Source organism: Rhinichthys klamathensis, unplaced genomic scaffold (genome assembly GCF_029890125.1).
Source record: "Rhinichthys klamathensis goyatoka isolate OS25496 unplaced genomic scaffold, OSU_Roscu_1.1 h1tg000105l_1, whole genome shotgun sequence".
NCBI lineage: Eukaryota > Metazoa > Chordata > Actinopteri > Cypriniformes > Leuciscidae > Rhinichthys > Rhinichthys klamathensis.
Window position 1 is genome coordinate 2,254,387 of NW_026606644.1, and position 144,179 is coordinate 2,398,565.

At 39.4% G+C, this 144,179-nt stretch overlaps 6 protein-coding genes across 7 annotated transcripts; 2 read left to right on the forward strand and 4 right to left on the reverse strand.

The window, feature by feature from the left end:
* The first annotated feature begins 259 nt into the window (after positions 1-259).
* Positions 260-32,084, forward strand: pax3a (paired box 3a). Of its 2 annotated transcripts, none has more exons than XM_056253521.1 (9): positions 260-685; positions 1,585-1,820; positions 2,458-2,584; positions 2,871-3,014; positions 18,939-19,138; positions 19,776-19,941; positions 20,960-21,171; positions 27,590-27,853; positions 31,030-32,084. In XM_056253521.1, exons 1-9 carry the CDS (start codon positions 601-603, stop codon positions 31,045-31,047), a joined length of 1,452 nt encoding a protein of 483 aa, XP_056109496.1. In that variant the 5' UTR covers positions 260-600; the 3' UTR covers positions 31,048-32,084. The 2 variants fall into 2 exon arrangements, with proteins under 2 accessions (XP_056109496.1, XP_056109495.1); XM_056253520.1 differs by having other exon boundaries at positions 261-685; positions 2,455-2,584.
* Positions 32,085-58,533: 26,449 nt separating this feature from the next.
* LOC130087264 (uncharacterized) lies at positions 58,534-69,811 on the reverse strand. Its single transcript, XM_056253522.1, has 5 exons — positions 69,694-69,811; positions 59,778-59,909; positions 59,284-59,451; positions 58,879-58,961; positions 58,534-58,775 (listed from the first exon to the last, which is right to left on the reverse strand). Exons 1-5 carry the CDS (start codon positions 69,764-69,766, stop codon positions 58,686-58,688), a joined length of 546 nt encoding a protein of 181 aa, XP_056109497.1. The 5' UTR covers positions 69,767-69,811; the 3' UTR covers positions 58,534-58,685.
* Positions 69,812-71,980: 2,169 nt separating this feature from the next.
* LOC130087193 (uncharacterized) lies at positions 71,981-75,225 on the reverse strand. The gene is made up of 2 exons (XM_056253418.1): positions 73,949-75,225; positions 71,981-73,841 (listed from the first exon to the last, which is right to left on the reverse strand). The coding sequence occupies exons 1-2, from the start codon at positions 75,223-75,225 to the stop codon at positions 71,981-71,983; spliced, it is 3,138 nt and encodes a 1,045-aa protein (XP_056109393.1).
* Positions 75,226-75,254: 29 nt separating this feature from the next.
* Positions 75,255-80,023, forward strand: LOC130087194 (dentin sialophosphoprotein-like). The gene is made up of 3 exons (XM_056253419.1): positions 75,255-75,383; positions 75,476-77,612; positions 77,697-80,023. Exons 1-3 carry the CDS (start codon positions 75,255-75,257, stop codon positions 80,021-80,023), a joined length of 4,593 nt encoding a protein of 1,530 aa, XP_056109394.1.
* Positions 80,024-80,785: 762 nt separating this feature from the next.
* LOC130087196 (uncharacterized protein DDB_G0271670-like) lies at positions 80,786-81,578 on the reverse strand. The gene is made up of 2 exons (XM_056253420.1): positions 80,993-81,578; positions 80,786-80,826 (listed from the first exon to the last, which is right to left on the reverse strand). The coding sequence occupies exons 1-2, from the start codon at positions 81,540-81,542 to the stop codon at positions 80,786-80,788; spliced, it is 591 nt and encodes a 196-aa protein (XP_056109395.1). The 5' UTR covers positions 81,543-81,578.
* Positions 81,579-85,280: 3,702 nt separating this feature from the next.
* On the reverse strand, positions 85,281-119,279 carry wu:fb63a08 (MAM and LDL-receptor class A domain-containing protein 1). The gene is given in 49 exon segments (XM_056253523.1): positions 85,281-85,325; positions 85,327-85,427; positions 85,544-85,628; positions 86,038-86,297; positions 86,435-86,572; positions 86,726-86,812; positions 86,958-87,042; positions 87,151-87,410; positions 87,520-87,657; positions 87,811-87,918; positions 88,075-88,159; positions 88,273-88,532; positions 88,666-88,803; positions 88,957-89,043; positions 89,188-89,272; positions 89,381-89,640; positions 89,774-89,911; positions 90,065-90,151; positions 90,294-90,378; positions 90,487-90,746; positions 90,856-90,993; positions 91,147-91,254; positions 91,411-91,495; positions 91,611-91,870; positions 92,008-92,145; positions 92,299-92,385; positions 92,530-92,614; positions 92,723-92,982; positions 93,092-93,229; positions 93,383-93,487; positions 93,627-93,711; positions 95,081-95,337; positions 95,420-95,557; positions 95,842-95,919; positions 96,177-96,261; positions 96,394-96,650; positions 96,826-96,963; positions 97,997-98,053; positions 98,470-98,735; positions 101,017-101,300; positions 109,139-109,519; positions 109,817-110,013; positions 111,473-112,013; positions 115,315-115,670; positions 115,812-115,893; positions 116,860-117,104; positions 118,303-118,392; positions 119,023-119,063; positions 119,162-119,279. Coding segments are annotated over 49 exon segments (7,851 nt in total). The 5' UTR covers positions 119,239-119,279.
* Between the last annotated feature and the right edge of the window lie 24,900 nt (positions 119,280-144,179).

Below are 144,179 nucleotides of genomic sequence, written 5' to 3' on the forward strand. Positions count from 1 at the left end.
TGGAGGGCTTGAATGGTCGAAAACCACTGATCCAAACCAATGCATTAAAGAAACTGAAATGTTATTGAAATTAAATCATTTTAAGAAAACGTCAGTGTTATCTTCCAGATTGCTCTCAGCATCACAGTTTATGTCTGAGGGTGTTATCAGTGTCACATCCCCTTGAACTCCCGAGGTCATGGCACAAGAAAGTTTCGAGATTTGGACCAATCAGAAGGCTTTCCCAGATCTTTGGACCCTCCCTCCTCGACCAATCACAGTCCTCGATGGGTAGAAGGAGCCAACAACTCAACAACTGATAAAATGTTTCGCCACTGATCACCGTTTCAATTCACAACAACAAGTGTGTCAACAACAACGGAACTGAAGCTCTGAGAATCTTATCTTCCAAACCGCTTTGAGAAAACCTGGATATCCGTGATTAACTTCAGAGGATTGGCAGCGACGTTTTGACTTTTGAAGTTGACTTTTCGTTTTCAACTGAAGACTAGCTATACTTTAACAGTCCACTGACACTTGACGATAAGTGCTTCTCCTTTGGATAAATCCCCTTCTTCTATCAAGTGCTCGTGAACCCGTTTCTTTTCGTGCAGAGGAGATATGACCGCATTAGCGGGGGGCATTTCCAGGATGATGCGCCCCACGCCACCCCAAAACTACCCGAGAGGAGGCTATTCCTTGGAGGGTAAGGTGTTAGCTTCTCAGCCTTGGCTTAGATCTGCATTCACAAAGTTGATTCTTCATAAAACAGATTTGATCTGATGCACTTCAATATTCTGATTGGAGAAAGAAAAGGGACATTATGGGCCTTAATATTGGAAATTACAGTGTAAAAATGTCAACACACTAACATTAAAAACTCGGGTTTAATTCTTTTGTGCTGCCAATGTTACAAAATTGCAGTTTTTCAACCACGTTCAAGCTGCAACAAAACAAAGAACAAACAAGCGAACATTTTATACAGTGATATAAATTTTAGTAGAGTAATGTAATGCAATTTATTAATAGCCTACTTAGCTAACATGTTCTATAAAAACTTTGGGTTACACTTTATTTTAAGGTGTCTTTGTTACACTGTAATACATTTAAGTACTGAGTAATATTAAGTAACATGTAGGCTACTTACTTTAGGGTTTAAGGTTAGTTGCTTGTAAATATGCATAATTTATAGTTATTACTATAGTAATTACATGTTACATATGTAACAATGACACTTTAAAATGAGTGTTTCCAAACTTTGTTTTAGCCTATATAAAATATTGTATATATAAAAGATATAAACTTTACAGCTTTTAGCTACTTTTTAAAAACTTTAAATGTTATGGCAACAAGTAACATTTGCAAATTATTGTTATTAATTGGCTTTTTTTTTTTTTGTTCAAAAGGCCAACAATTTTTTTTGTTAATAGTAGGCTATTTATAAATAATTATCATTTGTTATTAATATACGCAATTAGTTTTATTGTTGTTGTGTATTTGTTTGTTGGCTAATCATAGGAAAGATCATACTTATATTTGGACTTTTAGCACAAGGAAATGGTTGAATACAGTGTCAGTCACTGACTTTTCCTCCTCTTGCTGCAGTCTCCACGCCGTTAGGTCAGGGCCGCGTGAACCAGCTCGGTGGAGTCTTCATAAACGGACGGCCTCTGCCCAATCACATCCGCCACAAGATAGTAGAGATGGCCCATCACGGGATACGACCGTGCGTCATCTCCCGACAGCTGCGCGTCTCGCACGGATGCGTGTCCAAAATTTTATGCAGGTACCAGGAGACCGGATCCATTCGGCCCGGTGCTATTGGTGGCAGTAAACCCAAGGTAGGACATATGTATAGGGCTGAATGGATTATTGACTATATTATACACTTTACATCAGTTTTACATTTAACTGTGCACGGAGTTTTGCAAATAAAGAGTTTTGATTGACTTCAGAACTACCAAATATTTAGTTTTTTTTATGGTTGTGCCCATCGTTTTTTTTAGTATACACAATAAAGGCTAAAATATTTAATAGTTCTCACCTATAAGTTCAGCAAAAAATAAGTCATTTTGTATGGTTCTAATTAGCCAAAAATGCTCTTTATATAAGTTAATTTGTCTGTGAGTCTTTTGAAGCACCAACGCATAGATTATTTATTAAATAATTAGAGAATAAAAAGGCAGGCTATGCCATGGCATGAGTCTGTCAAACTATTTTTTTTAAGTGCAATGCGAATTTACTGTAAATTGTTTTACAAAAGACAATATATTTTTCCCTCGTTTAATGACTGCCAAACAATGAAATAAACATTCTGTTATGAACTTCAAAAAACTAAATAGCCTACAAACCGATTATTTTATCCATACATTCTTGTTCTAATTGTTGCTGGATATTTTAAAAGTGTTTTAGCAAACTATATAGGCTAAGGATATACAAATTAAATAAATGATCGTGTTACCTTTGTAATAAAAGCAGAGCACAACTCCCGATGTGGAAAAGAAAATCGAAGAATACAAGCGAGAGAATCCAGGGATGTTCAGCTGGGAGATTCGGGATAAACTTCTGAAAGATGGAATCTGCGACCGAAATAACGTCCCCTCAGGTACTGAACTTTATCTGGCAATCTCTGCAGTGTAGTTCATGTTTTTAAGATATTGTTTTACCACACCTGTTGCTTAAAAAAAATATAATAATAAAAACACAGATGGCTTGTGACTTTAAAACAGCCCTATAATCTTATATAGCCTATTAAGATTTAAATGCCTCGTGTTAAGGATTTAGATTTACCCATTTACCTTTAGCCTACCAGCGCATTTTCAGACATTTATACATTCAACAAGTGCAATTGTGTGATGTCATTTCATGACGCTTTCCATGCCTCTCCGCAGTGAGCTCCATCAGCCGCATGCTGCGCTGTAAATTTGGTGGAAACGGAGATGAAGATGAGGATGATGATGAAGTGGAAAAAAGGGAGATCGAGGAAAACGAAAGACGAGCCAAACACAGCATCGACGGGATTCTCGGCGACAGATGTAAGTTCTGACGAGTTTTTTTTTTCCTTGCGGATTTGAGATGAGCACGATGCATTTACTAGTTTTAGAACATCTTCTTCTTCTTAAAACCAACAATAATAATAATAACAACACAATCATGCATATTATTATTATTATTAGATGCTAATATAGGCCTGCTTATGTTCGTTTAAGACAGTATTTTATTTTATTTTCTGAAAAAGCTGAGGGGTTTGGAAGTGCGTGAATGTCATAAGCACATTACGGATATTTTTTTATTGATTTATTTTTTTATTTATGTTTTAGTTTGAATCTTTTGCAACCAAATGCTCAATAGATTGTTTTGAAAAATGGCCATTCCCTTCATTGGGCCTATATATATTTTTTGTCTTTCCTTAAACTCATTGAGACTGAATTGTGGAGCATCGGAGATTAACCTCCTAAAACGAGACGTTCCTGGAGTGAAACTGGCCGAATCAGTAAATCAAACATTTGTCCAAGAATAGCGTTCACTAAAAGACGCTCCTGCGGTGCACAATCGGACACTTGAGGATGAACTTGGGAAACAAAAGCGAAAGAGTCCATGAGACTCACGCTTCAGTTTCCCCAGGACAAAGCTCGGCCTAGCAGTAGCTTGGTCCTGACAAAAGACTCCAAGCTTTTCAAAATTTGGAAAGAAAGGAAGAAAAAACGGTCCAACAAAAGGTGGAGAGAGGACATTATGGACGGGCAATGAGAGATGAATTATTCACGAATGACCGTAGCCCCGACTCAGAAGTGTTTTAGACTTCGAGGCCTGAATAATGTGTCCATTTCTAGCTAGATCATGTCACCCTAAAAACGACGTCAACAACATTCGGAGGTTAGGCCTATGCTTAATTTTTAGGATGTTTTAATATTTACCTACATTTAAGCATACAATTAACACTTGTTGATCAGAATGTAGGCTATGAATTTTAAGATCGAGGGCATTTTACAAATAGGCCTACGTTTCACATTTAAATATTTGGATTCAAATAGAATTCCTTGTTCGATTGTTTAAAGTAAAAGCGCTTAATGGGCCTACTACTTTTATTTATTTATTTTTTTACATAATACAGCCAATTTTTTATAGCCTATGGAACAAATAATAGCCTAGCCTAAGGAGTTTGATCTGACCCCCATAGTTCCCAAAGGATGTCAAAACAAATATAGGTTGATGTCTGAAATTGATTCTTTTTGCATATGCTGTTTAACAATCGTTTCAGTAACCATAAAAGCAAGATTACGAGTCCACATGAGAAGGTAACGTTAGGCATATTCATATCAGTTCGCCGCTCTTACGCTTTCCTGTATCAAACGGTATATATCGACAAATCAGAAGTAGCCTACTCTCAGATCATTTGTTAAAAATGCACACATCACATGTAGGCCTATCATAAAAATTTTTTTTTGCTTAAAATGTTGATCGTTTAAAATGCTTTACTGATAGTTGACTGCTAACATTAGCTGTTGGGAGACACGATAACGCCGCGAAAATCGCTGAAAAGTTCACATAGATATAGTAATTCGTTAGATAGGCCCAATTAGCGAATTTAAACTGCATTTTTTCATGGAAACTTAATTAGCAACTCAAACATTATCATAAAAACGTTTTTGTGATTCAAATTTTGCTTGCTTAAAATGCTTTACTCCTAGGCCTAGTTGACCGTTAGCACCACTAACAGTGCTGGTGTTGCAGACACAACAACGCTGCGAAAATCGCTGAAAAATTCGCACAGGTAGTAATTCATTAAATCGGCTTAATTAGCCAATCAAACTGCATTTTTTCAAATGGAAATTTAATTAGTGACACTCAAATGTCAAAACAACGTGTCACAATATCACAAAAATCTTTAACATTCACACAGGCGATAGCCTCGAGGCAAAACCCATTTCCCCAGTTGAAGAAGAAATTGTATGTATTAATTTGGAAATTGATACAGGCAGCGCGTTTTTCTAACCCCCACAGGCCTGAAATTCTTGCGCAGTGGAGTTTGTTCTAGATGTCAAGTGGAGAGAGAAACTGAGCTCTGTGCGCGCTATAGCCGGATTCACCCCGCGTCATGGGCCGCGCTACAATTGGCGCACATTATACTCAGTCATTGCAATGAAAACCTTTTCTAGTAGATTAAATCGAGCCCTTTATTCCTCCCCACTTTCATCTCAGGACAAAAACCCGCCCCCTTCCTCTCCGCCCGGGGCGCGCATTCATTCCTCACTGGCCTTTTCCTTCTCTCTTTTCCAGCACCGCCATCACGAATACAGATCAGTTGGTAATTAGTTTAACAAACGACTGTCGATATGTTGTTGTTGTTTGGAGATGGATGATTGATATGAACTTTTGAAACGCACAACTCTGCACTGTAAAAACCTTGCTGAGTTAAGAAAAACTAGTGAAGTAAACTCAAAGTTGTTTGAGTCATTAGTTCCTCTCCATATTGTTATTGTATTGTATTGTAGCTAGACTGACTTTAGATTGTGCGTTGGCTCAGTTGATATAGGCTAACTACATCTTATTTGCTTTTTTAAAGGTTGAAATGTGTATATAATATTGTTCATTTGTCCTGCTTTATTGTTTCAATGACTTAATCCAGTTAAACAAACTTCTGCAAAAAAAAAGTGTTATCAGGTGTATGGAGTGTTTTTTTAATCACAGATTTGAGCAATGTTGCTGATTTGATAAGGGTTTGTTGCCAGCTCCCAACATGCATTTTTAAGCATGGTTGTTTGTGATTGTCACAGTTTTGCTATTTGCAGACACTTAATCCAACCTTTACTTGGCAGAAATCATTGTGATAAGTCAAAACATCTTGTTAGACCTTTTTTTTTAACAATGTAGCAGAGCTATTTTTCACGAAACTCTTTAGGGATAAAGCATTAGAAGCTTTTTGTGTTGTATTTGCATGCATTTAAACCTGGACTTGCAACACAGTTAGTTAGATGTCTATATCTGCATTGAAAAAAAGAAAGAAAGAAAGAACAAAACAGTGAATGAAAGAAAGGAAGCGCAAGGGGAAAGGAGAAAGGAAAACAGCCTTTTCAAAGCCCCGTTAATGTTTTTGTTTTCCTAGAAGGATCAATCACCTCTGGCTTTTATTCACATGTAGATGTGTCTACATCATAAAACTCAATGAGTCCTGATCTCCATTGACACACTGTAAACTTCTCCTCTCTCCATTCACTCTCGTCCGTTTGTTTGCAGTGGGCTGATTCTGCGCTGGCTGTATTTCACTCTCTCCTCCCTGCTTGTGGGAGTTGTTGTTTTTTCCTATTCGGTACTCAGTTAAAATCTCAAAAGGGTGTTTTCAGAATCAAGAGGGTGTTCTCTAGCCAAATATTGATTAAGTACGTGTTTGCTGAGTCTATAGTTGTCGGGTAAGAGGGGTGTGTTGGATCTGGGCCCCTGCTCCTTCAAAACCTATTGTTGGGCCCCTTAAAGGCTTGAGATCAAAGCAAAGACCCCTTCAGATTTATTTGTCTGGGAAAAGGCAGAGTTGAGGACCATTGCTTACTAATACATGGATTGAGCATACACTTTAAAAGATGTTTCTCAAAAGTTGTTTGACCAGGAGGCTCAGAGCAAACATTTAGATTTTTGTGATTTTTAAATTATTTTAAAAATGTTTACGCTTTTTTTTAAATGTTGAAATAAGTCTCTTATGCTCAGCATGTCTTCTTTTATTTGATCCAAAAAAATCTGTAAAAACAGAAATATTATTACAATTTTAAATAACTGTTTTCTATTTAATTATATTTAAAAATGTAATTTATTCCTGTGACGCAAAGCTGAATTTTCAGCATCTTTACTCCAGTCTTAAGTCACATGATCAGTTAGAAATCATTCTATTTATTAAAAAATATATATATAAAATCATGTTTTTCGTAAGTTGGAATCCCCCCCCCTAAAATGATTGGATCAGTCTGGGCTCCTCTTGTTTAGGTTAAAAATATTATAATGACTTCAGTTAACAAAACGAAAGCTAAGACGTTCCAAAGACAGTTTTTAAGAACGTCAAGGGCCGGTTCTAGTGCCTGGCGTCATAAGTGAATCGATAAAACTTCTCCCACAATGCTGTGTTTGCCTGAGCACATCCCCTCCTTTTTCCTATACCATTAACTTTGGGAAAACTGACAATCCTCGAGCCTCATTTAGCTAATTAAAAGTAACTAAAGTCATCAAAGAGCCACGGCCCCTCTCTCACAGATTCTCATTCACGGCAGGCGAAAAAGAAAACTCAGAAATACAAACAGTCAAAGGGATCAAGTTTTTTTGAAAGGGAGTCCCGTGGAGGCCAATTGAATGAGCTTAGTGCTTTCAGACGTGCCATGGTGAACGCAGTCAACATGTAATAATTAGTTTCATTGAGCTGCATTCCAACAATCTGCTGCTTTTCTCCTGGGCTCATTGTCTCCCAGCAGGCCAATAGCCAGGAGGACAGAGAGAATCAAGCAATGACAACACATGAAAGATTCAGCTGCCTTTGTCCCAGAAAGCAAGGAGGACTTTGTTTGTGTAAATAAAATAGGGCTTTTGCCTGCTTTGCTGACTGGATACTTGCTCAATAGAAAAGGGGGGGAGATTGAGGAGAGAGAGCAAAAAGATGCACGGCAAAAACAGACAGCTGTGTCACACAATAACAAACAGATATTTTTGGGACGATTTCTTTTTTTCGCAACCACAATTGTTCTCGGAGCTGTAAAGCCAGATGTATTTGCCCAATACTGGACCACAGATGGGCAACTATAGCCATATCTGGCTCGTCGGGGTCTAATTTTATACATTCTTTTGAGATCTGCCTCTTCGATCAATAAACAAGGGTTCTTCTCTCTCTGCTGGAATGTTCCTCAGTCATGATTCCGGGGCCCTGCGGGAATGGAGATGAGCAATCATCTGCCTTTTATTCAGCAGCTCCTTGAAACCTAACAAGCTTCGCCCTTCTCCCTCCTCGAGTTTATCGAGGTTACGGATCGCACAAAGTTATCCGAACATCAATCGAGGTTTTTAGGCGGCAATAAAGATTAAACGTCTTTTGACCGAGAGACAATGTGTAGAGTCGTTGTTGTCCCATTCGCACGTTTGCGTGGCGTTCTCAGAAACGACCTAGACCGTGCATCATTTCCACATGATGTCATTCCATTTGATTTCAAAGTGGCACGCAAAGGAAGAAAACATGCATGCACGCGGTCGCACCAAGCTTATCTCCAAGTGAATGCCGCCTGTATGCTTCATTAGGTCCGCTTTAGACGCTGGCACCAGCATTGTGATCCTCAAATATTAATTCAAAGAACAATTAATGAATGCGAAGCATCTTTGAAGTGGGGGTGCGGGGTCAAACCCGGACCAGCCCCTAGCGACTGATGGACTCCTCTTCCACTCCTCTCTTCTCAAAGACGGTTTGAAGTGTCCAAAAGAAAAAGCGAGCAATAGAAGGTCAATGAGAATAGGGGCTCCTCGCCGAATAGAGCGCTCTGTTTTCTTGCAAGTGTTTGTGTGAGTGAAACTCTGGCAAAGGAGCGATGAAAAGGAGGAGAAAGGAGAGGTCGAGGGTTTCAGGGGCCTTGCCATAAAGCCTCACAATGAGGCAGTTAATTGAGAAGAGCTAGACGCCGTTGTCAATCACTTAACTTGAGGAAATTCACTACTTAACTGCCAAACGATGCTGGTGAGAGAGGGAGAGACACTGAGAGAGAGGGAATCTGTAAGAAATGACGGCAGAATCATGTTAAGGTGACTAAAAGCTCGAGTTTTCTCGTTGTTCTGGAAGGTTTAGTGGCTGCGTGAAGCTCCAGCCTTATGACTTCCAGCTTACAGTGGACCATTGTTAGCTCACTTTCTTTACTCTATGTAACTTAGACGAGCAGAAATCATCGTTTCCAACTCAAACGTGCAATTTCTGATTTGTTTCAGACAGAATTCATTTGGTTTTGGAGAATTTACAGAAGACTGTCAATTGGAACTTCGAACATGTTCCAACTGTTGTCTTCGCCTGTTTACATCATTTTAAAAAGTGAGTTTAATGGGTAAAATTTGCAGGGGAAACGCTGTCATTTTACAATACCATGTATGAAATATGCTTTGTTAAGTGTTTCTTATGCATTACACGCTTTGTTGTGTAGGTTTTTGAACTTCATGTTTCATAATTGCATCATAGCCTTTGAACTTTAACAATTACGATTCTTCAACGCTGTAAAAAAGTATTGTTGCAGTTATTTCAGAACTTAAAGTTTGTTGTGATAACTTAAATATCAACCTTACTTTAAACCTAACTAAAGATAACTAAACTTAATATTTTAAGTCAAGTACAAACACATACTTTTTTTTTTTAAGTTGAAACAACACATTATTTATTACTCTAATTTTTTCTTTTGAAGTTGTGATAAATAATCACAGCAATACTTTTTTTTACAGTGAGTTTTTTCAAAGTGCCTTAGGTTCAACAAATACCCGTATTCATATAAAGAATTAGGTTAAGTTCACTCACTTTTGTTGGTTTAAAAAACTTGATGTCGCATATATTAAATCGATTTAATATTTTATATAGGTTCCTATTGGCATTAGACTGTAAAACCCTTTTTGGTTCTTTTTTAAAAATGTGGTGCACATTAGCTGTTGTTTTAAGAAACACAAGACGTTTTACCTACTTAGTGTGGTTACCAAGTTCCTGCTGAATCCAAACGTTTGTGTGTATTTGAATCAGGGCCGCAGGGCATTGCATAGGACTTCCAGTCTCTTTTTTGTACCCCAGAGAGGGTGAGATGTGGCTGGGCAGGGTCAAGGGGGAGTCCTGGGTCAGTGGCTGTGCAAACTCCCTCTCTGTTGGAAGTGCGGGTTAAGATAATGTGTTTGTTCAGTGTGACAGGTAACAGACACTCTATGATGGCCAATAAATGCTTTGAAACTAAACAACACAAAGAACTGATTTACATTAAATGGTTGCATTATACTGTGTTTTGAATGTGCTATTTTGCATAGTTTTCCACAGAAAATTAGAATATATAATTCAGAAACAATTTTAAAAATCAAATTCTTAATCACTATATTTGTATTTTTTTTTCTTTGAGCAAAAAACATCTAAATATCCCTAAAGCAAGAGAAATGTTGCATAATATATCAGATTTTCAGTGCATTCTTGTTAAATAAAATTGCATTTAGTCTTTTTAAATATTTTTTAAATATAATTTATATAATTATTTTTAAATATTATATTAAAGATAAACTAAATATTTGTAATTGAATATTTAAGCATAAACGATTCAATTAATTCTACAGTTTATTTCAAAAGTTTTTAATGCGGTGCAATAAGTTTTAGGTCTTTTGTAGAAGTAGAAGTGAGTATCAAAGATGATGTGTTTTGTATGTTGAGAGGTGAAGTCTACATTTTGCTCAACATGTGGATTGTATCTGTAGTGATTTTTTGCGTCATTTTGTCATCTTAGCATTTGACCCACCTGTCCCAGTAATGGCTTACTCAATATGTGCATGTTTGGTACAAAAGCATGCATAAATATAACGTGATGTCAATGTAACGAGCGCGTATATTTAGGAGCATGTGGTGTGTGTTCCTGCGGTGCAGTCGCTGCGTGGGTGCTGCGTTTTGGCTTTGTCCCGTTGTTGGGAGCGATTCCATGCTGCAACAGGCACCTCTGTCCTGTTCTGACATCATAATGAGCAAAGCATGCTGGGAACCCATAATGCCTCAGCATCCCACCTTTATGTTCCTTGTGTCCGTCTCTAAAATTGGACCTTAACGTATTTCTTTTTAATTCACAGAAACGATTTAAAAACTCACTGGCTTTTTTAAAACCATGATTCACTTTGTGTGATTATATATTTTATGAATTTATTTGTTACATTAGCATTCAAAGGTTTTGGGTCAGTAAGGTTTTTTTTTTAAAACAAAATGAATACTTTTATTCAGCAAGGATGCATTAGATTGAACAAAAAGAAAGTAATTTATAAATTTTTCTATTTCAAATTAATGCTGTTCTTTTGACATTTCTATTCATCAAAGAATCCTGATAGAAAAAAAATATTAGGGTTTTCACAAAGAACTTAAGATAGTGTCTTTCTTGACCAGAAAATCAGCATATTAGAATGATTTCTGAAGGATCATCTGAAGACTGGAGTAATGATGCTGAATATTCAGCTTTGCATCACAGGAATAAATTACATTTTAAAAAAATATAATACAATAGAAAACTGTAATATTTTACGGTGAGCATATGAAACATATTTCAACATTTCAAAAATCTTACTACCCCCAAACTTTTGAACAGTAGTGTATATTGATATATTGACTTATTATATAATCATATAGGTAATAAATAAATATCATATGAGCAATTCCAGGCCATTTAATAACTTTTGGATCTTGCATCTTTTGCACCCATATAGTCAACAGGCAAACTCGACCCCTGATCGTGTTTTTAAGCACAGTTAGCAGTTAGTCATCCAGAAAGTAGGCCTATTTCAAGGATGATACTGTCCGAAAGTGTCCGGTCTTGTTTTAGTCCACCTGCAAGGTTAAAAATGATCTTTCAAGCGCGCTCTTCTCCTCTTTGTCTCTCTTCCTCCGTCTTCCTCTCTTTCTCTCTCGCTCGGTTTCTCTCGGGGCAGCTGCTGGGGTCGTGGCTCTTTAGCGAGTTGAGTGACTCCCTGCTCCTCCCTCTTAACAAAATGCCAACCCCAGATGGAGTCGTGATCGTTCCGTTAACCATTCTTCTCTCTACATCTGCTGGGATTCTATATACTCCTTAATTCACTCACCAGTGGCTGGCTGGGGTGCGGGCTGAAAGGGCCAGCACTCCTCCACGCTGCAAATAAATGCTTCATTTGTCTCCTCTCTCTTTTGTTTTGTTTGGGGAACACATGTCAGGAGCTCAATTACCCAACCATTTAACAGCCCCTGAGGAGGAGAAGACTCTCCCCTACCAGGAGCTATAAACTGCCCAGATGGTCGTCTGTGGACGCTGGTGCTCTCGCTCCAACATCCTTGTGTTTACTTTCACTTTATCTCTCTTTGTTTTTGCGGCTTTGTTTGCGCGTCAAAGTGCGTGTTGCGTTAGAGTTGCCAACCTGACTTTCCTGTAGGAAAATCACAAAGGAGATCTTTTCCAAATCTCAATATCTTCAGCAAATTGAGTCTGTTTCTTCTGAGGAAAAACACTTCATTAGTTTCACATGTTGCAGATAAGACCCCCTAAAATGCTTCAGACTGTGCTCAGATATGATGTCAGGTTAAAATAACTCAAATGTTTCTCCTCAAATTCTTCCAAGACTAAATTCTGATTGATTTTATTGCATGTCAATAATGAACACGGTTTTGTGTTTTAAGAAACATTGGGAGAAGCATCTGAGACAAAGTTGATCATTAAAGGATAGTTCACAATCCCTCCTCCCCCCCCCCAAAAAAGGTCAACATTTATTCACCCTGAAGTTGTTCCAAACCTGTATGAGTTTCTTTCTTCTGTTGAACACAAAAGACGATATTTTAAAGAGTTGACGGTAGCCATTGACTTCCATAGTATTTTTTTCCCCTACTATGGAAGTTAATGGGACCCATCAACTGTTTGATTACCAACATTCTTTAAAACATCTTCTTTTGTGTTCATCAGAAGAAAAAAACTCATACAGGTTTGGAACAACTTGAGGGTAAGTGATGATAAAACTTTAATTTTTGGGTGAACTATTGCTTTAAATAGAAATTGTCATCATTTACTCATCCTCATTTTGTTTGAACTTTCTCTCTTCTGTGGAACATAAAAGAAGATATTTTGAGAAGTAAGTTTGATGACATGCTGAGAACTCAAGTCTATTGAGCTATGAAATTAGCAACCTTTGAGCAATTGTAAAAAAAAATCCCGTTGTTTTTACGGAAAAAAACTGGCAGCTGTGGTTACCAGAACTTTACCGTCAAAAATACGGTATCAACGTTTTTGGTTTTACAGACTTAACGTAAAATTTACAGTATTAAACCGTAATTCATTATCTGATATAATGATAATTTACCAACCTATTGAAGCATTAATATCTGTTTTGTACCATTGTAATACACTGACAACCAACAATCATCACAGCAGTGATGAGAGTCACATGATAAATCAAAGCTCATCACAAGCAATTTTCCACAAGAAAGTTAATACTATTATATTGAAGCTGCACAGTGTTATTCGCACAAACATTAAACACCATCATGGTAAAACACATGACATTTTAAAAATTCAATAAACATTAATTTAACAACATTAAATGTAACATAAAACCCTAATGTACATAACTGATTAGAAAAGAACTAAGAAAACTAAGAAGAAACATAGTTATTTCAACAAAAATAAATCAAATGTGAAGTGTCATGCAGGGAATTGTGGGAATGTCAATTTACGGTTTTTCACTGTAAATTATACAATGAGTTGTTCTTTTCACTTTCAAAAACTGTAAATTGAACGGTATTTTACAGTAAAATGACATTAAATGTACCGTTAGATCTATCACAGTTATTTACCGTATATAGTAAGGAAACTTTCTGTTAACCAATTAACAGTTTTGCACTGTAGCATTCTTACAGTCTTTTACCGTTAAAATACCGTTACAGTGAATAGTTTCCCTGTGGGTTTTCAAATCCATCATTTTAAAGTCAGCAAACTCTCTTCGAGTTTTGCACAAAGCCGCGTTTGCTTTGCGTCATTTTGGCTTCTGTTTTGCAGTCTTCTCTTGTTTCTCTGTGATTATGCCTGGAATTCACCACATCCACTTTAACGTCCATCCAAATGCTACGGAGTTCATTCAGAGCACTCATTTCTCTCTCTCTCTCTCTCTCTCTCTCTCTCTCTCTCTCTCTCTCTCTCTCTCTCTCTCTCTCTCTCTCTCTCTCTCTCTCTCTCTCTCTCTCTCTCTCTCTCTCTCTCTCTCTCTCTCTCTCTCTCTCTCTCTCTCTCTCTCTCTCTCTCTCTCTCTCTCTCTCTCTCTCTTCCCGAGTGCACTGATAAATGCTGTGTGTAGCTGGCAGGCTGCAGGTTTGTGGTGTTTGTCCTGTGTGTGAGAGGAATATAAATCTGATGTGTGAGCGAGAGGCACCATGTCCTGGTATCGTGAATTAACACTCACTAAATAACAATAGACCTACTCCTTTGGTTAAAAGCTCCAAAACTTCCACACGTCCTCCAGCTAATGGGATATTTAAGCAATGACTACAGAATTACTATTATATGTAACTACTGTGAAGTTAAGCAGGTCACTTTACTACGTTTTTATCATTTAAGACATATTAAAGTGTCTAGAGGTGTAAAAATGTGCAATGCATTGATTACAGAATTTTATTTTGAATGTAATAAGCAAAATCATTTATTTGAATTAATACAATAAAACCCAATGTAACGTGTTCGTTTTCTATATAAAATATAATTTTAGTCCTATTTACAGTAAAATCCCTCCATATCCAGATCATGTCAACTCGTAGGTGTAGATTATCCTTCCAGTTACATTTTATTTTTGAAAATAAGTCAAAAGAATTCAAACCAAATCATGACAACAATTCCAGATTTTATGACACATGATTTAGTTTTTCAAAGCAAATGTTTACTCCCCTAGTGCTTATATATGTTGTTTCATTATTTCATGTGGTTGGATAATGTCTTTACTTTAACTTTACTTTACTTTTACTTTTAAGGGGTCCACAAGCTTACCTGTCTTGCCTCCCCTGTCTTTTTCTTTTTCTCCTTTTCTTGTTGCATCATGTCACTCATTGTAATGTAGCTAGACATTCAGTTGTCTGCTTTAATGGCATTTTTGCAGATGAAAGACAAAACCTCAGTCAAAAGTCAAAGAGATGCAGAGTAGATGAGCATGATAGATGGTCTGAGCTGTCGGTGGTGTACTGGGACAGGTATGCTGTGGGAAGTGGACACAGTGTGAGTTCCTGTCCTGCTGAAATTCTGAAGGACAGTGACTGAATCTGTCTGTGTTGCCATTTACCAGTATGAGATGTTTTCAAGTCAAAAATGTTCAGTGGCATTTTCAGCGGCTTAACAAGTGTTTTCACACAACTACAGACTAAGGGTGTGTTTACACGACAACAATGTTGTCAACAAGAAAAGTGTTTCCTTTGAGTTTTTCGCATAGAGACGACAACGTTGTCAAAAGGATCCCCGTTCACACGGATCCGCGAAACCGACTACAAACGCTGTATCATTCATGCCAGGCCAGTACGCGTCTATACAAGTAGACTGAACAGTACGCGCCTATACAACGTGCATGAAGTCACTGTTTTCACAAATTCACATTTTTGTAGTTTACATGGAGATGATAACGCTATCTTTTACAGTAACGCTTGAACTTTGAACCCCGTTTTCAAAAGTTTGTGTTTTTTCAGGCCACCAAAACACCGTTGTCTTGTAAATGAACAGCCAAAATGTATACAAAGTTTCCCTGTTTTAGTTGAAAATGGTCTGTAAACGGCCCCTAAGATGATTTGGTGACATACACTGCTCTCCATATGGGCAGCTTTTGGTTATTCTGTGAAAATTCGATGCATTTTTTCTTTGTAATTTTTTAAAAAGTGTTGATAATTTAAGGTTGTGAAAATCCTGTTTCTTTTTAAAGGGGAATTATGGGAGCAATTTCTGTCTGTATCGATCTGATTCTCAGAGTAAATCTGGGGTAGCACTTTATTTTACAGTGTCATTGTTACATATGTTACATGTAGTTACTATAGTAATAATTATAAATTGTGCACAATTACATGCAAAACCATAAACTAAATTAAAACCTAATCCTAACCCTATAGCAAGTATGTAGTTAATTAATATTACTCAGTGCTTAAATGTATAGTTACAGTGTAACAAAGACATCTTCAAATAAAGTGTAACCAAATCTGGTTTATGATGTTAAATGATTCTCTAATCCGATCTATGGCTGTATGGCTGCTTTTTCGGTGAAGTTTAAAATCCATGTTTTTTCCGAGAAGTGCCTGTTTAGCGTACGTCAATGCTGTAAATGGACATGATGAACGAGACCGGGGCTGACAATCATCTTAAACTAGAATCGCTATTCCCACACACCCTCTCTAGTCACCAAACTAGTCCCCCAGGTGCCATTGAGCGATCAGCCCCCTCTTCTTCATCTTCTTTTTTTCTCCTTAACCCTCTCCATATCGCTCTTTCCCCGTCACCCCCCCACCACCACCACCTCCACCTCCGTAACCCCCTGGCCGTGGAGGAGGAAGGGTTCGGGGGCGGCCCCCCGCTGTTCCCCTGCGGAGCCCCCATTGCCCTGCGTCCAGCCCTCATTGTGCCCACCTCCCCCCCCGCCCCCTGCCAGGCAGGTGACAGGGGCCTCAATGCTGCCCGGACCCAGCTCATGGAACCTACAGATGGAGCGTGGAAATCAGACTCCAAAGAGCTCAGTCACCATTCTCACTAAACAGGCCAACAAAAGACTGCCAAATAACTCCCCAAAAGAGATGGAGTGAGAGAGAGAGAGAGGGAGCGCGCAAGAGAGAAAGAGCCAAATGAAACAGTGTAATTTACAGATTACAGTCTGTAGCGTTTGACTTTTTTTTTTGCTGTAATGATAGAAACTCAAGAGAATTATGTTTTATTTTATTTATTTACTTTTTTTTGTTTATTTTTTATTTTATATTACTTTATTTATTTGCAGCGTTTGACTTTTTGCAGTAGTAATATTAGAAACTCAAGGGAATTATGGGAAGACCGACTTGCTTATTCACCTATTATTTCATTTTATTTATTTACTTTAACATTTTGTTTGCAGTGGCAATAATACAAATTCAAGAGAATTAAGGGATGTCTGAGTTTTATTTTAAAATTTTAATTTTTTTTGTTTCATTTTATTTAATTCTTTTTTTGTTTTTTTTTAGTACATGACTTTTTTTTGCAGCTGTAATGATAGAAACTTCCAATTAAATTGGAAGACAAAGAAAAAGAAACCGAAAACTTGCTTCTAGTGATTTGAAAGCTCTCTTGCTCTTTTTTTCTCCTCATGCCCGTGTAAACCTGATCTGATTTCTGGATGTTTGTTTTGGGAGAAAAACATGTTTTTATGTGCTTTTCTAATTTGCGAGTTAGTTCTCTGAGGGCATTCTGTATATGAAGGATATGATGGATACCATTTCCTCGAAAACTGTCGTCTGCTGAAAATAGTCCAGACTTTTGGGAAAAAAGAGACTTTTCTCTGTTAGAGGGTGGAAAAGTGGTAAAGGACAGCCATCCCTGTCTCTCTTTCCATTCCAATTCCTGCGAGATGCTGGAGAGATGCAGTAGCATTTCCTGTGTGGCTCCAGGGTGGAGACCGAAGGGTTTGCTTTGCGTGACTCTTCACTTTCAATTAAACCTCGAATTCTCTCGTCTCTTTCTTCCTCACTCCGAAGGAGAAATACACCTGTATATTTGTTGGGAAGTCCAGATATGTTTTTGTTTGTGAAACAGAGGCATTACCTGGTTTATTTATGGCATCTGCATTACTTTTTCCAACTAAAAACGTCAGAAAGATTTTACATCACAACTGTAAAATCGTAGTAGATGAGTTCACATAGATTACTAAAGGGAAATTCATGCCATTGGCACATTGCGGATCCTACTTTTTGCATATCCTTTACTTTTTTTGGTTATTACACTTAGTGAATGTGAGCTCAAGCTTAATGAAAAGTAAGTTTAATGGACGGTTTTAATCGCAGTTTTAATTTTAGGGTCTGCGGATGCGGTGTGGCTTGGCGAAGTCTGGGCGTCTTTTAACGTTTTGTGTTTTCTACCATATGGGGGTGAAAATCGAAGAGAGAGCGAACAAGAGAAAGGAGATGGCTAGTGTCAGACGAAGCAGATGTGGCGTTGGCGAGTTCTGGACGGGGGCTTTCGAGGCGTATTACTGGACAATAGCTGGCTGTCACGCTAGTTTGAGGAGCCTAATCATTTGATAGGGCCCCCCTCCTCTGGGTACAGATTCCCTGAGCTTTAGTCCACTCACACTAACATTCTCTTCTGCTGAATTAGCTACGAAAGAACCTCTCACCCGGTCCAACTTCACCCCAAATAATACCTGCATATGAGCGAGTGATGTGTGACGTGTGCATTGGGTGAGAGTAAATCTTACAGATACTGGCCTTCAATATTAAGCAGGTGGAAACAAAATAACTCACAACAATATTGCGGTCAATTTATCTAGCCGAATATAAAAGATTAACGTGATAAATCCATGTAAAGGTTTTTAAATATTAATTTTCAGATATTGGTTTGCAGGGGATTTATAGAATTGTCATGCTGTAACTTTTTTCCTTATGGTATCTTGTAAGTTTTTACATTTAAATTTGAATGTTTGTGTATTCAGGATGTAGAATTTGTTTCATTTAAATATTTTAGTTATCCCTTGTGCATCAAGACATGAACTACAACATAATTTCTAGAGTATTGCTGCTCAAAAACTATTTCTAGCGGACTTTAAATGATATTTAATTTTATTTAATTTGAATGTATATATTTACTTACTTTTTGTTTTATTTTATGTTATATATTTTCTAATGTCTCATTGAAATAGTCCAGATCTTTTTATTTTATTTATTTAATTTAATTTATAAAAAAAAAAAAAAATGTTTTGTTTTGTTTTGTTCCAAACCTGTGACTTTCTTTAGGCCGTGGAATAGAAATATTTTGGTCACTCTTTTCTATATCGTGAAACCCATTAAGGACTGCGGTATCATAAAAATGTATCATAAAAGAGTCTTTTGAACTATATTCCAACTCTTTTAAAGCCATGCAATAGCTTTGTACAAGGAACAGATCCAAATTCTAGTCAATAATATCTCATTTTAAAATTTGTGCTCTGCTGAAATAAATGAAAATCTCTCACAGCTGATAACAGAGTGCTGGTTTTATTCTTTATTTAATAAGAATCTCATTTGAATGTTTACTTTGTAGCAAGCCACTCAGATGAGGGCTCAGACGTGGACTCGGAACCGGGTTTGCCACTAAAGAGGAAACAGCGGCGCAGTCGGACCACGTTTACGGCCGAGCAACTGGAGGAGCTGGAGAGAGCTTTCGAACGCACCCATTACCCTGATATATACACCAGAGAAGAGCTCGCTCAGAGAGCCAAACTCACAGAGGCCCGAGTACAGGTACATTCATGCACAAACTTTTAATATCCAATTCTTTTTCTTCCTGTAGAAGTTTTGTTAATGATGTGACCATAACATATTTGGCTCTTTTTTGTGTGTGCCTGTGATCACTCTACACACACTTTCTCGTAAGTTGCATTGCCGCTAAAAAAACGTTAATGTGATTTACACTGGGAGACTAAATTTACCAGCATTTAGCCCTGCACCCCTGCCCCGAAGTCACATGACACACTCGCATAAACACAGGCTTCTTTGTGCCACGTCTGACCTCTTGTTTTTACCCTAGTATTCTGTCGCAGAAAACCCCCAAAACAGAATCTTTTAATAAACTCTATTATTAAGTCCTTCTAACCCAATTAAACTAGAACCCGTGACGTGATGTCATCGCTTTTTAATGAGCACAGATGTTTCGATCGAAATCAGACCAAACAAGCTTCGAGCTACTGAACACACAAAGAGTCCCTGTGTAAACTCAGATACATGACACACACAAACACATTCTTATAGGAATAACATGGTTGAATATCATATTCTTGAATAAAGGGGGGTGCTATAGGAAGTCCATGCTGAAATGTGTCATGTTTTAAATTTAGTACCAGTTTGAGTATAAAAACAATTTTTTTTTGTTTTCCCGCAGGTTTGGTTCAGTAATCGAAGAGCTCGCTGGAGGAAGCAGGCAGGAGCCAATCAGCTGATGGCGTTTAATCACCTGATACCTGGCGGTTTCCCACCCTCTGCGATGTCGAGTCTTCAGCCCTATCAGCTGGCGGACAGCCCTTACCCTCCCTCATCTATCTCACAAGGTGAGAACTGTAAAGCATAGTAATACACTACTGGTCAAAAGTTTGGTCCCAGTAAGAAAACAAAATGGTAACATTTTATTTTAGTGTCCTTGTTACATATGTTACATGTACTTACCATAGTAATAACTGTAAATGATGCATAATTACATGCAACTAACCCTCAACCAAATCCTAATCCTATAGTAATTACATGTAGTTGCTTAATATTACTCAGTACTTAAATATATAATTACACTGTAACAATGACACCTTAAAATAAAGTGTAACCAAAAAAAGAATTAAAAAATATATATATATAATAATTATATAATAACTTTTATTCAGCAAGGATGCATGAACTTGAACAAAAGTGACAGTAAAGACATTTACAATGTTACAAAACATTTCTATTTCAAATAAACGATGAAAAAAGAATCCTGATGCATCAAAAAATGCATCATGGTGTACACAAAAATATTAAAAATAATAGGAAATGTTACCTGAGCACCAAATCAGCATATTATAATGATTTCTGAAAGATCATGTGACACTGAAGACTGGAGTAATGATGCTGAAAATTCAGTTTTGCCATCACAGGAATAAAATATATTTTTTAAATATATTCAAATAGAATCCAGTCATTTTAAATGGTAACAATATTTCAAAAATATTTCTGTTTTATCTGTTTTAAATGCAGCCTTGGTCAGCAGAAGAGACTTACAGCAATCTTACAGACCCCAAACTTTTTTTGAACGGAAGTGTACTTTCTGTACAGTTTCTGAAACTATTTTTAGTCATTTAGTCCTTGGAAGCTCAAAGATATGAATTTGGATGGTATTTATATCAGCACAGCACCTTAATGTTTTTTAAAGAAGCTTTAAATAATAAAACGGTGTATAACTTTAACAAAGAGATTCCTCTTGATTTTTCATCAATATCTTCCCTTTTTCTTTTTCTCTTTCTCTTTCTCTTTCTCTTTCTCTTTCTCTTTCTCTTTCTCTTTCTCTTTCTCTTTCTCTTTCCCTCCCTCTCCCATCAGTGTCAGATCAGCCCAGCACTGTGCACAGGCCTCAGCCTCTTCCCCCCACCTCAGTGCATCAGTCTGGGCTTGGCAGCGGACCGGGGGCCCAGGAGGGGAGTTCGGCCTACTGCCTCTCCTCTGGACGTCATGGATTCTCTGGTTACTCGGATGGTTATGTGGCTGCGCCAGGCCATGCAAACCCAGTGAACCCCAACAGCCTCCCGTCACAGGTCAGTATCATCTCATGTGACATATACGGTTCTGGATATATAGTATTTATATGGCTGTATATATTGACCAGTTGCCAGAGGTTTCTACCACACAATCTGTGTTATGGTTGGGACGTTGTTGTTACTCAATTCTTTAGGCAATCATACAGGGTCATAAGGAACTCTTAAAGGTACAGTCACAAAATACGGCTGTTTAATTCAATGAGTCTTACTAGAAAGTGTTGTAGTCATTATCAAGGTTACAGATACAGTTTGGGGTCAACATTTTTAAAAATTTCCTTTGTAAGAAAGTATCTTATACTCACTAAGGGTGCATTTATTTAATTAAAAACACAGTAATATTGTGAAATATTATTACAATTTAAAAATAACTGTTTTCTAGTGTACTATGTTTTAAAATGTAATTTATTCCTCTGATGTCAAAGCTGAATTTTCAGCATCATTACTCCAGACTTCAGTGTCACATGATCCTTCAGAAATCATTCTAATATGCTAATTTGGTGTTTAAGAAACATTCATTATTATTATTATTATTATTATTATCAATGTTGAAACAAGTTGTACTGCTTAATATTTCGTTGGAAACCGTGATACATTTTTCCAGGATTCTTTGATGAATAGAAATCTTCATTATAAACGTCTTTATGGTCACTTCACTTGAATCAATTTAATGCATCCTTGCTGAATAAAAGTATTGATTTAAAAAAAAAAAAAAAAAAAAAAACCTTACTGACCTCAAACTTTTGAATAGTCTATACAAGCTTTTTTTATTGTGATGTTGCTTTCTGAAGGTCTCTGTTTTTACACCGAGAGGATTTGCAATGTGAGTGAATGTGAGAATGAAGGTGTGAGGAGGGGTAGGACATGACCGAAAGGATGATGATGGAAACGAGAAGTGAAAGACAATTATTTGTGATTACACACTCATCAGCTGTTATCTGTCGGCTCGCCTGCTGCGCACAACGTGCTAACAACCAGAAAATGAGCTCCTAACTGCCTCAAAGCATCCGGTAGTTAGACAGGAGCGGCATTCTGGGTACTGTCCTCAAACTCAAACCCCTCTCAGTGCTGCGTGATACAGATAAATGGAATGAAAGAGATGGACAGAAAGAGAAAGAAATGGACACGGGAGAAAAATTAGAGTGATTTAGATAGAGAGCGGCCCTGAGGCTATGAAACAGAAGATGTTGTTGAGAATGAGGTTCTTTCTCAAAACACACACACACATAAAAGAGACAAAAGCCTGAAAACGCCAGGAAGATTTATGGGAAACAAGCAACACTGCAGTCTAAACACATATCGCCATTGATCAGATATGATATGTCACAATAACGTTTTTGTTAAAGGGGTAGTTCACCCAAAAATAAAAATTCGGTCTTTATTTACTCACCCTCATGTTGTTTCAAACTTGAATGGCATTCTTTCTTCCAGAGAACATTTTGAGGAATAGAACAACAGCTCACTGTTTCCATGTCTCCAAAAAATAAAACACAAAAAAAGCCATAAAAGCATACAACATAAATTTGGGTGTGTTCCTCATAAGTCTATAATATTCATGCCTCCAGAAGACCACTTTTATGCTACTTTTTTTCACTTTGAGACAGTCCTTGTTACATATGAACTGTTATTGCATGGAAAAATCTGCATGACAATTTGACTTTTGCGTTTCATGAAAAAAAAAAATGGAATGATATGATGAGTAAATAATGACAACATTTCGTTTGAAAAGCTTGATAACGCTTTACAATAAGGTTCCATTTGTTACCATGATCTAACAATGAAAAATACTTCTAAAGCAAAATTGTATCTGTATCTCTTAATATTAATGGTTACACTTTATTTTAAGGTGTCATTGTTACAGTGTAATTATATATTTAAGTACTGAGTAATATTAATTAACTACATGTACTTACTATAGGGTTAGGGATTAGGGTTTGGTTGAGGGTTAGTTACATGTAATTATGCATAATTTACTGTTATTACGATGGTAAGTACATGTAACATGTAACAAGGACACTGTAAAATAAAGTGTTACCATATTATTTAAGGAACCTGAGCTAACATGAACTAACAATGAACAGTTGTATTTTTATATAATGAATAAATACTGTAACAAATGCATTGCTCATTGTTTGATATCTAATGTTAACTAATGGGACCTTATTGTAAAGAGTTGCTAAAATGTTTTTATTTTTCTAAAAATATGCAAAAGTTCACTTCATGATTTTAAAAAGCGTAAACCTTATGAAATAACGTCTCCTCTCCGTGGATTGTGACTATCGCCTCGTGTACAGTAATTGAACTGCTCAAAGTTATTTAACATGACGTATTAATTGAAGTGTGTCTAATTGCAGCGCCCCCAGCAGCAGGGTTTGTAATCAGAACCAATTCCTAGTCATTAAGGCAGCATTCCTCCGTCAGGAATGACTTAGAGGTCAGGTAACTCTCACACTCACACACTCAGTCTGTTATTGCCATTAGTGTGTGCGTGTGTGTTTGTAACCTGGCACAGGGTCGGCCAGTGCCGTCGTGTTGTTGAAGGGCAGGGATTCTCGTCGTCATGACGATGTTGGAACTCTCAGCGTCTGGGATTCTAATTATGAGATCCACCAGACTCTTAATTGATTGGAATGGGAGAATTTACCCTCCATAATGCGCTGTGTAATTTATGCAAATGAGCCACTTTGTTGGCTAATTGTTTGAATTATGTATTTATCTGTGGTTTAATGTATGCTGAAATAAGCTTGGGATTCGGGGTGTGTTGAGAAGGGTTGTCCCTGCAGATTGGTTTGTAATTTATTAGCAAACGAAACTGTGATTATTTCGAATTATATATTATTATATTTATTATCTATTCATTTAACAAAAAATATGATAGTAGAGATATGTATTAGATGGAGATACTTTGATAAATACCACGGTACTGAATGATTGCGATGGTACATGTTAAAAAACACAACATGAACTGATACACAGTATGTACATATATACACACACACACACACACACACATGGTTTTCTGATCCAATTCACTCTTTTTTTTATCCCATAAATTCCTGTCCATTGTCTCAAGTGTACCTTTTAGTAAAAAATTAAACATTGTGGTAACACTTTATAATGCATTATAAAGGTATACATAATGTACGTTATAATGCATTATATCTTTTCCTAAATAATTGTAACCAAAGTTAAGATGCATTATAATATTTGCAGATTCCTTGTTACACCTGTGAGTTGTTTGTCATGTTTTAATGCATTATACTTTCTAAAAATGTGTCCAATGAATAGAAGAGTATCATAATGGGGAGACAATTATTTTTGAGATCATACAATGCATTATAAGGTCCATTAAAAGGCATAATTAATGCATTAAAAAATACGTTTTGCCTGGTCTCCTCCTAAAAAGTACTTAGTAATATGTTAAAAAAAATTCCGGTGCTATTGTTGAAACGCAGAGTTTAAATCAAATGAATTGTCCAGGTTAAATATAAAAAATAATTTCAATTTATGCATAAGTTTGTAAAAACAACAACAAAAAAGAATGAGTAAATTACAATTATATATATATATATATATATATAAGCTTAACTTGTATATAATCTACAGAAATGGCACTTTATATGGATTTGTAAGTGTGTTTTTGCTCTTTGTGGGATGCTGGATCCCACAGGTTCCTCTGGACAGCTGCGTACATGCATCACACTGGCTGGGGAAATGTTTTATGAGGAAGCTTTTTGTCAACAACTCCTGTCTGTGGTCTCGACATGGAAGGAAGATTTTCTCTTTCACCTCACATGTAGCCGGGGCCCGGGCCCCCCATGGGGAGGTGAACGAGAGAGTTTAACCTCCATGTGCTTTTCATTTGTTAAGCATCACACATCACCGTGTGACTCACACATGCGCTGCTGTACATGATATACGCTGTCAGCTCGTGTGACCGTTGAGTTATCTGCAAGGTGGGGAAAGCACCTGAAAATCTGTGAGCGCTCAGAGCTTTGAGTCCGTTTGTGTCCTGAACAGCTGTTGAAGATGAACCCCGAGAGGAATTTCATGACCCTTCACACAGCTTGTAAAAGTGTTAATCGCACAAACACACATGGTTTCCTAGCTGAGTACCATAGATGCCTATTGTTTTGGATGAATATACTGGGTTTAAAACAAGTTAAGCTCATTGCACTGCATTTGTGGCATAATTCTGATTACCACAAAAAAATGATTTTGATTGTCCATCATTATTTTATTTTTTTAAAACAAAAACCAAACTAGGTTACAGTGTGGCACTTTGAATGGAAGTGAATGAGGCCAATTTTCGAAGGATTAACTTTCATTTGTATTCATTTTTATAGTCATTTTAGGCATTGTGTTGTCAGAAAAATATTAAAACTGAATAGAAATTTACACAGAAAAGTTTGATAGATGCTAAATCATGCTAATACGCTATTTTAGTATTGAGATGCTTTTCTAGTTTTATTAATATTTTTAATTAGTTTTATTTTTATATTGTCCGTTTTAATTTTAGATAAAGATAAGAAAAATGTTTGTTTTTTTGTCATTTTAATAGTTTTTTAAATGTCTGTATAGTCTTTTTTTAGTTATTTTAGTTAAACTAAAACTAAATGAAAATGAGAAATATTGCCTTGGCATCTAGCTGAAATATCTTTTTTTATATTTTCTTTAAGTTAACGTTTATTTTATTTCAAAATATGTTTTATGGTTTTAGTTTTAGTTAGTGCATCACTGTAACCGAGATTTTTGCTTTTAAATAAATAAAAACATGATTTATGAATTGTTTTTTCAATTGAGGACATTTCCAGATGTCCCCAAAGGGAGGTTTTTGTAAGATTTAGCTCACATCTGAGGACAAATTTGTCCCTAAAGTATATCTGAGCAAACCCACCCACGTATTTAATGTGCAATAGTTTCTCTGCGACTGTTATTCCTCTTCCCACAGCATGTGGCACACGCATTCCCTCTGCTTTTCTTGTTCTATTGGAATTCTTGATAGAAAAAAGTCGAAAGTTTTCTTACTCTTCTTGTTTTTTCATCTGGTTATGCTCTTTACCCGAACACACAACTCTACACTTTTTCAGGAACGGGGAAGGAAATACAGCCCCTCTCGTCTGACTCCGCCCCCTCTTTGGTTGCACAGGGTAACTGTTTAAAAGGAACCATGTGTCCTGCAGGATGGGGAATAATTTGACTCTCATGGACTCTGGACGGAGTCAGTGGGCCGGTTGTTCAGTCGGTGTGCTGGAGATTTTTTCTGGGCCGGGCTGGTTTTGATTAATGATTAGCAGAAGGAGGGAACTGATATGTACTTGGCCCATCAAGGAGCGGTCGAGAGCTCTCAGACACTGATGGCACACTCACGTCCCGCTTCCATCTGTCTGTCACTGGTGTCAATTAGATACGGGCGGCCAGAGACGCTGTGTGTGAGCTGGAGAGATCTTTACTCGCTGTCACCGAATCGTTTCAGATGGTGTTTGATAGAAAGGAGGGCTTTTTTCATTAAAAACTATACCGTTGTCATTATGTTTAGTTTGGTGTGCTGAATTCATTCCCCATCAAATTAAAAGCAAATTTTCATGGTTTTATTTGGTGAAAATGCAGAATTCTCATAGATCCGGGAACTTTAGTTATTCCAGGTGTATTAAAAATGGAAAAAAATATTTTTTTCGCTCTTACTAAGAGCTAAATACTATGTATTTACATTCATAATTAAAAAATGGTTATTTGAAAAATGATTAAAAAGTGGTCGCCAGGGTGTTGCTAGGTGCTTCAATGTAAGTCAATGGGATTTTATCATCTGCCAGGTGACAATTTAAAGTCTGATCACTTGGTAAAATAACAGCATACCTGCAGGATTTGATGTATCAAACAGTTTGAGCACAAATGTGGGGCAAATTATGTGCCATTTCATATTAAAGGGATTGTTCACCAAAGAACGAAGATTCTGTCACTATGTACTCACCCTCAAGTTGTTGAGTTTTTCATCGGTAGCCATTGACTTCCATAGTGTTTTTTTCCATACTATTGAAGTCAATGGCTACCGTCACATTTGGTTACCAACATTCTTCAAAATATCTTCTATTGTGTTCAGCAGAAGAAAGAAACTCATACAGGTTTGGAACAACTTGAGGGTGAGTAAATGATGACAGAATTTTCCTTTTTGGGTGAACTATCCCTTTAAGTTTACTTAGTATGGTTAGCGGCTTGTTCAAAACTTAAACCGAAAGTATGAGCAATAGTAAAAGTGATGCTTGTACCAAAATTTGGTCATGTATCAGCCAACCAGAATAAACCAGCCTGAACAGCACAGAAGTCTATACTGGTCCAGGGCCCAGGCTAGTCTTTTCAGCAACTTGCTTGTTAAAAAAGGAACTCAACATTGTGTTCTCTTCTTCTTCCTTTCTCTCAGGTGATGGGGCTGTTGAATCCAGGTGGAGTTCCCCATCAGCCGCAGAGTGATTTTGCCCTCTCTCCGTTGACGGGCGGTTTGGAGCCCAGTGCGGGCATGGCTGCCAGCTGCCACTCTTCTCAGAGACTGGAGGCTCTGCCAGGCCTGGCCAGCATGCCAACTCTGCCCAGCTCCCAGTCCTACTGCCCCTCCAGCTACAGCTCACCTGGGTACAGCGTGGACCATGTGGCATCTTACCAGTACAGCCAGTATGGGCAGAGTAAGGTGAATAGCAGCACTGTTTGTACTGTAGTGAGAGTGACCCACAGATTTATATTCTAAAACATTTAAAAACATCAAATGTTATATTTTGGATTTGCTTTGTAGTGCGTGAGAACACTATTTAAATGTTTAGGAAAAAATCCACCAATGTTCTTCTAACATTGTGAAATGTTTTAGCAAATGTTCATTTTATTTAGTTTTTATTTATTATGCAAACAAATACTATATTATAAAAAAAATATTAGCAAATATTCATAACATCATATGCACGTTTTTTTTTCTTCCCTAATGTGACGTATATATCCGAGTGAAACGGCTTCTCGAAAAAGAAACAATGTAGGGTGGGATTAGATTTTGTCCATTGGAAATTGATTGAATGGTTGTGGTTTGCTATTGGTCGATCTCATGTGAGTGACAGTTTGTCCCGCCCTCATGCCAGTATACATGTCATCAAAGAAGAGATGTCGCTGCAAGAGGGAGAGGAAGTTATTTTGATTAAAGATTATTAAAGAATAATGATGTGCACAGAAAAATCATTTATAATGCTGCAATATTCCATAAAATTTGGATTTTTCCATTTTGATTTCATGGTGACTTTAAGACCCTTCCTGATATTTACACATTCGCATAACGTTAACCAAAGAAACAAAATACTTTAGCCAACCGTTTTTTCCTTCTGCTTAGCAACATTTTGGAAAGATTTTTTTTCTTTTCTTGGTTAGCTTGGTTTAGCTTTTTTAAGTTGCGATGTTATGGAAGTAGCGACAGGAAGAAGATATTTTAATAAAATTATAAGGTTAAATTTTTTTTTAAATTTAATAAAATTTTTATTATATGCATGAACTTATCATTCACAATATGAAAATAGGGTATATTTCTAATTTGTACACTTTGACACAAGCAAGCCACATGATTTTTTTGATAAATTACATCACCACAGCTCCACTTTTTACAGTAAACGTGCTAAGCTAACAGTCCTTCCAGAGAACTAAAAAAAAAAGGTCATTGATTCTATCGAGAAACACGATCATCTGAACGTCAACTGAGATTATTTTCAGTGGAGTATTCGTCTTCTAATCTGAGGCGTAATTATCAGTTTACATTAGTTAGTTGTAATCCTCTGGGCCGCCGCACAGGTTAGCGCTGTCATGGTTTATGATGCTTAACCCGTAACCTTTCACGACCCTGTGAGATGAGCTGTATCTCATCAGCTCCAGGCATCCGTCAGCCAGCCATGTAATGAGCTCTGGGTAACAAAGATATCGTTCATGATCCACTCAAACAGTGAAATGAGAGGAGCAGCCATCTCAGTACTAGTTTGACAGAGTCAGAGGGGGGGGGGAGGCCTTACACACCAGGACTGCATGTCGAGTGCCCAATCCAGGACTGCATCTTGATATCATTAATTTGCTGGGGTCCGCACCCCGTAAGCACAGAGCTGGGGGTCCGTGGAGGAGTTAGCGGGGGTCTCGTGTTGGAGTAGAATGGCCCGTGGCAGGCAGATATTAGAACCATGTGTTTCAGACGGGTCAGATCTGTAGTTGCTGTTGATCATTGACTCTGATCCATACAGAACTGAATATAGGACAGCTCTCTTTTCACCCCCCCCCCCCCCCCCATCCCACCAATCTCTCTTTTTTGCTCTGTCTGTCTGTATTCTTGAGGAATTGGCACGCACTGGCTCTCTCAATCATGTGCTGTCTTTTGCTGGATCTGTTGCATATTTCAATTTGTCTTTCTTTCTATTGGCAAAGGCTATGTTGATATAATCATATTGATGTCAGTGGCTCTGTTTACATCTGGTATTAAGATGCGTTTTGGTCGATTAGATCACAAGTAGACGAGGGAGACACATTCCCATTTACACCTGGTGTTTTAATCCGTCTCTTTTGTTCATTTTCAACCAGGAGGGCTATGGGTGGGTAAATGTATGTTTTTTGTTTGTTCAGATCTTTCGATCTAATGGACAAAATAAGGTCACGTGATTTTCATGAACGCAACCAGAGACGACAGAAAAACATGGAGAGCAGCAGCTTTCTGCTCTTATAGCCGCAAGACAACGACAAACACTGTGTTAGAAATCAGGAATGGTGAGCGAACATTGCGCTTGGTACATTTTTCGTCTTCAAACCAAATTTGGGTTTTCAGCCGACAAAGTTTAAATCCCGTCTGGGTAGTGTGCTTCCCGTAATGTTTACGCATTAAGTCAGTAGGAGCAGAGCGGGCGGTCTTTTGTGGCTGTTTGAACACATTCGACCACATGAGCGTTTACTCTACGAAAGCAATCCGGTCAATGTGTTTTCGACTACCTCTTGTAAGTGGTTGAAAGTGGACAAGCTCAAAACGTTTTAGACCCCGCTTACACCTGTATTTACACTTGTGATCCGATCGACCAAAACGCATCTTAATATCAGGTGTAAACAGGGCCAGTGTTTCTCAGCCATTGTCCCAGAGCCCACTAGGAGGCATCAGTAAACTTTCCAATGTTTAATATAATTTAATTAATGTAAATATATAAAATGATATCATTTCTGGCCTATAAAATAATTAAAAAAATGCCAAAGGCTACTAAAAATATAAAATTCTGCAACATATAAACAAAACAGTCACATTTTAATTAGTCCCCTAAACAATTAGCATAGGTTAATTAGCAAAAATGATGTGACATTTATTGTATTTTATTTAGTTTATTTACTCTCCAGAGATATAATGTTACATTTGTCCACAGAAACAAGTATTATAAAATATTATAGAAGCAGGTTGTATAAATGAAGTCTGAAATTTACATGAATTTATAGGCAGTTATATATATTTAAAATATGTATTTAATTTTTTAAAACATAGATGTTTAAATTTGTGTACTGTATATTTAATAAAAACAATTTTAATCATACATTTCAATTGAATTTAATCAGTATTATTTTAGTATCATTGATATTCTGTCATTGTTTTTGGCAATAGTTTGAATTTCTTTTTATGTCTTCATTTTCATTTTAGTTAAAGTTTTACTATTTTTGTTGTGTGTTTTTGTCATTGTCATTTTTAAGTTTTATTTTTATTTTGAGTTATTTTAGTATTTCGACTTAAACTATATGAAAATGAGAAATAAAATAAGTGAACTAGCAAAAATAAAATGTTTAATTTTTCATATTTTTCATGTATGTCTCTGTCTCTTTCAGGTGCCTTTCATTATCTGAAACCTAGCATTGACTGAATGAAGACAGACAGGAAGGAGATGAAGAGATCTATGGATGGCCTGACCATAAACTCTTGCACTTGAGCTCTCCTTGAATGTTTGACCAAAATGACCATCCATCCTCAAACTCCCGCTCCTCACTGGGTCTCTGAGCGAGGAGCGTTGTGGAGAAGCCAGGGGTGACGGCGGTCCTCCCCGACGCACGTGGGTCCAAAGTGCGACCGAGTTGTTTTTATGAGGGGGATATTGTGGGTAGGGTTGGGTTGGGTTTAGGACCAGGATCGAGGTGAGTGGTGGAAGGCTTAGTTTGATAATTTAGTCCTGGAGGAAACAGCCCCTCCGTATATCCATCCTGTTTTGGAGCAGGCCACTGCATCACACGTTCTCACGACACTTACTGCCTCCTTCCTGAAGAGCGACATGGGACACACGGAGGACAAAGGGAAAGGACAAATAAACAACTCAAAGACTGAGACTGTGCTTATAAACAGCATGGAATGGCAGGGAAGATATACTCTGATATCAGCTGTCCACTGACGGACGCACTTTAGTGACGGTGACTCTTTGGTTGAGACATTTTTATTGATATATTTAGGAAATAAGGGCTCGGAAAAAGTGTGCCAGCTTTCCTTGTTTCTCATCCATAAATACACAAGAACATGTTCGCAAGTCAACGCTCTCAGGTCCTCTTCAAAGAGAGAAAGAGGTTGACCTTGAAGGAATGCACTCGAGTGTCCGATGGGATTTCAGTCGTGTCAGAGAGATAGCTAGACGGACAAAACGAAGAAGTGTGATCCCTTTACTACCAGTTCATCTGAGCACACACAAAATACCGTAGTATGAGACAGAAGTGATGTTCAGAATGGAATACTATCGTATCGCTTATTTCATACTGTATACTACAGTATATACTCAAATTGTTTGAGAAACAGAACATATGCAATGATAAATATTTTCAATTGTAGTATGCAACCTGTTGCATTTGAATGTCATTTAGTCTAAAACATCTTTTGTATGAATCAAGAAAATCGAATTACTTTGGGCCCTATCATACATCCGGCGCAATGCAGCACCAGCTAGTGTGTTTTGCTAGTTTCAGCCCGACGCAGTTATCATTTTCACGTCCTGCGCCACGTTGTTTAAATAGCAAATACATTTGTGCCCATCTGTGCGCCCATGTGCTGCTGGTCTGAAAACGAGGAGTGTTCGGGCGCATTGATGGCGCGTTGCTATGAGGGAATTGAAATAGACTGCGCCATTGACCAACTGAAACCTGGTCTAAAGTCAATGGCGCAGTCATTTTTTGTGCGTTAGTAATATGCGCCTATAGGCGGGTGCAAAACGCACATACACTCTAAAAAATGCTGGGTTATTTCAACCCAAATTTGGGTCAAATATGGACAAACCCAAATGTTGGGTTAAAAATTTAATTAAAAAATGTAAAGTTGAAAGTGAAAGTTAAAGTTGGGTTAAAATTTTAAATGACATTTTTAACCCAACATTTGGGTTTGTCCATATTTTACCCAATTTTGGGTTAAAACAACCCAGCATTGTTTAGTGTACACTTTATCCCTTAGATGGTCTGCTTGCGCACTTTAACCTCGCGCACGAGCAGATCCGTTTCCTCGCTAGAGAAGCGTTCAATCTTTCCGCTTGCAAACTCCGTCATGGTGCGAGCACAACTGGCTTTTAAAGGAAATGGGAGATGAGACTCTGATTGGTTTATTGCACGTTACGCCCAAAACACACCCATTACTCATTAAGCGAATAAGAACAACACTATTAGACCATGCGCCAGCACCGCCGACCATTTTTCCTGTCGTTAAACTAGCAAAAGTGGATTCAGACACGACCTAAGTGTACTTGCGCCGTGCGCTTTAGACCATGCACTTAGATCCTTAAAATAGGGCCCAAAGAGTTCATTGGTCACAATGTAATAGGAAGGTCAAGTTGAATCCATTGCATTGTGGTATTATGTATTTCACAGTGCAATGGCAAATGTAGAAGGTCATCTAGTTAGTTTTGCTTGCAGGAAATTCACATAATACACATAGTGCATACTGCAGAATTAGTATGAGTAGTATGGTAGTACGCTATTCTGAACATTCACACGCCACAAAACGAACCCAATGAAAGTGCAATACACACTCAATACCTCATAAACACTCGTCTGTTCTCACTCGCTCAAGAAGATCATCTGTTCTTCACCTCTGTGTTTTCCGATTGTTTTTCGTGCAAGAAAAGATTCCAGATGATGCAGCGGTTCATAATGTTTCATAATATTTTTACACTGCAGTTTGCAGAACTGAGTACTTTGTTCTGTGTCTGTAACACAATGTTCATCTGCCTTCACATCTTAAGAATTGGAACAATGTTTTTTACCTTGTTTGTTTTTTATACTTTATGTTTTTTTGGTTCTCGACTGCATATAATTGTTGATGGAGAATGTGTAAAATGCAGCACTATTTACTATTTATAAGAAAAAATAAATAAATGGCATTCAAGCTTATCTTTTTTGCTCTCCGTTTTCCCTCTTTCATTTTTTTATAGTCCTTCTACATTTTTTTTTTTTTTTTTGTGGAAATAAACAACAAATTGCATTATCTTTCTGGATCACGTTTAACATTTTTAAAATGATTCTGCACCTGTGTAAAACAATATACCATGTATGAAATGCTGTTTTTGGAAAATTAGCATGACGGTTCAGAATAACTATCATTTTTATTCAGCCGTTAGCTTCATAGAGCAATTTTATTCATTCAGAAATATATTGAGTCTCATAAACACTCTTTCATGACAAAGTCCTTCTCTCCAGGGAGCTCTTAAAGGGTTAATGACTGAAGCACAGCCTGCTGTAAACCATCAAACACTACAGGGATCTTTCTTTCACTCTTTCTTTCTTTCTTTCTTTTGCTCGTTCACTCTTTCTTTCTTTTGCTCTGTCACTTTTTGTTTTGCTCTTTTTCTTTTTCACTCTTTTTTTCCCTTTCACTCTTATAAGATTCAAGATTCAAATACTTTTATTGGCATGGTGAAATAAATTGCATTCATAAGAAGCATTAATAACACTATATAATACAAATAAATAACTAAAATAATAATAATGAAGAAAAGAAAAATCTTTATAAAAGTATCTAGGTATATAGTGGTAGTTAATTCTTTCTTTTGCTTTGTCTTTCTCTCTTTCAATTTTCTTTTGCTCTATTTCACTCTTTCTTTCTTTTGCTCTTTCACTTTTTCTTTCGCTTTCACTTTTTCTTTCACAATTTTTTTCTTTAGCTCTTTTACTCTTTTTTCACTCTTTCCTTTGCTCTTTCAGTTTTTCTTTTGCTGTCTTTCAGTCCTTTCTTTCAATTTGCACATTTACTAACTCTTTTCAAAACTGTTAAAGGGGTGGTTGATTATGATTTCACTTTTCTAACTTTAGTTAGTGTGTAATGTTGCTGTTTGAGCATAAACAACATCTGCAAAGTTACAATGCTCAAATTTCAAAGCAAAGGGAGATTTGTGCTTTTAAAGAAATCATATTTTAAGGACTACAACAAACGGCTGGTAGGGACTACAGGACATTCCTCCCGGCTAAAGTGACATCACTAACCCTAAAATTTACATAAACCCTGACCCCGGGAACACAGTCTTAGTCTTTAGTTTTCACATGCAGTACAGATTGTAACACAAATGCAATAGCATGTCACTCTGTAGGAATCTTACAACAGTTCACAATGATTTTATAGATTATATTGACAGAATATGCTAATTAAAAATAGTTAACTCCACATCAGCAACATAAATTTATCAACTAACCATTCAGAAACGTCCTGTTGCATTCTACATGTTTTCACTTCTTCTTGAGTCTCTCCATCATTGTCCAACTCCAGTTTAAACAAAAAAGGCAGAACAGCAAGTTTCTGACATTTTAGTGCTTGTCTCTGTGAGGTAATCAGAGCTCCGCCCTCTGTGCCGGGAGCAGCAGCTCATTTGCATTTAAAGGGACACACACACGAAACTGACCCTTAAAAAACTGACAATTTCAACATGCTGTAAAAAATTATCTGTGGGGTATTTTGAGCTAAAACTTCACATACACACTCTGGGGACAACAGAGACTTATTTTACATATTGTAAAAAGCCCATTATACCACCCCTTTAAAGTCTCCCAGTGGTGAAAATCAAGCTTTAAAGGGGTCATATAATGCCATTTTTGTACAAGCTAATATGATTCTTTAGGGTCTAAATTAAAAGTTTGTAATATACTTTAATTAAAAATTCTCATTAGTATTGTAAGAAAACACTTATTTTACCTGGTCAAAAACAGCTCTGTTTTCAGCACGCCGTTTCAGTGTATATGACTTTAAATGACAATGAGCTTTGCTCACCCCGCCTCTCTGTTCTGTGCGTACACCAGAGCCGGCTCTGGCGTACACCGTTTGTAACTCAATAACACAATAACCATAACGCGTTGTTCAGTATAAACGTGGGATTATGAATTATATTGAGAACGTCATACATAGAAAACATGCCGTAATGTACCCTGAGTGTAAACCTTAGACGCATTCATTGTGAAGCGTGCAGCTAGCGAATTGCAAAGATTAACATATTAATATAAAGTTTAATAAAACGTTACACTCACTTCCGTTCTTCTGGAGATTCAGCAGGAACACGAATAGCTGGTACCGATCCTTTTTTCATGAGCAGCTTCTTAGCAAAACCAGCTTTATACCTCCTCGTTTATAAAGCAGTCTGGTGTGTGAAATGATTTGCGCAAACATGAAAGCATTGACGTTGCTCGTGGGGAATATTCCCTTCGAAAACAAACTCAGCCACTGCGTCTTCAGCGGTTCGGATTTAGGAACATTAAAATGACTGCTGTGTTCGTTATTACACCCAAGAACAGAACACCACAAACGCCATTCTGCTCATAGTCAGTGCTCCAGCATATCAACAATGACCGCGCCGGTCCGCGCAGACTATGATTGACAGCTGGCTCATGAGCGAGGGCGGGTCTGTGTTGAAACGCTCCTGTCAATCAACAATCGTGGGAGGGGCGTGCGAGCTAGTGACGTCACAGGCTCGAACGGCTCGATTTGAGGCAGGGGAAAACATATAAGGAGATTAAAACAAAACCACTGGATGGATTTTTATCATTATATGATGGCTGTGTACAGACACTGCCAACACACATTTCAGTACAATCAACTTGTAAAAGTGCATGTACAATTATATGACCCCTTTAAGACAAATCATGTGTAAATTCATAAGTCAACACCATTGCTAAGTATTTTCTCTTTAAAACTGCAGTGAACCAAAGACAGTCTCAAAAACGCGGTTTCGCTGGTGTTTCTGACGTCACAAACTAACCAATCACGTCAACGAGTGGATCTCTGAGCTGGTGTGAGTGAGTGGAGGCGGGGCTAATTTGCATATTCATAGAACCGCATATACTAAATGAGTCAAGGGTGTAGAGTTGCATTCAAGCTATTTTAAGGCATGAAGATTTTCCATTTCAAGGAAAAACATTTAAATGTGTCATTTTGTGTTTCCCCAACCCGTTTTTCCTCTTGTGTCAGTCTGAAGTGTAAAACCAGATCAGAAATGTGTTTCCATCCACATAAATTCACAAAATGCACACCCATTTTTGGTAACACTTTAGCTTAGGGTCCAATTCTCACTATAGCATGCATATTACTAGGATATTGGCTGTTTATTAGTACTTATAAAGCATTTAAAGGCATTCTATGCAGAAATTCTGTTTTTGTCAAACAGCGACCCCTAGAGTCGCTGTGGAGTACTTGTATGTAACGTTACTGTCGTAAATAGCAGTCACACAGAGATGTCTCTGCACTCACGGCCTGATCTCTTCCCCCTGTATAACGGTACCTGTTCAGTAGAATGGAAGCTGTAACCAGTGGAAATAAGGTGTGGCCCCTTTAAGAGCTGCGCGCGCCTGTTTAACTGTCGGCACTCGGCAGTCTGTATTGTTTGAGCGCCTCGAACACCACATGTATGCGGGTTATTTCTGTTTGATGCTCATTCTTATCCTATTTTTGTTTATCAAGTAACGCTGTGGACAGTATAATGTGTGACAGACAGTTACACGAGTTCGATTGGGGAATAAAGTGCAAGTTGTGAGATGCCAATTGCCTCCGTGAGTAACTTCTTAACTTCATCTATGAGCTATCCCTATTTTTCCTCCTGACACAACGCGTTACAAAGCGTCGGACATCAAACAGGCACAGATAGCCTCCGAAAATGTCTACTAGTCCATCAACAAGAACGCCAGGTCAGCATCGCTGTTGCATCCATTGCTGCTTGTTAGCTCTCGCCAGTGAGTGAAAGCCTGACCGAGTGAGACTTTTGTCCGATTCCTCACGCGGTCAGTTTCTCGTTTTCTTTTCCTTTACTCTTCCGACCGCGTTTTCTTCGTCGACCCTGCCATGATTCGCTTATGAAATGCGTGCTAGTGTCTTCCCATAAAGGCTGCTTTATAGATTGTTGATGTATGTGACGTCGTGCCGTAAAGCAAGTCGTGATTCTCGCGAGATTTGTCGGGGGCGCCACTCTCAAACTTGCATAGCTGGTTTTTCCAGTGGCGTCCCCCCCAAGCTTTACTACCAGGATGATTCGCCCTACTATGAGTTTGTTTACCACCGAAATGACTTTGAAGCTGTTATATTAAGGTAAAAATAGTACATAGTGTGCCTTTAATGTTTCATTTTGCATGACCATATTCTACATCCCTTAATCCCAACACCTAAACATAACAACCTTACTATTAATAAGCAGTAATTAGGAGTTTATTGGGGCAAAAGTCGAATCAAATCATGAGATTGTTTACTAAATGCATCAAATTAATTTAAAATTTTGCCCTCATATTTGCATTTTAATTCCATCAGTTTTGTTTTATAGGCTTTGTCAGAGCAGTTCAAATCTTTCCAAGTACCGCCTGGAGTCTGCTTAAGGATCCCCTGGGGTTGGGAATCGCTGCTTTAAACCATCCTTTGGACATTCAATTTAATGTAGCACATCTTTTTACATTTGTTTTTCTCATCCACAAAATCTGGATGACTATGGAAGTGTCCCTCTCTTTTGCTCGCTTTTCCAGCATGGAGCCTGGTGTCAGACACAATAACATATACTGGAGACAACTTAACCTCTGACCCCTCACACTCTTTGAAATCAGTAGACAATCACAGCATAGCTGACAGGGCAAGAGTTTCTCCCCACTCCCCCACGTCATTCTGAGACAGACGGCTGAAAGAGGAGAGAAACGGTGGAAGAAGAAAAAAACAACAGGGAAAAAAAACATGAAAGACATGAGACTGTTTCTCGCAGTAACAAATGACGTGGAATTTGGTCAGTTGAACCTTTCGGCTCATGCACAAACATGCAGGACAGAATGTGAGAGCAAATAATTCGGGAGTTAAACAACTTTTTGAATGTTTTTCAATGTCCTGAACAGCTACATCAGAAAAATCCTACAGAATCAATCATAACTGAAATATTTACAGCAGTCATTCTGAACTGGACCAGAACGGCTTGCATGTCTGTTCTGATTGGTCACGGACAGCTTGGAAAAATATAATGCTGCTAAATGGTAAGTGATAAAATGCAAAGTAACTATATAATTGTGTAGTTACAATGGCAAATAAATAGGCTTAGTTACTAAAGGGAGACAAAACATGTCCAGTCAAATGCTAATGTGTTTATCGGGCAAATTATACAGATGCCAATGTAGATGAGTTGCATCACATGGTCTCATGCTCAAAAAACTTCAAAGACTAGTGTTTTTGAAATTATTGTTCATGGTAATTTTACAGTTTTTTTTTTATTGCTTATATGGCTCCTTTTCTTACTCTACACACAAAGCCACAAAACACATGAAAAACGTCACACATCTCTTGCAAAAGCAATACTTCATTCAAAACTATTTTAACTCCACTAAAAATTGTGTTTTTGTATAGTAACTCTACACACAAACCATTAAATGATTAGCCACATACACGTCAAACTACACACAGACGTGAAAAATGTAAAACACTACTATCTTGAGTCTTTTGCTTGTTCGGTGTGCAGTGGAGTGTACAGGAGTTTGTCACATGTACATGTATAAATACACTGTATATACACAGTATGTATGCACAGTTGCACACTGTACAGTTGATGAACTTTACAGTTATTGAACTGAACTGAATCAACACTGAACTGACTTGAGCTGTGTGATGACACTTTTGGCTTGTTAGAGCTGCTTTACAACATAATTTGAATATGTTACTATTGTGAAGCCGCTTTGAAACTATTTGTATTAAATAAAGGGCTATAGAAATAAAGGTGATGACTTATATTTATTCTCGGAATACATTCACAAAATAAACAGAAACGCTAGGGTGAGACTTTTATTTGTTTCTCAAAACATTGAGCTATATTTACACTTTAAAGCAGCACTAAGTAGGAATTCCGTTTTTATCAAACAGCGACCCCTAGAATCGCTGTGGAGTACTTGTACTGTCGTGAATAGCACTCACACAGAGATGGCTCGCACTCACGGCCGGATCCCCTCTCCCTGTACACCGGTACCTGTTCAGTAGGATGGACGCTGTAACGAGGGGAAATAAGGTATGGCCCCTTTAAGAGCTGCGCGTGCCCAACACCACGGGCCCTATTTTAACGATCTGAAACGCAAGTGTCAAAGCGCAAAGCGCAAGTAACTTTGTGGGCGGATCCCGGCGCTGTTGCTATTTTCCCGGCGGGATAAATGCCTCTTGCGCCTGGCGCAAATCTAAAAGGGGTTGGTCTGAAGTAGCTTCATTATTCATAGGTGTGGTTTGGGCGTAACGTGAAATAAACCAATCAGAGCGTCATCTCACATTCCCTTTAAGAGCAGGTGCGCATGTTGCATGGCGGATTGTTATTATAACGGCGGATTTACCAGGCGCGCGCCAGGAGCGGTTCACAGCCGAGGAGACCGACGTTCTTGTCAGGACCGTGTAAGACAGAGAAGTGACGTTGTATGGGGATGGGAGAAACCCACCCAAATCAGCGTCGGTTAAACAGGCGTGGGAGGAAAAAAACTAATTTTTTTTACATCTTCATGGACACCACAATGATTTCCCTCATGTGTTAATATTTTTATTTGTTATTATGTATGATTTGCAAAAATAAAAACTGCTGCATCTGTGTTGATGAGAGAATCAAAGTGTATGCGCGTTGTGCACCCGCTACATTATGGCCAAGCATGCGCGGTTAAAATAGCATTATGAACAACACGCAACGCGCCACTGACTTTAGACTAGGTTTTTTCTGGTCAGTGGTGGAATTGTTTTCTGGAAATGCAAAATAGCACTAGGGAATGTTTGCGCCGAAACACGCCTCCTTTTTGCGCCGACCCGCCCAGGGAGCGCAAGTTCATTTCCTAGTTTACCGACGTGCGTCGTGGAGGGAAAAGCCCGCTTTGCACGGGTGCAAAATACGAATGATACATGCGCCGGTGTACAAAGTCAATTGCGCTGAGTGGAAGATAGGGCCCCACATGTATACGGCGCCGGGTTATTTCTGTTTGATGCTCATTTTATCAGAATTTTATCAGATCTGTTTTTTGCCGTAAAGCAATTCGTTATTTGTTCGTTGGGCGGCTCGCCGGCCCAAAGTTGCAAGGGTGGTTTTGCGGCTCACAGGCACCAGGGGGGTGCGAGACGACCACCATTCAACACGAAATCAGTAATATAAACATTACAATGACTCCAAAGCTGTTCGGTTAAGGTAAAAAAGTTACTTAGTTCACCTTTAAACAGAAATGCAAGGGGGTCCCTTGCAGGTTTTTTTTAATTCGTCTTTAAAAAAGTGTTTGCATGTGTGGTAAACAATTAGATATTTATTATTGTATTGGAAATAACGTGCATAAAATGCATATCAGTTGTCATTCTATATCTCCCCAAAATATGTCTTAGTAAAATGATATTTAAATGCTTGTTTTAGCTTTTATAGCTCTGTGGTTTACATTGTGGGGGGAAAAACATATAATACAATACACAATACAAAGATGATTGAGAGATGTTCAAATAAACGTTCCTCAAATGCCCGATGCATGATTTTTGATATTCACATTTTAAAGGAATAGTTCACCCAAAAATGAAAACTCTGTCATTCATTACTCACCCTCATGTCGTTCCAAACCCGTAAGACTTTCGTTCATCTTCAGAACACAAATGAAGATCTTTTTGATGAAATCTAAGAGATTTCTGTCCCTCCATTGACAGCCTAAGCAACTGCCACTTTCAAGGCCTAGAAAGGTAGTAATAAAATCCTAAAAGTAATCCATGTGACTCCAGTGGTTTAACCTTAATATTATGAAGCGGTGCAAACATTTTTTTATTTATCACTTGTAAGGGGTGTACAGTCAAAGACCCAGAACCAGATATGAAGAATGAAGACCCGGAGTCAGAATTATAAAAAATTAAAGAAAAGTTTTACTGAAGATAGTTTGCATTTTCATCAGCAGAAGCCAGCTTCAAGACTCACACAGGAGTTCGTAGGCCGCCTCCCTTACAGTTACAAAGATCACAGCAGTTATACCATTTCCAAGGTCTAAGCTACGTCATTGCTTACAGGTTGAATGATTCTCATTGGCTAAGAAACATTAAAGCCTAAACAATTTAACACATGTGAGGAGATAGGGGTGCCTATCGCCATTAGTAAAGATAGTTGTCGTCCACTCATTGGATTTAGGCCTGTGGTGGCCTCGCAGGTTAGAGAAGGGCGCCGGGGTGTCTGGTCCGACCGTCCAGAACCTACATAGAATGTCATACGCACACACACACAAATAACAGACACTAGCAAATAACAGCTCCCATCAAGGCTGAAGAGAGTCTGAGCTCCTTATTATCAGTTAAGTATACCAAAACATACTGCTAAAACATTCACTCGTTTGGGAGAAAAACAGATCACTGGCATTTACTCCCAAGGAAGGAAATATACTGGAAAGAATACATTTTAATACAACAATTCAAGTTTCATAGTAACGCTCAATATAGCTTGACCATATGTCCAGCGAAGAATCATATGTGCCCACGCTGCCTTTAGGACCCTCTAACCTTTCTACTGATCCCAGAGAAAGAGACAAACGGCCTTGTGGGTTACGTGGCCTTCGTGTCCTGCGTGTACTAAGTGCAATCTCAAAGTAAGATTGGAATGCACCTAAAAGAAACTGGTTACTTGCATCCATGCATTTAAGAAAATATAATTTCACAGGCACAAGAATATAAAAATTATTATGTGATAATGAATATATTTGATTATTGATTTTTATAAAGGAAGTATATAACCATTCAAAATGATATATGATTATATATGTATTTGAAGAGGCAAGGGATTTTGACCAACCCTTCAGTCCCCCGTTTTAGACCAATGTGGGGTCCAATACCGCCACGTCTGGTCTAACCAGTGAGGTCACTACGGAAGGGAGGAGTGGTGACGCATGCTCCCCTGACGGGTCACACTTGTCTCTTCACCTCGTCACGGACATGCTGGATATTAAAAATTCCAGTCCCCATTAAGAGGCTCTCCCACCTTCCACTCACAACAGGACATCAATGTCATTCTTCCTCAGTTTATCAGTCAGGTTAAAATTTTATAAAACACATAACTGATTACGAAACAAGTACATATTTTTTCTTTGGAAGCCAGGCTAAATAAGCAAGCACTATTGCTGTATTCCTACTAGCATGGGCTAGATCCACAGTCACTACTCAGATCCTAAATAAAGACATTGTCTATAATCATGAATACCAGAATATATGCACTAGTTTTTTTATTTTTTTATAAAATTATGATTTCCAAATCCTTTTATTATAAACAAAGTTGGATGGTTAATCCATTATTTTCACTACCCCTTTTATAGACCCTTTAGGTTTAAAACACAATGGTTGTCTAACTAAAAATAAACAACAAACAATAAAATATTAATAATTAAGACCCATAATAATCGATGTAAGCACTTTAAGTCTTTACTGAAATCATCCTTCAGTTTACAGTCACATAGCATGTACCATTTTAATTGTATAACATCTTATACGCTTTTTTGTTTGTTTCAAAAATAGAAATAAAATAAAACAAATTCACATCATCATTTCAGTCATTATTTTACCACTAAAATATAGGATCGTTCCCCATTCTGCTTAATAAAGCTTTTGTTCATTCCTTATCCTTATATCACTTGAATCCCTGTCAATCATACAATGTCTAACCCTAACCTTTTTCATACCATTTAAACTTAATTTGACTTCCATAAATCCTATCAGAAATTGTATTTTCATAACATACATTTTCTTCTACTATATTTCTTCCATCTTGCCCTACATGCCAGTTCCTTCTGCATCCGAGTCTCTCACCACTGTCAGCCTAGTGACACTTAAAGTTCCCTCGTTAGGGGAATCATGGTATTTTATTAATTCTTCAATACTCTTGTTTTCTTATCATTAACTTCAACTTTATTGTTCATTTTAACTACTTCTCACAGTATTTGTCTCAGTTCCACTTATCTTTACAGTTTTACAGAAACCAAAATATTATGTTACTCAGATCCCAGCCCACAGCCATATAGCTGCTTTCTCTTTTTACCTTTATTAAATTGTAGTTTTCTTAGACATCTAATGTCATACATACATTTAAGGGATTGAGAAATAAAACCTTTTCTTTTTAGAAGTTATATTCACTCCTTCTTTGTTCGCCCTCCGGCCTTTCAATAAAAAAAAATGAGGGGGCTCACTCTGGATAATTTGGATAGTGACTTAGCCAATGTGTCACTTTGTCTCTCTGCCGTCAAGTCTATATATATATATATATATATTTTTTTACGTTTATCCTTATGATCCCACCTAGTTGTCTATTTAAATTTAGACCCTCAGTTGAATTTAGACAAGAGTTTTACCCCAGAATGGACGGCAATCTTCTTTACAATTCCAATTTATATAAAATACTAATCCAGAGAGTAATTCAGTTCAATATCATAAATGACAAAAGCATTCATAATTACCAATAGCAGACAGAGCTGGAAAACCACTCCAATTAAAGCTCGTCCCATGTTCTGCATTGTCTTTTCATCAGATTGACTTAGAATTATCAACTTTTCTAAAGTTGGTCATTTCACTTAACCCATCTGTAATGATAAAACACTAATTCCAGAGGTTAATGACACAATATCCTCAAAATCAGGAAATAATAGTACCCCAAACTAATACATACAAGACATAAAGTGCTGTCACCATCATACGCACTCATACTAGACACACATATGTTAACTGTTCATTTTCAATATTAATTTTTCTTTATATTATTGCTAAAAGATTTAAATTTTAAATAAGATTTTAAACTTCCCATTTTCCGGTAGCTTCTACCTAATTTTACATGGTCTCCCAACCAGTTTCAAAGCATGTCTTGTTCATTATTCATTAGAATTTAACAAGGTCAGCTGGGTTGTTTTGTTTCATTATCATTATTTTGCTTCAGCTTGCTCTAGCAGGCCGATAATGGAAAGACAGACACAGTTACCATCCCTTCCTCTGCTCAAGCAGTCTCTCTCACTATAAATAAATAATCTTTTTCAACAGCCTTCTAAGGCTGTAACTTAGACAAAATGTAATATTAAATTAATTACAATAACCTTTGACCATTCACCTTGTTATCCAGACTTTTCTCAAATCTACAAAAGCTGTCTTCATCTTTAGCCACCACCATGTCTAACGACCTTCAGGAGTTAAAACTATGTCATAGACCTATTAGTTCAAAATCAACACTATGATTTTCCTTGCCCATAAGGCAAACCAGTACATAAAAAGTTTTGCTACTGTCTCCACAACAACTAATGGGAATCACTTCATGGCCTCAGCTGGCTCTTGAAAGCCCACTCCTGTTAGCCCTTTATCTATAATCTCCATCAGGGTGTTTTCCCCTGGCATATTTGCAGACGCTTGTCACAATAAAAAAAAAAAACAAGCCATACAATGAATGCGGTTTCTGGTGATTGGTATTAGAGGAACACTCACGTTTCGGGGTCAGACTGTCTGTAACTCCTCACAGCGCATCCGCCCTAACGATAAAGGATGCTGCTGGCCTCACAGTCATCCGCTCCACTCTCATACCTTTCTCACATAAACACCTCCATCTTGAGATGCCCAGTGACTTTACGTGATCCACTCTGGCTTGGGTTGCCCCCTGTCTGGCCAATAGAAGGTCTTACCCGTCATTGAGTAGCCACTCGTGCCCACTGGTGACCGCTCTTTCCCATCACAGGCTGTTTGCTTCAACAGAACTCAGCTGTTTTCTAGAGCTTAGGAAAGGCACGTTCAAGAGTCACCAGAGCCATTCCGATTGCCTAATAGTGTTCACATAGGGAGACAGGTCAAAACAACAGTATTTAATCACTTAAATCCATTAACTATCTTAAAAGCAGCAACCTAGCTACTTGGATTATACTCAGTGAATTTAGATCACAACCGTACATTCAGTGTACTTTTCCGTCGGCCCCTCCCCCGTTTCATGGTGGGGACTAAGATCAGACAAAGAAGTTACGGGTCCTAAAATAACCTAATCAAAGATGTCACTACAAATAGCTTATTATCACTTATGACACCGACTCAGGTAACAGCTTTTAGCTGACATTGACTGAGAGAGAGACATTGAATGAGGGAGGGACTGGTACACTGCACTCTGAACGTCTAACTTTATCTACCATCTTTTAACTCTATCCCAGCTTAAGGCATCTTTGCCAGATATTACATACGGTTTCAAATAAACATATTATTTATATTTGTCTTTTGCCCACACATCAGGAAATTTAGGCATTACAAATTTCCACTCAGATTGAGTCTGTTGCACTGGCAGTTTCAGCCACAGCACACATCAGATTCAGATAAGCAAACTGTTTCATTACAGCCAATAACAAACTTATCTTTTGAAAGCAAAACATCAGCTTCTAGTTCTTTCATGGTCAACTTTTCAAGCTGTTTGTTTAATCAGCATTTAGCAACTGTTAATCCAGTACTGCTTTTGCTTATTTGTTCTTACATAAAAATAATTATTTTAGTTCTCAATAACGTTTCACATTTCTCAATCTCAATTTTAGTTGTCAAGTTCTCAATTACCATAATTTAATATTTGATTTAAGATTTCTCTTGGAGTTTATCAATCTCCAATTAGGATTCACACACTAAGTTTGACGAGGCAAGCACTCTCTGCTTGTGATACTTTTGCAGTTATTGTAAATCATCTGTGAGATTAGTCTCTCTATATCATCTAAAATCTTTTTAAAAATTTTAATTGCAACACAATCATCCTTTTAGTTACTTTGATATATTCTGCAACTCACATTTGTTGGAGTCATTAATTTTACATCAACTTATAAAAATTAGTATTATAGATCTTTTCTTCAAAAGGATTCACTTTAAGACTTCAATCTTTTGACCTTGTTTTATCTCTTATTTCTCAGACGAAAAATGTCACTGTCGTCATTTAAACACTGATCTACTTTCAAACCAATATTATTACCAGAAATGTGTTGTCATTTTATCACATTTTTAAACACCTTCTCGGTGGGAATTTAGAGTTACGTATTAAATGGTCCTGATGACCACCATTAAAACACTCTCTGTCATCTGGTGGGTTCATGTGTCAGCCTCAACGGCTCCAACTTACTGCACGCCCTTGAAGCAGTGTGTCCCATTCAGGAATGCAAACAGAGCTACTGATTAAGCAGTTCTCTGTATTCTTTTACAGTCCACCAGTGGCTGATTTAATCATAATAACCCAATCATAATCTTCATCATTATTATTGGCAGAACATTAATTTTCATAAGCTGCAAAATATTGTTTTCACAAAGTGTCTGTTTAACTTTAGTCGCTTGTCCAGGGAAATTATCCCTGACCCAGAATTTCTTTCACTTGCTTCTTGTAATCATCGTAAGCAATACGAGGCTAAACATTTTAATTTTTCTGTTTCTTTGTTTGGTTGTAGCCAGTCAAGTTGTTTAAATTTCCAATCAGAATCAAAATCCTGACTACCATTTACTTAATCATTTCTGCAAATTTATTTAAAGTGAGGGCTTTAGAGCACAGCTGCTTACAGCGTTTGCTTTCCTGTCTCACTATTTGTTTCAGGACTCTTCAGGTTACTGATTAAGTTATTACATTTTTCTGCCATATCTTAATCATGGTTCATACTCACCTGAAGTTATTGCAGAAATGGAGGCGGCGATCTTTGAACAACACAGCTTGGCTTCTGCGTGATGAAACTGCAAAGTATACTCCAAAATCACAGTTACATATACTGGTCCATGCCAATTTGGGTCACAACTTTTTAAATTTTCTCTCGGAATTGTTCCTGATGCATCCCTGGCAAACAACCCTATTATTGTTAGTATCCCTAACTGCCTGATTCACTTCACTAAGTTCGGGGATCCCCTATCTGAGATGGAAGAGATTGAGCAGGTTTACGGTGCCACTGGACCTCTAGCCCAGGGACGTGCTCTGCTGGGGTGGTGCTACACCAGTAATGCCCAGCGGGGCCCCCACAGAGCACGCTTCGCTTGCGCTGTCTGCTGCCGTTACCCTTAACGACGCTCTCAGCGACTTCTTATACTGTCAGTAGTATAATTAACTTACTCCTTCACTCGCCTCATCGGAGTGAAGCTTCACTCGCCTCATCGGAGTGAAGCTCTCCCGCTCTCCTTCAAAATCTCTTCCAGTCAGACAGCCCTAACAATTAACAAAAGCTTACTACCTTGTTTGTTGATTTGCCAGGGGTGTCACCGAGAATAATTGCCCGCATCCTCCACCATAACTGTAAGGGGTGTACAGTCAAAGACCCAGAACCAGATATGAAGAATGAAGACCCGGAGTCAGAATTATAAAAAATTAAAGAAAAGTTTTACTGAAGATAGTTTGCATTTTCATCAGCAGAAGCCAGCTTCAAGACTCACACAGGAGTTCGTAGGCCGCCTCCCTTACAGTTACAAAGATCACAGCAGTTATACCATTTCCAAGGTCTAAGCTACGTCATTGCTTACAGGTTGAATGATTCTCATTGGCTAAGAAACATTAAAGCCTAAACAATTTAACACATGTGAGGAGATAGGGGTGCCTATCGCCATTAGTAAAGATAGTTGTCGTCCACTCATTGGATTTAGGCCTGTGGTGGCCTCGCAGGTTAGAGAAGGGCGCCGGGGTGTCTGGTCCGACCGTCCAGAACCTACATAGAATGTCATACGCACACACACACAAATAACAGACACTAGCAAATAACAGCTCCCATCAAGGCTGAAGAGAGTCTGAGCTCCTTATTATCAGTTAAGTATACCAAAACATACTGCTAAAACATTCACTCGTTTGGGAGAAAAACAGATCACTGGCATTTACTCCCAAGGAAGGAAATATACTGGAAAGAATACATTTTAATACAACAATTCAAGTTTCATAGTAACGCTCAATATAGCTTGACCATATGTCCAGCGAAGAATCATATGTGCCCACGCTGCCTTTAGGACCCTCTAACCTTTCTACTGATCCCAGAGAAAGAGACAAACGGCCTTGTGGGTTACGTGGCCTTCGTGTCCTGCGTGTACTAAGTGCAATCTCAAAGTAAGATTGGAATGCACCTAAAAGAAACTGGTTACTTGCATCCATGCATTTAAGAAAATATAATTTCACAGGCACAAGAATATAAAAATTATTATGTGATAATGAATATATTTGATTATTGATTTTTATAAAGGAAGTATATAACCATTCAAAATGATATATGATTATATATGTATTTGAAGAGGCAAGGGATTTTGACCAACCCTTCACACTTCATTTTCAAAATATGAATCTCTGACATGTTTACGAGAGCACCACAACTCAAGCATGTTGTATTGACACGAGAATGGACGTTGTTACGTGAACACACATTGGTGATTAAAATTTTGTAATCATTTTTTTTTTTTGCAAACAAGGTTAAACCACTGGAGTCACATGGATTACTTTTATGATTTCATTACTACCTTCTGGGCCTTGAAAGTGATAGATGCGTAGTTGTCAATAGAGGGACAGAAAGCTCTCAGATTCCATCAAAAAGATCTTCATTTGTGTTCCGAAGATGAATGAAAGTCACCTTGAGTAATTAATGACAGAATTTTCATTTCTGGGTGAGGTATCCCTTTAACATGATTTTATGAAATGAAGTATGGATAATCAAGCAAACCTATTTTGCTTCAGTCCAGTAAGTGTTCATTTTGAAATATTACAAACTATATAAGAAGTTATTGTAATGTTTACTTTATAAAAGATTAGTAAAGATTTCACAGAAAAAGACACATGCACCACGACCTGAAGCATAGCTGCCAACTCTCACGCATTGGCCGTGAGACACCCGCATTTGATTGGTTTCACACGCTCACACGCCACACTCCCGATTTCTCACGCTGAAGTGTCAACCCGGGCGGTCAAATGCCTGGAAGATGAGTTTATCTATATATCTACCTGTTGAGCCACTCGTGATCGACTAGTTATACCGCAAATTCGTTAAAAATCTCCCGTTATCTAGAGCGAGCGTGCATGCGAGACAGATTGTGCTCCAAACCTCGTAGAGCGAGCGAGAGACCTTGCGCGAGCGAGACCGCCCCCCCCCCCCGTCAACAAATCTCACTCGTCTCTACCACCCCCCACCCCCCCGTCAACAAATCTCACGCCGAGCAAAACTCAAAAGTTGGCAGGTATGCTGAAGGTGGACATTTTTATATAAAAAAGTCTACACTATCAATCAGACGACAGAAGGCATGTTGGAGATTGTGTGCAGCAAAGTTGATTATACATATTTGGTAATTATAATAGTATTGGTTTAGAATTGCATTGCATCCTGCGGCTCTGTGTGTAGGCCTACAAGACTCTCAGCTGTATTTGTCAGATATTAAATTAAATAAATAGTGACGTTCTGTTGTCAGCTTTAGAAGAGCATATGGACCATGTACTGTATGTTCAGTAGTAGTGGTGGTGAAGGGCCTTTATCACAGCATGAATGATAAAGAGTGTTTATCATGGCAGTGAGAGAACAGACAGCATTCCTTTCCAAAAGTGTCTCGCTATCGTTTCTCTCTCTCTCTCTCTTTCTTTGGTCATGGCTATGGTGTTCATGCGACAGACCGAAACCCTCACAATCATCAGAGCAGCTCCAGTGGATGAACTTCAGCAGAGTCCTATTAAAGTCTCTCTGACATGAAGTTTAAGGAACAAAACAAGCTGCTTTCGATAATTGAGTGACTCCAGCATGTCCAGGACTGAAGTTGAGTGACAAAAGAAATCAGAAGCCTTTTTAAAATGTCTTACTGAAGAAAAAGAACTTCAATCGCACATTGACATTCTGAAGTGAACGCCTCCATCAGAGCGGCACGGATAATCTATCCCATACTTCTCCAGCAGCTCCATATCTACTCTTTACATCAGTATCAGCAAGTCGAAGTGAAATATCAGCGATGTTCATAGACAGACAGTGTACGCTCTGAACTATTGTTTTTAACACAGCTCAAGGTGAAGGAGTGTTTTTGACCTTCTAGAGAACTACAAACAGATGATTTCTTGAAATTCGGTGAAGTTACAGCATCTGTTTCCTCTTGAGAAATTGAAACCTTGAATCTAACCTCATCCTCAGTATCAACATGCCTCTAGGTGGCGCTACAACGAACCACACTTTGCTCCTCGCTCTGCTGGACAGGTGCAGACAAGCAATTCTGAAGGAAATCGAGACGAATCTTCAGGTTTCCCAAGATAATGCGAACACAACAGCCGCGACATCCACGGCTCCCGTCACAACAAGCAGACGTTCCTATGACAACGCCTACTTCTACATCCTGTTTGTGATGTTCTTCTACTCTTTCCTGGCTCTGACTCTGTTTAAAGGTTTTGTTCAATATGATAAAGGCAAGAATTCGGATTCCTACGAAGAGTTTATGACCCCCACTGACTCCACAAACCAGAAACACAACGCAGGCCCAGTCACTGACAAAATCGATTTTGAGGAGGAGAACAGCATCTGAGGATCTATATTTCTCATGCATCGACTGAGATTCTAATAAAAACGCTAACCGTTCAAAGTTTGGGGTCAGTGAGGTTTTTTTTCCCCACAGAAATTTCATGCAGCATGTATTAAATTGATCAAAAGTTACAGTAAAGTCTTTTAAATTGTTAGAAAAAAATCTATTTCAAATAAATGCTGTTTGAACTTTCTATTCGTAAAGAGTTCCTGAAAAAAATGGATCACGGTTTCCATAAAAATATTAAGCTGCACAACCGTTTTCAGATTGACAATAATGTTTCTTGAGCAGCCAATCAGGATATTAGAATGATTTCTGAAGGATCATGTGACTGAAGACTGAAGTAATGATGCTGAAAGACATCACAGGGATAAATTACAGTTTAAAGTGTATAAAAAATAGAGATCAGTTCATTGTAATATTTCACAATATTATAAGTTTATTAATTATATAAGTTAAGAACTGTATAAGAACTGTAACAACGATTTAACAGTTACAATTTAATATGCCTATCAAAAGGCAAAAAATATATTAGATTCTATAAACAAGCTTTGCAAAACAACAGCATTACCTTTTACTGGCTGTAAAATTCATGGAGGATGCATGAAATAACAAGATGTTTTACTTCATCCAAATATGAAAATACTGTACCCTGTAAACATTGAATATGGATAGTTTGTCACCTTCAGGACCTGCATTCAAGTTTAAATGACTCTTGTCTGAATATGCCAGTCTGGTTTTTATTCACTTGTTTACCCAATAGGTGATATGACCCCTATGGCAATTTTCATCTTGTCTTCCCTGCTATGTTTGAATCAAATAAAACCAGTCAATGTTTTTTTTTTGTGGTTATTTGGCAACACACATTATTTGATAGTGTAAAAAAAGTTTATGATTCGAAAAAAGTGAACTTAATTTTGAAGTGACCATTTTTAATAGCAAGACAAGCAGTTTCTCTCTCAGTGACCCCTGTGCGCAAACTCACTAGCAATTGCAAGGTAAATTTACAAATTAACAAACGCAGCCCTGTAATTACATTTGTTTTGACAAAATCAGTATTAGGAAGTAAGGTTATACGACGTGTGCTCGAAGGTTTTTTGATGTGGAGAGGTTAGATTTAATCAAGCAGAAGGCAGGAGGCAGGGATGCGGAGCAGGGGACGGTCATGTACGGGATCTGATCCGTGCAGAAAGCGGCGCAGAGAGCGCTCGTCTAATTTCAACCTCCCGCTGACCCCGTGTGATCTTACATCCTCGACCCAGAGCGGCGAGGACGCATGGAACCTTAGACTTTATCGGTTCTGTGAATTAACGTCAATTGCATCTTGCAAGGATGGCGGGGATGCCTTTAATGAGAACATACGCTTTTCATTTTGACGACATTCTCTCGGCCAGATCATGAAAGCCAGATTGAGAGAGAGAGAGAGAGAGAGAGAGAGAGAGAGAGAGAGAGAGAGGAGAGAGAGAGAGAGAGAGAGAGAGAGAGAGAGAGAGAGAGAGAGAGAGAGAGAGAGAGAGAGAGAGAGCAAGCGGTGTAATCTTCAGTAACGCACTAACAACTTGCTATAGCCTATACGCAGTTTTGAGTTTCCTCGAGTTTCCAAAAGCAAATCAAGGGCGCATCATATGATGGTGGCCGCGCTGGAGCTGTCGGAGGGACCCGAGCATCAAACTTAAAACGGGTAGGCTACCTACATATTGCAAGGACGGTTGTGAGACCCTCTGGTTTGATGTTTTGCAAAAAACAAAAAAAACAAAAACAAAGCAAAAGAGAGAATGCACCAAGACAGATTAGGGTTTTTTAGTCTTTTAGTTGTCACGGACCCCCAATGTCCCCATCCTACACCCAAATGACTGCACAACACATTACAATTACAAATCTAAAATTCTATTAAGTTACAATAATTATGTATATATATTTTTTTCTACGTATATGTAGTCGTGAGATAGCGTTAGCTATATTTTTTCTTTTTTTTCTTACTGTTAAATGTATTATTTATTTATTTGCGTATTTATTAAATTTTAATCCCATTTTTATTTATTTATATTAATCATTTTTTAATGTATTTATTTATTCTAATCTAATTTAATATGTTTAATAGATTGATAACTCATTTCTCATTAAATGATAATCATTTATTTATTTTAATTGTTTATTTAATTATTATTTACATTAATTAAAAAAATTTTTTTCCACGGACCCCCTGTGACTTCCCGGGCCCCAGGTTTAAAACCCTAGAAGCTGTATGTTTATTTTTATGTATTTTATATTGTGGCTGAAGTCACTGGCACACACATTCAAGGGTAACACTTTATTTATTTGACAGGAAGTCCTGTTCCCCATGCACATTATTATAGTTACGGTAACACTTTACAATAAGGTTCATTTATTAAACATTAGTTAATGTATTAACTAACATGAACTACAATACATTTGTGACTGTTTTTGTTAATCTTTGTTAACGTTAGTTAATACAAATCCAGCTGTTCATTGTTTGTTCATGTTAGTTCACAGTGCATTAACTAATGTTAACAAGATTTTAATAATGTATTAGTAAATGTTGAAATTAACATTAACAAAGATTAACAAATGCTGAAGAAGTATTGTTCATTCTTAGTTAATGTTAACTAATGTAGTTGACTAATGAACCTTATTGTAAAGTGTTACCGTTATTACTATATGTGGTAAGGTACTAACCCTGAACCTACCCCTAAACATAACCTTAACCCATGTAGTTATCTTATATTAACCAGTACTTTCTTAGCTAAGTGTTCACGTAAGTAAATGCACTGTAAAATAAACTGCAACCCATTCAAGTGCTGTTTTTTTTTGCGATCAAATGTTTATTGAAATAAATAAAAGACCAACAATAATACAAACAACTATACAAGGCATCTAATTACAACAAATCAATACACATATATTTTAAAACAAAACAAAACAAAAACAAGGGGGAATTACTCAAGTTCAGGAGCTCAAATGAATGAGTAAACAGAACTGAATCAAATTAAATTAAATCAGATCAATTGATCAACCAGTCTTTCAGTGACTACAAAGTGTTTTCTCATTTGCACCATTAACTCAAAGCTCTAAGAGAATCACATCCAGAATTGTAAGAATCCAATGTTTAACAGAAAGTGAATGATCAGGGTTTAATACAATAATCTTTTTAGCAGCTGTGAGACCCGGCAGTCCAATGCCCATGCAAATTATTAATATTCAAGCTTGTCAGCTTGGTTAATAACAAGGCGGGCTCAGTTACAGGCACCGTTACAGAAACCAAATTAGACAATCTGGCTATACCAGCAACAGGTGGACACTCCAACATCACGTGTAGGTGCACCTTCAGCACACGCCAGGGGTTAAATACGTTCTATGTACAAAATTAAAATGCATTTGTTGGTGGTCGGGATTACGAGAGGCCTCCTTTATATTTACTCAAACTCCAAAGTAAAGTCTGGGTTGAAATTCGGGGAATCACATCTCCACAGCCTGTCTAATGGCAGTTTATCATAGGAGGCCTCCAGAATAAAATGATATAATATGGACCAAGCCTCTATCATTCCTTTGCGTAGAAATCAATTTATACAAGGGGTGCACAGGCAAAGGTTGTTGCCAAGGTCACTGTATGCTCCGAGGGTCCATCTGAGCTGTAAATAGAAGCTGGTAAACTGAAGGAAGTGCTGTTTGTCTGTGTGTATCAGTTGCACATCTGCAGTGGCTTGTTTCCAGCTGTTGGGTCACAGTGGGCCTCTCAGTTTGAGGCCTCAAGGCAAAGGCTCATTTGGCCTGGTTCATAATCCATCATAATCCATTCAGCATCTTCATATTAATATGTGTTTGTACACTATACACATCTACCCCACTAAACCTGAAATGTTAAGATGCTGCCTTAAGTTTTTAGGTAAAAACCAACAACAAGTTCTTTGCAACCATATCAAATGACTTTTCCAATGAAACTGAAAACTCTGGAATTGTTGTGACAAGTTTAATTTAATGATGTTTTTTTTTTTTTTTTTTTTTTCACACTGCTCTCTTTCTCTGCCATCAAAGATTTTTGCACAGTAACCGCAGGAATTACTTCTCTGGCGTGTTTGAATGTTGTTAAATCACAGCGGGTCTTATTTGCTTAGAAAATAAATTTGAACTGAGTTTAGATTGCAAGACATTTTTTTATAAAAAAAAATATATATATAATGAATAAATGAATTATTGAGTGAGTTTATCTCATTACTGATTAGGACTACATCTGTATATGCAACACTATATCTGCAAAAAGCTACCAAATAAAAATGAATAGACTAAAATCTTGCAGAAAAAAGTTTAATCCAGCTCAAGATGGTTTGTCAGTTTTCTCGTTTTAGAGGGGTTTGGGCATTTTTCAGATGCTTTTTTCCTGTATAGATTATGGTCAAATCACTGCAAGGAGTGACTTTGAGTGGCTTATTGTACAACAGCTGCAGCAATAATGCAATTGTAGACATGGCAAGTTTTATTTTTGTAGTACATTAGACATATTGTTTCAAAGCAGATTTACAAAAAGAATTGACACACACACACACACACACACAATAATTACGTCTGTGGAAGCAATGACATGTGCAAACACACCCAATGACGGGATATCAGTGGCTGGATATGTGACTAGAACCTAGAAACTGTTTCTCTGAGGGCAGCTGATATCCTGGGTCAAGAGAGGAGCATCCTGACCCGAGGAAAAGCCCGACCTGTCTTAATTTAATCTATCCGCCCGCTGTTCTTTGAAGACATGTTGAAGCCTGGGGGTAGAGCTGAGCTGACCATCACTTCTGTGACCTGATCATTCCTCCACAACTTCAGAGAAGAAGCTAACAAAACAAGAGAGGTTTTCAGTCGGCAAAACACTGCTTGACTAAACAGATTATTTTACAGAGAGTGACCATTTTTAGTTGACTTCAAGATTGAAAATAATAATGACCACTTTACATTGTGTTCACATAATTAATAATTCATGGTAACACTTTACAAAAGGTTTCATTAGGTAACATTATATTTAACTACATTTGTTGACATGAACTAACAAAAAGAACAATAGGTACTTCTACAGCATGTATTGATCTTATTACTGTAAATTCATTTACTAATACATTTTTAAGGATTATCTGTTAATATTAGTTAATGCGATGAACTAACATGCAGAAATATCAAACTATTGTTTTGAAAAAAGAAAAAGAAAGACTACAATAAATAAATTGTACAACTTTTTTTGGGACATGTGACCATGTTTTTTTCTTGATGAAAGTGGACTTTTAAAGTTTTAAATGTACCTTTCACTGTATTTTCCAGTGCATTTGGCTTGGAGCTATTTTACAACTTTTCCAAGAATAAATAATGGTTGCATAATGTTGAAGTAACGCATTTGAATTCGCACAGAAACATGCATTATCCTTAACACTACAAAACAAAAAATCTGTCAATTAAAAGAAAAGACTTAACATAACATTAATGCTTTCGCATTGCATTGCACAAAATCTTATTTGATTTTAATTTTAACACATTTATTTTGTATTGCTTTTATGTAATGATAATAAGATAAGATAAGATTATACTCAAACTTTACTTAAAACTTAGTAAATGAGTTACTTATTATTATTATTATTATTATTATTTTTAATTATTATTATTAAATGCTTGTAGAAGAAAAATTAGTTACTTAGTGACGCACACCAAACGATACAGGTTCTAATACAGGTTTCGTTCTCTAGTGCCATCTAGTGCCATCATTTACACACCGCGCGCGGAGTATTAACCAAACACGTGGAGGAAGAGCAGATGCAGAAGGTCAGGTAATAATAAACTACTAAAACATTACAGAGGTATAATTGCAATTCTAATGTAGTTAAAATGATATGATGCATACGTCAGTGTTATTTCCTACAAACGTTTCGCGCTCGTGCTGCATTCACGTCGGTGTTTTGTTTCCTCATCAAACCCTCGAAGTGGAGAGTAAACTAAAGCCAGAAAGGAAGTAGATTATAGATATTCCTGACAGTAACATTATCTAATTTGAGCTCTAGCATGTGTTATGAACGTATTAATGTTAATCAGCACTCCAAATAAGTTCTTCCTCAAGTACCAATTATCAAAAAACAACTACTCTTTATTGTAATTTTCCAAATAATTAATCATTTGCTACTGTCAACAATATAGCGTCCAACTATATATTCAAAAATGTATTATAAATATTTTAAGACTCCACTGCATCAGATAGATCAGATGTCAATCAAATGTAGGGGCTATTTATTACATGTTTAGTTATAAATGTTATTTTTAGCCATCTAGCCTAATGAATCACAAATATTAATAATCTGTTCCAGTTTAGTTTTCAGAAGACATATAGGCCTACCTACCCAGCACTGGCAACTTACCCAGATGTATGCAAACAGTGATGCAATTATTTAATAATCACTTACATACAGCATTGCCCGCAATAAATAATAATTTTCTTTGGCATTTATGCAGATTTAAAATAGTTTGAATTCTGATTCATAATACTTACATACGAAATGGAACATATTAAAGAACTAGCAAATCCATGCAGGTTTGGATAAACTATTCGAATCATTTTGTATTAATATGTGTTGCTTAGCTAAGATTTTTGTTTGTCAGTCTGTCGAAAACAAGGTTCCTGTCAGTTTGGACCAATAATACTTAGACCAGGAAGGTGGGAGCACCTGTGTGGTTTGGGTGTTTTTTCTTAATCATTAGTTAAACACACACACACACATTTGGCAGAGGCATTTAAATGAAAAATATTTCCCTGTGGACAGTGAGGCATTTAACACATTACTTCCTGTTTGTCTGAAGCTGATTATTAATCTCCCAAATATGAGTAGAGCACAGAAAAACAATTTTGTTGTACTGAACATTCACAAAGTTTTATTAGACAAATGTTTATTAAACCTAAGCAACTTAAGTTTTTTTTTCTTCACAAAGAAAAACGTTTGAAATGGCATTTATTATATATTATCTGGTAACACTTTACAATAAGGTTTAATTTGCTAACATTAACATGAAATAACAATGAATAGCACTTATTTGTTAATCTGAGTTGATGTTAATTCAAACATTATCTGTTAACATTAGTTAATGCACTGTGAACTAACATTTTTATAAGCTAACATTAACAAATGTTAATAAATACTTTAAAAATAAATTGCTCATTCATTCATGTTAACCTTATTGTAAAGTGATACCAATTATCTTAAGATTCCTCATTGGGCCACATTCAAATATATATAATATAAATATAATATATATAATAATAATACATTAAATTGATTGATATTTGTTGCAAAGATGTATAGAAACTCTAAATTGAATTGAATTGAATTAAGACTTTAAGAGTTATTTGTGATTAAGCAATCCATGATGTTTCGTTCTCTAGTGCCATCTAGTGCCATCATTTACACACCGCGGAGGATTAAACAAACACCTGGAAGAAGACCAGATGTTGAAGGTCAGTTAATGATTAACTACTAAAAAACAGTGCATTATCTCACAAGTTTTGCTGCTCTAATATAGTAAGTCTGATTTGATGTTATGGTCAGTGGTGGTATTTCTTGCTGATGTTTAGCACTCGTGCGCTGCAGTCTTCACATCGCTGTCTCCTCGTCAAACTGAGGTGGAGAATGAACTAGTAAAGCCAGAAAGGGAAAAAATAGATATCACTTTCAGTGTTATCTAATATGAGTGTGCTGTATTAATATGAATCATCTCTCAAAATAAGAATCACTTACAGCCTGCACAGATTTCCGCATTGCCTCCTCATTGGCTGTGGAGCGAACGCGTGTGTGGAAGACTGTGATCGCTCTGATATTTTCTGAAAATTATGGAACATTACACAATATTTTTATTCCAAGGACATAATGCATCACTTTGTATTTTCTATTCTATTCTATTCTATTCTATTCTATTCTATTCTATTCTATTCTATTCTATTCTATTCTATTCTATTCTATTCTACTGAAATTAGAGCGGAGTATTAAAATGTAAGAAATATCTATGAAATACAAGACATATTTATTATCATATGCACAGTAAAATACCATGGTTTTGACCACACAATGAATCTAAAATCTAAAAATTGAAATTTGCATAAATATATTTCAGTTGTTGAACAATGGTATAACAATGGTATGTACCTTTCTGCTGGGGTGTTGAAGAGAATGCAGAGGTTGAAGGTGGTGAGGTTGGTGATGAGGATAATGATGTTGGTGATTGGTTGGTTGTAGGTGAGGTTGATGATGAAGAAGATGAAGGTGGTGAGGTTGATGGTAGAGAAGTTGGAAATGAGGATGGTGAAGAAGGTGCTAAGTTTGATGATAAATAAAGTTAAATAAATATTAAAAACAGAATTAGATATTTATTTATCAAACAAATCCATGGTTGTAGTAGTTATATCATTCATTAGCTAATTAGTTGGCTAGCGCTAATTTAAGATAAGGACTAAACTGGGACTGCCTTCATAGACACATTCGATCACTTCTAATTAACAAGTTACTGATTAATGTGGAGATACTAGTGCCCTCTCTAACTTGCAAACACTTGTGGAAAGAAATGTTACAGATTTGTCTTTTTTCAGGCACTGTTGAGCTGATTCTAGTGGATGTATATTTTATGTTGAGAGTAGTCTTACGTAGCTGGCATGTTTGAATGTAGTCAGCACAGCAGTCTCCGGCTGTGACGCAGTACTCATCACAGTAACACTCCTGTGTGCAACTGTCATTCCTGCCAGCACAGCAGAGCACTGTGGGTCCTGAACACAGGGCTGAAAGATACAAGACATGAACACAGAAAGCTCATATAACAAAGACGTGTATCCCGGGCTAATCTGGGACTTTGCTTTTCTAAACTTACACATCTGATGCTAAGATGGTTTTGGCTGTTCAGCAGCTCTAGAAGAAAGTCATTGTCCAGCTTAAGTAAGTTTTTGATTGATTAATTTACGTTATAAAAATCATTAGTTATTAAGTTAGGGGCCGCTTACACGACACCGTTTTAACTGGAAACCAAAAACTTTTAATGCGTTCTGGTGTTTTGGTTGCCTGAGAATGCAAACTTTGCATGTTTTTTAAAAACGAGTTTTGAAAAAAGAAAAAAAAAACGATACCGTTATCATCTCCGTGTAAACTTCATAAACGTGAATCTGTGAAAACGGTGATGTCATGCACATGTGTATTACGTGGTTAGTCTAGGCATGCACGTTTTAATGCATATGTGCGCGGGTGTGTAGTTTTTCTTTACAAAGTGACAGCCAATTACTTGCCAAAAAAGTTTCATGGCTAGTAAAGTCACCGGCCATTGGCAGGTGAGGCAAAAAGTTAGTTTTAGGCCATATGCCGCTGACAGTTTAATTGTGTTGAGAAATAATTCATTTATTTGCATTTTCTGAAGAGTTTTCAGATTCAGTATTTTCTCAGCTGAAGGAATAGAGCTAATGATTTTTACATTGTATTAAAAATGATGTAGTGCACCCTTGGCTTTTTTCCTCTTATTTTTTGATAAGGTGGAAACTATGAAAAGTAGACCTATTGATGTGTGTGACAAATGTGTATTATTTATGTGTGTGGGGATTTTAAAGGGGTGGTTGAATATGATTTTACTTTTATAATCGTGTGTAATGTTGCTGTTTGAGCATAAACAACATCTGCAAAGTTATGAAGCTCAAAGTTCAAAGTAAAGGGAGATATTTTCTTTTAAAGAAATTGCTTTTTAAGGACTACAACAAATGGCTGGTGGGGACTTCACCACATTCCTCCCGGGTTAGTGATGTCACGAACCCTAAAATTTACATAAACCCCGCCCCCCGGGAATGAGATTAATAGATTATCATGACAGAATATGCTAATCAATGACTAGAAGACAACTACACATAAGCTACATAAATTCATCAACTAACCATTCAGAAATGTTGTCTACATGTTGTCACTTCTTCCTAAATCATTCCATCATTGTCTGACTCCGGTTTGAACATAAAAGGCTAAACGTTTTTGAAATGTTCAGTGTGTGTCTGTGTGAGGTTATTGAAGCTGCCAAGTGCGAACCATAGACTGTAAAAAATAGGTGCAAACACAAGAGCTCTTGTAGCTCCGCCCTCTGTGCCGGGAGCAGCAGCTCATTTGCATTTAAAGGGACAGACAAAAAACGGTGCGTTTTTGCTCTCCCTCAAAAAGTAAATATTTTAACATGCTATATAAAAATATCTGTGGGGTATTTTGAGCTAAAACTTCACATACACACTCTGGGGACATCAAAGACTTATTTTACATCTTGCGAAAAGGGCATTATACCACCCCTTTAAGTAAAACATGCAGTACACATCAACACTATCTACATTTCTTAGTAAAATCTGACTAATGAAACTAATTAAAAAACCATAAGATGTGTATTTTTTTGTACCGTAAATAAATCCACTAATTGTTATTTAGAATCCAAAATGATTTTATGACCATGGTACCAATTGCATAAAAAACGGAATTAATTTAAATCTTTAATACCTAAACTGAAGAAATGTTGGCTAGTAGAAGCTGACTTTGCCGGTTGATAACAGACCCACTACAGAGCGTCCGGTGAGAGACTTATATCAGGTATTCGGGAATAACCCATTTATTGTCACCACAACTCAGTACACTGAATAACCTCGACTTTGCATGTGTGTGTGGTTTTCTATAAATACAGATATAAGAAAATAGATAAGTACAAATAACAATAACAAATAATAGTAGTCACAATAAACATAGTAACAGTAATCTCCACAATGAATATTACATTACTATGATTAATATAGTACAATAGGAACAAATGTGCCATTATATGGAAAAATGCACTGATAAAAAATGATTAATACTGAGCGGTTGAAATGCGACACCTATGCGTGCTGAGGAAAGAAATGGAGCCGCTCTGTCTAGCACATTAGTGCGCATGCGCCCAAAGCGTGCTTTAACTCTAGAAGTGAGCGATATATATATTACATAAACCATATAATGACTAAAAGGTACATAGATTATGTCTTCTAAATATAACAACGAAATACCTGAGGAAACTAGTATGCAAATATACACACGAACATCTTTACGAGCTAGTTCGCATCGTCACTCGCATACATTAACTTTTCCACATGCCGGGCTATTCAAACGTTTATAAACTAAATAGAAAGCAATGTAAAAACAGGCTGCTACTTACTTTACAGGCACGCACACAACTTTAGCAAAGGTAAACACTACACTAAAGTAGCTTGCATCCATCCGCTTTCCCGATCGTAAGACTCGATTCAGTGGGCGGGAGCACTGACCTGCACGTCTTTTCCGCGGCGCGGATTGGCCCGCTGGACGGATGCTGCGACGAATGCGTCAATTTTGTCATATAACAAAGGAACTGAGACACTTGAATATAACACTAATGGTGGCCTTTTTTACAGCCGCCCCCAGATGTCCGTAAGGAAATATGTACAATAACAAAAGGCCTATAACATATACCACTCAAAATAGCTCTAATCTGGTATGGCAGGCAATTGGATGAGGCGTGCGACTGGGCGTGTGTACGACCTCTCTCCTACGTTAATTTGAGCTGTTCTTACTCTGCTGTCTACTCCGGGGAATACCCTTGACACCTGGCCCACCGGCCAGAGGGCTCTTGGCAATTGGGGGTCAACGATCAGGACGATGGTGCCAACCTGGATGTCAGATTTCTCATCCTGCCACTTCTGGCGGGTCTGAAGGCTTGGTAGGTAGAACCTGATGAATCGCTTCCAGAATTGGTCGGCAAGGACTTGACTATGCCGCCATCTGCGTCGACTGATCAGTTCAGATTCCGGATAAATCACAGGAGGAAGTGATGAATCTGGCCGCCCCATCAGAAGGGAATTTGGTGTGATGGGGTCCAGATCGGAAAAATTGGATGAAGTGTAGCCCATTGGCTTGGAATTTAAGATCCCCTCGATCTCCACCAACATAGTGTACAGCACTTCGAAGGTGACAGACTGGGCGCCAAGTGTTGTCATCAAGGCCTGTTTTAGGGATCGAATCTCTCTTTCCCAGCTGCCACCAAAGTGTGGAGAATTAGGGGGATTGAAGTGGAATTGTATTTGCTGGCTTGCCAGCTGCTCTTGCAGTTCTGGGACCATAGCTGCGTATGCTTCTCTCAGTTCTCTCTCCCCTCCTTTGAAGTTGGTCCCTTGATCCGATAAAAGCTCGAATGGCTTGCCTCGTCTTGCGATGAATCGCCTGAGAGCCATGAGGAATGAATCAGAGTCGAGACTATGAAGGACGTCAATGTAGACTGCCCGGGTAGTGAGACATTTGAACAGGATGCCCCATTTCTTCTCGTTTCTGCGACCTACTTTAATAGTATATGGACCGAAACAATCCATTCCTGTTGAGTAGAAGGCGGGCTTGAATAAACGTAATCTGGCTGGAGGTAGGTCTGCCATTCTTGGTACCTCAGGGTTTTTTCTCCACTTCTGGCAGTCCATACAAGCACTCTGACACCGTTTGATGGCCTCTCTGCCTCGAAGAATCCAATATTTACGCCGAAGCTCGGCAAAGACTCTTTCAGGGCCTGGATGGTGGAGTTTATTGTCGTAACTCTGTATGAGCAGTTTAGAGACTGGGTGTTTCGGGTCTAGGACAATGGGGTGCACTGTATCTGGATCTAGATAAGGGCTCCAACGTAGGCGACCTCCTACTCTGATCAGCTGAGTCTCATGGTCAAGTTCAGGGGCAAGTGTCTTTAATCGACTGCTTCTGGAAAGTGATTTACCTGCCTTTAACTGCTCCAGTTCAGAGGTGAAGCACTCCTCCTGAGCTTGCTGTAGGACACTGATTTCGGCCATTTTGTAGTCATCAGCTGTCTGACTATTGCCTGCCGCCCCATAACAGGCCCTGGATTCAACTAGCTCTTCAAAAGTCTTAAACAGGCTGATGTCAGGGAATGACAAGCTGGCTGCGAAGCAGGTAAAGAAGCAGGGAACTGTTTTACGAAGCTCGTCTTCATCTGCAGCCACAGGATGTGGGATTTCCGGCCACAGATTTGGAGGATCTTTGAGAAAGGATGGCCCTTGGTACCAAAAGCTGTCTGATCCCAGCTTATTTAGGCTCTTCCCTCGTGTTATATCGTCTGCTGGGTTATGAGCTGATGGTACATAACGCCATGTGTGCCTGTCTGTAATATCCTGGATCTCAGCGACTCTGGTTCCGACAAACACTTTATATCGGCAAGAGTCTGACTGCAGCCAAGTGAGGACTGTGGTGGAGTCAGTCCAAAGAGTGATTTGGTTTATGGGAAGGTTCAGTTCTGTTCTGACTACTTTAGCGAGCTGTGCCCCAGTCAGAGCAGCACAGAGTTCCAGCCGAGGGATCGATTGCTGTTTTTTGGGTGCCACTCGTGATCTGGCTGTGAGGAAGGCAACCTCTACCTGCCCATGTTGATCCTCTGTGCGGAGGTAGGCGACTGAGCCATAAGCACGCTCAGAGGCATCACAGAAAACATGTATTTCTCTCTGACTCATGTCTGTGTCTCTGAGTGGGCTGGTGTAACACCTTGGAAGGACAATGTGTTGCAAAGCAGGCAACTCCTCCACCCACTCTCTCCAGGTCTGTAGAAGATCTGCAGGTAAATGTGGGTCATCCCAGTCCCTTTTCTTATCCCAAAGGTGCTGCACTATGAGCTTGGCTCTGGTAGTGAAGGGAATAAGATAGCCCAGAGGGTCGTACTGACTTGCCACAACTTTGTAAATGGTACGCATGGTAGTCTCAGTGGTTGCTATGGGACGGTACTTGTAGGAAAGCGTGTCCGTTTGGTGATTCCAGAGAAGCCCCAGTGTAGATTCCTGGGTGTTGCTCTGCCCTTGTGAAATCCAAAGTTCAGTGCCATCTGATCTGGCCTCAGGAGGTAAATGGCTTACGATAGAGAGCTGGTTGCTGGACCACTGCCTCAGGTCAAAACCCCCCTCTGCTAATAAGCTCCTGAGTTTGTCAACAAGAATCTTTGCTTCTTCCACTGAGGAGAAGCTTTGCAGACAATTGTCGACGTAGAAAGACTTCAGGACAGAATGGTGGACGTCTTCCCCAGGATGGCTATGGTCATGGACATGTTTTTGTAATGCAAAGATTGCACAGCAAGGGCTGCATGTCGTGCCGAAGGGGAGAACCTGCCATTCATAAACACTGGGTGGATCCTGTGTCTTTAGATCCCTCCAGAGGAATCGCAGGAGTGGCTTGTCTTCTGGAAGCAATCTAATCTGGTGGAACATCCCCTTGATGTCACTGCTGATAGCAATGGAATGTTCTCTGAATCTGAGCAACACTGCGAGAAGAGATGGGCCTAACACAGGTCCAGGGAGCAAGAGCTTGTTAAGGTTTTGACCCTGATATTGAAATGAGCAATTAAATACAACTCTGTTCTTCCCATTGTGTTGGACCAGGTGATGGGGAATGTACCAGGTGTTAGTTGAGCATGCTTCAGCACTTGGTTCCACCCTGACTGCATAACCTGCCTGCTCTAGTTTCTGAATCTCTGCAGTGTAGGCAGATGCTTGCTTTGGGTCTTTGGCCAGCCTTCTCTCTGTGGCTCGCAGATGAGGGAGAACAGCATTTTTGGGGGCCTTGAGGTCTGGCATGTTCTTAACATGCAAAAGTGGTGTTGCATAGCGCTTAACACCATCCACCTCTACTCTCACTGTCTTGCTCTCCAGAATTTCCACTGCTTCCTGGTCTTGTTTGGATCTTGTGCTCATCTTTTCACTTTGCCAGGGAAGCACATCTATCTGCCAAAGTCTCTCCACTTGTTTGAGAAGATCAGTTTCTGGAGATGCCATTGAGGTGAAAAGACACTGTTGTTCAGTGACCGCATGCTGCAGGTGTTGTACAGGGCCCTGCAAAGTCCAGCCGAGACGAGTCTTGATGGCTGCTGGTCCCCCTGGGGGGCCTAAGCGGATTGGCTCCACTGACGTAATGAGGTGGGGGTAGTCTGATCCGATGAGCAGGACAGGGCGAACTGCCTCTAAATGGCTCAAAGGAAGCCCTCTGAGGTGGTGGTATTTCTCCCGTAAGCTCTTAACCGGGTGTGTATGTTCAGCAAGACTCAACTGCTGTGCTGTGAATGCACCCTTTATGTGATACAGTTTGCTGGGCTGAGACAGGGGGGAGATGTGAAAGGACACTGCTGCACCAGAGAGCATTTGTAATTCCTGCCTGATTGTGCGAAGTGGAAGATCTTCTGGCTGACCTTTTAAGCCCAGCTGTTTGGCAGCATTGTGCAGAAGGATGGTCCTCTCCGATCCATCGTCCAGGATAGCATAGGCTTTCATCTTGTGTGCCCCGTTTCGGATAATGACCTTGACGATCTTTAGAAGAACCTTTCGGCTGGCAGGGGGCTTACGAATGAGAAGTATCTCGTTTGTAGTGTTGAGAAGGCAGGCATTAGCAGACGAACCTTCATTCGGGGTAGTCTTTGGGATGTCTGCACTCTTGGGATTGATTGCATGAAGGACCAGTAGGTGGCGTCCATTACACTGTTTGCAGCGCATTTTCAGATTGCACTCTGAAACTTGATGATTCCTCCCACAGCGCCAGCATCTATTGCAGTCTCTTATCCAGTTTCGTTTCTGGTCAACGGTAAGCTGCTTAAAGTTGTTGCAATTGTTGAGGGAGTGTTTATGGTGGTCACAGTAAGGGCAGTAAGGGGTTGAAGCAGGTTTGTTGGCTGTAGGTGCCATCTTTGTCTGTGGAGGTGCTTTCTCTGTGCCAAAAAGAATGGTGGCACTTTTAGCGAATGGTTTAGAGTCTCTGATTACTTCTCGTGTTCGTGCTGGATATCCACGACGACTAACTCCTACAAACCTTGATGTGTCCTCCTGCACTTGAATTTCATACTCTAGCCACTCTGACAGATCAAGAAGGGTAGGTATTGGCACCTGGTGAGGATGTGCAAAGCGTCGAAAACTTGACCTGAGGTCATGCGGCAGCTTCCCTAGGAGCCGGGAGACATGGGAGCCACACTGCAGCTCAAAGGTGCCCTTCCTTCCTAGTTGCTCTAGCATGCCAACGAGGGAACGAACCCTGAGGGCGAAGAGTCGGAAAGCTTTAATGTCCCCACTGGCCAAGTTTGGACCATCCATGAGCTCTGCTATACGTTGCAATGCGAGCTGATGAGGCTGACCGTATTGCTGATCCAGTGCTGCCATGGTCTTTGTGAAGGGTTGTTGTGAATGACTGTACGAATCAGCGATAAGCAGTGCTTCCTCAAGTTTGAGGTGGTCAGTGAGTATTTGGAATTTGAATCTCTCCGTGGCTGTAGCTGGGAGAATGTTTTCCAGTGCTATCTTAAGCCGCGAGAATTCTCTAGGATTCGAATGTACAAAGTCTGGAATTGTGGGGGACGGACCTCTGTACATCTGCTGTAGCTCCAGTGGAACTGGGCTGCATGCCCCGCCTGGCAGGTGAGAGCGTTGGGCGGATTCAAAAGGTTGAGGGGCTGTGTTCTCTGGCTTGTATGATGCATAACGACTCGGCCTATAAGGCGTCTCAGTTTTGGGGTAGGCTCTTTCCTCCCTTGAAGCATCCCACCTGTCCTGTTCGGAGTGTGACGTGTGGTGGGGAGAGTGTGGCTCTGCTCTAGGGATAGCTATTGTAGCTAGGAAAGCCTCAGAACTGTGCCTGGGCTGATCTGATTCAATAGACCTGAATCGTGGGGCTGACACTGGTGTGAAGCTCTTATCACTCTGTTGTGTTCTCAGCGAACTGCGTGGCGCTGGTACAGGTCGCGTAGGGGTGGCAGGAGGAGAAGACTGTGCTGCAGGCTGTCGCTGCTCCAGTTGGATCTGTAGCTGCTGCATTTGTCGTTTCAGCTGAGAAAGTTCTTGTGAGTACTGGTCTTTTTCTTGCTGCATCGTCTGTAGCAGATTGTCATGGGCAAGGCGGAGATCCCTGTTCTCACGCTGGAGGATGCTGGTTCCCCATGGTTCATTATCAGACCACTGTAAAGGCCGATCAGGCTTTTTGCACAGTAGCGATGTTGGAGTGATACCAGCTGCACCCTCTGGTTCTGGGCTGGAAGGCACTGTAGGATGAAACTGAGAGTGTGGTGACATGGGTTCTGGAAACAGTCTTGGGAGAGTGAAGCCACTGAGGTCATACTCTTCATATCGTGCGGGGAGGGCTGTCTTCCTCCTGACACGCACGACTGGCTCATCCTCTTCATACTGTGACATCTTTCCGTAGTAAATCTGGGGCTCCGGCTCGAAGGACCATGAAGAAATGTTGGCTAGTAGAAGCTGACTTTGCCGGTTGATAACAGACCCACTACAGAGCGTCCGGTGAGAGACTTATATCAGGTATTCGGGAATAACCCATTTATTGTCACCACAACTCAGTACACTGAATAACCTCGACTTTGCATGTGTGTGTGGTTTTCTATAAATACAGATATAAGAAAATAGATAAGTACAAATAACAATAACAAATAATAGTAGTCACAATAAACATAGTAACAGTAATCTCCACAATGAATATTACATTACTATGATTAATATAGTACAATAGGAACAAATGTGCCATTATATGGAAAAATGCACTGATAAAAAATGATTAATACTGAGCGGTTGAAATGCGACACCTATGCGTGCTGAGGAAAGAAATGGAGCCGCTCTGTCTAGCACATTAGTGCGCATGCGCCCAAAGCGTGCTTTAACTCTAGAAGTGAGCGATATATATATTACATAAACCATATAATGACTAAAAGGTACATAGATTATGTCTTCTAAATATAACAACGAAATACCTGAGGAAACTAGTATGCAAATATACACACGAACATCTTTACGAGCTAGTTCGCATCGTCACTCGCATACATTAACTTTTCCACATGCCGGGCTATTCAAACGTTTATAAACTAAATAGAAAGCAATGTAAAAACAGGCTGCTACTTACTTTACAGGCACGCACACAACTTTAGCAAAGGTAAACACTACACTAAAGTAGCTTGCATCCATCCGCTTTCCCGATCGTAAGACTCGATTCAGTGGGCGGGAGCACTGACCTGCACGTCTTTTCCGCGGCGCGGATTGGCCCGCTGGACGGATGCTGCGACGAATGCGTCAATTTTGTCATATAACAAAGGAACTGAGACACTTGAATATAACACTAATGGTGGCCTTTTTTACATAAACCATGTGATTGATTGGAATATGACTTAATTAATGTTAATATATTTTACATACTATTAATACTTTTTCATATTTTAATATTGTGCATACAAATAGAAGACATCCATTTTCAAGTCCGCTGCTCTCTTTCACAAAAAATATGTCCAGATTTAATAGTTTTGTCCTATTAAAAAAATTATAATATGACGTTTTCTAAATAGGATATTTAAAAACTGTTTATTTTTATCCTTCTAAACAAACTTCTCATACAAACAACCACAATAAATATGTCACAAGTTGTAGTCACAAGAATAACACAAAATGATGGACCACTTGTTTTAAGTTCCTGCTAGTTTTTTTTGTTTGCTGTGTTTCTCATAGAACTTTATCTGAAGCACACCATCTGTCTTACCTGAAACCTGGCTTCTGCCATTTTGGACCAGGAGCAATAAGAGAAGCCAGGATTGAGCACACGAGACCTTCATCTTCCAGCTGAGCGTGTATGGTGGTTTAGGTGTTTTTTGAGTCAAGCATTAGTGAAATACACACCCAGAAGCATAATTTCCTTGTACTACCCCATGTATGTCATTCAAGTTCAGCTATGGAAAATTAGGAATTTAACATTAACAGGGGTTTTCCCAATGCGTCTGAAGTAGAATACCAATCTTCCAAATAGGAGAAGAGTGCAGTACTCTTCTACTGAACACTGCTGTAAAAATCATTTTTACCTTAATGTTATTACCTGAATTTTATGTTCCTCACACAAAGCTAGTGCATGACTTGAGAAAACATGGAACATAACAAGGGTATTTGGAATTATTCACATTACACAAAACATTTTTATGGGTGCATTCTTCGGGGCATTCCACTAATCATTATCTGATGCCAAGTGTCATAGCAGAACATGCGTGCCAGGCTGCAGGTAAGAGGAAACTATCTAAAGAAAAAAAGAGTGTGGTTTGTGTGGAAAGATTACAAAATGCTCTGAAGGGATGTTATATAATATATGAAGAGTTCAGATGCAAAAGCCTCTAAATGCCATCTGACATTTTCTTCCAAAATGATCATTTTTATCAAGCTCGTATATTTAAATTAAGTAATTTCACTTAAATGACAATTAATGGGTAATTTTTCTTGCCATTTAAGTGAAATCATTGAACTTAAATATACGAGCTTGACAAAAATGATCATTTTAGAAAAAAAATTTCAGATGGCATTTAGAGGCTTTTGCATCTGAACTCTTCATATATATACCCAGAGCATTTTGTAATCTTTCCACACACACACACACGCACACACACACACACACACACACACACACACTCTTTTTTTAGATAGTTTCCTCTTACCTGCAGCCTGACACGCATGTTCTGTTATGACACTTGGCATCAGAAGAATAAGTTCTACTCCAAAGAATGCACCCATAAAAATGTTTTGTGTAATAATTACAAATATTTTCTATGAACAAAGTAGATAAAACATTAAAACTCAGAAGACATTTACAAAGTTTTATTAAACTACATTAAAACAAAGGTATTTATTAAATATGCAAAATAAGAGACCCACCGCATTCACAAGAATTGGTAAAGTAGAATTCTGGACTTTGTACTTAAAAAGGACAACACCAATTTGTTAAATAATTTTACACTTATGTAATGCTGAATAAAGATGAATACAAATATCTGAACAATTACATGATGTTGCCTACCTTTTGAAACAGGTTTTATTATATTATGGTATATTATCATGCATATCATTTGCTGAAAATGCAATTCTAGAATGCACTGCAATGAGCTTAGTGAAAAAATACATTTAAGATGGAAGACAGGAGAACATAATTGTAAATTATTTTAATTAATATAATTAATTCTAATTAAAAATAGAATAATTGGTAAGTATTTTATGTGCTATGTATTTTTGGTCATGATAGTATGTATTCTAACATCAAACTCTATTTGATGGCAATATTTTAAACTTAATAAAAAAAAAAACAATAAAAGTAAGCCTGCAACAGGCTTAAATCTGTTCCAGTGATGTTCTGTTTACTGGTGTTTTATGCTCTAGCGCCACCTACTGACAAACCACTTGAACTTGCAGTAACATGGGGATAGTCATAGCTGTAGTTCAGGAAATGAGAGTTTATGTAATATAGAACAGTGAATATCCACAAAGGTACTGATGCTCTAAAATATGGCAGATATTATATGATGTGGATGTCACGGTCAGTGATGTGTTATTTACATTAATATTTTCATAGCTGTGTCTTTCAAAACTCGTAGCCTGCAGTCTTCAGTCTGCTGTCTCCGCATGACGGCCTCCATGTGAAGAACAAACTAAACCCAGAGGAGAAGAATATTACTTACAACTCTCTAATCTAAGTGTACTGTTGCCAATGTTGTTTTTAATGCTAGTCATTGTTAATGTATTTTTTTAATGCTAGTTCAATGCCTTTTTTTTATTTTATAAACCCTTGAATTTTGGTACTGTAAAATTCTCACCGAGGAGCAGTTTTTAGTTGGCAATAAAGCAAATTTATGCAGGCAGTGATGCACTATTGAAAGTAATTTTAGGAACGAGTCTGACTTACACCTTGCACAGCCTTTAGCGTTGCTTCCTTATTAGCCCTGGAACGCACAAACACACGCATGCCTGTGGTCACTCTCTTCTTATCCGTGAATGATGTTGATGGTGAGGATGATCTAAATGAGGGGGAGGTCGGTGATGACGATAACAGGGGTGAGGATGATGAGAATGATTGAGAGTTTGCTGAGGATGAAGCTGGCGGTGTAGGGGAGGATGGTGTTGCTGGTGGTGAGGTTATTGATGACGACAATGGTGGGGATGGTGAATGTGGTGATGAAGATGGTGATGAGGATGGTGATGTGGATTGTGAAGTTAATAAGGATGCTGGAGAAAAAGGGGATGGCGATGTAGTTGGTAATGGTGGTGAAGTTGGTAATGGTGGTGAGGTTATTAACGAAGACAACAGTGGGGATGGTGGTATCGTTGGTGTTGCTAAAAGTGAGGATGATGAAGATGGTGGTATAGTTGGTGAAGTCAATGAGGATTGTGGAGAAAAAGGGGATGATGGTGTTGCTGCTGGGGATGATGAATGTAAAGTTATTGATGAAGACAATGATGGTGAATTTGGTGCTGAGGTTAGTGATGATGGTGGTATTATTGGTGTTGCTGAAAGTGAGGATGATGAAGATGGTGGTGTAGTTGGTAAAGTCAATGAGGATTGTGGAGAAAAAGGAAATGATGGTGTTTTTGTTGTTGGTGATGAGATTATTGATGATGATAATGGTAAGGATAATGAAGTAGGTTGTGACGTTGGTGATGATAATGCTGAGGATGATGAAAAAGAGGTTGTTGTTGATGAAGAGGATACTGATGATGACAGTGCTGATGGAGTCGATGGAAATGATACTTGAGTTAGCAGTGATGAAGATGGTGGAGTATTTGCTGGTGTTGATGGTGAAGATGATGAGGGTACCAGTGAGGATGGTGAGGATTGATGAGGTGAGCTTGATGAAGAAGAAAAGTATGATGTAAATGTTGGTGATGAAGATGGTGGGGATGGTGATGAAGGCTGTGAGTTTGCTGATGATGGGAAGAATGAGGAAGATGATGTAGAGGTTGCTGATAGTAAGGGCTGTGCTTGTTGGGTTGATGATGATGAAGATAGTGGGAATAATGAAGATGGTGCTATGGATGATGAAGATGGTGCAGATGATAGTGTTGAAGATGATGATAATGAAGACAATAGTGGGACTGATGAAGATGGTCCTGAGGATGGTGACGATGATGAGAATGGCGTGGAAGATAGTATTGAAGACGTTGTTGATGATGATGTTTGTGGTGTGGATGGCTGAGAATGCTGTGAGTTTGATGATGATGGTAAGAATGAGGAAGATGATGTAGAGGTTGCTGATAGTAAGGGCTGTGCTTGTTGGGTTGATGATGATGATGAAGATAGTGGGACTAATGAAGATGGTGCTATGGATGATGAAGATGGTGCAGATGATAGTGTTGAAGATGAGGATGATGATGATAATGAAGACAATAGTGTGACTGATGAAGATGGTCCTGAGGATGGTGACGATGATGAGAATGGCGTGGAAGATAGTATTGAAGACTTTGTTGATAATGATAATGATGTTTGTGGTGTGGATGGCTGAGAATGCTGTGAGTTTGATGATGATGGTAAGGATGAGGAAGATGATGTGGAGGTTGCTGATAGTGAGGGCCGTGCTGGTGGGGTTGATGATGATGGTAAGGATGAGGAAGATGATGTGGAGGTTGCTGATGGTGAGGGCTGTGCTGGCGGGGTTGATGATGAAGTTAGTGTGCTTGATGAAGATGCTGCTATGAATGGTGAAGATGCTGGAGATGATAGCATTGAAGATGTTGTTGATGATAATGATGATGTTAATGATGGTGATGAAGATGGTAAAGATGATGAATATGGTGCAGATGATAGTGTTGAAGAAGATGATGACAATAGTGCGACTGATGAAGATGGTGCTGCTGACAATGGTGAAGATGATGAAGATGGTGCTGTTGATGGTATTGAAGATGTTGATGATGACGATGTTAATGTTGGTGATGAAGATGGCGTGAATGAGGATGATGAAGCCTGTGAGGTTGATGTTGATGGTAAGAACGAGGAAGATGATGTAGAGGTTGCTGATAGTAAGGGCTGTGCTGGTGGGGTTGATGATGTTGTTAGTGGGACTGATGAAGATGCTGCTATGAATAGTGAAGATGGTGGAGAAGATGATAGCATTGAAGATGTTGTTGATGATGATGATGATGTTAATGATGGTGATGAAGATGGTAAAGAATATGGTGCAGATGATAGTGTTGAAGAAGATGATGATGACAATAGTGCGACTGATGAAGATGGTGCTGTTGATGGTATTGAAGATGTTGATGAAAACAATGTCAATGTTGGTGATGAAGATGGTGTGAATGATGACAAAGGCTGTGAGTTTGATGTTGATGGTAAGAATGAGGAAGATGATGTAGAGGTTGCTGATAGTAAGGGCTGTGCTTGTTGGGTTGTTGATGATGATGATGAAGATAGTGGGACTAATGAAGATGGTGCTATGAATGATGAAGATGGTGCAGATGATAGTGTTGAAGATGATGATGATGATGATAATGAAGACAATAGTGGGACTGATGAAGATGGTCTTGAGGATGGTGACGATGATGAGAATGGAGTGGAAGATAGTATTGAAGACTTTGTTGATGATGATGTTTGTGGTGTGGATGGCTGTGAATGCTGTGAGTTTGATGATGATGGTAAGGATGAGGAAGATGATGTGGAGGTTGCTGATAGTGAGGGCTGTGCTGGTGGGGTTGATGATGATGTTAGTGGGACTGATGAAGATGCTGCTATAAATGGTGAAGATGCTGGAGATGATAGCATTGAAGATGTTGTTGAGGATGATGCTAATGATGGTGATGAAGATGGTAAAGATGATGAATATGGTGCAGATGATAGTGTTGAAGAAGATGATGATGACAATAGTGCGACTGATGAAGATGGTGCTGCTGACAATGGGGAAGATGATGAAGATGGTGCTGTTGATGGTATTGAAGATGTTAATGATAACGATGTTAATGTTGGTGATGAAGATAGTGGGGATGGTAATGTAGGCTGTGAGTTTGATGTTGATGGTAAGAATGAGGAAGATGATGTAGAGGTTGTTGATAGTAAGGGCTGTGGTTGTTGGGTTGATGATGAAGATAGTGGGACTAATGAAGATGGTGCTATGGATAAAGGCTGTGAGTTTGATGTTGATGGTAAGAATGAGGAAGATGATGTGGAGGTTGCTGATGGTGAGGGCTGTGCTGGTGGGGTTGATGATGATGATGTTAGTGGGACTGATGAAGATGCTGCTATAAATGGTGAAGATGCTGGAGATGATAGCATTGAAGATGTTGTTGATGATGATGTTAATGATGGTGATGAAGATGGTAAAGAATATGGTGCAGATGATAGTGTTGAAGAAGATGATGATGACAATAGTGCGACTGATGAAGATGGTGCTGCTGACAATGGTGAAGATGATGAAGATGGTGCTATTGATGGTATTGAAGATGTTGATGATAACAATGTCAATGTTGGTGATGAAGATGGTGTGAATGATGACGAAGTCTGTGAGTTTGATGTTGATGGTAAGAATGAGGAAGATGATGTAGAGGTTGCTGATAGTAAGGGCTGTGCTTGTTGGGTTGATGATGATGAAGATATTGGGACTAATGAAGTGGGTGCTATGGATGATGAAGATGGTGCAGATGATAGTGTTGAGGATGATGATGATGATGATGATGATGATAATGAAGACAATAGTGGGACTGATGAAGATGGTCCTGAGGACGGTGACGATGATGAGAATGGCGTGGAAGATAGTATTGAAGACGTTGTTGATGATGATGTTTGTGGTGTGGATGGCTGTGAATGCTGTGAGTTTGATGATGATGGTAAGGATAAGGAAGATGATGTGGAGGTTGCTGATAGTGAGGGCTGTGCTGGTGGGGTTGATGATGATGTTAGTGGGACTGATGAAGATGCTGCTATAAATGGTGAAGATGCTGGAGATGATAGCATTGAAGATGTTGTTAAGGATGATGCTAATGATGGTGATGAAGATGGTAAGGATGATGAATATGCTGCAGATGACAGTGTTGAAGAAGATGATGATGACAATAGTGCGACTGATGAAGATGGTGCTGCTGACAATGGTGAAGATGATGAAGATGGTGCTGTTGATGGTATTGAAGATGTTGATGATAACGATGTTAATGTTGGTGATGAAGATGGTGTGAATGAGGATGATGAAGGCTGTGAGTTTGATGTTGATGGTAAGAATGAGGAAGATGATGTAGAGGTTGCTGATAGTAAGGGCTGTGCTTGTTGGGTTGATGATGAAGATAGTGGGACTAATGAAGATGGTGCTATGGATGAAGGCTGTGAGTTTGATGTTGATGGTAAGAATGAGGAAGATGATGTGGAGGTTGCTGATGGTGAGGGCTGTGCTGGTGGGGTTGATGGTGATGGTAAGGATGAGGAAGATGATGTGGAGGTTGCTGATGGTGAGGGCTGTGCTGGTGGGGTTGATGATGATGATGTTAGTGGGACTGATGAAGATGCTGCTATGAATGGTGAAGATGCTGGAGATGATAGCATTGAAGATGTTGTTGATGATGATGATGATGTTAATGATGGTGATGAAGATGGTAAAGAATATGGTGCAGATGATAGTGTTGAAGAAGATGATGATGACAATAGTGCGACTGATGAAGATGGTGCTGCTGACAATGGTGAAGATGATGAAGATGGTGCTGTCGATGGTATTGAAGATGTTGATGATAACGATGTCAATGTTGGTGATGAAGATGGTGTGAATGATGACAAAGTGTGTGAGTTTGATGTTGATGGTAAGAATGAGGAAGATGATGTAGAGGTTGCTGATAGTAAGGGCTGTGCTTGTTGGGTTGATGATGATGAAGATATTGGGACTAATGAAGATGGTGCTATGTATGATGAAGATGGTGCAGATGATAGTGTTGAGGATGATGATGATGATGATGATGATGATAATGAAGACTGGGGGGACTGTGGGACTGATGAAGATGGTCCTGAGGATGGTGACGATGATGAGAATGGCGTGGAAGATAGTATTGAAGACGTTGTTGATGATGATGTTTGTGGTGTGGATGGCTGTGAATGCTGTGAGTTTGATGATGATGGTAAGGATGAGGAAGATGATGTGGAGGTTGCTGATAGTGAGGGCTGTGCTGGTGGGGTTGATGATGATGTTAGTGGGACTGATGAAGATGCTGCTATAAATGGTGAAGATGCTGGAGATGATAGCATTGAAGATGTTGTTGAGGATGATGCTAAAGATGGTGATGAATATGGTGCAGATGATAGTGTTGAAGAAGATGATGATGACAATAGTGCGACTGATGAAGATGGTGCTGCTGACAATGGGGAAGATGATGAAGATGGTGCTGTTGATGGTATTGAAGATGTTGATGATAACGATGTCAATGTTGGTGATGAAGATGGTGTGAATAATGACAAAGGCTGTGAGTTTGATGTTGATGCTAAGAATGAGGAAGATGATGTAGAGGTTGCTGATAGTAAGGGCTGTGCTTGTTGGGTTGATGATGATGATGATGATGATGATGAAGATAGAGGGACTAATGAAGATGGTGCTATGGATGACGAAGGTGGTGCAGATGATAGTGTTGAAGATGATGATGATGATAATGAAGACAATAGTGGGACTGATGAAGATGGTCCTGAGGATGGTGACGATGATGAGAATGGCGTGGAAGATAGTATTGAAGACTTTGTGGATAATGATAATGATGTTTGTGGTGTGGATGGCTGAGAATGCTGTGAGCTTGATGATGATGGTAATGATGAGGAAGATGATGTGGAGGTTGCTGATAGTGAGGGCCGTGCTGGTGGGGTTGATGATGATGGTAAGGATGAGGAAGATGATGTGGAGGTTGCTGATGGTGAGGGCTGTGCTGGCGGGGTTGATGATGAAGTTAGTGTGCTTGATGAAGATGCTGCTATGAATGGTGAAGATGCTGGAGATGATAGCATTGAAGATGTTGTTGATGATAATGATGATGTTAATGATGGTGATGAAGATGGTAAAGATGATGAATATGGTGCAGATGATAGTGTTGAAGAAGATGATGACAATAGTGCGACTGATGAAGATGGTGCTGCTGACAATGGTGAAGATGATGAAGATGGTGCTGTCGATGGTATTGAAGATGTTGATGATAACAATGTTAATGTTGGTGATGAAGATGGTGTGAATGATGACAAAGGCTGTGAGTTTGATGTTGATGGTAAGAATGAGGAAGATGATGTAGAGGTTGCTGATAGTAAGGGCTGTGCTTGTTGTGTTGATGATGCTGATGAAGATAGTGGGACTAATGAATATGGTGCTATGGATAATGAAGATGGTGCAGATGATAGTGTTGAGGATGATGATGATGATGATAATGAAGACAATAGTGGGAGTGATGAAGATGGTCCTGAGGATGGTGACGATGATGAGAATGGCGTGGAAGATAGTATTGAAGACGTTGTTGATGATGATGTTTGTGGTGTGGATGGCTGTGAATGCTGTGAGTTTGATGATGATGGTAAGGATGAGGAAGATGATGTGGAGGTTGCTGATAGTGAGGGCTGTAGTGGTGGGGTTGATGATGATGGTAAGGATGAGGAAGATGATGTGGAGGTTGCTGATAGTGAGGGCTGTGCTGGTGGGGTTGATGATGATGTTAGTGGGACTGATGAAGATGCTGCTATAAATGGTGAAGATGCTGGAGATGATAGCATTGAAGATGTTGTTGAGGATGATGCTAATGATGGTGATGAAGATGGTAAAGATGATGAATATGGTGCAGATGATAGTGTTGAAGAAGATGATGATGACAATAGTGCGACTGATGAAGATGGTGCTGCTGACAATGGTGAAGATGATGAAGATGGTGCTATTGATGGTATTGAAGATGTTAATGATAAAGATGTTAATGTTGGTGATAAAGATAGTGGGGATGGTGATGTAGGCTGTGAGTTTGATGTTGATGGTAAGAATGAGGAAGATGATGTAGAGGTTGCTGATAGTGAGGACTGTGCTGGTGGGGTTGATGATAGAGATGATGATGAAAATGTTGAAACTGATAAAAATGGTGTTATTAATAGTATTGACGGTGATGAAGATGGTGTGGATGATAATGTTGAAGAAGCCAATAGTGGGACTGATGAAGATGGTGATGAGGATGGTGAAGATGATGATAGTGTTGTTGATAGTATTAAAGATGTTGATGATGGTAAAGATGAGGACGGTGTTAATGATGGCGCTGAAGATGGTGTTGATGATGATAATGAGGGTGACAAACTAGTTGGTGTTGAGGATGATAGAGATGATGACAGTGTAAATGATGGTATTGAAGATTGTGTAGATGATAGTAATAATGGTGATGATGACGAAGACAGTGGGGCATGTGAAGATGGTGCTGAGTATGGTGAAGATGATAATGATGATGTTAATTTTGGTGATGAAGATGGTGTGAGTGATAGTATTGAAGAAGAAGATGATGACGATAGTGAGACTGTTGAAAATTGTTCTGACAATGGTGAAGATGAAGATGGCGTTGATGGTGATAAAGGCTGTGAGTTTGCTGAGGATGAGGAAGATGATGTAGAGGTTGCTGATAGTGAGGGCTGTGCTTGTTGGGTTGATGATGATGATGGTGGGCCTAATGAAAATGGTGCTATGGATGATGAAGATGATAGGACTGAAGATGTTGATGATCTTGTTAATTTTGGTGATGAAGATGGTGAAGATGATAGTTTTGAAGATGATGAGGATGGCATGGAAGATAGTATTGAAGACGTTGTTGATGATGATGATGATGATGATGATGTTCGTGATGAAGATAGTGTGGATGGTGATGAAGGCTGTGAGTTTGCTGATGATGGTAAGGATAAGGAAGTTGATGCTGCTGATATTGAGAGCTGTGCTGGTGCGGTTGATGATGATGATATTAGTGGGAATGATGAAGATGGTCCTATGAACGGTGAAGATGGTGGAGATGATAGTATTGATGATGTTGTTGATGATGATGGTAATGTTGGTGATGGAGATGTGAAAGATGATGAAGATGGTGTAGCTGATAGTGTTGAAGAATAAGAAGATGACAATATTGTGACTGATGAAGACGGTGTTGATAAAGATATTAATGTTGGCGACGAAGAATGCAAAATTGATGATGGTGAAGGTTGGAGTGAAGTTGGTGGTATCGAGGATGATGATGACGGGGGTGAGGATGATGAAGATGTTAATGATGTGTATGATTTAGAGGAGGATGGTGGTGAGGTTAGTGATGATGATGATGGTGAGGATGAAGAAGGTTGTGACAATGGTGATGATGGTGAGGTTGCTGATGACAGTCTTGTGGTTGGTAATGATGATGAAGATGGCTGTATAGTTGGTGATATTAAAGATGGTAAGTATGATATAAGTTGTGTTGAGTTTGATGAAGATGGTGACATTGGTGATGATGATGGTGTGGATGATAATGCTGATTCTGCTGAGCTTGGTGAAGATGAAGAGGATCTGGTTGGTGACACAGCTGGTGAAGATGGGATCGTGGTTAGTGAGGATGATGACCGTGGTGAGGTCTGTGATGGTGGGGTTGGTGCTGAAGACCATTGGGATGTTGGAAATAGTGGCAAGGCTGTTAGTGAAGATGATGGTAAATAATTTGAGAATGGTGGTGTGAAAACAAAAAATATGTATGAGTCTAATGCTGTCTGATTTAATAAAACAAGTTAAACTAATTTAAGCAATTTTGGAATATTATAGATTCTGTAATTATTTCTTCATGGATTCCCAGTCTAACACCAATGCCTTTGTAAATTTTGTCACACATTTTGTTCTGCCCACTAGTGGTTAAATAGGAGAACTGTTGTTGGGCAGATTAGCTTCCTTGACTGACATTTTGATACAGTGCACAAAAATCACAGTTTCAATGTTTTCCTGTCTCTTAATATAGAATCTGAACTCACATACAAATGATGCAGACTGTTTTTTGGTAAATTATACTAATAATTGCAATAAATTAGTTAATATTTATCTTCAAATAGTTAAAGTAGTCACCTGATAATGAGGTTATTGATGATGATGATGATGATGATGATGAGAATGATGTTGTTGGTGCAGGTGACAATGTTATTGAGATTGATGATGAAGATTGTGGGGTTGAAAATGATAGTGTGGATGATGATGTGGATAATGTTGGTGTGGATGATGGTGTTGAAGAAGAAGAAGATGATGACGATAGTGAGACTGATGAAGATGGTGCTGAGGAAGGTGTAGAAAATGAAGATGGTGTAAATGATAGCTTTGAGGATGTTGATGATGACGATGATGTTAATGTTGTTGATGAAGATGGTGGGGATGATGATGAAGGCTGTACATTTGCTGATGATGGTAAATATGAGGAAGATGATGTAGAGGTTGCTATTAGTGTGGCCTGTGCTGCTGGGGTTGATGATGACAATAGTGGGACTGATGAAGATGGTGGAGATGATAGTACTAAAGATGTTGATGATGATAATGATGTTAATGTTGGTGATGAATGCTGTGAATTTGTTGATGATGGTAAGGATGAGGAAGATGATGATAAAGAGGTAGATGATGAGAGCATTGCGGTTGGTGATGAAGATGGTGTGAATGTTGGTGATCGTGAAGATGGGGAGGATGGTGATGGAGTTTGTGGTAATGATGTTGATGATACTGATGAAGATGGTGAGGATGATAAAGGTTGGGTTGAGATTGATGATGATGGTGTGGATGATAATGCTGATTCTTCTGAGGTTGGCGAAGATGAAGAGGGTCTGATGATGGATGTTGAAGATGGTGAGGATGACTGTGGTGTCTGTGATGATGGTGAAGCTGGTGTTGAAGATTGTTGGGATGTTGGAAATGGTGGCAAGGCGGTTGATCCTGTTGGTAAATAGAATGATTCTATAGACATTGAGATTTGATGGTGAATTGGGACAGATGTGAATAATAATACATTATGTATTAATATGATGCAGTCTGATTCATCATTAAAAAAAGAGTAAACTATTTCAAGCAAGTTTTAATTGTTTACCTAGAATACCTTATCTCAAATCAAAACTACACAGCAACAGGGCTGCATACAAAACCTACTGTATTTTTTTGACTATCATGATTTTCTTGAGTGTATTTAGTCTTACGCTGAATGCATGTCTGATAGTAGTCAGCACAGCAGTCTCCGGCTGTGACGCAGTACTCATCACAGTAACACTCCTGTGTGCAACTGTCATTCCTGCCAGCACAGCAGAGCACTGTGGGTCCTGAACACAGGGCTGAAAGAAACAAGACCCGAGACAGGGCAGAGTTGAGTGCAGCTCTTACAATGATCAAAACGTAACAACATATACTTGGGGATCCAAATATAATGGATATATCAAGAGAAAACATCTTTTCACAGTTTTCAAATCAACACTTCTGGCAAGTTTTGTACCCCCAATTCTTCCCCTTGTGGTGCACATTGCTGCTTTGGGGCTATCTGAAATTATACCAAAATACCTTCTCATGCAGAGAAGAAAGAATTCAAATTAGTTGCTTTATTTTAAAGTTTCTGCTGCATATAAATACTATTTATATTTAAATTATATATATATATATATATATACATATACATATATATTTATAATACTACCAGTCAAAAGTTTTGGATCGGTAAGATTTTTTATTTTTTTTAAAGAAGTCTCTTATGCTCATCAAGGCTGCATTTTATTTGATAAAAAATACAAAAACAACAACTGTAATATTGTTAAATATTATGACAATTTTAAATAACTGTTTTCTATTTTAATATATTTTAAAATGGAATTTATTCCTATGATCGAAGCTGCATTTTCAGCATCATTACTCCAGTCTTCAGTGTCACATGATCTTTCAGAAATCATTCTAATATGTGGATTTGATGCTCAAAAACATTCATTATTATTAGCAATGTTGAAAACAATTTTTTTATGATTCTACGATGAATAGAAAGTTTAAAAGAACAGCATTTATTTGAAATATAATCTTTTGTAGCATTATAAATGTCATAAATTATCAACATCATTGATTAATTGAATGTATTGATTTATTTTATTTCTTTCCCCCCAAAAATAAAATAAAAATTTATATTGACCCCAAACATTTGAACTTTACTATATATTCACATAGAAAACAGCTGTTTTAAATTGTAATAATATTTCACAATATTACTGTTTTTTTGTATTTTTAATTAAATAAAATGTCAAATATTTGTTGACATATTAATGGTGAAATGATCATTTGTTATTAAATAAAACTGGAATAAAACTGGTAAGTCGGCTGTATGGAAGTGCTTCTTAAGTGAAGAGGAAGTGCCTATGTAACTGAAATCTAGACACAAAAAGATACATTCTGTTATAAAAGAAACACTTACATGTAGGCTATACTTTGGATGTTTTCTTTCCACTGGTTAAGAAAGCAAAATAGGTCAAAATCTCAAAACGTGAAAGTTTTTTTTTTACCTGTAGTTTCTCACAGAACATGTGTATGGCAGGTTTCCTGCAGTGTCATCTGACTTACCTGATGCCAGGTTCATGTTTCTTTGGTACAGGAGTAGAAAGACATGCCAGAAATGGACAACTAAAACCTTCATCCTCTTCAGGTACGCGTGTCCAATTCAACTGATTTTCTTGCCATTTAACTGTTTTCTACTTGATCTGCTGAGTTTTCTTGAGGCTACATACTGATTGCATCTTGCTCAGCAGGTTTGTCATATGTCATTACACTTAATAGTCTGAAACTATGACAGGAATGCTGGAAAACAGTGATGTCGTGATTTTGTAAGTTAAAACAAGTTAAATAAGCAACAGGACCATCACAAGGTTTTATTGAATTCAATTTGAATGTTTATTAAATGTTTATAAATTAAGTCAAAAACATGTTTGTCTCACATATTACGTGCAAACACACACACACACACAAAAAACTTTTGACAAAAATAAGTTTGCTAGTTTTCAAATGATAATAGATAAAATTGTTGAAAATTAAAATAAGCATATGGATGTTTTGTGGATGTTCAAACATTAGTGGAACATTTTCATAGTTAATGTAATGGAGGAACTAGGAGACCACTTGAGAAGAAAATTCACACAGACATATACATTAGGGGTTAACACCTTATCTATAAAAAGCTGATAAGCATTGTGTTGTACATATAATGAAATGACTATGTTAGGAAGTATCGGTTATATATAACAGTCCCTAAGTAAACAACACCAACACACCCAGCTCATTAAATGATCTTGCTAAAACTAGTGTGAGTGATTGATGAGTTATGATGTAGAGGAGGAGGTCCATATAAACAGGTGCTGTCAGCTGATTGTTTGCCACGTATAAAGTATGTTTCAGGTCAAGCCTGAGAATGTTTTTTTAATAGCAAGGACCGCCTGCAAATCAAAGATGAAAGAAGAACAATCAGACAGGTGTCACTCATGTTTGTAAAAAAACAAACAAACAAAAAAAAAACACAACATTGGCCAACATCACTGGTTCATAAACAATCTAAAATTGTGAATCAGTAAATGCCATTTTAACCTAAAACCTCTCTTAACCAATTAAAATGATGAAAAAAATAAAACGCATACTAATATTTTTATTATAGGTGACTCACAATATTATAATCAAAGCATTTTTAGTTTGATTTCTAAGAACAGTTTCCATAATTTCACATCATATCCTATTCCTATATGAACAGATATTAATAAACCAAAACACAGCTAATGTCTTACATAAATGTGTAACTGATTAACATGATCACATTTTAGTTTTCTGTCATATACAAGAAGATAGAATAATGTTTTCTTTGCCTGTACTGAGGCATCTGGAATGGAAGCTTGTTTCCACAAAAAAAGAGAAAAAAAAGGTATGCAATTGCGAGTTGTAAAGTTTTTTCTCAGAATTGCATGATATAAAGTCGCAATTGTGAGTTATAAAGTCAGAATTGCAAGGGAAAAAAGTCAGAATTGCAGAATATCTCACAATTCAAAAGTCAGAATTGTGAGATAAAAGGTCTCAACTATCTTTTAAATTTTATTTTTTTCCCCGTGGCGGAAACAAGCTTCCATAATCTGGTGTTGAAGAATTACTCTGACAACTTATTTGCCGTTAATCAATTAGTAATCATATTAAATAAATTGCACAATATGGTTAAGATTGCAACTAGAAATGTTGCGCATTTTCACATTTTGTTATGTTGCAGCCTTATGCTAAAATGCTTTTTAATACATTTTTTCACATCAAACTATACTGACAAAGCAAACACCGGATTTGGTAAGGCTGATGTGAAAAAAAAATGAATAAGAAAGGCTCTCTACCTTCTTCTTGCTGTGCTTTTGTCATCTGTTGCTTTCCAGTTGTCTCCAAACTCTCTTATTTTGTACCTCCTCCCCGTTTGACATTATCATGCTATTTTTGAGTGTACCGTCAGAATGTCCATACGTGTCAGAGAGAGAGATCTCTGCAGAGTCAGAGAGAGATTTCACTGTGATGCTTAAGTACTGAAGTTACATAATTTGACTAAATCTATTTATTACTCTTAACACATTAGGTTGATTTTACAGAGTAGGAACATACCGCTACAGGCTCCTCTGTGCAGTGACACGTCATCAATGGCAACATCTGACCGGGCTGAGCTTCCTCTACGCCCCTCAAAGATCACCTGATACACCAATAACAGATTTTATTCTTTCCTAAACGCCATTGCTCAAACATTTTTCTTTGTACACTTTTTTTTTTTTTCTGGCAAAATTTAATTAACATAGAAAAAGTTCAGGGCCGAATTTCCCAAAAACATTGTGAGCCTAAGTTGATCATAAACCAATTGCATCAAAAGACTCTACGATCTACATTTACATTTATGCATTTGGCAGACGCTTTTATCCAAAGCGACTTACATTGCATTTCAAGGTACACATTTACATTCTTATCAGATCTACTTAGGCTTACGATGCTTTTGGGAAACACGGCTCAAGCCTACCCCTCAAAGTAAACTGATACAAATTTGATTGTTTACTTTAACATGTAGAGCTATTGAAGAACGTTTTGATAGTTCTCAAATATTTACTGACCTGGAACTTAACATCTGGTCTCAGGTCCACCTGTGCAAGATGCCACATGTTTCCTTGGTCTTCTCTCTTCCTCCACACCTCTTTGGCCTCATTGCCATATTGCAGAAGGTAGACGCTCAGTCCCATGGTCCAGCTGGATCCATGCATGTGGTACCAGAACTGAAGACACTGAGGTTGAGGGTCAGCACATTGTGCACTGAGGAGACGGGCCGTGTCGCCATGGACAGCACTGTCACCCTCAATGTACATATAAAAACCACCTGGAAATGCGGATCAGGAGACTCTTGAGCAGAGAAATTGTCATAGAATATGTGCAACAGAAATATTTATTTATTGATGTGAAATAATTGTTATTTTAATGGTGGTATGACCTCAGGACCTAGAAAACCAAACCTACTTCCTGTTGTGTGGTCAGAGGAGGGGCCAGTCATTGATGTAGGGGTGGAGCCTCTGTGTCTTGTCCAATCAAAAACATCAGTTGCCAACTGAGTCCAAGCGCAAATGTCCCTTTCAAAATCACAGTTGATGCCACAATCTGGAGGAAAGAAGAAAATTTAATTGACTATTTCATTACTTTCTTTGTGAAAACAATGGAAGATGCAGAAAAGTAATCATGGGAGTGTTATTTTCTGGCACCATCAATCATAACAGAATGTGATCACACTGCAGTGGTGGATAGTGAACTTACACGCTGAGGCGTTTGGTATTTCTCTACGTTGGATGGGTGCCGATTGTGGCAATGGGACTGAAGGTGGAGCCGCCTGGTTTGGTAAATCTGAAAGATATTTACAGTTCTTAAAACATTAAGTTAAGAACCCTTTAAAAAAAAAAAAAAAAAAAAAAATTCATTCTAATGAATAAGTTGACATGTTTTAAAGCTGAATGTTTTTACAAAGGTCCGCTACAGAGTAGGAACATACCACTACAGGCTCCTCTGTGCAGGGAAACATCATCAATGGCAACATCTGACCGGGCTGAGCTTCCTCTACGCCCCTCAAAGATCACCTGATTGAACAACAACATAGATTAGATTAGTTATTATAGTGTTGTTTGTTTACTTTAACATGTAAAGCATTTGAAGAACATTTTGATAGTTCTCAAATATTTACTGACCTGGAACTTAACATCTGGTCTCAGGTCCACCTGTGCAAGATGCCACATGTTTCCTTGGTCTTCTCTCTTCCTCCACACCTCTTTGGCCTCATTGCCATATTGTAGAAGGTAGACGCTCAGTCCCATGGTCCAGCTGGATCCATGCACGTGGTACCAGAACTGAAGACACTGAGGTTGAGGGTCAGCACATTGTGCACTGAGGAGACGGGCCGTGTCGCCATGGACAGCACTGTCACCCTCGATGTACATATAAAAACCACCTGGAAAAGAGGTTGTGCAACACAGCTTTTGATTTGATGTGAAATAATTTCTATAACTTTAATGTTGAATATGGTGGATTGACCTCAAGATCTAGAAAACAAGACCTACTTCCTGTTGTGTGGTCAGAGGAGGGGCCAGTCATTGATGTAGGGGTGGAGCCTCTGTGTCTTGTCCAATCAAAAACATCAGTCGCCAACTGAGTCCAAGCACAAATGTCCCTTTCAAAATCACAGTTTATGCCACAAGCTAGAGGAAAGAAGCACATTTTATTAATGATTTCATTAGTCTCTTTCTGAAAACAATGGAAGATGCAGAGAATTAATCATGGGAGTGTTATTTTCTGGCGCCATCAGTCACAACAGAATGTGATCACACTGCAGTGGTGGATCGTGAACTTACACTCTGATGAGGTGTTTGGTATTTCTGCAGTTTGGATGGGTGCAGGTTGTGGCGTTGTTGCAGCTGGTGGCAATGGGACTGAAGGTGGAGCCACCTGATTTGGTAGATCTGAAAGATGTGTAAAACTCTAACATTAAGTTAAGAGCCTTTATTATGCAAAACGTAGCAGTTGTTCAACTGAATATGTTCACTTATTCAGTTAGTAAAAACATTTAGATTTAAAATCAAGAATTGACTAAGGTCCGCTACAGAGTAGGAACATACCACTACAGGCTCCTCTGTGCAGTGACACGTCATCAATGGCAACATCTGACCGGGCTGAGCTTCCTCTACGCCCCTCAAAGATCACCTGATACACCAATAACAAAGATTACTGTAGATTATATTTTAGAGTTTAGTATGTTCTCTTTTAACGTGTATTATTCAAAGAAGAATAAGTAGTTAGTTTTTACTTTTACTGACCTGGAACTTAACATCTGGTCTCAGGTCCACCTGTGCAAGATGCCACATGTTTCCTTGGTCTTCTCTCTTCCTCCACACCTCTTTGGCCTCATTGCCATATTGCAACAGGTAGACGCTCAGTCCCATGGTCCAGCTGGATCCATGCATGTGGTACCAGAACTGAAGACACTGAGGTTGAGGGTCAGCACATTGTGCACTGAGGAGACGGGCCGTGTCGCCATGGACAGCACTGTCACCCTCAATGTACATATAAAAACCACCTGGAAATGTGGATCAGGAGACTCTTGAGCAGAGAAATTGTCATGGAATATGTGCAACAGAAATATTTATTGATGTGAAATAATTGTTATTTGAATGGTGGTATGACCTCAGGACCTAGAAAACCAAACCTACTTCCTGTTGTGTGGTCAGAGGAAGGACCAGTCATTGATGTAGGCGTGGAGCCTCTTTGTCTTGTCCAATCAAAAACATCAGTTGCCAACTGAGTCCAAGTGCAAATGTCCCTTTCAAAATCACAGTTGATGCCACAAGCTGGAGGAAAGAAGCAAATTTAATTTACTATTTCATTACTTTCTTTGTGAAAACAATGGAAGATGCAGAAAATGAATCATGGGAGTGTTATTTTCTGGCACCATCAATCATAACAGAATGTGATCACACTGCAGTGGTGGATAGTGAACTTACACGCTGAGGGGTTTGGTATTTCTCTACGTTGGATGGGTGCCGATTGTGGCAATGGGACTGAAGGTGGAGCCGCCTGGTTTGGTAAATCTGAAAGATATTTACAGTTCTTAAAACATTAAGTTAAGAACCCTTTTGAAAAGTGTAAAAAAATAAAATAATTCTAATGAATAAGTTGACATGTTTTAAAGCTGAATGTTTTTTACAAAGGGCTGCCATAGAGTAGGAACATACCACTACAGGCTCCTCTGTGCAGTGAGACATCATCAATGGCAACATCTGACCGGGCTGAGCTTCCTCTACGCCCCTCAAAGATCACCTGATTGAACAATAACATAGATTAGATTAGTTATTATAGTGTTGTATGTTTACTTTAACATGTAGAGCTATTGAAGAACATTTTGATAGTTCTCAAATATTTACTGACCTGGAACTTAACATCTGGTCTCAGGTCCACCTGTGCAAGATGCCACATGTTTCCTTGGTCTTCTCCCTTCCTCCACACCTCTTTGGCCTCATTGCCATATTGCAACAGGTAGACGCTCAGTCCCATGGTCCAGCTGGAACCATGCATGTGGTACCAGAACTGAAGACACTGAGGTTGAGGGTCAGCACATTGTGCACTGAGGAGACGGGCCGTGTCGCCATGGACAGCACTGTCACCCTCAATGTACATATAAAAACCACCTGGAAATGTGGATCAGGAGACTCTTGAGCAGAGAAATTGTCATGGAATATGTGCAACAGAAATATTTATTGATGTGAAATAATTGTTATTTGAATGGTGGTATGACCTCAGGACCTAGAAAACCAAACCTACTTCCTGTTGTGTGGTCAGAGGAGGGGCCAGTCATTGATGTAGGGGTGGAGCCTCTTTGTCTTGTCCAATCAAAAACATCAGTTGCCAACTGAGTCCAAGTGCAAATGTCCCTTTCAAAATCACAGTTGATGCCACAAGCTGGAGGAAAGAAGCAAATTTAATTTACTATTTCATTACTTTCTGTCTGGAAACAATGGAAGATGCAGAAAATTAATCATGGGAGTGTTATTTTCTGGCACCATCAATCATAACAGAATGTGATCACACTGCAGTGGTGGATAGTGAACTTACACTCTGAGGGGTTTGGTATTTCTCTACGTTGGATGGGTGCCGATTGTGGCAATGGGACTGAAGGTGGAGCCGCCTGGTTTGGTAAATCTGAAAGATATTTACAGTTCTTAAAACATTAAGTTAAGAACCCTTTTGAAAAGTGTAAAAAAAAAAATCATTCTAATGAATAAGTTGACATGTTTTAAAGCTGAATGTTTTTACAAAGGGCTGCCACAGAGTAGGAACATACCACTACAGGCTCCTCTGTGCAGGGAAACATCATCAATGGCAACATCTGACCGGGCTGAGCTTCCTCTACGCCCCTCAAAGATCACCTGATTGAACAATAACATAGATTAGATTAGTTATTATAGTGTTGTATGTTTACTTTAACATGTAGAGCTATTGAAGAACATTTTGATAGTTCTCAAATATTTACTGACCTGGAACTTAACATCTGGTCTCAGGTCCACCTGTGCAAGATGCCACATGTTTCCTTGGTCTTCTCTCTTCCTCCACACCTCTTTGGCCTCATTGCCATATTGTAGAAGGTAGACGCTCAGTCCCATGGTCCAGCTGGATCCATGCATGTGGTACCAGAACTGAAGACACTGAGGTTGAGGGTCAGCACATTGTGCACTGAGGAGACGGGCCGTGTCGCCATGGACAGCACTGTCACCCTCAATGTACATATAAAAACCACCTGTAAAAGAAGTTGTGCAACACAGCCTTTGATTTGATGTAAAATAATTTCTAAAACTTTAATGTTGAATATGGTGGATTGACCTCAAGATCTCGAAAACAAGACCTACTTCCTGTTGTGTGGTCAGAGGAGGGGCCAGTCATTGATGTAGGGGTGGAGCCTCTGTGTCTTGTCCAATCAAAAACATCAGTCGCCAACTGAGTCCAAGCACAAATGTCCCTTTCAAAATCACAGTTCATGCCACAAGCTAGAGGAAAGAAGCACATTTTATTAATGATTTCATTAGTCTCTTTCTGAAAACAATGGAAGATGCAGAGAATTAATCATGGGAGTGTTATTTTCTGGCATCATCAGTCACAACAGAATGTGATCACACTGCAGTGGTGGATCGTGAACTTACACTCTGATGAGGTGTTTGGTATTTCTGCAGTTTGGATGGGTGCAGGTTGTGGCGTTGTTGCAGCTGGTGGCAATGGGACTGAAGGTGGAGCCACCTGATTTGGTAGATCTGAAAGATGTGTAAAACTCTAACATTAAGTTAAGAGCCTTTATTATGCAAAACGTAGCAGTTGTTCAACTGAATAGGTTCCCTTATTCAGTTAGTCAATTCTTGATTTTAAATCTAAATGTTTTTACTAAGGTCCGCTACAGAGTAGGAACATACCACTACAGGCTCCTCTGTGCAGTGACACGTCATCAATGGCAACATCTGACCGGGCTGAGCTTCCTCTACGCCCCTCAAAGATCACCTGATACACCAATAACAAAGATTACTGTAGATTATATTTTAGAGTTTAGTATGTTCTCTTTTAACATGTGTATTATTCAAAGAAGAATAAGTAGTTCGTTTTTACTTTTACTGACCTGGAACTTAACATCTGGTCTCAGGTCCACGTGTGCAAGATGCCACATGTTTCCTTGGTCTTCTCTCTTCCTCCACACCTCTTTGGCCTCATTGCCATATTGTAGAAGGTAGACGCTCAGTCCCATGGTCCAGCTGGAACCATGCATGTGGTACCAGAACTGAAGACACTGAGGTTGAGGGTCAGCACATTGTGCACTGAGGAGACGGGCCGTGTCGCCATGGACAGCACTGTCACCCTCAATGTACATATAAAAACCACCTGGAAATGCGGATCAGGAGACTCTTGAGCAGAGAAATTGTCATAGAATATGTGCAACAGAAATATTTATTTATTGATGTGAAATAATTGTTATTTTAATGGTTGTATGACCTCAGGACCTAGAAAACCAAACTTACTTCCTGTTGTGTGGTCAGAGGAGGGGCCAGTCATTGATGTAGGGGTGGAGCCTCTGTGTCTTGTCCAATCAAAAACATCAGTTGCCAACTGAGTCCAAGCGCAAATGTCCCTTTCAAAATCACAGTTGATGCCACAAGCTGGAGGAAAGAAGCAAATTTAATTTACTATTTCATTACTTTCTTTGTGAAAACAATGGAAGATGCAGAAAATGAATCATGGGAGTGTTATTTTCTGGCACCATCAATCATAACAGAATGTGATCACACTGCAGTGGTGGATAGTGAACTTACACGCTGAGGGGTTTGGTATTTCTCTACGTTGGATGGGTGCCGATTGTGGCAATGGGACTGAAGGTGGAGCCGCCTGGTTTGGTAAATCTGAAAGATATTTACAGTTCTTAAAACATTAAGTTAAGAACCCTTTTGAAAAGTGTAAAAAAATAAAATAATTCTAATGAATAAGTTGACATGTTTTAAAGCTGAATGTTTTTTACAAAGGGCTGCCATAGAGTAGGAACATACCACTACAGGCTCCTCTGTGCAGTGAGACATCATCAATGGCAACATCTGACCGGGCTGAGCTTCCTCTACGCCCCTCAAAGATCACCTGATTGAACAATAACATAGATTAGATTAGTTATTATAGTGTTGTATGTTTACTTTAACATGTAGAGCTATTGAAGAACATTTTGATAGTTCTCAAATATTTACTGACCTGGAACTTAACATCTGGTCTCAGGTCCACCTGTGCAAGATGCCACATGTTTCCTTGGTCTTCTCTCTTCCTCCACACCTCTTTGGCCTCATTGCCATATTGCAGAAGGTAGACGCTCAGTCCCATGGTCCAGCTGGATCCATGCATGTGGTACCAGAACTGAAGACACTGAGGTTGAGGGTCAGCACATTGTGCACTGAGGAGACGGGCCGTGTCGCCATGGACAGCACTGTCACCCTCAATGTACATATAAAAACCACCTGGAAAAGAAGTTGTGCAACACAGCTTTTGATTTGATGTGAAATAATTTCTATAACTTTAATGTTGAATATGGTGGATTGACCTCAAGATCTCGAAAACAAGACCTACTTCCTGTTGTGTGGTCAGAGGAAGGACCAGTCATTGATGTAGGGGTGGAGCCTCTGTGTCTTGTCCAATCAAAAACATCAGTCGCCAACTGAGTCCAAGCACAAATGTCCCTTTCAAAATCACAGTTCATGCCACAAGCTAGAGGAAAGAAGCACATTTTATTAATGATTTCATTAGTCTCTTTCGGAAAACAATGGAAGATGCAGATAATTAATCATAGGAGTGTTATTTTCTGGCATAATAAGTAACAACATTATGTGATCACACTGCAGTGGTGGATCGTGAACTTACACGCTGAGGTCTTTGGTATTTCTGCAGTTTGGATGGGTGCAGGTTGTGGCGTTGTTGGAGCTGGTGGCAATGGGACTGAGGGTGGAGCCACCTGGTTCGGTAATTCTGAAAGAGGTGTACAACTCTTAACAAATTAATTACGAACCTTTTTGCAAAACGTATTAGTCGTTCTACTGAATAGGCTGACTTGTTATTTTTAAATCTGAATGTTTTTACAAAGGGCTGCCACAGAGTAGGAACATACCACTACAGGCTCCTCTGTGCAGTGAAACATCATCAATGGCAACATCTGACCGGGCTGAGCTTCCTCTACGCCCCTCAAAGATCACCTGATTGAACAATAACATATGTCAGTAGATTAGCTCTAATAATTAAGTTTATTTTGAACATGGGCGTAGGTTTGGTCTCAGCTTTGGTGGGGACATCCCCCGCCCCCAATCCCCCCCCCAATCCCCCCCCCCCCCCAATCCCCCCCTCCCCAGCCGGGAATTATTTTGTTGTAAGATAAGTAACAGTGCTTTAATGGTGATTTCCTTTGTCATTTCTATTGTTCTCAATTGTAAGTCGTTGGATAAAAAGTGCCTGCTAAATGAATAAATGTAAATCTGTTGTGGTTTGATGCTGTCTTTCCTGCATACAAAATGGTTAATTAATTTTGTAGTCTATCCTATGGCTAGCAAGTTTAACCCTCCTACCAGATATTGTTATTTTGGATATTATCAATCAAATAATGATTTATTATATTTGAATAACCAACAGTGTTAACTTTTGCCTTTTTAACATTGCCAACATGTTTTTCCAGCCCATGTGTCTAAGCAAGTAGGCTACACTCACAAATACATTACATAAACAGAATGTAGAAACGAAAAATGTCTCAGATGATCCACTGTTTATGACGGCAAGATTCTAAGTTAAGGTAGGCTAATTAACATTCAGTGACTTGCTAACGTAGCATTCTATCATGATAGTGCGACTTCTATGAGTCTATCTGTGCTGCACACCCCTAATTAATGCTCCTAACCTTGAAAGATTGCAGAAGCTTCAAGCTAGGTTTAACTGTAACAATATCCTGGGTAACCAGGATCACCAGTTAATACTATTTTCCACTAGAATCTGCATTTGAAAGCCTGGTCAGTCACTACTACTGCTAGTTATTTTTGCCTACTTACACTCTGCTTTATGAAAAAGCTTCGTATGTCCCCTTTCTTCTTCTTGGGTGACATAGCTGATCTACAAAGTACAAAAAGGGGCAAAAAACCGGAATATTAAAATGTTTTACTCTGGCCTTTGTATATGGCACGCAGAGACAGCCCTGGTAACTGGTAACAGCCCCGTCGGCGTCGTCACGCGCGCACACACACACACACACACCACCCGCTCGCTCGCTGCCAGTGAGTGCAAGCACAAAAAGTAGTCCCGGCCCGCGCGTGTAGCCTGCCTGTCATACCCCGCCGCCAATCAAATTACGGCGTATCTTGTACTGTCGTCGTCCTGGCCGTTGGAATCGATCCAAATGGCAGCGCAAAGATCCAAATGCAGCGCAAATATCAAAATAGCAGTTCAAAGGAGCTTGCTAAATATTGGTGGGGACAAATTTGTCATCTCAAAATATTGATTGGGACTAGTACCTAGCGTCCCCCCCTAAACCTACGCCCTTGATTTTGAAGAAGATTATGTACTTCTCAAACTTTTCCTGACCTTGAACTTAACATCTGATATCAGGTCCACCTGTGCAAGATGCCACATGTCTCCATGGTCTTCATTCATCTTCCACACCTCCTTGCCCACATTGCCCTCAAGTATGTGGACGCTCAGTCCCATGGCCCAGCTGGAACCATGCATGTGGTACCAGAACTGAAGACACTGAGGTTGAAGGTCAGCACATTCTGGACTGAGGAGACGGGCCGTGTCGCCATAAGTTGCGCTGTCACCCTCGATGTACATATAAAAACCACCTGGACCAGGAAAAGGAGACATCTGAGTAATGGTCAAAAATGGCACATTTTACAAGATGTAAAATTGTGAATGTTGACCTACTTCCTGTTGTGTGGTCAGAGGAAGGACCAGTCATTGATGTAGGAGTGGAGCCTCTGTGTCTTGTCCAATCAAAAACATCAGTCACCATCTGAGTCCAACTGCAGATGTCCTTTTCAAAATCACAGTTCATTCTACAATCTGTCAAAACAAAGCAAACATATAATTATCATGCCAAGCAGTTAACCACAGTCTGATCCACCAATATTATGCAGCATATGAATGCCTTTATAAACATTAAAACTTAGCTCACCTATAAAGTGATGCCTGATTTCTCACAAATCCCTCTTACTTTTCAACCTCTCCCCTTTTGGTTGTGTAACGCCCACTTTTCTCAGTTCATTCATTTAACATTAATATTCACAAGACATTTTTATGTTTTTATTACATTGAAGATTAAGAATTGACATTAAAGAAAGTCTTACTTGGTTGGGGGTTGATTGAGTTTGGAGTAGTCAGATGGGGTGCCAGAGTGGTCGAGTCTGAAACTTCTGCGGATGAATCTGCCAATGAGATCAAATCAAATTAACTGAAGCTTACTTTAATCGAGTAAAATAAAAAATTCAAAAGGATTATACTTTAAGTAAATTATTTAATATCCAGTTAACAACAGCATTTCTGAAGTAGAGTTAGATTAAGACTATTCTTAAGGAGTAAAGCAAAAAAAAAAAGAGGTCACGGATCATGCCACACAAATATAATCAGATTCAAAATATGTTTATAGATCAGTCTGAAATAGATTTATATCTACAAAACTTACAATCACATGCACCATACATTATGGCCACATCATCTATGGCCACATCTGAGCTTTGATTTGAGCCCCTGATGCCTTCTATGATGACCTGAAACGGTCCATATTAGAGTATTAACAAACAGTCTTTCATCCATCATGTTTGCTTATGCACTTAATTTTGTCCTCTGAATTCATTAACAAGTAGAATGTGTTGATGTCATATCCACACACAGCGACTTACCTGGAATGGCTGTTGTGGTTGGATTTCAACCTGGCCTTGGTACCAGCTGTTGCCCTGGTTGTTGGTTTTGGACCACATTTTGATGGCATGGTTGTTCTCATATATGTAGAGGTTGAGAGACATAGCACTTGCCTGGCCGTACATGTGGAACCAGAAACTCAAACACTGCCTGCCGGAAGTGTTGCAGACAGGACTCATCATTCGGGCTGAGTCGCCATGGACCACACTATCCCCCTCAATATACATGTAAAAGCCACCTATATATAACAGTCAGAGAAGTGAATGAGACAGTAAAAAAAGTTTTCAGTTGTTTTACCCAGGTATTGAGTGGGACACGGACCCAATGTCTACATGAAATCTGCTCCACAGAATTCCAACAGAATCCCGTAATCTATTTCATATTTTATTAACCAATTTTCCCAGCAAACTTACTTCCTGTGGTGTGGTCACTGGGTGGTCCAGTGAAGTTTGATGGCGTTGTCCCTGACCATCTGGTCCAATCAAAACTGTCTTGGATAAGTTGCTCCCACCCACATTCATCCTGATCAAAGTTACAGCTCCACAGGCAACCTGTATGATGACAAAGGAATTAAAAATTTTATATACACTGCTCGGCCAAAAAGAAAGAAAGAAAGTAAATCACTGTTTGGATTTAAATAGGCAAGAGCTTGAATTCATTGAAAGTCTTTATGATGTGCTGGAGTAGTATGAGATCTTGACCAAAAACGGATGCACCTCTTGATGGAAATAACATCACAACATTTATTTCCATCAAGAGGTGCATCAATTTTTGGTCAAGATCTTGTATTGACAATGCAAGAGTCCATCACTCTGTAAAGTCTCCTCCAGCACATCCCAAGGACTTTCAATGAATTTAAGGTCTGGACTCAGAGGTGCCAATTCATGTGTGAATATGATTCTTCATTCTCCCTCAGTCCCAACCCTTCTTTCTCAATTTGAGCTTGATTAAAGGTTCTCTAAGCGATGTCGGGTGACGTCACTTCTTGTTGACGTTTAAAGTATTGTCAAACAAAACGGAGGCTAGCTAGACCCTCCCTCCTCCTCCGCGCACTAACCACCCAAACCCCGCCCCCAAGTCCTTCTTGTCGGTGATTGGCTGGAACTGTTTGTCATGTTTCGGGGAGCGGGTCGCCGCAGTTTGTTTTTGTTGCTGTTTGTGGAGCCTGGGCTGTCTACAGAGATCGCGTTTCTTTACAGTGTGTTCAGGGGACAGGCAGCCAGCGGTTAGTGAGGAGATGTTTGCTGTATGTGACAAAAAATGTTTTGGCCTAAAAAACGCGTGACATCGCTTAGAACACCTTTAATCTTGGCTATGTCATCCTGGAATATGGCCATGATGTTTCTTCCTACATGGTTGTTTAAGAAATGCAAATCTACACACCATCAATTAGGGTTAGAAGAAGTGTTGCCAAACATATAACATACTATAAACATCATAAACACTGCAATAATGATCCAGCCATAGACTCTTAAGCATTTTAAATCCATACTGCAACTCTGGATTTAACTTCTTTTTTTTTTTTTTTTTTTACTTTTTTTGGTCTGGGCAGTACATATAAAGAAAGAGAGAAAGACTGCTTACTTGCAGATGGTGGGGTTGGTGTGGGGTTGTCTGTTGGTGGTGGTGAAGGATTGGCAACTGTATGGAAGCAGAAAAAGTTCAGAGATTTAAGGTTTCATTTGAGTTGTTGCCTGACCATTTTTTCATCTACTATACTGAAATAAATAAATGATTTAGCAAACTATTCCTATGTTAAGTCAAGGCAGGGTTATTTATATACAATGATAATTGTTTTACATTAAACAATAAAGAAAAAATATAAAAACCATGTAAATGTTAAGTTGAAAATTATTTTATAACATATTGAAGTTTATAAAAAGTAAAAAAAATCAAAAGATACAGACATTTTTTTTTCAAAAAAGAAAAAGAATTGTGCAGCAAACATAAACATGTATATGTATATATTTTTTATTCCACATTTGAAAGTTCAAAAAGACAAATATGATTTTAGAATATTATTGAACGATATATAGAATAAAAGACTATGCACTTACAACAGAAGGTGTGATTTCTCCAGTCTGGCAGAAACACCTCTGCTATCTCACAAGCAGACACATAGTCCTCCAAAGAGGTGCAGAGCAGAGCCATGTCCCCCTGGGAAATACAGTAATCAGAAACGCAGCTGCTGACGTAGATCTGTGGTGGAACGAACCAGTGGCACTCTTTGAAAGCATCTTCAAACAGTTCACTGCACTTTGTAAATGCATCATCCTCCAGGTCTGGATGACACGCAGGGGGGTCTGGAGAGCCATCACTACAACTGGGGAAAGATAGGGAGGAGGGGGAGGGGGGGGCAGTACATTATGTATTTTAATATTACAATATACACTCACCGGCCACTTTATTAGGTACACCTGTCCAACTGCTCGTTAACACTTAATTTCTAAGCAGCCAATCACATGGCGGCAACTCAGTGCATTTAGGCATGTAGACATGGTCAAGACAATCTCCTGCAGTTCAAACCAAGCATCAGTATGGGGAAGAAAGTTGATTTGAGTGGCTTTGAACGTGGCATGATTGTTGGTGCCAGAAGGGCTGGTCTGAGTATTTCAGAAACTGCTAATCTTCTGGGATTTTCACGCACAACCATCTCTAGGGTTTACAGAGAATGGTCCGAAAAAGAAAAAACATCCAGTGAGCGGCAGTTCTGTGGGCGGAAATGCCTTGTTGATGCCAGAGGTCAGAGGAGAATGGCCAGACTGGTTCGAGCTGATAGAAGGGCAACAGTGACTGAAATAACCACTCGTTACAACCGAGGTATGCAGCAAAGCATTTGTGAAGCCACAACACGCACAACCTTGAGGCGGATGGGCTACAACAGCAGAAGACTCCACCGGGTACCACTCATCTCCACTACAAATAGGAAAAAGAGGCTACAATTTGCAAGAGCTCACCAAAATTGAACAGTTGAAGACTGGAAAAATGTTGCCTGGTCTGATGAGTCTCGATTTCTGTTGAGACATTCAGATGTTAGAGTCAGAATTTGGCGTAAACAGAATGAGAACATGGAACCATCATGCCTTGTTACCACTGTGCAGGCTGGTGGTGGTGGTGTAATGGTGTGGGGGATGTTTTCCTGGCACACTTTAGGCCCCTTAGTGCCATTTGGGCATCGTTTAAATGCCACGGCCTACCTGAGCATTGTTTCTGACCATGTCCATCCCTTTATGGCCAGCATGTACCCATCCTCTGATGGCTACTTCCACCATGTCACAAAGCTCTAATCATTTCAAATTGGTTTCTTGAACATGACAATGAGTTCACTGTACTAAAATGGCCTCCACAGTCACCAGATCTCAACCCAATAGAGCATCTTTGGGATGTGGTGGAACGGGAGATTCGCATCATGGATGTGCAGCCGACAAATCTGCGGCAACTGTGTGATGCCATCATGTCAATATGGACCAAACTCCCTGAGGAATGCTTCCAGCACCTTGTTGAATCTATGCCACGAAGAATTGAGGCAGTTCTGAAGGCAAAAGGGGGTCCAACCCGTTACTAGCATGGGGTACCTAATAAAGTGGCCGGTGAGTGTAGCTTTTTATAATAATAAATGGATACATAATCATTAATTAATTTAAATAGTGTGGCAGACGTTTTTTATGCCCCTTTGTAATGGGCATTCGATGAATCAATCACAGTCACATACCCAGTTTAAAGGGATAGTTCACCCAAAAATTAAAAATAGCCCATGATTTACTCACCCTCAAGTCATCCTAGGTGTATATGACATTCTTCTTTCAGACAAATACAATCGGAGTTGTATAAAAAAATGTCCAGGCTCTTCCAAGCTTTATAATGGCAGTGAATGGATGTATATTTTTTGAAGTCCATCAAAAGTGCATCCGTCCATTATAAAAGAGCACCACACGGCTCTGGGGGGTTAATAAAGGCCTTCTGAAGTGAAGCGATGTGTTTGTGTAAGAAAAATATCCACAATTAAAACTTTATCGACTAAAATAGCAGACGCTGTATACGCATCAATTTTTTTAATATTTTTTTTTATATAGGCTACCTCTGATTGTATTCGTCTGAAAAAAGAATAGCCTATAGGCCTACATATGACTTGAGGGTGAGTAAATCATGGGCTAATTAAAAAGTTTTGGGTGAACTATCCCTTTAAAGTCGCTTGGTGAATGAATCGTGAACTATTTATGACTGAATCATTCAAAGCGGTTTTGTGAACAGGATCAGCCAATTCATTACGATTACGATTCATTCACGAATCGGTCATTGCAACATCGCCAAAAAAGCTAGAGTGAATGTAATTTGCAGAGAATAATAACTTAAATTTCAGTCTGCTTATCTCACTATCATATGGCTTTATACGAATTAGCCTATGTTGTTTTTTGCAATTTGGAGCCTGAACGCCCCAGTAGCCTCATGATGAATGAACTATCCCTTTAAATCGTCAGGTGCAAACACATTTAGAGTTTTTTCTTTTTTGTTTGCTGGAGGGGAACAGTTTGTCCTTTTTTACGGATTCAACTGAATATTATAGGACTTATTACGAATTCTCTGAGGATTCAGTAAGCTCTTACGGCCAGTAACTGTCGTTGGTGTTCCAGCTGCTGGCGAACTCGTGCGAATCCGCTACTGTGTTGCCGTCGGGTGTCAGAAAATCGTCGAACTGAGTTCCGGAGTAGGTGCCGCACAGGCCGCACAACACTCCTCTGTAGCGTTCATCCACCTGGACGAACAGCCTGGCGTTTCCAAACAGCAGCCTCAGACCGAAGTTTGTATCAACTTGGGTGTAAGGTCCTGACTGAGACACAAACACAGAAGAACCAAACTCCACGGGGAGGCGGACCCGACTACCGTTTACCTGGAGGGGGGAAGAAAACAAGGTGAGGAGTTCTCTTTCATCATCTCGTTTCGAGATCCACCTATGGGAAGGGCATCCGTACCTGACCTCTGCAGAAGCATCCAATTGCACCAAGTCTGGCTAACAGACAGAAGCGCGCAGCCAATGCCAGGTGAGGCCACACCCCCTTACCTACGGGCATATCACAGCTGGGCGCGCTGCTATTCCTCAGTTGACATTCGCTTCTCGCGATCTCTGCATTGACACAGTTCGGTTGGATTAACGTTACGCTGCTCACTTTCGAGTCTTCAGGAGGACATATCGCATTCGCCAGATCAGCCTCCGCCAGACGTGAGTGACAGTCGTTTCTTCAGCCTATCCGCTGTGTTTTTTGCATCCGGAGCCGCCCGAGCTCTCGCTGTCCTTCACCTGCTCCTCCTTTACATGGCTGCCCGCCACGGATTTTTCCGAGTTCTTCACCGCTGGCCCGCCCATGGCTATGTGACCGTCTAAACAGCCGCTTCCCCCGGGGAACAGCCCAGCACGACGAGCCTGCCCGGCCGCGTGTGGTGCTCTCATCGCCGCTATAAGGACCCTCTCGTTCTGCTTGGGCTTAACACGCTCAAGCTTTGGAGAACCCGGGGAATTGCGGTCATTGTAATTGCTGCCCATGTAGCTTTTACTAAGCCGGCTTTTAGTTGCACGACACAGCGCGCCGTGCTCGGCCTTTCTGACTCGGAGGAGAGACACGGTGATGATGACGCGCTACCGGGGGACTCCCGGAGCGCCACCTCTCTAAAATATTTGAGCTGACATCAGCCCAATCCGCATTCCCTGAAGAGGACATCTTCGCGGGAAAACCTCACTCTCGTTGACGAACCGGTCGGTTCCGGCGACGGGGATGACGCGGTCCTTTTAGCGTTCCCTAGGCTAGCGTTCACGCGGCTTTGCCTCCGTCCATCCTCCTGGAAGTTTGTGAGCGAGCGGCCGTTCGTTTCAACATTGTGTGGCCAGCTCCACAGAGCGCCACCGACCAGGATAGGAATATGTACGACGGGTAAACGCTGGGACCACCGCCCAGTCTGAACGGCCGGAGCGTCCCGCTAGACTGTTAACACGGTCTCACGGGCCTTGATTTGTTACGATTACGTGTTGAGGTTTTCAATGTATGCCTTCCTAGGAAGGCGGTCCCGAACGCAAGCGGCCTGCCTGTTGTTCGACCATTGGGAGTAACGTTAACTAACAGGGTCTCCCACCTACGGTCGGTTAATCCCCTCGCGTGGCTGCCCGGCCCGTATGTTAGTGGACGTTGTGTGTGTGTGTCCCCCTCCCCCCCACAACAACAAGTTACGGGGGAGGGGGCTGTCGTGAGGAAAAGTACATAGCAGTGTTACCACACCGCACGCACTTGGTTCCCCTCACCCAGTTATTAAAGGCTTCGGCCCCAGTGTTTCCCAACACAAACACACACATTACTAAACAACACATTTAATAAACGAATCAAATGAATTCGTGCAGATTTATATATCTGCCAGCGGCAACATAGAGAGCAAATCTCTCTGATCCCATGCATGTCGCCCTGAGTCCGTCCACAAGAGGTCGCCATTGCCTCATAAATCAACCAACTGGGCTCACACAGCTCAGTTGCGGCTGTCCAGCCGATGTGTTTTTAGTGGACGTTGTGTGTGTAAGGCCCCTGTGTTCCCCAACACAAAACACACACATAACTAAATAACACAAAAAAAAAAAAAAAAAAAAAAAAAACCGCATTAAATAAATCCGTTACAGAGAGAGTATCTCTCTCCGCGGATATTATTTTTCTGCCTGCACTTGAGACTGCCCAGTTCATGTGTTCAGGAGATATGTGGTTTTCCCACTTTTGGGGACACCTTGTGAGGGAAAGTTCAGTACAGTGGACACCACACTATGTTTCCCTCACTCTGTCAATAAAGGCTTTGGCCCCAGTGTTTGCCCAACACAAAACACACAAAGCTACGAATCAAATGAATTCGTTTTGGAGAGAAGACCTCTCTCCGCAAAGAAAACTTCTCACTGGAGAGAGAGGAAATCCCTCCAAACCCCTGCATGTTGCCTCTAGTGTTCCCACTAGATGGCGCCTTTGCATCACAAATGAACCAGCTGGGCCCATACAGCTCCGCTCCGGCCCGAGCGGGGGCGCTCGCGAGTCACAAAGCGGCTTGGCAAGCCGTTTCAGCGCCCGAGTGGGTTTTTGCGTACTGTAACCCAGGGTTACAAGCTGCAGTTTGCAATAAAACCTCCGCATTTCAACGGCGTTCTCTCTTCTCACACAGAAGAAAACGCCTCACACATTCTGAAAGAGGAAATTTCCTCCCTCCTAACAAGGGAGCGATTCAGATGGTGCCACCCAATCTGATAAACCATGGTTTTTATTCCTGGTATTTTCATGTTCCAAAAGGCGTGGCGCCCCCCCGCCCTATATTGGACCTTCGAGTGTTGAACAAACATTTGAGGAAATTCAATTTCAGAATGTGACACAAGCCTCTCTCGCCTGTGCCATAAAGCAGAACGACTGGTTCACATCAGTCGATCTGAAAGATGCTTTCTTTCACATAAGCATCTACCCTCCACACAGGAAATATCTTCGTTTCGCCTACCAAGGCGTTTGTTACGAATTCACAGTTCTTCCGTTCGGGTGCAATTTGAGTCCCCGAACTTTCTGTCTGTGTGTGGAGGTGGGCGTGGCGCCCCTGAGACTATCAGGGCTGAGAATTCTGACTTACTGGCTCATCATAGCCAAATCAAAGGAGAAGGTGTCGCTGGACACCGGCCGGGTGCTCGCACACATCACATCCCTCGGGTTCAAGGTGAATGCGAGCGAAAACAATCTGACTCCCAGTCAGAATGTCATTTTCCTGGGCTTGGAATTGAACTCAGTCTCCATGCGAGCGCGTCTCTCTCAAGAGCGCGTTCGCTCGCTGATGGACTGTCTGTCTCAGTTCAGTGAAGGGGCGAGAGTACAATATCGCACATGCCTCAGGCTGCAGGATCTCATGGCTTCATCTATCCAAGTTGTGCCATTGGTCTCCTGAGAATGAGAACGTTCACGAAATGGGTTTTGTACACTACATTTCAGCCCGATTTGCGATCTCTGCCGCTCGGTAACGATGACGCGCGCCTGCTCGGCGGCCTTGCGCCATTGGGTGAGCGAGAACTTTTACGCACGGGGAACCCCCCCTCGGGACGGTACGATGCGAAAAGTTTTGACGACAGATGCGTCCTTAACAGGCTGGGGAACCACCCAGGAAGGCAGAACGGTGAACGGTCTGTGGCTGAGCAGACTACGTTCAGCGCACATTAACTATTTAGAGCTTTTACTATTTGGAAAGCTCTGAATCATTTTCTGCCTCGCCTGCAGGGACATCACGTTCTAGTACGGTGCGATAATACCACGGTAGTGGCTTATATCAACCGTCAGGGTGGCATGCGCTCGTCAAAACTCCACGCTCTAGCTTACAGGCTTTTGGTGTGGAGCAGACAGGTTTTTCTGTCATTACGCGTGACTCATGTCCCGGGCATTCGGAACAGAGGCGCGGATCTGCTATCGAGGGGAAACCCAATCCACGGGGATTGGCGTCTTCACCCGCAGATAGTGGAGAGGTTATGGATGAGATGGGACAGGCAGCCGTAGATCTTTTCGCCTCGCGCGAAAATCACCATTGTCCTATGTTCTTCTCGCTAAAGGACATGGACGCGCCCCTCGGGGCAGACGCACTGGCCCACCCATGGCCCAAAGTGCTGTTGTATGCTTTTCCTCCCCTGTGCCTGATAATTTTCACTCTGGCCAGGGTGAGAGAGCACGGCCTGTCTCTCACTCTAATAGCACCCAGGTGGCCCAAAGCCCCATGGCTGGCAGAGATAATCCCTCTGTTATACGCCGAGCCATGGCGCCTCCCCCCTCGCACGGACATACTGTCCCAAGCCAACGGGGAGATTTACCACCCCCACCCGGACAGGGTGGCTCTCTGGGCCTGGCCCGTGAGAGGACGAACCAAAATGCACTGGGGCTCCCGCCGCGTGTAATCGCCACTACTCAGAAGGCCAGGGCCGTTTCCGCGCGATCCCTATATGGCTGTGAGTGGCAAGTGTTCGAAGGGTGGTATGATGGGCGTGGTTTCACATCTTATCAGTGCTCGGTGCCTGATATTTTGTGTTTCCTGCAAGACCTCATGGAAAGAGGCAGGTCCTTTTCCACTATTAAGGTCTACCTGGCTGCGATTTCAGCCTGTCATGTGGGTTTTGGGGCTCCACCGTCAGGCAGCACCCTCTAACCCGCAGATTTATGGAGGGTGCACGCCGCTCTTTGCTGGTCATCAGGAGATCTGTTGAATCTGTCCCAGAGTGGGACCTCTCCATGGTGCTGGAAGCGCGGTCTCTGTATCCTTTTGAGCCTCTGGGGAGTATTTCCCTTAAGCTGCTGTCCCTCAAGACAGCTTTGCTCTCGGCCTTGGCATCTGCTAAACGGGTCAGTGAGCTACATGCACTCTCGGTTCACCCCTCGTGCGCCAAATTCTCCCTAAGTGGAGATAAGGTTTTCCTTAAGCCTAACCCGGCCTTCATGCCGAAATGCTTCCCTGCGTTCACGTCGGAGGTTTTGGAGCTATCCGCTTTTCACCCTCCACCCTTTGCCTCCCCGGAGGATCAGGGGCTGAATGCTCTGTGTCCCGTCCGTGCTCTGCAAGCATAATGACCAGGACCAGTGCTTTCCGCAAGAGCGACCAGCTCTTTGTTTCTAGGGCTCCCCTGCACAAGGGGAGTCCCATTTCAAAGCAATGCCTCTCACATTGGCTTGTGGACGCTATACTATGGCTTATGAAGCAAAGGGAGTGCAGCCCCCAAGGGGCATCAGAGCTCATTCCACAAGGGGCTTAGCCGCCTCTTGGGCTTTGTTCAGGGGAGTGCCACTGCAGGACATCTGCTCCGCGGCCAGCTGGGCCTCTCCTCATACCTTTGAGCGTTACTACCGGTTGGATGTCACCGGAACTTCGGTGGCACACTCGGTCCTAGGGGTAGGGTCCTCTTAGCCCTTTCCCACAGCCCCGTTTGGTTAACCAACGAGGAGTGAATGGGCCGGCTGGCCATGTTCATTCCTGTCACCAAGCATTCGCATTCCTTCTTGGGTTTAGCTATGTGCATTGGTGGTGCGGGGGCCATTATCATGTATGTGTCTCATGCATGTTTCATGCCCTGCTTGTCCACAGCAGTTAGCGTGGCGGAAAACTTGCAGGGTCATGTTTGTGGGACGTGTCAGGCACCGCCTCTCTGAGGTGACCGTCCTTCTCTGGCCTTCAGAACCTCACTGGTAGTGTATTGGGCAATCGGGGAGCTGTCCATGTCTCTCCCATAGGTGGATCTCGAAACGAGATGATGAAAGAGAACAATAGGTTACTGTCGTAACCCCGGTTCTCTGAAACATCGAGTGGAGAGATCCACCAGCCTTGCCCCGCTTGCCGCACGAGAAGCGAATATACTGACTGAGGAATAGCAGCGCGCCCAGCTGTGATATGCCCGTAGGTAAGGGGGTGTGGCCTCACCTGGCATTGGCTGCGCGCTTCTGTCTGTTAGCCAGACTTGGTGCAATTGGATGCTTCTGCAGAGGTCAGGTACGGATGCCCTTCCCATAGGTGGATCTCTCCACTCGATGTTTCAGAGAACCGGGGTTACGACAGTAACCTATTGTTTTTCAGTGGATCTCATGAAGCCTGTGAAGAACATGTCTAATGGAAAATAGAGCTATATTTAGACCATTAAGATGTACAATCACATATATTTTTATTAATTAGCATGATATATTTGTGTTACTGTAACTACAATTAGGCTACTGTTAGGCATTTTCCACATTACCGTGGAATATGAGAGTATGTATTTTTGCATTACAGTATTGAGGCAATGCACTTGTTGTTTTAAGCATGTTTAAAAACAAGACTTCATCCCCCGGTTTCATAGATGAGGTTTAAGCCTATCCCAGACTAAAATGCATGTTTGAGCTGTTTTAATGAAAGCAACTTGCACTGGCATGTGTGTCAATGCCATTGTTTTGTCTCAAGATGCACACCAGTAATGTTGTTTTCTAAGGCAGGTTTATAAAAGCTACTTAAATGCCCTAATTGAACTAAGGCCTAATCCTGACTTAATCTAAGCTTTGTTTGTGAAACCAGGCCTTCATGTCTTAAATTGTCACTATGGGGAAATAATGCAATGGTCCTAAAGTAAGCTTCATTTTATGGAATATATATATTTTTTTCTTGTGATTTTGGATTAAAATGACAGGTGCGTATTTTTGAAAGGATATTTGTGATGTTCAGCTTTTAAGACTGGGGCATTATACAACATTTAATATGATAACATAGATTCTGCCAAAACACTGTTTATCTATTCTGCTATAAAATCATGATACATTTAATGTAGGATCTCCTTAAAACTGTCTAAGATGCTTTCAGAAGCTTCTGTCATTTAGCTGTAGCTTATGCAAAGTTGGCACAGTTGTATTGTAGTAAACATAACTGGAGTAACTTTATTAATCTGCTGGGAACTATGTTAGAATGGTTAATGTTTGATAATGGATATTTTATAATAGTCCCAAATCATTGTCAATCATAAAAATGTGCTTAGATTTGTTAAAACTGGGTCATGCATTTGCTGGCACATTGTTTTATCTTTAATTTAAGGGCCAGAGAGTGTTATGTTCCTGATAAAATCAGTTAAAGTGTCTGAGCCACAAAAGTGCTTGTGATTTAATATATTTTTTTTTTTAAGTGACCGGTTTAAACCTGCATATCAGAAATCTGATTATGTCAAGTAGAAGTCACTATCAGGACACTCCTCAAATGTTATCTTTTGAATTATGGCATATTATGTCATAAGCAAACATATTTCTTATCACTTACCTTTTAAAATATGAACATTTTACTTACTGTAAACACTAATTATTATGAGTCATACATTCTAGATGGCAGCTCCTGACAAAATGTTTTCCACGAACTGCCCATATCATGAAAGATTAGGGAAGTGCTACGTGGAGAACTATGTGGAGGCCTTATAAACTTCCCCTCACTGTACTCTAATACAATACTTAGTTTGCTTGCCTGGTTCTCTGATCATATCTTTCTTCCTCTAGTTTCTGATCACTTATCTAATCACCAGATAGGCTTTGATGTGTAAATGTGGACAGTCATCTGTATGATGTTACCAAAATACATTTTCTTACTCAGTACTTTTGTCTTGTTTCTCAGTACAAATATCCAGTACAAATAAACTCTTAAATCAAGATACATTTGCTTGAGAATCAAAACGACTTATAAGATATTAAGTCTTGTTTTCTAAAAAAAAAGAAAAGAAAAGTGTAATTGAGTGAGTTTATGCTTATAATAGAAAAACTATCTGCCAACGGGGTCAGAAAAAAAAATAATAATTCAAAGGAAAATAAGATTTTTTTTGTTGTTGTTCTTTTTTTTTTTTTTTTTTGCAAGACTAGATCTATTGCTTCTCAAGTAAATGTGTTCTCTTGTTTAGATATTTGTACTGGAAAGCAAGACAAAATTACTGAGTAAGAAATTACTGTTGGAAGTTTCATTAAATCTTTTTGGACTGGGTAGTTTTGAGTTTAAAAGTTATTTTTAAGTTTTCATAGTAAGCTGGAGCAACAATATCTCATTCCTCATGAAATGATTCCTTTGGTGTGCATATGCTATGGACATTTGTTAATAATGAGACTTAAAATGGTTAAATGGTCTATTTGTGGTGTAACTGAATAAATAGTTTTAAAATAAACGGTGATAATATGGCCAACTCTGAATGAATGACAAAAACAAGACACTCACATAAACCAGCTCGTTCTTCCCGATGACAATGTGTAGGCCTTCCATGTCAAGAGCTACAGAGTTAAGAGAGGAAGTTGCAGAGTTGTTGCGTCCCTCGTTTCGTGCGGTTATTGTGAACTGGGTGCCAGTAGGCCCACAGGTCTTTGCTATTGTGTAGTTGCAGGTTCCCCAGAAGGAGTAGGCCTTGCCATCGAAAGTGATGTAATGGGGGTCACCGTAGACACTGCAGGTCACCGGACTGGACAGGAAACAACCTTTGACACCGTCTTTAACCATGCACACTTCATCAGCCGTGCAGGAAGCAGATGAGCAGTGAATGTTCCCATGGCCCAAACACTGGCACTGTTGCTCACATTCACCCTCCATAAATGTCTCACTGATCTGGATAGGACAGGATGAGAAAGATTTATGGACACATATAAAAATTGATGATTTATGGATTGGACACATAAAATTTAATAATAATAAAAAAAGTATCTCTCTCTCTCTCTCTCTCTCTCTCTCTCTCTCTCTCTCTCTCTCTCTCTCTCTCTCTCTCTCTCTCTCTCTCTCTCTCTCTCTCTCTCTCTCTCTCTCTCTCTCTCTCTCTCTCTCTATATATATATATATATATATATATATATATATATATATATATATATATATATACAGTATATATACATGGCTAAGCTTATTTACCGAATAATGCTGTCCATTAGCCCAACATCCACAGTCTTTAGCTTGCACACATGCTCCTCCGCTGAGCATGAAGCCATCGTCACACTCGCAACGCTCCTCACATATCCCACAAGGCCCTGCAGTGTCCAGGCTGGAGCAGGTCTTGGGACAGCCACTGGCACAAGCGTTATGGTGGCTGTGTAGGCCACATGACACAGCTACAGCAGAAACAAGATGAATCAAACATACAGTAATTCATCAAAAATAAATGTACAGTACGTTTCCCAGTGCCTGATAGATTTACAGTACGTTTCCCAGTGCCTGATAGATTTACAGTACGTTTCCCAGTGCCTGATAGTTTTACAGTACGTTTCCCAGTGCCTTGTTAGATTTACAGTATGTTTCCCAGTGCCTGATAGATTTACAGGACGTTTCCCAGGGCCCTTTGTGGTTTGTAATGGAAAGTTACGGGTCAGCTGGCGAAGGTGTGGGAGAATATTAATTAATAACCAGTGAGTAAGTCGAGTACTTCTGTGTGGATTGTTAGGTGGAGACTGGACTGCTGATTACAGAGGTCTGAGATAGGCCTTTTGCTCAACAGTGGCTTAAATCAAGTAGTCTGATCTGACACGTCAAGCCTTAATTTATATTTATGATTTGCTTAACAATACTGGCAGTACTTGAATCGCTTGTCTGTATACTTGCCCATTGTTTCATAGCCTTGGGTGGAGATGAGATAATAAGGCTTTAAAGCAATATTCAAGGTTAAATGCATTTTACTAGTGCTCAAGGCCCGTTTCACACGTGCTGTGCGTGAGCAGCAGTGTGTTCGTTTTTTGTTGATATTTGATGTTTATTTTTTTCTGCCTATTTTAAGATGTGAAGGTTAATTTGTTAAAAACTTAAAGCGATTGTTATAAGTTAAATACATCAATCTGAGGCATTTTAATAGCAATTTGAATATATTATTATTATCTCTAATAAATGAATAATGAATATTTCTAAATAAGTATTAATTTTTTTTTTAATAGTAAACAAAGATTGATTTTGCTGCATTCACAGTGAACTAAGATGTTGAAAACACTGGATACTTGTGTAAACACAGTGCGGTGCTTCACTCTTTTGTAGCCTTTTGTGATTTGAATATCACACTAAGCCTTATCACAATTAAAATTTTAGGTCATTTGACACATGCTTTGCGCCAAAGAAATGGCTCAAAACATGTAATGTTTTATCTTAGGAGAAGTGGAGTTATGGAGTTTTTCAAAGCATTCCTATCTCTGTTATTATGAGCAAAATCTTCTGTGTTGTACATCATAATGTTGATTTGAGCATAATGCCTACTTGCAGTATAAACAAAGTAGTATAGATAGATTTATAATATTTATAATATACTATTTATTGGTTAACACCCATTGATTAAAACAATTATTGGCTTATTGGCCATAATATTGGTTCTTGCTAATGCACTTTTTACATGGACCAAAGTCCACCATCAATAATTATGTCAGTAAAGCATAATCAATGTGTATTCACCTATAAAAGTCAATTTAAAAAGACAACTTGATCAAATAATAATAATAATAAACAGATTTAACTGATTTACTGATTTTGAGTTTTATTTATCCTAAAACGTTTTTTTTTTGTTGATAATTTTAGCTATTGTTAGCCACTTACGACAGAATGTTGAGTTCCTCCAGTCCGCAACAGGGATCCCAACTTTGTCGCAGGTGGCACTGAAGGCCTCAATGGCATTGCAGAGTGCAGCAGGATCTCCGTGAGTTGTACACATATCGAACATGCAGTTTTGGAAGAAACTATCTGCATTGAGAACAGATGAGCATCCTGAGAATGGTCCCTGTCTGGATGTCAGCAGACCGCAGTAAACCTCGCTGGCGTACTGCTGCTCCTCTGCACCTGTACAGACCCTAGGCAGGGTGGGCTCATCACACACACTCTGCCCTAAAACACGAGCGTCCTGCACAAGTGACCCGTCTATGACCATCAAGTCGTCTTCTGTCTCCTGGTTGAAGTTGCCGCACATGCCACAGATTCTGTTCGAGTAATGGCTGGGGATGATCACTTGAACAGCACCGGAATGCATGTAGAAGACAGACAGTTTGAAATCTGTCTGAAGGACCAAAGCATCTCCCTGGGCATTAACCGTAACTCTATTTCCCCTCATGAGTAGAGGGAGATCCTTCCAGATCCCATTAACCTGATTAGAACAACAATAGAAGGTGGTTAAGACAAAAATGATAATCATACATTTTGGTTAGCGGTTGACCGATATATTGCTAAAGCCGATATATCGGCTGATATTTGGTATTTTTCAATTGCCGGCATCGACTCTTTCTCTAGACACGCACAATCGAAAAAACCTTCAATCCTTGATTTCAAAGTATGCTGCGCTATTTATCCAGTTGGCCACTGTTTTATTCATGTCATATTCAATATAAAATTAGCGTTACCTGGTCTTTACTTGAAAAGATTACTGAGTTGGGTACATTGCTTACTTCCATTTTATGTACAGGTCCTTCTAAAAAAATTAGCATATTGTGATAAAGTTCATTATTTTCGATAATGTAATGATAAAAATTAAACTTTCATATATTTTAGATTCATTGCACACCAACTGAAATATTTCAGGTCTTTTATTGTTTTAATACTGATGATTTTGGCATACAGCTCATGAAAACCCAAAATTCCTGTCTCAAACAATTTGCATATTTCATCTGACCAATAAAAGAAGTGTTTTTAATACAAAAAAAGAGTCAACCTTCAAATAATTATGTTCAGTTATGCACTAAATAGTCAATACTTGGTCGGGAATCCTTTTGCAGAAATGACTGCTTCAATGCGGCGTGGCATGGAGGCAATCAGCCTGTGGCACTGCTGAGGTGTTATGGAGGCCCAGGATGCTTCGATAGCGGCCTTAAGCTCATCCAGAGTGTTGGGTCTTGCGTCTCTCAACTTTCTCTTCACAATATCCCACAGATTCTCTATGGGGTTCAGGTCAAGAGAGCTGGCAGGCCAATTGAGCACAGTAATACCATGGTCAGTAAACCATTTACCAGTGGTTTTGGCACTGTGAGCAGGTGCCAGGTCGTGCTGAAAAATGAAATCTTCATCTCCATAAAGCTTTTCAGCAGATGGAAGCATGAAGTGCTCCAAAATCTCCTGATAGCTAGCTGCATTGACCCTGCCCTTGATAAAACACAGTGCACCAACACCAGCAGCTGACATGGGACCCCAGACCATCACTGACTGTGGGTACTTGACACTGGACTTCAGGCATTTTGGCATTTCCTTCTCCCCAGTCTTCCTCCAGACTCTGGCACCTTGATTTCCAAATGACATGCAAAACTGAGCAACAGTCCAGTGCTGCTTCTCTGTAGCCCAGGTCAGGCGCTTCTGCCGCTGTTTCTGGTTCAAAAGTGGCTTGACCTGGGGAATGCGGCACCTGTAGCCCATTTCCTGCACACGCCTGTGCACGGTGGCTCTGGATGTTTCTACTCCAGACTCAGTCCACTGCTTCCGCAGGTTCCCCAAGGTCGGGAATCGGTCCTTCTCCACAATCTTCCTCAGGGTCCGGTCACCTCTTCTCATTGTGCAGCGTTTTTTGCCCTACTTTTTCCTTCCCACAGACTTCCCACTGAGGTGCCTTGATACAGCACTCTGGGAACAGCCTATTTGTTCAGAAATTTCTTTCTGTCTCACCCTCTTGCTTGAGGGTGTCAATGATGGCCTTCTGGACAGCAGTCAGGTCGGCAGTCTTACCCATGATTGCGGTTTTGAGTAATGAAACAGGCTGGGAGTTTTTAAAAGCCTCAGGAATCTTTTGCAGGTGTTTAGAGTTAATTAGTTGATTCAGATGATTAGGTTAATAGCTCGTTTAGAGACCCTTTTCATGATATGCTAATTTTTTGAGAAAGGAATTTTGGGTTTTCATGAGCTGTATGCCAAAATCATCAGCATTGAAACAATAAAAGACCTGAAATATTTCAGTTGGTGTGCAATGAATCTAAAATATATGAAAGTTTAATTTTTATCATTACATTATGGAAAATAATGAACTTTATCACAATATGCTAATTTTTTTAGAAGGACCTGTATTTATATGTGAAACATGCTATTGTAGGATTACAGAATCAAGACGTTTCAATCTAAAGATTAAAGGCCTGTTCACACCGGGACGAATTTCGCGTGCGATATTCGCCGACGTTTAGCGCCTCGGGACTAAACAAAGGGCGCCAATGTGAGTGTGCACACCGACGCGAAAAACGCCACGCGTAAAAGCGTCATTTTTTTTTAAAACGCCTCGGGTTCGTTTTTTTTGGTTTGACCTGCTGCGTCAAAAACTATCCGAACAATGAGATTGGCGCTTTTGCTCACGTGTCTGGAGCTTCTGAAGTTACAGTAAAACAGAACTTGGGGGCGCTCAAACACAAAACGGTCTTGCCGAGCACACATGCGTAACGGCGAAGAAGATGCGCCAAGTAGCGTCTACGTCTACACTGCCGGGAAGAAATAAGACGAGGAAGATGCGAGCCAAGATGAATGTAGAGCTGCTGGTCTCGTTGGTGTCGGAACATAAAAAACTATATGACAAATCCGACAGCGACTTTTACATTAAGCGCCATCTAATGTCAGGGAATGAATTTGCATGTTCACTCGGCTGAACGTCAGCGAAAATCGCTTGAGTGTAAACACAAAAAACGCGTTGAAACACGCGCGCCGATATTCGTCCCGGTGTGTACGGCCCTTAAATGTTTATTTTACAGATTCTTTTATAAGTTCAAAATATTTTTTGGAAAATAAATCATTTTCAATTTCTTTCTTTCTAATTCAGTAAATATGTCAAATAAATATAGATTTAATTCCAGGAATTATTATGCATGTATTTCTATTATCTTTAAATTAACCAAACCCAATTTCCCCACCATTGACAGAATTTTACGGCATTTATCATGAGACAACGCTCCCCTGCCATTGATGGAATTTTCCGGCTTTCCGTGTTTTCGCTATTATGCATCTTCTGAAAGAGTAGATAATCTTAGCTTAAAACACAGGCAAAAGGTGCAGAAACAAGCAATAAAAGCATAGCTTATGCTTATTTTAGTCTTTGAAAAAACAGAATTCTCAGGTTTTTGTTCAAAATATAGCTTTTTTTTATGAAACTTAACATTCAAGTATTGGTAAAAACAATGCACACAACTAGAATGAAACCTTTTTTTTTTTTGAAAAGCAAAGGCTCTGTTCTTTCTTTTGATGTATTGCATGTTCAGATATTCATGCAACAAAATATTCTAGGGGGCCATTACATTTTTGTGAAAATGATCAAAAACACTGGCAGTGACTGGCAACTTTAAAAAAAAACGCTGACGGGGAAAGAGTTAAATGTGATATATATCGACTTTATATCTCTAAATATCTCTCTAAGATATCGGCATCGCTATTGGCATTGGCCATTAAAAAAATCAATATCATTCAACGACTAATTGTGGTTGATCGCTCACCATGACTCTGCTCCTCTCTGTCCTCAGCATGGTCACTCTCAGACCACGGATGTTGACGTTCACCTGCTGGATGGAGGAGACGTGCGAGTCCCCTTTTCTCTCATTCTGCACCTCTACTGCAAACTCCGAAAGCAACCCTGAAGCATCGCAGACCTTTGACAAAACGTAGGTACAAGGACTCTCAAATTGGAAGCTGACCCCATCAAAAGTAGTGTAATGTGGGTCAGAGGCCACATGGCAGGTGCCAAAGGTGTCGTTGGACCAGGGGATGTGAGAACAGATGAGTTGCTCATCAGTGCAGGTGCAACGAGTGCTTTCATCAGTCCAAAATGTGCCTCTTAGCTGACATTGTGGCCCTGTGGATGAGAGTGGCGTACTGCACTTTACTATTTCACGAAGGCTAATAAATGTGGTGATGATATATCTCAGTGTCAGCCTGAAGATGTTTTTATGTTGCTAAATGACATAATTCCAGGTCAAAATAATAATGACCCTACCGCATTGTCCCCTCCGGATTCCTATTCTGTCAAAGGCAGTTTCCTCATCCTCATGCCGTCCTTGTGATAACTGAAAAATAACCTGCCAGAAGCACAATTACAGTTGCAGTGAGTAACGGTGAGTCTTCAGTGCTTGCAAAAGACCAAAATGTACCTATTATATTTGTGCACATTACTTTCACAGATGCTCATGCTTTCTAATCAAACAACTCACAGAAATTATTGTAGTGTTTTAAGACGGCAGACAGCTTATCATAGAGCTCATACATGCTAAAAGATAACTCTTGGAGGTTTTTCCAAAGGGATCCCACTTAATCAGTCAGTGAATTGTTATTTTTATTGTATATTCCAAAAAAACATTTCCAAGCAGAACCACCAATAATTTATTTATTTACATTTTGGCATTTAAAACTATGGAGCCCCTAAAGGGACATGGTGATGGAAAAAAAATGAGATGGGAGGAAAAATGATAAGCCAATGCTTTTGCGTTTATTTTTGCGTTTACAAATTATTTTTGCGTTTCAATCTAGAAGATTGAAGGATCTAGAAGAGAAACCTTGCGTTTGCTCGCAAAACTTTTGCGAGGGCAAATGCAAACGTTTTGAAATTCTTATCAAACGACTTATAGACATTTTTGCAGTGCTTTAAGATGGCAGACAGCTTATCATACATTCATACATATCATAACATTCAGACTCCTAGAAAACTCTTGGTGGTTTTTAAAAGGGATCCTATTTTATCCATTAATCATTGGTATTTGTATGTTATTTTTGTATCTTTATTGTATATCTCCAAAAATGCCAGCCATTGTAGCAGCCATTGATGAATGATGGATTCATTTCTATTCTTCGGATTCCACTGGCATTACTGTGCTTTTTCATTGTGTAATTGATTAAGTTTGGTGGTTTAGGTTGCAAAACAGTAAAAATATGCAAATTTACATTGTTCTCTAAAATGTTTCAAACAAACTCGAACCTTTTACCATTATCTGCTATCTTTCACCATAAAGATGCCCAACACCTCAATCTGAATCTTTAAATTGCTCTACCTGGATGTTGTCAGATTGCTTTGTCAGAGGGATAAACACTTGTCTCCAGTCTCCACTGCTAGAAGTCTCTGAAGTCCAAATCAGTGTATGCAGAATGTCATCCACTACCAAAACTTTGAGTTCAGAACTCTTCTGGTTGGGTTTATGGTACCAGAACTCCAGACAGGAGTCTTCTGAGATATTAAGAAAACCACTCTTGAGACGAAACACACCAGATGAACTCACGGGATGGATAGCAGTTTCCTCTATAGCACATAGACAAAAAGAAAAAACATGCATACATTTAAGTGATTTAAAAGAGAGCTGCTAGGTTTTTTTTTCAGTGAAGAGTTTTACCGCCTTTCAAAGTTTGTGATTTCCCCTTTCCCTTAAGTATACTAATACTTTAGTTTTACTGCTTGGTTTGTGGGTTTCACAGGTATCCTGATACATTGAGCTGCTTATGTGGGCTGTGCAAGTTCGAATAAGGCTTGCATTGTTACCTCCCTGTGCCTATAGGTGGGACAAATGCAAAAAAAAAAATAGCCGTTGCATTGTCAGTTTTTCATGAAACATTGAGTTGGTCATGCTTTCATTGCATTGTGGCAAGCACATGCTGTATTAGCAGACTGATCTCATGAAATGGCGTATGTATGACACGCCAATTCGTATTTCCATTTTTGGCGTGCTATCAACACGCATAATCGCTTTTCAGCGTGTTTATCAACGCCGTTGACTTAACGTACATTACTGTATATATAAATATATGACCTACCCCAACCCCGTCCCTAAACCTACCCGTCACTGGGGTTAATAGGCCTACCATTTATGAGTCTTCCCCTACCATCCTAGGGAAAAAAATATCGTTCCTCAGATGTAGATCTACATTTTGCTTCGTTTCGCTCGGACATTTAACGGCGTGTAGCCTACATACACGCGGAATCACTCGGACATTTAACGGCATAGACATACACGCAAAAGATGACGGTACGTTTCGGCGTGGACATACACGCGGATAGCTCAAAATGCGTATAGATTAAACGCCACTTGACTTGAAAGTGGCGTGTATGTTTACGCAAAAGTCATGATGTCATGTTGGTATTAGTTACATGCATTTAGTTCATAGATTGGAAAGCATGCTGTTATAAAGATCACCTGCTTACATACTAAAAGGTTGCCACAGGTTAGACTCTGATCTGAACTTTTTGTTTTGTGAATTCTAGCAGTGTAGAAACAGCATCACGATCAAGTGGTTGAATGCGGTGCCTTGCATACTTGAAAGTCAAGTTGAAGAACATCATTTGAGGAATAAAGAAGTTTAAAGAAGCTCTGCTACGTGCTGTTAGAAACCTATTAACTGCTGTTGTTGTTGCCGCAGGTGAATGGATTGGCAGTAAACACCAGCGAATAACACAAACTATAGCAACTGTGTCTGCAGCAATTTCATCTCAGCAGTATAATTACCTGTTGCCGTCTGAACGCTGATGGGTCCCTCAGAGGTCCAATCACAGGATGCTGGCAAATCACTGCCAAAATCACACTTTGAGAAATAATCTACAGCACAGGTGGGAAAAGTGTTTAAATGACGATAGAAAAAGAGGAGTGAGAATAAGAACCTAATCGAAAACAAGAAACAAACCAACAATATATTTCTGTTTGGCTTGTTATAACAAATGTTCATGTCCTAAGTCACTCTTGCGAGAAATTGGTCATACCAGTCGGTGTGAGTGCTTCTAGAAAGGCCTAAAAAGTTCACAACTCATCAGAGTTTAATAGCATCTAACAGGTTTTTTTTTCAGTACTCCAGAAGATTTTCAGTAACACTAAAAGCCTATATGTATCAGATATTACAAAAGTTATTCATAATGCATGTTGTAATGCATTAAATCTTTTCATAAGTAATTGTAATCAAGTTAAAATGCATTATAATATTTGCAGATTTCTCTATATATATCTGAAATTGGTTGGTAACTTGTTTTAATGCATTATCCTTTCTAAAAGTGTAATAGTGAATACATATTTAGTATTATAACTCTGATTACAGATTACAATTCATGAGATCTTTACAAGGCATAATAAAATAAATACTTATATAATGCATTTGTATTTAAAGGTTTCAAGTAAAGTGTTACCGTCAATGCCTTAAAATATTAACCTTATAAAAGTGATGCATAAAATTTTTACCTGCATTTGACCTCCAGTCAGGAAGAGTGAGTAGGGAACTTCTGCAGATGATGAATGGAGAAAATGTGATATAATAAAATGTTAAATGGAGAAACAGCTTTGTTAAACAAAATCTAAAAGTGATAGAAAGACAACCTACCCTGAATGAGCCTCAGTGTTCAGAACACATAAATAGGCTACCACATAGAGCAGCCTCTGGTACGTGTCCCCTGGCATAGTGTCTGTCCCGGTGACTTGATAATATGTCCTCGGGTGTTAACCGCTGAGGTGAGTCTAGATTGTACCTCCTTTCTCGGGACAATGAGAGTGGTTTGAATGTGCTGGCTGTTATAAAGGTGATGGCAATTACACCATTGACCCTGAGAAGGTGTGGTTTTGTTGATGATGCTTCACCAAAAGGGGAGGGGTTTTAATGTATAGTTATAGTAACAACAAGAAATCGGACTCCTGAGGTAAACTGCAGTTTCATTTGTTTAAGTTCCAGTCACCACCGTATCAAAGTCCAGTTATTGTGTTGCAGCAACTCTTTAATTACTACAATCTAATGCAACATTGCTAATGCAATATTAGATAACATAATATCAAAGCAAGCTCATTTCCCTGGGGAAAGAAACATGTTAAACTAGTCAGAGCTGGTTTAAGCAGGTCTCTCAAACTTTAGCTGGGTGGTGAGGAAAGACCAAGTAAAAAAAATCAAGTAACATTTGTCTGCGTATGCCAGATAGATTTTCTTAACTAGACACCATTGTGATTGTTAAACGGATACACTTTTTAACAGTGTTTTTTATTCAAGTTTACAGTTCATGCGAATAGATTTGCAGTGTCTTCAGGTTAATTGAACCATGACAGTCCATTAAACACACATTTGAGACCTATTTTATTTACTGTGCTTCACTAAACATTACATTTGCAAAGATCAAATAGGAGCAAAGCCAGTGTTTAGATTGACGCCAGACGTTGACAGCTTGACCTTGCGATCTATAGTCGTACCTCTGGCCCGTTTAATGTGTAGTTTTCTTTTACTCCAACATTTTTCATGCGGTGACTAAATTTGAGCTAGAGCTAATTAACTTTATTCCTGTAATTATGTCACAGTCCTTGGTTTTATTTGCAATATAAGACATAAGTTTCCAAATGCTACTCTTTAAAAAAAAAAAAAAAAAAAAATGTTATTCCTCCTATTCCTCTCTTCAACCTGTCCGACAGATAAAATAACAGCAGCAACTCTGTATTATGAGAGATTGATTGGCTCAAATATCAGATAATAGCTTTCTTTAATGATCATCTCAGACATATGGAGGTGGTCTGATACTCATAGGATTTCCAGGATGTGGATGTCAGACATCTGCTATCAACTAAACTCTCGGTTTGCAGCAAACAAAACTCCTCCTTTACAGTAAGCTGAGAAACAGACTGCAGTTGAAGAGACCGGTGAATGACTGCGATTTCAACTCAGATAAGATTACATTTTCTATTTACCCTCAGTGGATCATTACGTGTCATCCTCTGACAGATGTAATACAAACAATATCACAAAATGAACATTGCTTTTCTCTCGGCGCTTGGATTTAATGAGAAAGTGGGCATGAATGATTTGAAACAAAAGCCCTTGGAGAGGTTAGAAATTGCTTCAATTTCTTTAATGCTCATTAAGAATATAACCAAGTGTAACCCCTCCACCCGGGTCCCACTCAATATCACAAAATGCCCGCTCCGAGCGGATCCCGAACCCGGGTCTCCGGCATGAGAGTCAAGCGCTCTAACAAGGAGGCTAAAGACTGTTAATAGGCTATTATAATCTTATCAGTTAACGGTTAATAATCGGATAACGACTGTCGGTTGTCGGTCGGGAAAATTAACCGAAATGAGCATCCCTACTAGAGAGCCTTTTGAGATCAGAGGAGTGAGGTTTACTCGCACAGCAACTACTAGCTGGCCTCTGTTACACAAGTTCAAAAGCAGGTCCAACCCTTGTGTATAAAGAACTGTCAATTTGCATCAGTGTGTAGGTTATGCCGAGTTGTTGCATAAATGAGTGCTAAGTTACAACTAAAGTTCACTTGGCTGCCATATTTGCAATGCCTCTGGCGATCTATTTGAATGGGGGAATCCTGAAATCTCCAGAAGTAATATAGTAAACCGTCTTTGTATATCTAGTCTATCTAGTCTTTGGTTACAACCTACACTCGTTTACACTAAAACTACCACTTACTGCTAAAAACATGCAAACTCAGAGCGAGGGTTTAAACTTTTATTTTGAAATCACAATGAACAATTAGCATAATAGAAACATACTGATGTATTCTCCTTTGTTGGCATAGGTTTATAAATTATTTACCTTACAAATCTGATGAAATGACGCATGTTGTTTACCCAGATGAAAGTTAGAAGCAACCCGAACTCATAGCTTATGCAGAGTTTGTTAACCAAGCTGCTGAGACGTGCTTCACGTAGATGATAACAGTGCAACTTCCCTATGAATCACAAAGTGCATCAGACTTTATGCTTTCACAAATGTACGTTGTTGGAAACCCAAACGAACAACACATGCGGAGGCTGAGTTTGGGTGGAGCAGCATTTACTGTGAGCGGAGCTGCTCTGAGACGCAGGGAGAAACATGTAATCTGCACACGTGTAAATAATATCAGCGTCGAGCTTCACTCTGAGACCTGCAGGGGATTTATTTAACCCTCTGGGGTCCTTCATTTCAGAGTCACACTCAGGACCTTCGGGTCCAAATGGGCCGGAAGGGTGGGATTAATATTTATAAAAAGAAAATCATCTTTTTTTTTTTTACTTGTTTTTTATAATATTTTTTCTTTTCTTTTTTGGTGTTTTGAGATAATTTCAAAAATAAAAATGATTTATAATTAATATTAATCCAATAATTATGACCCATTTTTTCCCCATTGAATATAATAGAATAAAAAAAAAAACATTTTAAATTTTTTTTAAAGCTGTATTTCATTTTAGAGTCAAGCCTAGGCCTCATGAAAGCAATTTTTGAAATGAGATGGATGCTATCTGGTGGACAAACTGAGCATTTTAAAAATTCAAAACCCATATGTATTCTGAATTTATTAGTGTGTATGTTTATAAAAGTGTGTTTGTGTGTGTGTGTGTGTGTGTGTGTGTGTGTGTGTGTGGATGTGTCTGTTTTGCACTCTTGATGTTTTATAGATTCACCCTTTCACTGTTGTGTGCTTTTTTTCCTGATCGTGGCTGAGATTACGTACAAAAAAACTCTGTATTTTCACATTTTTGCCAATTTCCCATTCATTTCCTATGCGGGTCCATTTGGACCCGAAGGTCCTGAGTGTGACTATTTTTTTTACAACCACTTAGACTATTCAAATCCACTTAGACTATTGGAATTTTTTTAAATAGAGCACTCAAATTTATTCAAGGGATTGTGACAGCCCTAAACATTAATACTGTGAAATATTATTACAGTCTAAAATTACTGTTTTCAATTTTAATATATAGGCTAACATAGAATATTTTAATATATACCCCCCCCTTTTTTTTTATTAAAAAAAGTTTAATTAAAATGTTTACCTGCAATTTGATCCACTGTGGATTGGGTAGATCATACTTTTTTCAGATATTGAATAATATTTTAGATGAATGACTGCAGAATACTCCCTGCTTTAAGAGATGAATGCATGCGTGTGTTTGATTAAGCCATTGTGTGAAACCTTTTTGATGGAGATACATTCCATCATGTAGCAGATTAATGGCCCTTATGTGAAATGTTCAGGTGTGTAATGTGTACACAGAGCCCAGATAAAGGCTGGTGTCAATGTGAGTGTTTGTGCAGAGTGTATTTGCACCTGTCAGAGATAAGAGAAGCCTCTCAATGAGAGCTAAAGTCTGACAGCTCTGAATGGACATTCCCTCGGCCGTTCCCCGACACTTACTGTCATTTGTGTCAATGCGCACTAAACTAGAAAAGAATATTAGTGCTCTCGGTCCTGTTCTCTCTTCTTTATTTTGTCTCATAAAGTCTCTCTGAGATTTGCACACAGGGAAAGTTTGGCTCTCTCATGAGAGAAATGATCATCATTGTTCAATTTTACATTTCAACTATTTCATTTGATTAATTAAACAAATAAGTGAAGTGATGTGACAACTAAATGCCACTTTAGATGAATCCAGTACATCTACATACACACACACACATATATATATATATAGACATTTTTTGACATGTTGTTTTTTCCACATTTTTGTTATAAGCCCTGTTAGATATATTTGATAAACTTAAATGTTAACATAACACATACCTAGTTTTAAACATAAAATGGCTGTTTTTTTTACCTTGGCATCTCAGTAGTTTAGGCTCTGTGTGGGGTGGATTTCTTCAGATTTATTTCCCAAAAAAATGCTCCAAATATTTTGGGTGGAAAAGTTACTTGTTTCTACTTGGTCCTTAATTTGAGTTTCGGAAACTTTCCTGCAGAGACCTTTAAAGTGTGAGCGGTTCAGAAAGCTGGGAGAGACATGTTTGTGATTTGTTGCTCAGCGAGGGATTTGCTGCGGAAGCCCTGGTGAGTTAAGCTGAGAGCTGCTCTGTGTTTGAAGTGTAACGTTGGAGAGGTGATATATTGTGTGCTTTTCCAAACCATTTCCCCTGGACACAGACTGAACTCTTACAAAGTTCCATAGTGTTTCATTTCAGACGTCACCTGACCCATGTCAAAATGAGGTAGAGTCCCAAACTGAGAACTAGTTAGCAAGATGTCAGGTTGTTCATTTAGAGCACGTGTGTAATCATCCACAGTTAAGACTCATTCGTTAATTTACACATTTAACTTTGGTTCTATACTTTGATTGTCTGAAGGGAGGTAGAGTGCTTATAGTTATTAAATTAGAACTTTTATACAATATACACTTTCTTACACAGATAATATATGAGGACATGTAAGCTTAATCAGTGAAACACTAAAAGTAGTAGAAACGTTATACATGCAAGTCAACATGCTTGCACGTTGTCATGCATAAGCATGTCAATTCCAGCAGAGAGCGCCAAACCCCAGTGTTTCTTCTCATTCTGCTCTTTAGTTAAATGTTGTGCAAGAAGCACGAGGAACAGGAGATACAATGTCAAATTCATGTCTCTATTTAAATGACAAAAAACCCCCCCAAAGAATTAATGAAACAAACCTAGGAGATTGCTGCTTAAATTCAGTTCATACTCTCAGTTGATTTCACAAAAAAGAGTCCTTGAAATATGTCTCAACACAAATGAAGTTTGTTTTTTCTTCTGGAAAAACTCAGTTTTTCGGAAAAAAAAATAAAAAACAACAATAATCCAACCAGCAATTGGTGTGTGTGCTTGTGTAGTGAGCGTTTACGTGTGTGTGAAACAGGTGGTGTAGCTGCGACAGCACTGAACATTCAGTCCTGGAAACGAGTTTGGAGACTTGGCGTGGGGTTAAAAGATGATGGACATCAATGCTAGTACCTGTGGCAGGAGAAGCAGACTGGAGTTATGTTGTACCAGGCAGGCGAACCCTGCAGAGCTCAATTCCTCCGTCACATTGCGATCGCACCCGGTTAGTGCACACAGAGATTCCTGCAACAAATAGCAGCGACTGGCCTTCAGGTAGCGTGTGCCAATATATTAATGTACCTTATTAGAAACTAATTTAATATTTATAATATTACATTTTCAGTGTATAAATTGGATGACACAATTACAATTCTGTATGCAGTTATTACAGTGACGTCATCACTATTGTTTCTACTTTAAATTGTGAAACTTTAAGTTAAAGGTGCAGTGTGTAGATTTTAGCGGCATCTGGCGGTTCGGTTGCGAGTTGCACTAATGGCTCAGCCCACTGCTCACCCCTCCCTTTCGAAGAAGCTACGGTTGCTAAAACGGGACAAACATATCGTCATCTGAGACAGCAGAGAATAGCCAGAGTAAGCCAAGTTTCTGTACCGCAATCCATTATAAACCACATCATGGATAATGTTTACAAAGCCATAGTCAGGTGAGGATCAAGGGTCTTAATATATAATATAATAATAGTAATCAGCTGATTGTCTCACGAACGTAACCAGCGCATTTCTCCCCACATAGCAAACCCATAATACAGCGAGGGAGAAGAACCACATGAAACTATGCAACTACATATTTTTTCTAACAGGGAAGTAAAAGTTTAGCTGGCTAATATGAGCTGTTATGCTGTAGGGCTGTGGCTGAGCTGGTTAACGCGTAAAGCATTGTTTATACTCGACGCGTTCGCATGAGCGCAAAGGTGCGCGCGGCAAAAATGACGTGATTGTAACAGTGCGCACGCCTCCGCGTCCCCTAGACACCATTTACTAAACAAATTAATAAATAATAATGAATGAAAATATAGTTTTTTTTCTCTGGTTTTGAAAACTCTTCGCGATCGACTTAAAATGCTTCCAAGATCGACTTCTCGACCGCGATCGATGGGTTGGTGACTCCTGTAACGTTACTGTTTTACGGTCAATAGTACTAATCAGCTGATTGTCAGAGCCATAACACAGCGAGAAGGGAGAAGAACTAAGTTACATGAAACAATCCAACTACATATTTTACACCACTGACAAGGGAAAAGTCACTACTCACGGTGTTTATGGCTAGCTTCTAGCTTTCTGCGGCTTCTCTTTCAAGGTATGAACGAATCGCGCTCTGTTGCGCTGTTTGTTCGCTGTCGGCTACGGTAGAAACATGACGTCACAATATGCCGACCTTCATAGAAGGGGGTGCCCGCGGTTATGTAGATATAAATGTCTCATTCTAAGGTAATAAAAACATAACGGTCCATTGAGTAAGGTCTTTACACCACTGAACACATAGTTATGGATCTTATATTGCATTTCTGTCGATAGATCCTCAGAAATATTACACATTGCACCTTTAAATTTTAAAGGGACATTTTACTTAGTTCTTACAATTTTCAGTATAAAATGATGTTGCCAGCAGAATTGTTATCAGTCTGCATTAGATGAACTTCAAATGTGCTCTGTGTAATTGCATGTTGATATAAAACAACTGAAGATGTTTTCTGAAGTCTTGTGTATATATTTGCATGCATTTGAATGTGATTTCCCAAATTTTGTGAAAGTGGACCAATCTCAACTTTTCAGAGCCTGTTTAGACCATACTTTGCATACTTTGCATCTTTACATTCAAAACTTGTCACCAGATGTTAGTTTAAATGGGCTCTTATAGTGCTTGTCTCTCAGAGATTGTGTGTGTGTGTGTTTGTGAGACTATTTGTCCAGACCTTGACAGGGACACACAGTTCTGCTCTCAAAGTCATTTCCACGCCCTGCATGCCACCTCAGCATCACGCTAACCCATCAAAACTGAGAACAAATGCGAGGAAGTTTTAAAAAAAAAAGACTAAAAAGAGAAAAAAAGGGATGAAGAACTAACTCCCCTTCGTGCCTCGCTTGGTCTCATCGATCCGACGAACTTCAGAGAGGAGACGATCTTATGCTTGTGCCTTTCTGGCTGGCCAAAGCAGAGGGGGGGACTAAGATCAAAGAGCTGTTCCTGTCTTTCTAGCCCTCTATCTCTGGCTGCGAGTGGAAGACAGGAGGGAGTGAGAAAGAGGAGAAGAGGAGGAAGATCAGGGCATGAAAGGAGGAAAGATCTTGGTGGATTTAATGGATCTGAGGGGATGGCACCCCACTGTGTTCACCTTGCATAAATACGCAAAACACACACACACACACACACACACACACACACACACACACACACACACACACACACACACACACACACACACACACACACACACACACACACACACACACACACACACACTCTCCATCACTGAGTTTGACCGCATTGAGGAGCAGGGCCGTCGCTATAGGGGAGAAAGGTGGTGATGATTCTCGGGCCCCCCGCGATTTTAACCGAGGGGGACCCAAAACCTCCACCCCCGACCACAATTTCAATCGGGGGGGACACCCCCTCAAAAAACAACAACAACAACAACACAATTTCAACCGAGGAGGGCCCACAGCAAGAACCTGCACCTGGACCCCGGACACCCTACGGCCCCTTTGAAGAGTCATGTAGAGAGATGTTAGCATGGGTCACTTTACAAGATTCATAATGTACATTTATAATGTTACAAAAGATTTATATTTAAAAATGTATCATGTGTCTTGTGCACCAAATCAGCAAATTAGAATGATTTCTGAATCATGTAAGACCGAAGATTGGAGTAATGATGCTGTTGCCATCATGGAAATAAAGTACATTTTAAAATACATTACAATGGAAAACTCTTATTTATAATTTCACAAGCTGGTTTTACTGTTTTGATCAAATAAATATGAGACTTTTTTTAAAACAATAAAAAGATTATTAGGCTACCGATCACAAACTTTTGAACGTTTGTGTGTTTGTTTATATATTTGTGATTATTTATTGATTATTTATATATATATATCACCTGGATAAGGCTGTTAACGTTTATATATGACCGCTTTATCCAGGTGATATATATATATATATATATGTATATGTGGGGTTTATTTAACAGGTAAATGACCCTAGATAAATTTAAATTATTTCTGGGCATAAAATCACTTGCTAAACCTTGCATTTCTAGTTAAAAATTATATATGAATTCTTTGAAATTCAATTAATTCTAATTCTGCATCCTTGCATTCCAATTTGAATTGCAGTTCTGTATCCTATTTGCTGCTGTACCTCAATTCAAATTCAGGGATTTAATTGGAATTTTAAGTGCACTCTTACTTAAATTCTGAATTGCACACAGAACCTGCTGGGGGAAAAAAAACAGTCTACTAAACAAAAATGGCCCCAAACCAAGACAATATAAAACAAAACTCAACAAAAAGCGTCTCAAAAGAAGTCACTCCCTAAATAAACACAGTCCCGGTTCTCAGAGCAGAAATGAGAGTGAATTATAGGATTAATTGAATACATTAGCTGTGTGCACCTGTGACCTGACTGCATGACGAACTGCGGGGAATGGAGGGGAATGTCAAATGATGCATGAGCATGATGTAGAGAGATGAAAGAGGGAAGGCTTTCTTTAGCACTGTGCATTACACAATTCCCAAACTGCACACCCTCAGTTTTGTTCCAGTTTTGTGCATTTTCTTTTTGCCGGGGAGTCATTTTCACCTAAACAACCTACCCAGATGGGTCCAATCATGTGCTGGTGAAATCAGAGAGCCGGGCCAGTCTAGGTTTCGCCTTGCTCCTGCTTGTATGTTTCTCAACATCTTATCTGTGCGTCGTGGTTGCTTTTCATTCAAAGTTTGTCATTTACTTGTTTAAATTAATTTCAAAAGCTATAAATCAACTCTCCCAAGCACCCGTTGAAGAGTTCATTACAGTTTGCACTATAATTAGTGGTTCCTGTCATGTTTTGGACCAAACTAATGACTGATGAAGTTTGTTAATGAGACTGTTGCGTAACTTTAAAAAAAGAAATACTGTGGTTTGATCAATTTAGCATGTAAATGCTCTTGTCTAAGCAGAGCCAGAATCACTTCTTCTTAACATTGGCTGCTACCTGTAAATCTGCATGATGCTTTTTAAAATGTTTTATTATGTCCCTCTGAATATTACAGATTTGCACCTCACCCATTCAGACAAGATGGATAGAGGGGAAGAAAGCCAAACCTGTAGTCTCCAAAGTACTATTAGACAACTTAGACCAACTCTCTGAAAGCAACCAGGACCTTTAGATGTTCTTTATAAATTCTGGTATTTAGGCTCTAAATTAGTTTTTTCAACGTGTATTGAGTTTAACCAATTTAAATGTTCCCAACCCCCGTCTTTCATGTCACAGCTCAGGTTAGTCATAGTGAAGGGTTTAGGGCAGGTTTTGGAAGAGTTTGTTCTTGTGGTGCCCTCATCCAATCTATGCTGCCATGATGTCATTTTCTGCCAGTTTCAGTGTGATTTAGTCATGTGTTTTTTTCTGTTCAGGTGATTGACTCAGAAAGTTCTGAATGGTAGGTTTCAAAACATGTGCTTTCACAGGGAGAGGCTGCAGTTGAGCGATTGCCTTTCAGATGAATGCTAACAGCTTTATTCAGGTGTCGTCTTGTGAAATTCCTGTATCTGTCCTCTGATATCCAGTCGCCTATAGGATGGGTTGCTGGTTTGAGATCAGCTTGGGCCTTTAGAACAGCTCAGGCCATTTTTTTGCAAAGAAGAGCAGAGGAAAAAAAGTCAAAATGTGCCAAGCTGATAGACTTCTTTCCAAACTGACTGAGCACTGTAAAAAAACAACAAAAAAAACCAAACTTTTTTTCAGTTTGGTTTTCAGTGACCTTGCATTGGTTGTAATTTTTACAAGTGCAAAAGTTCAGCCATGATTTAACTTTAATTTTTCACATTTCAAATGTGTGTAGACATTTTATATCCACTGTAGACCAGGTTGGAGGACTAGCTAGACCAGATTAAACCAGCTAAAACCTTCAAACCATTTTACGTCTACTACTTTCTTTGTTGCTTCTTTTGTTATCTATGAAATACCCCCCACACACGCACACACAAACTGTTTCTTTCTCTCCTTCTCTTTGTTTGTCTAATCAGCAGGCCATATCAGATCCGGTCCTAAAGGTCAGCAGGTGGAGAGAATCAATCTACACCTTGCCCTTTTTAACAGAGGTACAGGTCACACCGTGCAGTGGAGGAGAGGCTGTGTACTGCATCATCTTCCTGCTGCTCACACACACACGCACACACAGATTATCAGGTCAAGGTCATTGCTTTTGTTCCAATCTGTTGCTCTCGCTGACCTTTCTTGTTTTCGTCTGCAGTCTCGGCAGTATCTGTCTGTAATCAGGATTCATCTCTCACACTGAGTCTTATTTCATCTTCAGACCTTTTAAAAGCTTTTAAAAGTCAGGATAGAAATTCACTGTTTGTGCGGCATTTGGGAGGATATTGAGAAAGAGGGTCACCTTTGATAGCTCAACTCTTTTGGTTTCTTATCAGGACCCAAAGCATGTAACAAATGGGTAAATCTCCCACCCGCAAAAAAGGAATATATATATATATATATATATCATATCATATCAAAGGTGACCCTCTTTCTCAATATAATTTCCTATATATAGGAAAATGACAAATATAACTCCATGTATGTATTTTTTAAATATATAATATATAATATAAATGATATAATTACATTACATTATATGATAATTATTTACATTATGTATTATTTACATTATATGTGTTTTGTTGGGTATGTTTTGTTGTGCTACATTTAATATGAAAAAAAAAACGTAATTCAGCCTTTTTTGTGTAATATTTAACCAATTTTGGTAAAATGACTGTATTAAGTCATGAAAATCTCCATGAAGAATAATACAAATTACAAGAAAAGGCTTAAAAGTGAAACTTCCCGACACATTGGTCATGGCTATTCAAGGGCAAATGTGCTTAGTTGTTATAAAAATAATGTTACAATGCAAAACACATCTTAATGGCTTTGTTTTCTTTATGCAAAATACAGTCAATTCTAGTTTTCTTTTAATTCGGGTGGTAAAATGTGATGTTTTGTGAGATTCCCGAGAACAAGTGTTAAATGAGCAGCAGATATGCATCTCTAGATGGGCGTTCGTCTTGCCGAGGGTGGATGGAGGCAGGGGATTTCTGGCTGAATATGGCTCCTGTTGTTCTACATTGGCAGAGCAGTGCATTGTGTAAGATATGATCAATAGATGTGAGCAGCCAGCGTTTAATTGCCTTTTGTTAACATGGAGGTGTTTGACAGAAGGAAAGGAGAGTCCCCTAGGGCTGAGCAAGGGTGTGAGTGCATGTAGGAGAGTGTGTGCGTGTTTGTGTGTGTGTGTGTGCATTTTTACATGCAGGACACGCTTGTACCTTTGTTCCTGCTGATGCCACATTAATTGCAAATTCAACTCAACAGCTCTGCTAACGTTGCCTGTTTTCATTTCAAGGCCCGAAGCGTAGCCTATAGTATGCCAACAGAAACGCTTCTAGCTACACAAACCTGCGTCAATGCATTATAAAACGTATCAGTCTGCAGTTCGTCACGCAAGACCAGGACCTATTGCAGAGTCCCACCGGGCCTGTTTTGAGGTAAATATTCTCTTTCAGGCCAACTGTTATCATGAATGGGCAGCAGTTTGAAGAGAGTGTTGGAAAAACAGAAAAATATATGGTGTTTATAGCAACTATCTGAATAACCTGGTTTATAGACATTTTTTAGCACCACAAAAAAGCAATTTTAGTATGGACATCCAGCGGCAGGGCCTGTGATGTAATTCTATGGAGAGGAGCTCATGAATATTAATGAGCTTAAGCTGACCTTAGGGTTATCTTCCTAGACCATCCAGTCACATTACCCAATTAATATTCTTGAGCCACAGAAGTTCCATGCTGCCTTAGCATTTAGATGCAGTTTTATGCTCAGTTACTTTTACTTTAATATATATATATAGCCTATATATACTGTCTCAGAGCTGCCAACTCTCACGCATTGGCCGTGAGACACGTATTTGATTGGTTTCACACGCCACACCTCCGATTTCTCACGCTGAAGTGTCAACCAGGGGTGCGTTTCCCAAAGCCAACTGGTCGCAAGTTCCGTCGTTACCAATAGAGTTCAATGGAAATTGCGATCATAGTTGGCCAACGATGCTTTTGGGAAACGCACCCCAGGTCGGTCAAGTGTCAACCTGGGGTGCGTTTCCCGAAACATCGTTGGCCAACTATGATCGCAATTTCCATTGAACTCTATTGGTAACGACGGAACTTGCGACCATAGTTGGCTTTGGGAAACGCACCCCTAGTCGGTCGAGTCGAAGTGCTCCCAAGCACTTGCTATGGTATTCCGCCATACAATATAGTTATCCACTTTACACGCTTAAAAAAAGCGCAACGTTTTATTTTGTGTCACCGTCCTAGGCCGGTATTTAAATAGGGAAAACGTGGAGGTGTTTGGTCGCTTCTCTGCTTGGCCAATATTGAATGAACTGGGCTAGTTAAGTGCTATCAAAGTGTCTCGCGCGTCAGAGCGATTTAGTGCACGCACTGAGACGAGAGAGTTATGTATCAACTCGTTTAAGGGAATAACATAGTTTAATATGAAAAAACGGTGGAGTATCCCTTTAATAGTTATTCCAATTTTCAATGGTTTTCAGTGACTGCATAGGTTGTACTTTTTACATTAAAGATGCAAATGTTTTGATATGATGAATCTTAGTTAAACGTACACATACATTTAGGTTCTGTGTTCTGAAATGTGACTTGGATGCTGCTCAATCTTTTTTGCTCAGTCTATGAAAGCAAATGCGTAACAATAATAACAAATTATTTGATAACTTGTTACACCTGCCAAAAAACACACTCGAATAAGGTTTGCTTTTGGTAAGCTATGTTAGATGTGTTTTAGCAGTGCGTGTTTTCAGACTTTTCCAACAGTTGTCTCTCTCTGGACAAGCCTGGTCTGGCAATCCGACAGATACGTTTTATGCTCTGGAAATGATGTAGATCTGTTCATAGATGCTTTGATCTGCCTTTTTTTTTCTTAGTGCAAGGCTAACAGGTCACATGTGCATGTTTAAAATTGCATCAGGTGCTAAAATTATCATAATCATAATAAATGTGCTTTCAATGCAAGCCAATAACATATATGAACAATCAGTAAGCAACAAACAAAACACTGTTTGAGCCAACACTGAGATAAAAACATGGTGCTTCTTCACATGAGAGGGAGGGGACGGAAATATAGAGGTCCAGCCAAGACTAGTTCAAATTGTTTGTGCCTCTGTGTGTGGGTGTGTGAGATCTTACTGTGTCTAAATGAGGATACACACATACAGGGACTTTTGTGTGCGTATGTGTGATATTTTTTGGTGTTGCAGTCATCATGTGATGTGTGTGTGTGTGTACTTGTATAAATGAGGAAGCTTGCATGCAGGGCAGAGAGGACACATAGCTTTGAAGTGTAAATTACTGGCACAGGAAGTGTGTGTTTGTGGTGCTGGGACACATTTCATTATGCTCCATCCTTTCTGTTTAGCATTTAGGTAGACTATATAAAATCACAAAGTGTGTTTTGGGCACGTAGTCTGTTAATGACACTGTATGCCCATGAAACAGCATAATACACTCACCGGCCACTTTATTAGGTACCCCATGCTAGTAACGGGTTGGACCCCCTTTTGCCTTCAGAACTGCCTCAATTCTTCGTGGCATAGATTCAACAAGGTGCTGGAAGCATTCCTCAGGGAGTTTGGTCCATATTGACATGATGGCATCACACAGTTGCCGCAGATTTGTCGGCTGCACATCCATGATGCGAATCTCCCGTTCCACCACATCCCAAAGATGCTCTATTGGGTTGAGATCTGGTGACTGTGGAGGCCATTTTAGTACAGTGAACTCATTGTCATGTTCAAGAAACCAATTTGAAGTGATTAGAGCTTTGTGACATGGTGGAAGTAGCCATCAGAGGATGGGTACATGGTGGCCATAAAGGGATGGACATGGTCAGAAACAATGCTCAGGTAGGCCGTGGCATTTAAACGATGCCCAATTGGCACTAAGGGGCCTAAAGTGTGCCAGGAAAACATCCCCCACACCATTACACCACCACCACCAGCCTGCACAGTGGTAACAAGGCATGATGGTTCCATGTTCTCATTCTGTTTACGCCAAATTCTGACTCTAACATCTGAATGTCTCAACAGAAATCGAGACTCATCAGACCAGGCAACATTTTTCCAGTCTTCAACTGTTCAATTTTGGTGAGCTCTTGCAAATTGTAGCCTCTTTTTCCTATTTGTAGTGGAGATGAGTGGTACCCGGTGGAGTCTTCTGCTGTTGTAGCCCATCCGCCTCAAGGTTGTGCGTGTTGTGGCTTCACAAATGCTTTGCTGCATACCTCGGTTGTAACGAGTGGTTATTTCAGTCACTGTTGCCCTTCTATCAGCTCGAACCAGTCTGGCCATTCTCCTCTGACCTCTGGCATCAACAAGGCATTTCCGCCCACAGAACTGCCGCTCACTGGATGTTTTTTGTTTTTCGGACCATTCTCTGTAAACCCTAGAGATGGTTGTGCGTGAAAATCCCAGTAGATTAGCAGTTTCTGAAATACTCAGACCAGCCCTTCTGGCACCAACAATCATGCCACGTTCAAAGTCACTCAAATCAACTTTCTTCCCCATACTGATGCTTGGTTTGAACTGCAGGAGATTGTCTTGACCATGTCTACATGCCTAAATGCACTGAGTTGCCGCCATGTGATTGGCTGCTTAGAAATTAAGTGTTAACGAGCAGTTGGACAGGTGTACCTAATAAAGTGGCCGGTGAGTGTATACTGTATAGCCATTCAAATATGGGGAGCAAAGTATGAACTTTGACAGCTTCAGTTTCAGCACAGTCTCATCCCAAGACGTCATATAACTGACGTCTTGGGACGTCTTTTGACCATACGTCAATATCCGCCTTTTTAGGGTACCCTTAAACGTCGGTTAGATGACGTTATCGGATCCTAACTCTACCCCAGACCTAAACCTACCCCTAAACCTACCCCGTCACCTAACTGACGTTAAAGGTAAAGCGTCAGTTGTATGACGTCCCAGGATCGTCATAAACCGACGTTTAAGGGTACCCTAAAAAGGCGGATATTGACGTATGGTCAAAAGACGTCCCAAGACGTCAGTTATATGACTTCTTGGGATGAGACTGTGTTGTCAGTTTGTATAAATTATGACGACTTTCTTTATGATGGACTTTATCATGTTGGTGTTATGCTGTGATTAAAGGGTTATCCTTGTGGAAAAAAGTACACTTTAGCATACTATTAAAAAGAGTACTTATTACAGAAATACTATACCTTCAGTTCTCACTTAAGTATATTCTTTTAATGATTTTGGACACTTAATTGCATGTTAATTGCAAGTGAAAATGTATTATAGTTTGAATTTATATTAAATACAGTTAGCAGATTGGTTGGTTAAGTAGTATTTAAGTATATCTTTATATATGTAATTTCATAATTACATTATTACTATTGGCTTTGAAAAATGTTTAAAGAGTACTGCCAAATGTACTGAAATACATTTGAGTACAATACACATACGATATTCCTCCGCCAAGCAATGTAGTTCCAAATAGATTTCCAAGCAAGCGGCAGCAACAAAGAATCACACACGGCAGTTGCGCAGTAATGCGAATGTAATGCGGTCACAGGTGTATGTTTGTTGAGTAATTTACAACGGCTTCGAACGCGGCTCAACCAATCAGAATCAAGGACCGGAACTATCCGTTTTATAAGCATCTTTAAAGCATGACAAAAGATGATTAAAACAAAGATTTAAAATGTACTTTAAATTGAAACTTCATTTGACTTTATTATAAAGTGCAGTTTTGTATTAAGAAATAAGCTATCTTTAAGGACACTTAACTAGCCTTGCATTTAATTTATTTTATATCTTGTACAGTTTAAAAAATATATATATTGAAGATTTGAAGTTAAAAATCTGTGTTTTTTGTCAATACAATAAAAGTCAATGAGGTCCAGTGTTGATTTGGACCCCACTGGCTTTTAATGGTATGAACCCCCCCCCCCCAAAAAAAAAATACCCAGCTGAAACATTCTTCAACATATCTCTCCTATGTTCCACAGACGAATGAACTATCCCTTTAAGAAGAAATGGTTAACTGAATTAATGACAGAGTTTGTCTGGTGACGTGTTTCATATCTGTCTCTTTGTGTGTCTCACACTTTTGAACATCAGTATGTATGACTACCCAGCCACCAGCAAGGCAAGAGACATCACGCTCTGTCAGCCTGCAAACATGAACACAGGCTCTCTCTCTGCAGAGATCTGGCCTGTTCTGTCTGGTGTGTGCCGTTTCAAATGTGAAAGCATTTAAACATGAGAACAGTGGAATCGATGCTTTCCTCTGTCTCTCCCTCACTTTCTAAAATCAAGAGAACCTAACCCAGCTGTTCCCTTCCACTACAGCAGAGGAACCCTCTACTGTAATTGGTGATGAGAGTGTATACACACACACACACACACACACAGAGGCACAAAAGCTTCGCTTAAGGACATTTATCAGCGGTTTGCCAGCAACAGAGACTTACTGCACTTTGAGACTCTGTGTGAAATGCTAAGGCCGTTCTTTTTGTCCTAATGTGTCTTTCCATCTCTTGCACCCCTGCTGTCTCTCCTCACTGCGTTAGGAACACTGAGGCCTGACCTCTGACCTCCAGACTTCCTTCTGAGCGCGGCAGGCACAGATAACGCTCCGGTCCACAGTCTCACGCAGGTACAGAGCGCCTGAGAATGTCAAGCGTCAAATATCAGAAGTGTGCTGGGCACACATTTCCTATCGATTCTTTCAGAATCTCTCTCTAGCTGTGAATAATAATAACAGGAATGAGGTATGAAATGTTTTAAATGTATGAGTGTGATTTCTTTCCCTCAGATGTAACGCGTCTGATTTCTTTTTCACCAAAGTTAATAGTTTTATGTTGGATGAATATGGCATCAGTCAAAATGCAGGGAACTTTATTTGGCAAATCATATTAAACTTGTCCCTCAACACAAAATAATAGAAAAAGTAAGAAATTTTATAAATTGAATTAAAAAAAAATTCTTTTAATTTTTTGTAATTCCTATTATCATCTTATGAGTTTAATACGGTAGTTTGCATTAAAACCGTAATTTAATTTATAGTAAATTTTAAATAATTTGTCTTTTTTTTTTGCATTACGGTAATGAGAAATCGGGGGCAGTGTTTTATTATATGATATTTTTTAAACTTGGATAGTACACATCAATAAACATTACTGTAAATTTGACAGAATTAGCTGAGTTTTTTTTTCATCTGTAGTCCCTGGACAGAATGAAATAGTCAGCCGAATAGTTAAATACAAGTTTAAATTACAAAATTATTAAAATGTTTGGCTATTTATAAAAACAAAAACGTACAAAACTGTAGCACAAACATAAAAGGCATGCATGGTGTATAGATGTATACATCTTTGCTTAATTATCAGGCAAATTTTACAATGCAAAAAAGATAAAGGTGCAGTATGTAATATTGACAGCTAGCAGTTGAAATTGACACTGCAGTCCAAATTCAAAATATCATCATCAGACTCGACGCTCACATGGGTTAGCAGATTGAAGATGTGCAACAGGAACGAGCACAATTGACAATGGAAAGCAATGAGCCTTACACTGTAAGTTGATCAGATAATGTATACGTTGTCAGTGGTTTTATTGTCGACGCTTTTTAGGTCGGGTAGAGAATCTGCATTCTCTGACCCAGTTTGTTCGCTGGCTTCCATGGCTGCAATATGCTGTGTTTTCCGCCAACTGGCAACCTGGGGTGGCAAAATACTTTTGGGTAAATTGGCAGTGTGCGGGATCACACAGACGCATACCAAAACAAAAACAAACATTCTGACACTGAACACTCATTTCAAAGTAGAATATATTGCTGTAGAATTGTTTTTCTGAGAAAGAAGTATGTGAACGTAGCATATTTCCTATATCTCTACAATCATATTATAGTATTTTTATGCTTTAGTACAGTCCAAAAATGACATACAACACCTTTAAATGGTTTTGAAAAAGAGCTTCATTTTGATTAAGCAAAATATATATTATTATTTTTTCTTTTGATTTTGGGCTAAATTTATTATTGTTCATCCTCAGTTACTGAATTTAATGTCTAAATGTAGAGAATATTTAGGACATCTTTGTGTGAGAGAGAAATGGAGAAAGAAATGTTACTTGTAGAAAAAAAGTTTCTTCACATTGTTCTTGAGGTTTGTAGTCTGCTCTTTATTAATAGTTGATCTGTTGTGAGAGTAGATGACACATTTTTGTTGGCTGGGTAAAGGAATGCTCATGGTGATTTTGGGACTGAGGTGACTCATCAGACACAGCAGATGTTAGGGTGGTACTGAGATCAGACACACATTAACATGAGACACTCACCTTGGTCTTCCTCGAGAGCCCTGAGACAGGCAGAGAGAGAGAGAGAGAGAGAGAGAGAGAGAGAAAGTTTTAAAGGGGTCATATATAAAATACCACTTTTTTTCTGTTTTGCAAGGGAAATGTATTATTCTCTGTTATATGACCATTTTAAAATGATATTTTCATATCAGTATGTGCATTCATAGGAATCAAACCCCTTGGGGTTGCTAGCATCATTCTCTGACAGTTGTGTGCAAACACTAAATTATGGCTGTTTTGCGGTCAAGAAACCTGACTAGTATTATAACTGAGACAAAAAATAAAATGGTAAAGAATAATGGGCGAGGGGTTTTTGACAGCGCGTTCCTCCTTCCTCCCGGGTTTCGGCACCAATGTAACAGTTCGTTGTTGTGGGAAGAAGGAGGCGGGAACCGGCGAACAATAAAATAAACTAAATTTAATAACAAAATAAAACAAATACAAAACGAAAGTAAAGACGGCAGCAAAGGACGACTGCCGCCAAACATAATAAAACAGAAACATAAGTCCAGGCCTGTCCTCTCTCATCCTTCACTGTCGTCGCTACTCCTTTTATGCGTCCGCTCCTCCGTGAGAGAAACGAGACCGGCCTCACTCCGTTCTCTCACGGCCCTCGGCCTCGCCCTGCTCGCCACAACGACACAACGCTTCCCCGCCATTGACAAGATTTTCCATCATTTATGGCAAAACGCTTTCCCGCCATTGACAACATGTTCTGTCATTTATGACACAACGCTTCCCCGCCATTGATGAGATTTTCCTTCATTTATGGCACAAGCTGGATGGCGCCTTGCATGGCTGACACCGCCGTCGGTGTATGAATGAGTGAGTGAATGGGTGAATGTGAGGCAAAATGTAAAGCGCTTTGGTGGCCATTGGGTCTGTGAAAGCGCTATATAAATGCAGTCCATTTACCATTTACCACGCTTCCCCGCATTGACGAGATTTTTCGTAATTTATGGCACACCGCTTCCCTGCCAATTATGAGATTTTCCATCACTTATGGCTCACCGCTTCCCTGCCAATTACGAGATTTTCTGTCATGTGTGACACAACGCTTCCCCACCAATGAGTTGATTTTCCATCATTAATGACACGCTCCCCACCATTGATGAGATTTTTCATCATGACGCAACGCTTCCCATTGACAAGATTTTCCGTCATTTATGACACAACACTTCCCTGCCAATGACGAGTTTTTCCATTATTTATGACGCAACATTTCCCCACCATTGACAAGATTTTCCGTCATTTATGACACAACACTTCCCTACCAATGATGTGATTTTCCGTCATTTATGACACAACACTTCCCTACCAATGATGTGATTTTCCGTCATTTATGACACAACACTTCCCTACTTGACAAGTATTTCCAGCAATCCCTGTTTTCATTGTTATAGATTGGAGGGAGTTTTATTGATCTGAAATAGTACAGCACTTCCGGATCCAAAAATAAGCAAAGAATATCTGTGTAAACTAGGAGCAAATAGAAGTTGCTTATACACACAAGTTGCGCACGCGTTTAGTCTTTTACAAAAGCGTGAGTTTTCTCAGCTTTTTGTTTGAAAGGTTTTTTTTTTTGGTTTTTTTAAAAATGAAACTTCCCACATCAAGTGTTAATTAAAAAAGCTATAATATATATATATATATATATATATATATATATATATATTTTTTTTTTTTTTTTAAAGGTAGTCTGTTCTTTTGAAATATTGACTGTTTACATATTCAATATCAGAAATGCTGGCGCTGGCTGGGAACTTTTTTTTTTTTTTTTTTTTTGGAAAATGCTGGTGGGGAAAAAGTTAACACATGTAAATCCATCATTCTGTAGACAGACTATCATATCTGAGGTTAGGACGAGGGCCCGTACACATATACACAGACATAGTCGATAGACAATCTCCTGGATCTGTTAAAAATAAATACACTCTTTGATCCAGCTGGCTGACATGTGATTTCTGAAATGTCAGACAGTGGATTATTGACTGATGCCATTTTAGTGATATACTTGAGGCATTCTATGAAACAGGTTCCTTTTGCATTTCGAAAATGTTCTGTTTTGAGTTTTAAAGTAGATTTTGGTCAGACCCTTTTTCTGTTTCTTAATGTTTTTAAGTGCTAATTTCATTTGCATTTCCTAAATTAATAATACATTAATATGTTGGGATATTTTGAATTTGGGAACTTGCCAGGACCGGATTATTCATGTGGGAATTTGGGCCACTATTCAGGGCTGTATAGATGTTTTCAAATAGCAGGAGATGCAGTGCTATAGGCCAAAGATGTCCCCCACCGCCGGTCACATGGAGATTGGCTGCCAAAATCAACATCGCCAGGGGCCCTGTGATACCTTAATCTGGCCCTCGCTGGGACAGCCCTGTTGTCATGGTTCCGTTCCTATCATTAACATTTAAGAGTCAACCATATGAGAATATTAAACACTTCTGTCTATTTTATGTGAGGAAATCAAATGTCATGGACATAGATAAATTAATTTATTTTTGAAAATATTATACTTATTCAAATTATAATATATCATTTATAATATACTATAGTAAATACATAATTCATTATTTATTTAATATTTGTTTAATTCAATTAATTAATTCAATTAATTAATATTTTTTAATGTTTTTCTATATAGTGTGATTAGGACAACAATAAAAAATATAAGTTTTCTATATTTAATTTTTTAATAATAAACAATATTTTTGTATATGTAAAATTCTTCCTTTACAATATTTATTTAAATACAGAATTTAATACTTTAATGTTTAATTACATATATTTCATTTGGCAAAACTCTCGGTTTTTAGCATTTAGTAACTTGATCATATGTTGTGGATTCAAAGTCTTTCTTGACTCACAATAGAAAGACAAACTGAAGGTTAAGATGCTGCTAACTCTGTGCAATGGCTTATGAACGATATGAACGTATCGTCACGATGTGACTAATTCTATGCATTTATGAAGCCTCAGACAGATTAGAGTGTGGCTGAGGGCTTGTATGTTTGTTACAGTTGCCCCACTGCTTTTCACATGAACCTCGGAGTCTTTGAAGACAGCACGAGTCAGGATTCAATCATCTCTAATCTTTCTCTCTCCCTGACGGCAGACCCCAGAGATCCGCTCTCAACCCCACATGTCCTCTGAGTTCTCAGGGTAGCCTGCCCCTCCTCCAAGCTTTCTTCATCTCTTTCTCCACCCTCAGCCCAACTTTCTGCTTCTCTCTTCTGCATTTCCCTCCTTTTATAATTTCATGCTAGAACTCTTCTCATCTTCAGTTCTGAGATTTCTACCTTCCCACTGTTAAATGGCTGGTTGTGGATGTTGTTAACCAGCATGTCTTCAGGTGTCTTCACCATGCTTCCTAACTAGCTTATTTAACATGCTGGTGATCTGCACGATTGTTCTGGTTTACCAGTTAAACCTAGCCTGGTTAAAACCAGACCATTCTCAGTTGTAACTGAGTTATGGTCTGGCAAATCGTCATGGACAAATCATTTCCAGAGGGGCGTCACCAACGGACGTCGCGGATAGACCTAAACCCAATCAGAGCGATGAAGGAGATGACGTATGCAGAGCGGCGGAGAAACATCTCCGAGTGTTGTTCTTTGCTCGGTTTTTAACAAAAAGGAAACGTTCAAATCGCTTAAAACAGACGCGATAGCGGATTCAAAAGAGTGATGTTCGACGGCGGCATCCATCTTTGTAATGTAGGCTAAGATCTGCTTCAAAATCCCAGCGCTGTCAACATCGTGTAAAGCCCGCCCCAACGTTTTTGATTGGTGCCTCGATTTCGGCGGATTGGAAATGGGCTTGAATGAGCTCTTTGCCAGACTAACTTTCAGAGCAAATCTAAATTTGCCGGAAGTTGTCTGGGTTTTCCCAGGCTAAGTTAAACCAGCATTAAAACAGCTTAAACTAGCTTCGACCAGCATGGAAATTAATGTCTCCTGAAGATGTTCGTTCTAAATGAGTGGGTTTATATATACAACAAAATGCTGATGACTATCAAAGTTTTGCTTAACAACCAAGCGTGCCGCACAAGCCCTCAAAAGTGAAGCCAAAACGTCTCGATCGCCCCCCAGAGGCCGGTCCTAGTATAGGTCATAAACCCCGCCTCCCCGTGTTATTCAACGGGACGCAAGACCAACTGAACAATTAAATTACACTTCACATATCTTTTTTCTAAAGATATTTTCTGTCATTTACTGTAGTTTCTATCACGTTAATGTAATTTCAAGTGTTTGTTTTTAAAATAAGTTAGTTTTTAGTTAGTTATTTGATGCTATAAAAACGGTGCTGTGACATCATGATTGACAGCTGTGATTGACAGGTTCTCTGTGCGAAGTAGTCACTGAAGCACCAACGGACTTTTTTTTATAATGTTGACTATGTGGTTAGTAGTTGCATTTACCTTATTTTAACGAGGTACTGCAATCAGCAGACATCATTGGAGAGGAACGGAGCAGACAAATGCCACTTAAGAAAAGTGCAGGGGCGTGTGCTTGCGATTGATTCAGCGTGAGTGAGGGCGGGGCTTTGATTTCGCGGCTTTACTTCCTGCTCACGACTGCGCATGACTGGTCCCGAAAACGCTACTGCGCAGACTCAAATTCCAATATGGTGGAATTTTATATCGGGACACTGGCGGCTTCAGTTCTCTCCAATGGAAAAGAGCGAAGGGGCGTCGTCCATCTTTTTTTACAGTCTATGGTAACAACACAATTAAAGGTATTTAAATTATCTTAAATACGGTTGGGTTATTAAGCATAACTGTTGTTACGATCAGGCATGAAAAATGCACTCATTGATGCCAGGTGTTGAAATATAGTTTTTTTTTTAAGCAGGCTTTTTTGGTTCTGGTGCGAGCAAGTGTATCTCTACCTGTTGTTCACACACTAACACACACTTTTGTTTGCTAACCCTGGTGAGGACTTCTATTGTTTTTATACTGAGCTTATGATGTTTTATATGACCCTAATCCTCCTCACACAACCTTTTTGCATTTATACATTATACATTAGGTCATTCAGCTGTTTTCCTCATGGGTGCTCTTCTGGTTGGATGCTCTTAACAGTGTCGCTGATTTAAACTATTGCTGTCCTTGAGGGGACATTTCTGGACCATTGTATTTTAAGCCAGGCTGTAAACTGCTTTTGCTCATGTAAGGATTTTTGGGGGTTGGTGCTCGCTTTCGGGTTGAGCTTTCCGCGACTGCGCAACTGGGGTATGGGTTGCCAGGTTGAGATGACAAACGGGTTGAAATTGTGTATGGTGTGTGGATTGTAATGCATTTAATACAAGATCTGGCAACTGGTCAACATTAGACAAACATGTTGGTCCGATTATTCGTAAAGAAGTTTGGGCCGTGCAAATTACGGGAGTTTCCCGAGAGAAATAACAAACCGGGAGGGGTCCGGGAGATAGGGCTAAAAAAATGGGAGAAACCCGGGAATAACGGGAGTGTCGACAGGTATGCCTCAACCACCACCAATGTGCACGGCAGCCATATTGCTCCAGAACGCCCACCACACACCAGCTTATAGGTGGACAGGAGACAGAGTGATGAAGACAATCAGTATATGGGGAGGATTAGGAGGCCATGATGGACAGAGGCCAGTGGACAAATTTGACCAGGATGCCGGGGTTAAACCCCTACTCTTTATTCAAAGAGTTCTTTATCCTTTACTTTTTATTCAACATCCTGGGATTTTTAATGACAAAGCTCTGAGTTTTAATCGAAAATATCTTATTTTGTGCTCCGAAGATGAACGGTTTCGGTACGGTACGGGCTTCAAACAACATGACGGTCTTTTCATTTTTGGGTGAACTATCCCTTTAACTTCTCCATGCCTGATGCACTAATGCAGTTACAAGAAGCTCTCTCTCTCTCTCTCTCTCTCTCTCTCTCTCTCTCTCTCTCTCTCTCTTTCTTTTTTGATTCATTTAAGCAGGTATACAGTGAGGTAAAAATAAATGAGAATGGGATATAACAGGAGAGAAATAAAACGAGATGAAAGCTGACCTGTCACTGCATTGACGAGTGAGTTGTTTGCATTTCCTTTGATGTGGTTCCCTGGAAACAAAACTTATGGAAATTAGTCAGGTAAAGAATCATGTGGGGAAATCGCTATATTTGCATA

What these genes read in the sequence shown, in the direction of transcription:
- pax3a (XM_056253520.1), top strand. Translation starts at nt 601, where the DNA reads ATGACCGCATTAGCGGGGGGCATTTCCAGGATGATGCGCCCCACGCCA. An exon ending in TCCCTCATCTATCTCACAAG is followed by an intron (nt 19,942 to 20,959) that starts GTGAGAACTGTA and finishes CTCTCCCATCAG; the next exon opens with TGTCAGATCAGCCCAGCACT. An exon ending in CCAACAGCCTCCCGTCACAG is followed by an intron (nt 21,172 to 27,589) that starts GTCAGTATCATC and finishes CCTTTCTCTCAG; the next exon opens with GTGATGGGGCTGTTGAATCC.
- LOC130087264 (XM_056253522.1), bottom strand. Translation starts at nt 69,766, where the DNA reads ATGAAGGTCTCGTGTGCTCAATCCTGGCTTCTCTTATTGCTCCTGGTC. An exon ending in TGGCAGAAGCCAGGTTTCAG is followed by an intron (nt 59,910 to 69,693) that starts GTAAGACAGATG and finishes TGTATCTTTCAG; the next exon opens with CCCTGTGTTCAGGACCCACA. An exon ending in TTCAACACCCCAGCAGAAAG is followed by an intron (nt 58,962 to 59,283) that starts GTACATACCATT and finishes CATAATTTTCAG; the next exon opens with AAAATATCAGAGCGATCACA.
- LOC130087193 (XM_056253418.1), bottom strand. Translation starts at nt 75,225, where the DNA reads ATGCTATCATCTCCAGCATCTTCACCATTTATAGCAGCATCTTCATCA. An exon ending in ACCTCTACATCATCTTCCTC is followed by an intron (nt 73,842 to 73,948) that starts GTTCTTACCATC and finishes TACCATCAACAG; the next exon opens with CACCATCTTCATCATCTTCA.
- LOC130087194 (XM_056253419.1), top strand. Translation starts at nt 75,255, where the DNA reads ATGGTGATGAAGATGGTAAAGAATATGGTGCAGATGATAGTGTTGAAG. An exon ending in TGAAGATGGTGCTATTGATG is followed by an intron (nt 75,384 to 75,475) that starts GTATTGAAGATG and finishes GTTGATGGTAAG; the next exon opens with AATGAGGAAGATGATGTAGA. An exon ending in TGAAGATGGTCCTGAGGATG is followed by an intron (nt 77,613 to 77,696) that starts GTGACGATGATG and finishes TGGATGGCTGAG; the next exon opens with AATGCTGTGAGCTTGATGAT.
- LOC130087196 (XM_056253420.1), bottom strand. Translation starts at nt 81,542, where the DNA reads ATGCTCTCATCATCTACCTCTTTATCATCATCTTCCTCATCCTTACCA. An exon ending in ATCAATAACCTCATTATCAG is followed by an intron (nt 80,827 to 80,992) that starts GTGACTACTTTA and finishes TCAAAATGTCAG; the next exon opens with TCAAGGAAGCTAATCTGCCC.